We start from the raw sequence: 120,000 nt of genomic DNA, 5'->3' as shown, positions 1-120,000 counted from the left end.
GTTGTGCATCATTTTGGACTACATCAATTATAAATAAATGTTCAAATGTGTAACTGATCCATCATTTGACATGAACGCACCAGTACTCAAGGATGACTCTGAACGTCAATATTATTCTTATGAAGCACGAGAATCAAACCAGCATGGACCAATCGAAACACAAGTTCAAGACACGTCAAAATATTTCTTGCCCGCCGAGTCATTCATTCAGTCATTGAAGTTCTGGGTACACTTGTGAAGGCTGATTATATCATATATGCAGCAAATTAACGATGTGGATTTGTTAACAATGGTATTATGGCATTATTTAACAATGCCAGATATATCATCGATGGAAGAGAAATCGAGTCATAACTGTATCACGTTGATGTACCACGAATATTATCGTACTGGCCCGATACAGCGATGACTATTCACGGTGCGCTGGCCAATCAATGATCTTCTCGAAGGACATTACTGACCGCCCCCCCCCCCCGACGATTGGCACTATCTCATGGCACAAATAACACGGGCTAGCTCTGTTGATCCGCAACCAGCTGGAATGATACCAGGTCCGAATGGTGCTTCGACACTGCAAAATACTAATCCAGAATTCAACTTGGAATTTGCAGCGCGACGATCTCACGTTAATGTCACTGGTGAATTTTCATTTGTAAAACCACTGTGACATATCCTTGGATTTTGCAGACAAGTTAGAAAATTTATCTATGGAGCCAAACACACAATAACACTTGTGAGAAAAGCCAATGAAAACAGTGTAATCTGGCGCGCCGATAGGGGTGCTGGGGTGGTGCTAGTAAAGTAACACTAACAAAACTAGCCTTATGAATTCCAACGATGACTCCGTCGTTGAAAGAAGAACAACGATTATTATCGTTCATCGACAGTGGTGGTAAATCAACAAAACCATCCGAAGACATAATACTGAATTTCGACCAAAATAAGTTGAACGGGCTTATCATAGTTTGATGAAATTCACGGGACGTAACAAGAATGTCGACTCCGGCCTGCATATGTTTCAGCGTGATTTTTCGACGTTGTATCCGAGTTACTTTTTCTCGTTAGAGCATCAGGATTTTTTTTAGACAGTCGTTAACGTACATGTGCAAGCTACTATTGGTCTTGCGTCAGCTGGTAGATAAAGAACAATCGCTGTTATACTGTTATACTGTCAGATAAAACATCGCTGCTTGAAGATGTTGGTGGACGAATGAGAGTCATTAATGCGCCAGTAGAAAACATGTAACTAGATTCGCTAGCGAATCCGATCAGTAATTAAAACGTTAATGATACTATGATGTTGTATCAACACGTCAATGTGACTCTGGCTCCTGGCCAGATTAAACAGCTACAATCAACATCAAAAAAAAGAATTCTCGAATAAAAATATCGCTGAAGTCAACAAGTATTACTGACAGAACGCAAACTCATACATTTTAATGACGGCAAACGATTAAAAAGTGGTATACGACGTGTCCTTTCTTGGTTGACATTATGGATATAGCGAAAACAGGTGGTATATTTCCCCTTATTGCAGCCATGCTAGCTATTGGAACAGCTACCGGTATGGCACTGAGAAAAGCTACAACACATGGATTAAAGACCTCAAAAAATATAAAGCGAGGGAGGGGACTAAGGTTACCAGGTTTTCCAACGTGATATGGACAAGGTCAAAAACTACCAGGAACTACTTTCTTAAAATCCCCATGTCCAATGTTAATTAATCTGCTCGTCGATTAAAAACGAAAACATTTTGGAGGGATTTTTATGCGCGATAAATTACCAGGCAAACCAAATAATCATGAAACAGGTATTATTAATCTCGATATTCATTCACGCCCTGGTACTAACTGGGTTGCATATAATGTTGATCATTGTGGTGTTGTTTATTTTTATTCATACGGGCTCTCCCCGCCGATCGAATGTCTCAAGTATGCTGATAGAATTCAAGCGATCCCATTCTAGAATTCGACATTGCCAACACAGACATTAACAAATCCACCTAATATGTGGTCCTGAATCACTTTCTCGATGCTGTATCAAAATCATCAGATCCACCTCATAACGTCGCATATGCTTACACGAGTGTGAGGTCGCCTGCGACCCAGGAAAAACCGTTGTTTAAATTAACCACTTAGAGTGCAAAGCACTTTATATAATGGTTGATATTTACGGATGATTCTCTATCAAAGATAATAAAAAGCCTTGATTACCTTGACTTATCAGCATATACGACCAAAGATGGTCCTGCTAATCTTATGAACCTCGCTGAGATTGACCGGGATGAAATGTCTTTTTCTCAAGATTTAAACGGTACGTTAAAGACGAGCAATATTAAGTGGATTGATATTATCCATAGAATTCTAGGAGTACAACTGATAACATTCATTCGCAGTTGGAGGATCAGACAACAAAAGTTTTTCAAGAAATAAATTTATCCGGTTAATCGCTGACGAACATAAGAACAAAGGAAATGATCTACGAAATTTATTTCAGAGATATGCACGTGAATATTTAAACGATAATGTTAAACAACACATCATCAATGTAATAAAACACCTAAACTGAGTAAAAACGAAGTATGTCATCGATGTTGTGCATTAAGATAGCCATTCATCCGAAATATATGTGAGTTTATTCAAAAGTCAAAAGTCAGTGCTTTGAGGCATAAAATCAAGTATATACTGAGCGTTTCTCGATCACCGAAGATCAGTTGTCGACTTTCAACATACCAGGACTCGAAGATGACATGATGAAATACAACGACATCGCTGATGAACATTTTCCAGCGATCCTACAAGTATCGAACAAATCAATCTAATCAACGAATACAAACAATAATTAAATGCGATAATGATCCAGACGGTGGTGGCAGTCATATATTACTTGGCATCGTCAACGTCACGTCGAAGATTTCGGTAAATCTTGTCTTTCATGCAGTAGATGGAAGTTACCAGGTAAATCTTGCAAATCTCAGACACGGTCTGGACAAACCCTGGTTGGTTGATCATATCTGCGCCAGTCAATCCTATTTATTTACAGCGTCATAATCCGTCATTGTCAGGATGGTCATTTGTTTGACACAATAATTGAAGAAATATCTCTGAGTCTGTATGTGACCGTGAAGATATTTACCATAAAAAAAGTCTACGTTATTACAACTGTCACTTTCATAATCAGGTTGTACACCGTTCACGGTCTTACGGTGAATCGTTTCACTTTCACAATCACGTTTCACCGTTCACACTCTTGCAGTGGTGCGTTTTACGATCGGACATACATTTTTGAACTGCTTTACGCACATGCCAACTATCTTGTTGTGTCATATTCACGAGACAATTCTGATCTAATTTTCTCTATTGGAACTGCAAGTGGGGCAAATTCATAAATCTGTGCATCAACGACATCAGCAAGAGAAGATTTCACTGTCTGTCAAGTAATTTAATAAATCTGTATTACTCAGGTAGCATATATCTTTCCTCGGATCTTTGTTCTTATAATATTTCAAAATCATATATGATTTTTCTGAATCAAGCCAGTTGCTAAGTTTTATACCATTGTTATTTAATTTTTCGATCGATGAAATAATCGCAAGATTATTTTCTTGATTCGTTATATGATACATATTTATTTAAAATAAAATAAAACCATATTTACACTATATATATCCAATATAAATATATGTGCTATATAGAGAGTTTTCTTTTTTTGGACAGCACAATACGCATACTTAATCTATTTTAGCACTAGTATTCGTTGATTTGGACAGCACAACTCACATATTTAATCAATCTTAGCACTACCTAATCTATAGCAAGCTATTTACAGCATTATTGTATGCCGATTTAAACTATTTACAGCATTTACACAACTATGATGTGGGTTGGCTCCTATTTTTCCACCTCATGGTCGTGGACACATGACCCCCAGCGAATTCCTACACGCAAAACGAAATTCTAGAAACTCAAAAGGAGTCCAAGTAATTCTTCAAAGGTTCCAGAACTGGAAGTGTTCTACAGCAACAAATCACTTTAAATTTGTTTGCACACCCTTCCCCAGATGAAAGCCCGGAGTGTGCAAAACCAGGACCTACCACGTTGCTTGGCATGATGGGAAGGTACACATGGATATTTAGTGATCTTTTTGAAATTTGAGCTTGGGCTGGTGCCCCCCCCCCCCATTTAATGTATTTCAGCTGTTGACAAAACTGTCAGCCACCGGATTCGAACACCAGATTTTCATATATAGAGGGTGACTATCGACCTTTCTCAAAGTCTATTATGGAATTTGAAAGATAAACCTAAAGATATACAAACTCGCACGATGTATGATTGCCTGATTTCACTTTTAACAACGTACCTGGTAATACTTAAATAACATTTAAGTCGGTGCTTAATGCGATATTATTATCTATACTATTTTTATAACACTAACCATTTATTGCTGGTAAAATTCAAAAAGATATACAGGTGATTGATCTAGCCTGACAGTACCGTTCTCAGGTAAAAAAGGTTAAAATCGATCCTCGTATAGATAAACAATTATAAAGTATGATTTGATTCACAGAAGTCCTTGTAACACGACGACAAGCGGGATTACTATATAGTCGTAACGTGGTTATTATTCTAAAATGTATTTTACAACTGATATCGGCACAATAATTACAAAACAATGCACAAGATCAAAAGTGAACCCAATAGTGCCCGACAAGAATCCTACAGTACTAAACGTTTCTTAGAAATGCAACTGAAGTTACATAGAAAATATACAAAATTAACGTGGTAATACAATAGTTATAACTTATACACAAAACATTAATAACTCACATACCTCAAATGGTGAAGATGTGCAAGTACTTAAAGTAGACCGCTCACTGACACGACGTTCCTTAATGTAAAGATTTTGTCTTACGGTGAGGCATTTATCCATAGACGATGCCGCAATACACGTCTGTACGGTGGAAGTATTCGGTTCTTCCCAAAGGAAAGCACTTCGCAAGAGCGGCATAAAATGAACCGAACGCACTATTTTGAAATCTTTGTATAACATACATAAATCACCCTCGGGTATCGTTGTACACAAAAACGAAACCCGATTACATGAATGTAATAAATAAAACGATTTATATAATTCCGCAAAAGTCGATGATCATACCGAATGATCAATTATAGTTTATCTAGCAGTATCGAAAGTCAGAAGAATGTCTCAACAACGGAGTGATCACACTACAAACAGGATCAGTTGCTCGTTTTTACCACCTTCAAGTTCACCAGGTTCATATAAATACCTGATAGTCACGTTACCTAGCAATGGTTGTTGTATTGAAGAGTCACGTCGCTTGATTTGTATGAGTTTAGTCGCAATTGCATAGATGGGTTTCATATAAATTTCACAAATAAATTCGTTGTTTAGCGCGGCTTTTATACTCGTTAGTTTTGCAAAGTATTCGCGATATCTCTTGTTTTGTATATATTTTCTGAGTATACCGATATCCAACAATCTCTCAGCAAATGTTCGATTGAATCGCTCAACGATTGCCTGATTACGATGAATTGCGGTGTGCTCGGATTCGACATTGTGTTTCTTCATCAACGACATTACTGCACCAAGAAATTCTTTGCCAGGATCAGCCTGCAGCAACTGTGACCTTCGCAAGGGTCCTCGTTGATCAATTCTTTTAAACGCAGATGTAACCTCAGTTGCTGTTTTAGTTGATAGCGGCTCTCATTATTTGTATTTGCTTGCAACGTCGACGACAGACAATGGATGTTTTTATGTGTACACGCACCTTCTACCAGTTATAATATTGTCATTTGGTACAAATAACATATCTTCCTGATGAATATTTGGTAGTGCTGATATCAAATCGTCTATAGTTAATATTTCTAGGTGTTGGTAAATTTTCCAGATTGCTTGTCAGGATAACCAATCTGAAGCAACAGTACGCGTGACACCTGCTGCATCAGCTCGTTTACTAATAGCCGCTCTACCCCTCCAGTATCTTCTTGAACTATAATAAATATATTCCATTATTATAATTATAAGTAATTAATTGCCTGCCCCTACCGCTAGTCTACCGCTCATTGCAGATCTTATCAACCAGTTGGCCTGATATTCTCCCAGATTTTTATTCTTTTTTTTACAGATTTTAGAGTGTAAATCAATTTCACGTCTGCAATATGTCATTGTTATAAATCTTTAGTTCGATATGCGACACCATGAACATGGCACACTTGATCAATTGCATTTATGAGATGTTCACCAGGTCGTGGTTGACCTTTCACGTCGAGTCGGATATCAAGTTGGGTTCCAGGAGCACAATAATTATATCTCATAAGATGTTTATTGCCATAATACTTAGCCCATGGAGTCACATGGCAATTTACCCACAGCATCAGCGATATCAACACTACGTTTTGCTTGGGGAAACAAATGTTTATTTTTGTACCACATCGTACGCAAGTACCTCTCAACCACTGGTATCGGTGTATGCTCTGCATCGAACACAATATATAAAATGATACATTTTTGTATATTTCTACAACATGACTTTTCAGCAAAGTGAGAGCAAGAGCCAGTAAGCATCATCCGGCATGACCAAACTCTATCCGGGCACTTATCATACGTCGTAATGGATCTGGAAAGACCCAATTACTATTTAATTTGATAATGAGATGGCTTAAGTGGGACAATCTTTATTTAGTAGCACAATCTGTGGACGATCAGCGATGTTATTACGTTCATAAAGACTTTAAGAAAAGGCAAAAGAGTTAAATACTGAGGATACCGATATTTCATTGACTGATATGGGTGATAAATTATCAAATATTATCGATCTTATCACTGACAACGATGATACTCCGTCGGTTGATGAACTCGACGGGGATGCTAATAATCTAGTAGTATACGATGATATAATACTCCACAATCAAGCAAATCCAGCTCGAATATATTCACAAGGTAGACACAAAAACACTGATGTTATACATATCACGCAGAGATACACTCAAGTTCCGAAAGTTATCAGAGATGAGTGTAATTTGTTGGCTGTATTTAATGGTGTTGATACACAGACATTGAGGAATACCCATCAAGCCCTGCGTTCCGGTGACATGGATATAATGAAGTTCAATAATTTCATTTCACATGTTCAAGCTATTCCTCATGGATTTATCACAATACATTTACATGATCCTTGGTTACGATATCGCATTGGTCGCGATAATAGTCTTGGTGTGAGAGACCATGCTTATCGCAGCCACATGTTTGTTTTACTTCGATGTGGAAAAATAATGAAATACTATATTTTCAGCAAATGAATATCTCCGCACTACGTGTTGATTGTCGAATTCGCCATCCTTGATAGAAATGTTAATTCCTTTCATGGATCCTTCTATGAAGAAAACGACGGAAACGTTAATCGGAAATTGGGCTTTTGACTTGCAAAATCTATGACATCCAATAATTTTGCAAAACCATTGATTTTAGAAAGCGAATGAATTAATACTCATAATTTGCAACGAAATCAACGCGAAAGTCGCATACCATTACAACTCGATTGGACATTCAGTAGCGTCGCTCGAGATGTTACAAATTGTATCTACCTTCGGGAGGACAGGCAAAGAACACACATGTAAGGAAGAATACTGAATACTATAATTTATTGGGAATTTGTTTTAAATGAAACAAAAATCTAACTTTATGTTGTCTCTTTGTCAAAATTACTGCCAATTAATAGTTTTGCACCTGATGCCAAGTTGGCTCTAATAGCTACGCAAGTAATTATATTTTTTTATTATTTTATTGCCTTTATTATTATTATTATTATTATTATTATTATTAGCAAAGCTCTTGTCAATTATCCCGAATTTGTTTTTATTTTATCATCTTTCCTTCAAAACAACTTTGCAGAACTCTACTGATTTATAATTAGTAGCGTCGGTCTCTCGCCAAGCATTGTCTCGTCCCTTTTCACAACTTCGAATTAGGTTTAAATATGCTGCCTGTTTCTTTGTGTGATCAATACAAGAACCCGCTCATCTATTCCTGCACAATTGCTAAATGACTTGTTGTAAATTGTAATTCTATCACGTAAGAGGCCAGAATGTTTAGTAGATGTTATGCTAAGTATTTGTTTTGTATGCTCCATCATTATATTCACTTTTTTCTAATGAAATGCAACTTGCCTTACCATTAATCATTTTATACCTTATAAGAGATAATTACGTGCCAACGTAATGCCTAACACATTATTATGTTGCAGACTGTCAGACATTTTGTACAAAAGAACAGTACAACCTGTCGTGATAGACACATAGTTTTGACTACATATGAGTGTAACAGACAGATGTGTGTTGTGTTGTCTCCATCCGAATGCATGTTTTCCCTAGTCTTATGACAGAAACTTGTCAGACACGAGCATATGGCACTAATTCGATCCCTCTCTCCGGCAATGACGTAAGCTAAACAAATAAACTATGTACACACAGCTACTTGTGTAAGTTTAGGTTTACAAATTTGTTTGGATATAAAGGCATCAAAATCATTTATGCCTATACTGTCTTAATGCATCTTCCCAAATCACCACCATGGTCATTATAACCCTCAAAATATAATGTAAACTTTGCAAATTATGAAAACGTACAGGACTAACCATGTCTCATTGCTCACAGTATTTTAAAATAAATCAGTGTCATACCGGGGCTATGATTATTTTCTAAGGCCGGTTTGACAGATATAGACAACTGCATTTGCAATATCCAAAATCGCAATTACTTGGCAGATATTGTCAACACCTTAACTCCACACAATACTGGTATCTGAACAACATCGAACCCTATCAAATAACAGCGTTTTTTTTCTACATCTCTCATGATTCCCATTAAAACTGAAATTCTAACAAACCCTTGATGAATTACTATCCCATGTATATTGTTTAACACCAGTCCTGATCTTACAGGAGCATAATCAGCCCGTAAATCTAAAAGGAGGTATCATGTAATGCTGGCTGCATAGTAACAGTGATAGTACGTGTAACTAGAGGATATATATATATATATGGAAACCAACGCTTCCCTGGAGTCATCCATGTTTGATTTGAAGAATTATTAATTTAATTCACTATTGCTATCGTCGCGTGTATTTACTAAGCAGACTATTAAGAAAAAGTAACCAAAGAAACGAGCTTTGGAGCATCAAAACTATCGCTAGGTAATGGTATACATCATGCTATACACATTCCACAGATGATATGACAGTGTACCGCTCGTGTATATGACGCGCATACTGAGTCATTTATTCCATATATAGTGTGAAAGCCGACGAGATTGCATACCATACCAGTATCTGCTGACGTTGACACACATTTTTATCGAGTCTATCTGCGTCCTGTAGGATATGAGTTTTATAATGAGAACTCAACTGAAAAGCTTTATGATGCGCCAACAATAAGTATATGACCATTTAAAACAATCTGGTTTATTGCAAATTGGGAGAATTATTTTAAATATTTTATAATTTTGCCTATCTTCACTTCATGCACCTGTTTAGTAAAGGTAATATCTTTAAACCTTGGTTGTTAGACTTATATTTATACATTGGTTTGGAATTTATCTCTCTAAATCATTTTTTATGGCATTTCTTATCTTTAAGTTTCAGAACTATACATTTAATCGCCAGTATTTAACATTGTTTAGAAGTGCCGTCATACCCTATCACGCATACATACATACACACACACACATACATATATACACGAATGTTCGCACGCACACACACACACACACATGCACGCACGTACAATTACATCCATCCATCCATACATACATACATACATGCATATATATATGACCGCTCTAGTGGCCTTGTGATTAGAGCGTCCGCCTCGGATGCGGGAGTTCGTGGGTTCGATCCCCGGCCGAGTCATACCAAAACTTACAAAATTGGTACTAACAGCTGCCTCACTTGGGGCTCAGCATTAAGAGGTTGGTGTTAGGACTGGTCGGCCTGGTGTCAGGATAATGCGACTGGGTGGGGCATCATGCCGCAAACATGCATACATCAATATAAACTGCCACACTGTAGACATCGTAGCGAAATGACTGAACAATTGTTAAAACTATGTTAAAAATCCAAATCATACATACATACATACATACATACATACATACATACATACATACATATATATATATATATATATATATATATATATATATATATATATATATATATATATATATATATATATATATATATATATATATATATATATATATATATATATATATATATATATATATATATATATATATATATATATATATATATATATATATATATATATATATATATATATATATATATATATATATATATATATAAATGTATTTTATTATGTCCATTTAATGAATATCTGTTATGTTAGTTAACGAACACATGGGCGAATTTTTTGAGTCATTGAGCTCATTTTAGATACAATTGGGTAGTCCAGTAATTTTATTTTGTTTCTAAGGGTTATAATGTTTTAAATAAATTGTTGTTCTGCTAGGGTATATCACATGCAATACATCCACGCACCGTAGCTGGACCTAGTACCATCATGTTTGCTCTAAATATTGCGATGATTTATGAACATTCTAAATTCAGGTTATGCAGCCGTACAGGCTGTTATTTTTTCTTGGTATGGGTAACAATTGAATAATTCATCAAGGAGAGAGAAATCCATCACAGCAGAAAAAGCATTATATATTCAGAATATTGTCAGAGAGAATGTTAGACGTAATCATACGGACTTAATAATAAAATCACAGGCATGCATGGTACAGCTTTGTATTATTGAAAAGTGTGGGTATAATAGTAACAATTTGTGTATACTGTAACAATCATAATATTATTGTTAATACTATTGCTCTGCTTCAATTCTTGTTTGGAGCAAATGTTAATTGCGTTTAATTTATGAAGTAGAAAATTATTCTGAAAGTACATTTTCATGACAAGTGATAACTATTTTAATGTGTTTCAATGGACCTTATTCCTTTCTGAGCAAAATTATAATTGAACTGTTGCATTAATATTTATCCGAAAAGAGATGAATATAGTTGAGACTGTATTCATTATCTATTAGTTATTACTATGGTTCTTATTGTTCACCTAGATGTACCATTGACATCCATCTCCACAAAAAATATACACATTTTCACGTTTTATTTGCAAGTAAGAACCTTTCGGGACAAAACCTTTGAACAATTTGCTCTTGTTGAAATACGTGTAACTTGTATAAGTTACTGAAGTTGTATGGGAAAATATGAACGACTTTGGGAGAGCCAATAGTCATCCGAGAAAACGAGTTCATATTTTCCCATACAAATGCAGCAACCCTTTTATTATATACTCAGTTTCTTATTTTACCTAAGGCTTAATTATACAAAATACACAACAAGCAGCAAAGTAATTGAATTTATTCAAAATAAATACACAACCATGGATTTTTGAATACACAACAACAATACTAATACGCACATAGCACCGACCATAAACCTGTGTCCTTAGTCGCGCGCTCGACATCAGTTTAAAACATAACTGTTTTGAGCAGGGAGGGACTCGTTTTGACTTCTCTGCAAGTGTGTTTCTGTTTTGTGAATAAATGTTTGGAATCATAATGTGGAAAAAATATGGAATATCACGTTCATTTTATTTTGAGTTTCGTATCGAGAAAATTATTGCAGTTGGAAATTATAATACAGTTTTGCTTTGTAATCAAGTTTTAGAACCCGAAATATTTTCAAAAGGGTTAACACGGAGTATTGCAAAACAGGTTGTGTGTGTCAGTCTACGAAGCAGTTGCTTTTTTAGTTCATTAAAAAACAAACATAATAACCCAAATCCTGAAGGGTCTACTATATGAGTGTATAAGATTAAAGTTATAGATGTTTTGGTTTTCATCATCTTCTGACATAATAGGAAAAGTGCCGACTCATGAGTATTTGTTTGAAGGTTTAAAATGTTATGAATGTTAAAATTGTTTTCTCATGTGTTGCTCCGCAGGATTTATTGAGTATTGATAAGAAGATAAAAATAAATAAATTTAATCCTAGACACTACGAGCCTGCAGCATTTCAAAGTTGAACGACGTTTGTATCACAAGACCAGTAGAAACAGTTTTATGAATCAAATGTGACTGGACCAGTTTCACAATACCTGAATATAAGGACCTCGGATAATATCGCAAAATCATCTGCCTACAGAATATGCAAGGATAGTGATTGTTTTCCACTTATTAAAGTTGGTCTTTATTTAAACTACATACTCCTCGATATACTTTGATAGCTAAACCGTATGCACCTCTAAACATGATTATTATTATTAAAACTTAAAAATTATTTAATTAATTTGGTTTAGTGCAAAATAAGAAGAAATACACTCTACAACAAATCTTTAGCATGAAACCAATTTCTAAGGGAAATTGATTTGCGTGCATGTGTTTTATGTATGTTTTTAAAAAGAAGAGATATTGTGGAAGAGGCTGATTAATTATTATTATTATTATTACTGATGGCTCATATTTGTTTGTCAACACTTTAAGTACATGTATATGATGTAATGATTTTATTTACTTTCCAACGCCGATCTCCAATTCCAAGTTGATATAAAGAGCATTCTCACAGCAGTGATAGACTCGTTTTGATTTTAAAGGAGTTAAAAGGATCTATTCGCTATGGTATTAGAGCATTAGAGCAAAACGGAAGATCTGGTCAAAGAGCTTCAACAAATATGAATAATGGTTTGGCGAGTCCATGGCCTGTCAGATTATAAACACACTATAGTTCTCTGTCAGTTTTCAATTTGGGGAACATATCACTTTAGGGCAATGGAATGTTTTCAACAATCACTGAAACACGTCATAGAACTGCAAAAATGTCAGCTTTTGACGATGGGGAAAGACCCGACATTGGTCAGTGATACAAATCGTAACCAAATAAGGTATCACAGCATCTATTAAGGGTGAATTTATTTATTTGGTACGTGTGGACAAAAGTAGGCTAATAATACAATCAGTAATCTTTTAACATCTGAATGTTTTCGGACATATTTAGTACAACTTGTAGTTTACGAGATATCTAGTCATTATTTATCTTTAAATAAAGAATAAAGTCCATAGGATGTTCTCTCTTTCAGGGAAGAAACATTACACAAAAGCGACACCTAACTGGAAAGAGATTACTGAAGGTAGCTTATTGTAATATGTTTCCATGTCCTATTCAGGATCGATAACACTAAATGCTGAGCAAACATACTAGATTATTTATATTTATAGAGACAGGGAGTGAGTGAGAACGAGAACTAAATAGCAAGAAATGCTGAAAAATCAGAAGAAAAAGAAAATCTACTAAGAGGATTTAGTGTTGATATTCTTTACTTACATACATTTTTTTCGACGAAATCCTGTACATATTTTCTTACGTAAAGTTTAAAATTTTAGCATGAAGAAAACACAACGTTGGTGAAAGAAACTTACCTGATTGGTTCAAATATTTTGGCCTGTAGATCGATTGAGGACGGAATATTTTTAAGCATAATTAAAATGTTTGCATATTATCGGATGAATGAGGATTCAACTCTAAGTATGTCAGATATCTCATTGAATGAGTAGATTGCAGGATTCACGAAAGGAAAAATGTTTATACAGTATTCACTTTGCTCGTTTCAGAAATTAATCATTACACGGCCTGGTCGCTTAGCCGGAGCAAAGATACTGAAGGTACCTTTATTTTAACTAGAAGTCTTATCCATTCGCTTTTCTGTAATTTTACAGGAATTGTTGAATAGTATTCTCTTCATTTTAATTCAACATGAACGTGTTTGACATAATATGCTTTCATGATTAGATTCACATTTTAATACATGTTAAGCAAAGGAACATGGTGATTACCGCATCCCAGGAAGGCGCAGCATTGATCTAGACAACCATTTCTCCGTTAACGATTTGTCACAATACTGTTAAAATGACAGACATTGGGAGAGGGGTGAAAATAAAAATTAAACAATACTACTACTACCACCACCTCTATTACTAATACCGCTAATGCTGCTGCTACTACTACTACTACTAATATTAATAATAATAATAATATTAACCATAAGTATAGTGAATGAATCAATGAAGGAATGACGGAAAAAGAAGAAGAAGAAGAAGAAGAAGAAGAAGAAGAAAAAGAAAAAGAAGAATAATAAGGTAAAGAGGAAGAAGAAGAAAAATGAGAAGAAAACAAAGAAGAAAAAACAAGATTTACCACGTAGATCAATTATTTTTTCTGTTTCTCGTTTGTCGTCAGTCCTATGTTAAAGGTTTTCCTTTTTCGCCCAAAAAAAGTTAACCGTTGTTTGTTTTCCATATAGTGAATGGATGCATTATGTATGTTTGATTAGTCTGTTTAAAGTCTTCGGCAGTGTAACTCAAACGGGTTAATTAGTGCCGCGATAATTCGAGTAAAGATATACCTTGGTAGGCGGATCCAGTTGTAGGTTTGCCACGCTAACTACTGAGCTACCGTTACTTTTCTGTGCATATTTGAACAAATTAGAATGTTCATACAGTATTCACCTTACTTATTTCAGGAATAATTCACGGCCCGACTACAGGATCGAATCCGAAAGATGATACAGAAGGTATACTTTCGTAAATAAAAATTTACTACCTTTTAAATTTTACAGAAATGTGGATTTCTCGTTTTGAATTTGTTAGACTAATGTTTGGAAGTAACGACTGGAAATACGCCTTGTTACGAATAAGGCTGCATAAAACATATATTAACGATGCAAACAAATATGTTTCAACTTTGATATAAATTTGTTCTTACAAGAATTACCATTTAACTTTTATCCTTGCAATAAATGCATAACTCTTACCTGATGATAAATCCTGTCTTGAGTAGACAAAGGATAGACAATCTACTTATTGGAGTTTTGTAGCACAACAACACAAACGAAACTATTTAATGCAAACTCTGTAAGGTTTCATGCCCAGCGACAAAACACACTATCCGGTTTAGTCTGGAATTGGCTGGGTGGTAAAAATGTATTCAAGGGGAAGAAAGGTAACACAAGAAGTGGATAATACCAAATTCAATTAAAACAATGCACACATTAATATATGAAAACACTAGATCTACATCGCGGCATTTGTCTGATCTTCTCGCCCGTCCAATTTTGTCCTGGTTTTTCGACGGTATCAAATAACGTAGTTTGTTTGCTTGTCCATTCTGATTATCCAGTGTTACACAATGAAAAGAATATGAAACTATGGAAGTAATTGTCACGGTCCGTATTGAGATGGAATTTACAACAGTTAGAAGAAAATATGCGCATTAGAGAGATGTGCATTATGCATCTTTGCATAAGTAGAAAAATTTAACAGTATTCATTTTTGTTAATATGACCAATGATTGCACTACCGCAGCAATGACCCCAGAAGTGTATGCATTAAATACTGTGTATATTATTACAATGTTTAGGTATTTCACTAATTTCTTCATACAATGATTTAATATACTTCAGGAGCACTTATGTTCAATTAAGCAAAACCCCTTTAAGCATTGTGTTATTTCTGTACAAAATTTTCGATGTTTGCAAACGAAAAGTTAAAGACTACATGAATCGCTCTCATATAAATAAAGTTATACCCTTGTCTTTCCAACTACAATATCAACATGTCATTGTCGTTTGTTAATTGATTAAGTTTGATAAGCCATATGGTCAAATATTAGCTTGATTCATTTTACGTACCAGTCCATGTCAAATATAATATAGCTATATCTTGCCAATATTATTATCATATTGCTCTTCGTTTCTTCTGTCTACATGTTTTAACAGTTCAAAAGGTAGTAATGATTACTGACTTATAATTATACTCCCACCCCCTCCACCCACCCAGATTTTCTTTAAAGAAATACATACACGAATTTTCACCTTTGGCTTTCTAAAGGTCTTCACGGTTCTTTATCACACTTCCTTTTGTAACCCTTTTTTGCTTCGTTCTATATCTCACTATCTTTCATATTTGTCATTTTGCACACAGTGCGTTATAGATACTCGATTTGTAATAATGTTTGTATCATGCTACTGTCTGTAATAATTAATTATTGCTTGAATGACCATATTCGCAATGATGCGATACGTACTGGTCTAGTCCAATAGCCAGCCTATAGTATAGTAAGACTATGTACGTCTTACACTACATATATGATGAATATGGAATTTTTACATCTTGCTTGCAAAGGAAAACAAAACTATTATTGTTTCTTCTGCAGACTTTCCTTCAAAACGCCATTTGCTGTACATTGTTTTGGGGATAGGAGTTATTGTAGCTGTTGGTCCCCTCGCCTGTCTTATGTACAAAATTAGGATTCGGTAATTATATTGGTCATATTATATCAAATCAAAATTATATGTATTTAAAGCAATATTATTTCTTCTTCTTATGCATGTATATTCTTTTAATTAAGATATTTGAACACTAATATGCATAGCCGTGTGATGAATAAAGAAATTGGACAGTATTGAACATTATATAAATGAAATTCTATATAATATTAACTAATGGTAAGAGATCACTAAGGCGATTAAAAGCCATACATTTGTTTTGGTTTGTAATTCCTGTAGACAGTAAGCAGAAAATATATATTGGACATCACCATTTTTGTTTTGTTTTCAACTGTGTGATTTTAGTTTTTTTTTTTTCTAGCCGAACGATAGATGCAGTGTCAAATTGCAAATCATTCACATCTGATGGAGACGACAATGAAAACCCACCTGGTAGTTACTGGACAATAGTAAGCAATCCACAAGGAGAAATGTGCACTGCCATTGAAATGGATTCTGAACAGCATGGAGAACTGCCACTAACTGGAACATATATAGATCCTACCGATAATGGATCACAACAATCAATGAGTTCAGCTGATGTAAAAATTATTGATGAAATTGATGGGTACCTCAATCCACTTTGCTCCGATCCTTTGGAATTAGATGGGTACATCCATCCAATTCACTCCGATCCCGTGGAACGTGATGAATACATTCATCCAGTTCACTCTAATCCTTTGGAACGTGATGAATACATTCATCCAATTCAATCTGATCCCGTGGAATGAGATGAGTACATCCATCCATTTCAGTTAGATTATGCTGAATGTGATGAGTGCATCCTTCGAATTGATTCCGGTCCTCTGAATAAAATGGGTACATCTATCTAATTCGTTCACAACATGTGAATGCAGATTTTGTATTCAATCTTCATTCAAATGCGCTTTTACATATCGACATGAGCATCAGTAAGGAGGTAGTCTGCTTCTGATACTATTAATCTTACTTGTATCATAATGTTGTCTATGAGCCAACACACACACTCAAACACATGCGCTCGAGCGCACACAAATCCATTTCCATTCGAACTTTTTGATATAATTTTCAATACAGTTTTTAAAAAAAATTATTTTATTCTTTCATTCCATTTAATAAAGAAAGAGTGTGATTCTGAAAACTTATTATCACTGAACAACGATAAGTTATTTATGGTTGGAAGATCTGTATATCTGGATTCTATTTTAGTTTAGAAAGACAAAACGAGCAAATTATGTAATTGCTCATTTGAAGAGTTAATATCCTTGGAAAAGACTTAATTAGCGAGAAAATGGAATTAAATGCTCATGTATAAATACATTATATAATTATTACAGTCAGCTTACGAAGGTTGAATCAGCTCTATCAATGATTACGATGAACTATATAGCATTGAATAAAGCTCTGATTGCCTGAAGAAAAAAAACAAAAAAAATGTGATTTATCTGGAAGTTTGGTCACACTTTCTAACAGTTTGAATGACACGTCACAAGATTACTTATTGGGTCTTCTTTAATAATACGATATATCTAAGATCTGTATATCTGGATTCTTTTTTATATCTTTTTTTATATATTCCAACTTACTGATCATCTGTACATACTTCGTAATAAACTTGATTCGAGAAAGATATTTATTGGAAATCATGATTAATGCACCAAATTCCATTATAAATCTCGACAAATTAAGTTCACATACAAAGAACATGATGTGTGCAGTTAAGCTTTGTTCAGTGTTATTTTCAAACTCGATGGATAATACATGTATTAGCATGCAAACACAACTCCATGTCGTACATGGCCATATGCTCTGTTATCTTCTCCCTTGCCGTACAATTAAATTGCCAAAGGACACTCCAGGATGGTTAGGGGTTTCATACTTAGTTTGACCATAGTAGTTGTTGTAGGTTCTTGCATCGTATTGATCATTTGTTTTGACACAAATAATTTCTCAACATTTCCAAATAAAGTTTGAGTTGTCATTTTAAGGTACTAAAGACAGCTGTAAAACTGCATACATTCAATTTACAAGTGCGGATGGATGTCAGGAATATAGTAACTGTTTTGGCCTGAAAAAATCAAATTTTAAAGCTCACCATCATCAATAGTTTAAATATATTTTGGCAATTCAAATTAACATACACATATGTTTTTGACTGTCTTTTTAATTGTGTCGCTTATATCAATTGTTGTTCAAGTTATATAGTTATATAGGCTCATGGGTCTTAAAACATCATGCTGCACCTGAGGATCACACCTGTAATATATATTCTATAAAACTATTTATTGAGGCATTAGACGTACCAATCTACAATGTTCAGACAATCTTACTTCAAAGGAAACAAACTAGTCGGGATTATGACGTATCATATTGGCATGCGTTCATTATTCATTGTGCAATTTGTTACTTTTTCATAAATTAAATGTCTAAGCATATTCATACATTGAAAAGCGTGCCCTTTTTAAAATGTAACGATGATTTATACGTAGAAATGTTTTGTACATAGCTCAATAGTAACCAATCTTTCGGATAAGAAAAACATGTATATTCTTTCGCTTTGACACATCATTTTTCAGGTGTACGCCAATTACACTGCTGCTTAACTAACTATTTTTTGAAGCAACCCACAATAAGGCAAATAGGCAATTATTGCTGAAAAGGCACTAATATGTACCACATTTGTCTCCTAAGTTGACACTAAGGTGTCATTACAGTAATCGGGCCAGTCAGCTATCATTATATCGTGTTATAGTGTCCATATAAAATTCATAGTTTTTTGCCTGAATGTCTGCAGTGAAGTGAAGAATGTTAGATGCTTTCAATCAGTCCAGAGTCTAAGCAGTAACCAAAACGTTCAGAGGATTAGGTCTCTTGAATTTAACATAGAGTGATTAAACAAATCAGAAGGATGACTAGCACAAAACTTGGGTCATATATTGAAAGTGTTAATACGTAGTGACGAAGTTGGTGTTGTCTGTAATAAGATAATGTTGGCGTATTTGATCTTTAAACTAATACACTAGAATACTATCGGAAGGAGATTTATCAATGTATGCATACATGCTAGCATTATTTATGTCAACAGTAATACGTCTTCTCTAATCCAGAGTTGATATGTGGTTTACAAAGCCATTCCTGAAATTTCTGTTCTATGTTACGATAGCAGTGACTTGATCCAAATGCAAGATTGTTATACTATGTATACAATTAAAATGCATTAATAATAACATAATCTCACCGTTTTCCCTCAATAATGGGGAAATATATTCTTGGAGAACAAAATGTTTTGATTGTTCTGTATCTTCGTGTCCCCTGACTAGATATGTGGATATATATGTATCACGTTTCCTACTTTTTGACTTCAGTCGTTAATAAATGGATGAGTATTAAATGTTTGCAGTCTACATTTTGAAGTATTACTGATTTGGTTTGCTGTTCTGTGTATCAATATAAATACTCTAATACTCTAATGTGTGACTTCAACCTTTTTCATGACAGTCTTTGCGTCCAATTACGTTTTTCCATAGACTATTAAATGCACAAAATATATCCACACAGCATCTCTTCGCATAATGTGGTTTCAAACAATATGTGTACATTTTGCTGCGCAGTTCTGATAAAGTCGAATAAATACAGGCGAGTTCCCTGATTAAAATTCGCAACTCCTTCCTGTGTTGCTCCTTGTGTGTATAAAGCATTCCTACATTTAGAGACTATTGTACTTAACAAATTATCTTCGAATTATTTGTTGTGTCCGAGGAACAATAAAAAGCAAGACTTAAAACTAAATAACTGACTCTTTAGTGAGGTGAGTCAAGGACATCCTTTTTTATCACAGTGTATATTCAAATTATAATTAAGATCGCATGTTGCATAAATTAGGATCATTCTAGGTTATTTTCCATTAGGCAATACAATTATCCGAAAATGCTAATTGTGACATGTGATCAGGTAGATGACTATACAATCTTATTTTGTTTAGAAATCATTTATTCCTGATTAAAGATCTGAGCAAAATCAATTATATTACTGTTGTTACCGGTAGTTCTCTAGGGCGTGACTTCATTTATTCAAATATGTTCCAACTGACAATACAACGTACTTATCAAAACTAACATTATTGGAAATATAGACTTCAATTTACAGTGAAATTTCAAATAAGGATATTTTCTTGGATTGTATTACTGTGACCCAAAAAGATTGTTGGAACATCACGAATACACGGGCCACCACAGGCAAGTCGACAATTCCGCTTTAAATGTAATATGAATTTCCACAAACGTTTATCCAAAACTTCAATAATTATAACTTTTGTATGTAATTCAAGGACAAGTTGAGATTTAATTCCTAATACAGAAGTTCTGTTTTTTTTTTAAAAAACATTTTCACGTTGTTTTCGAAGGAAATATAATATTTCTTGAATTTAGCAAAAACTTCTTGCTTCTCGCCCTTTTCTATTAATTATTTTAAGAACATTGGGTTTAATATATTGATGCTTCCTAAAACTATAAATATAAATATAAGCGAAACAAATGACAAAAACACTAGAATGATAAAGTTGTTGTACAAAATTAACATTGAGACTAATGGTTATAAGTGGTCGTCATAATAATTGTTCCACTACTACCTTTAGACAATGCACAATTTCAAACCCATTTTTAAATTTATGACAACCATGATATGGTTTCAAAAAGCGTTACATCGTCAGGAATATACATTTGTTTTCTTTTACCTGTCGCAGCAGGTAAGATCAATAGTATCTGAATGTGCTCATTGCTGAAGGATCTGACACGGCGTATTTATCACATCTTGGACACGTTTGTAATAAATATGCTGCACATTTAAGGCAAACGGCGGCTGATTAATCAACTCTGCTACTTATTATACTTAATTATATGAATTTCATTATTTGTATCTTCAGAAAACTGGCAAAACAACATTATTTAATTAAAAAATTAAAACAAAATAAATCATTATTATTTGACGTTCGATTCTGAACTTAAAGTTAGATCCTGCGGGAAGAAATATATTTTATGACTTGTTTTGTAAGTGGCTGTGTTTCAGGGATAACTATTGTTAATTTTGTTTTGGAAGAGAAAGTGCAATGCATGATTTTTCATGCAAAATTCACCCCATGCATGTTGAACCAATATTAAGAAAGGTGTTCTTGCATGAAAGTATATTAATAATGAAAGTAGGGTGTCATTTCATATCACTGGTTAATATCAATCATTCGCTTACAATACTGTATTTCACTATTATTCTATTGCAATTACAAGCTTGTTCTATAATAAAAACGAAAAAAAAAAAAAAATTAATATAACTACTTCTGATACATACATAAACATCCCTAAATCTCGATATAGTAAACTATCAACATCAACAATATTCCTACGCATTTCCAACCTTGCGCATTAGAACAGACACATACAAATATAAAAGGGCCTAATTATACGTGCACAAGGTCAACAATGCCTAACCCTGTATAATCCACACCATATATTCAAATACAAACAAGTACAAGGTTTAACAGTACTCACTGTTAAATTTAGTTATATACCACGATTCAACATCGTAGCAGATTACACCACCCGCTTCGGTGAAATCATAAGAACTACATACATTAATCTTGAATAGTAATAACTCGCTATGCGATGTTACAACATGTTGATAAGTAAGCTAAAAATAGAAGATTAAATTTCTACTAAATTAAATGCACATAATAATGTATAAATCTTACGACACCTAGTTTATAGAGCTAGACAGATTCGGGCGAAGATATCCTACCTCAGAAGCCTTTGTTCCAAATCTCGTCCTAATTTCCTAGAAGTCCTTTTCTCGTTCTTTTACGAGTGCACAATGTCATGGGTACGTGATGTTTCTTTAGTGAAATCCAAAACTGTACCGACTTTTCCTATATGAATGTATCAGGATAATGTCTGGCTGTGTTAGAAACCCGCCCAAAATTTGACTTCGTTCTGATTGGATATTGGTGGTCTCTTTTAAAATTGCCTGGTGTAGTACTACTGACTTCGTCCGCTCTTGGCACACATACTCATGAAATATGCACAGACGATATCGATACCCTTAACGTGTATGATCTGCATTCGGTACGGCTATAAGAATATAGATCACCTCATGGGACGTCCATTCGATAGATTTGATTGTGCGAGATACGCGAGTGGCTGATGGTCGTTCTCCAATTCAAATTTCCACCTATACAATATCGCTTGAACCGTGATATTCCGAACACGACTCCAAAGCATACCATCTCCAATACGGAGTAGTTATTCTCGGATGCAGATGGTTTCCAACTGCCAAATGCGAAGGGGAAAAGTATCCCATCGTGTCCCTGCAGTAACACTGCTCCATAACCTGTATCACATGCGTCGGTGCGTAATACTAAATCTTTGGATAAATCTGGTAGACGGACAACGGAGTGGCATGTTAGTCTATCTTTCAAAGTTTGGAAGGCATTCTCATATACATCCGTCCAAATAATCTTGTTCGGGACCCGTTGCCTGGTAAGATCAGACAACGGTCCATCAATCGTGCTTAAATTGGCCACATACTTCCTGTAGTAACCGGCTAATCCCAGGAATGACATCACCTCGGTGTTTGTTGTGGAATTTCGCAGCTACCTTAGTCCTCAGGTAAAAGTGTGCCCTGCTTCAGCATGTGTCCTAAATGGTCTGAGACCCTACATCCGATATGACAATTCGATAGACGAGACGTCAATCAAATTTAACTTAACCGTTATAAGACGTCTGCTAGTAGAGATTGGTGTTCACTTCACGACTTTGTGTCTAGCAGGTGATCGCCCATAAAGTTGTAAACACCCATATCAGGCAAGGGATCCAATACCTTTCTCATCATCCTCATGAAGACGCTCGGCGCGTTTTGGACTCAAAAAGGCATAACCAACCATTGGTACGTTCCGACCAGGGTAGCAAACGCAAGTTTGGACCTATCCTCTTCTCTCATGTTTATTTGCCAATATCCCTTAGACAAGTCCATCTTCACAAAATATTTCGCCCTTGACACGGAGTCGAACATATTTTCTGGTTCAGGTAACATTTTAATTAAGGTTAACGTCTCTCTGCTACCTAATTAAGTTTCTTGTAGTCAACTCAAAAGCGATTATTGCCATCGTACATCTGTACTAGGACAACTGGGGAACTATACGGAAAGTCGGCTGGTTCGATGACTCCCAGGTCAATCATTTCCTCGATTACTTCCCTTACAACTTGTTGCTTCGCTTGTGGCAAGGGTAGGGTTTCCGTTTAACAGGTGGTCGTCCACAAGCTTTAAATTGAACTCGACGAGTGACGTTCACCCTTTTAGCTCTTTAAGTACATCAAAATACCCTGTCAGCAACGTCCCAAGATTCGTTCGCTGGTACATGGTCAGCATTGGGTCACATTCCACGTCTGATGGTATTTCAGCCTTCGTTTATGGAACCTATGAACGGTGTTTGCGTTTTCTGGGTCGCCTTCGGTCCCTCAGTGACGATAATTGCAACAACGAAGTCACTTGTGGGCTCTCGTTCTCTATATTTCTTAAGGCGATTGTCCTGGTACACATCATCCTTAGTTTGTATCCGTATCCGGTGTAACTACTCCCTCCTTGTCAATTACGACGTACAGCCCTCTCCACGAAACTTGTAGCTTGTTGTGTTCCTGGGGCAACTGGAACAACACCTTGTCTCCTACCTCGTACTGGCGTGGTTTAGCGCGTTGGTTTTAGTATTTCGCCTGACGAGACTTCGCCTGCTTGAGGTTCTCCCATGCCAACCTACAAACTTCCTCCAGTTTGTTACTTAAGTCTGTGACTTAGCGATATGTACCTCTTCAACTGCCTCAATACGGTGATGTGACCTGGTATAGGAGTTCAAAGCGGGAAAGAACCAGACTCGCTTACGGTACTTCCCTATATGTAAATAGCATGGCAGGAATTAACCGATCCCAATCCATAGAACAGCCTTCACACTGCTTCTTAAGGGTGTTCTTCAGACTCCCGTTATACATCTCGACCAGTCAGTTGCACTGTGGGTGATATGGAATGGTAGTGAGATACTTAATCAACATCAGTCGGTTAACCTAATCCATTACGTGACTCATGAATTGAGTACCCTGATCGATCAATATTTCGTCGGGAACTCCTACTCGTGAGCAAATCTAAAGCAAAGCTTCCGTTACGGTTTCCGAATCGACATTGCGTAACACGACAGCCTCTGGATAGCGTGTAGCGTAAACAATTACCGTTATAATATAACGACTTGCTTGTGGAAAAGCGGGTTATATCAGTCAGATTAAATCCATCTTCACAGGGCGGAATTGTTCATCGAGACGTGGTGTGTTCCAAAAGTAAACCAGCCGATGAGCTGTTTTCGGTGCCATCCGTTGACACTTGTCACAAGAGAGACAAAACTGCTTAACGTCTCCCAGCACCCGTGGCCAGTAAAAGCATTTGACAAATCGATCATTTGTCTTGGCAATCGCCGTGTGTCCTCGCAAGAGACTTTCATACGCGAGCTTCAACAGTTCGCCTCGCTTCGTTTCGACATGACACTATCCTTGAAGTACTCTTGTACCTTCCTGGCATTGTGGTACAAGATCCTATTCTTGCACCTATACCTCACCTTACCCTTTTGAGTTCTCTTCTCTGTTCCTTCTGCAGCGTGTTTATACAACTGCGTAAGAGTTTTGTCAACTCGGCTGGGAGCACTTTATCAATCGGCGACTAAGTAACTTCCATCGGCGTCGGAATTATTACAAAGCCCGGAGAGAGACGGACAATAAAATGGTTAAATAACTCCAAGTCCCCATTTAGCAAGGCCGGCGGTCTAGGTGTAAAAAATATAAAAATAATAAGGTGAAAGGTATAACAATTACATGAACTATATCACGGAAGTAGTATTATTAAAAAGTCCTAAATTAATCTGAGCTTGAGTCCCGATGAAATCAAAAATGGGAGACTATGATAACAGTTGCGGTCAGCGACGTACTGATGCGTTAGCAGTCTTTTGTTGAATCACAGAAAATAATATTTCACTTTAAATTCTGTATAAAGTTTGATAAATATTCTTGTCCTAGAATTAATTTGGAGTGCTAGTATTTCCACGGAAAATAATCACTTTTCGGTACAAAAGTAACATAATTAGCCACAAAACTGGGCACAACATAAAACGCTTTAACTTCTCAAGTGTTAAGACAAGAATAATTATTATTTCTCAAAATATCAACAATAAATCTAGCTACAACACAAAACAGATGCCCGGATGTTGGTCGATCCTCTGGAAAAATCTAAGTGATACATGTTATTTAACATGTATTCCAATTGTGGCTTTGATTCTATGTTATGAATATTACTCTGAGGATGAATATAAAAATTAAAAAGATGTTTACTACAAACTATCACTGGTTCTGAATCTAGATCGGGAACAAGATCAGCAATAGATACAATGTTCATACAAAGTTGTTAACGTCAAAATAAGTAATCAGCCAGAACTCAACTCTATTCCAGTAAAGAACGTTACGTTACAATAGAAAGTAATGGAATAAAAAAAGTTAAAACTTGCAAACAATAAAATTAAATCAAATAGTAATTTAATCAAATATACATAACACTTCCTCCATAAATAAAACTAAAGAGTTATATAAGAACGCTTTCTTTTTACCATATATTAATTATATAAGGAGTTTAAAAATAAGCATAAGAAGAACTCTTATGAATTACACAAAGTATACATACCATAATACATGATCACTAAATACAACAATCGAAGAAGGAGGTGAACTCAATTAAGCTTCAAATTGTTGTAATGCCAATATCAAAGCCAAACATTCCTTCTCGATTATTGAATAATGTTTTTGGTGCTTATTTAACTTCTTAGAAAAAGAGCACACTGGATGATCAACACCACGTTTATCTTCTTGAATCAATAATGCTCCATCCCCAGCATCACTTGTATCAACAGACAGTTTAAATGATTGACTGAAATTTGGAGCTGGAATAACTGCTGCACACTTAAGTATGGCCATTAACTTATCAAAAGCCTACTGATATTTGTAAGTTTCAATGCAACCAGGTATTTTTTGCTCAATACATTTGTCAGGGTTTCAGCAATTATGGAAAAAATTGGAACAAAATTACCGATATTATCCAGCCATACCTACAAATTACATCAGTTGCTGTTTACAGGGAAGTCAGAGATAGCCTTGCCCTTAGCATCCATAGGTTTACCTTGTCCATGTCCCACGATATCTCCCAGAAAAAGTTACACAAGCTCGACAGAACTTACTTTTGGATAAATTAACTTGCATCAATGAGTCTGTCAAAGAAATTCCGAAATGTCGATAAATGTTCTTTCCAGGTGTCAATATAGTTGATGACATTATTGCTGTAAGCATCATAATTATCTAGACCAGAGGTAATCATATTTATTGGATGTTGAAAAGTCCTTGGCGAGCCATTCATCCCAAACGGCATCACTTTACATTGATAAAGTCCGTCTGGAGTCATGAATGTCGAAATTTATTTTGCTCTTTCCACCAATGGAATTTGCCAAAATCCTTTCAGATGGTCAAACTTGGTAAACTTGGCATTTCCGACTTTATCAATGCAGTCATCGATTCTTTGTAATGGAAATGAAAATATTTTGTCACGCTGTTCACCTTCCTATAATCAGTGCACGTTACGGAAAGTTTTATCTGGTTTCGGAACAAGTATACATGTTGAACTCCAGTCACTATTACTGGGCTCTTTGAAATCGTTCGCCATCTTATACTGAATTTCTTATTCCAAATATTTGAGTTTGAGAGGTTTTATCATGTATGGATGTTGTTTCACAGGTGTATTAATTACACTTTTAAGGTCATGGAAAATTTTGTTTGTTCTTGTAGGAACATCTGGAAATTAGTGCTATTATTCAGATAATAACTGGTTAAGTTTATTCCTTTCTTGCTGTTGCAAATGTAAAAGTTTTGGTCCAGATTACTTATAACTTCTGAATTCGAAGATTTGTCGCTCCAAAATCAGTAGAGACCGATGGTATTCCTTCACTTAAATCTTCAATGAGTGGGACATGCACATCTAAATTAATTGCATGTTTAACGTGGCTATCGCTCACAATATACTGACACTCCTTTCATTTATTAAATACTATTATTATAATTTAAGTCATTCATTTTCTTTTAACTTTGTACGGCCGTAATATCTAACCTGAAGAAATCATTGAAGAATGAACAAGAATGAGCAAGAGAGGCAGAACTCTATTACCAGTCTATAAAGAATCTCTCCAATGGCGTTCTGTCGAATAGTAATTTCACTTTTGATTTAAATTGATGGATTCCGAATTTAAGAATACTCAGCTGGAATGTTCCCGACCCAAACGTGGACCCTTTGCTCAGATTGGACAGATATAAGAAGGACAAAGAGGAAAAAACTTCATCAAAGCTTTCACTATGGTTTTGTTTTTACTGTGCCTCAAAGGAATTGCCTCTGAAACCTTGTTGACTAACACATTATGGTACAAAAAGTAGCAGTAACCTGTCTTGGTCTTAGGTAAGGGACCAATACAATCTACCATTATTCTGCTAACTGGCTCGTCAAATGCAGGAATAGGTTCGAGATGAGCCTTAGGTATATTCATATTGGGTTTTCCTACAATTTTACAAGCATGACATAATCTACAACATTTGCAAACATCACTTCTTGGCCAATATAAGTGATTTAAGATCTTGTGACAAGTCTTATTAATCCATAAATGACCAGTCAAAGGAGTTTCATGGGCCAGACCAGGAATTTCCTCTCCTTACGATTTTGGAAATACAATGTGATAGTTCACTGACCAAACGTTACCAGCAGGTACCTCGGGAGTTATTCATTTTCTCATAAGAATTCCATTTGCAATGAAAAAAAAAAAGACAGGCACTTCAGTGGGTTCAGTTTCACTAATGGCACTTCAGGAGATCTCATGATCTTTTTCCTGTTCGACGACAAGTGATTGCCCTTTGTCACCCTGATTAGAATATGGAGAATGAGTCCTTAAAAGAGGATCACTGTAATCAATGCCTTTGATTGATCCATACAAGGAGTGATAGTAACCTCATCAAAAGCCTCACCACTAGCTAGATGAATACTTTCCTGATCAACATCATTCTCATGAGCTTTCTTTGCCATAACTCTAGTACCAGCACGAGCTGTGTATAAATCAGTGAATTATTTTCATTTTGGATCGACTTTTTGATCCAAACATGGCTTGTCAGTTACAAGTTGAATTACCACAACCTTTGGTCCAGCTAGGTCGTTGCTTAGTTAAAAACGAATGCCCTCAAAGGGTAAAACATTCACTGATCCGACAGTCAAGGGTCTGATGACAAATGTACACAATGGAGAAGAACATTAACAAAGCCGCACTCTGCTTCATGAATAAAACACTCTCATTAAGAGAAGACTTCTCAGAAAAGACAAAGTACCTGATAATAAAGAGCCAGAAACCCATGTGTCCCTTAACATTTTAATAGGGACAGGGTTGGCTGAATCACCGACGAGTGATATAGTTCCCTTCGACATGAATGATTCATAAATCCCCATAATAAAATCAAACTGGGCTTTATTAGACCCAACACATGTTTTACATTCAATACATGGCTGTGACCTTTACCTCTTATAAATAAGAGTATTTGGAATAGGTTTGTCTTGATTGTGGTGCTTATTTTCAATTTGTAGAAATCACAAATAACGTGCCCTTTCTTATTGCAATAGGTACACGTAGGAAGAGACAAGGACTTATCATAATCGTGATTTCTAAAAGTTGTACTAGACAGAAATTTAGAAGGGATTCTATTACACAGAAATACCTTTGTACCAGATGACTGCTGAGTGGAAGTCTTATTTACAAAAGAAACTTTATGTGCTAAGAAATAATCATCAGCAGTACGAGCAGCATTTTCCAATGTTTCGACCCTATGCTCATCAAAATAAGTCCTAATGTCACTATGGACACAATTCTTGAACTCTTCATGTATAACAAAATGTCTGAGATTTTGTAATCTTGATCAACTTTCCTGGCTAAGCACCATCGATCAAATAAATGCTATTTGTCACTTGCCAATTGGACATGAGTTGATCCAGCTTGCATTTTATAGTTTCTGAATTATTGCCGATAATCCTCAGGCATTTCCTCATAACCCTTTAAGATGCATTTCTTAGCCAGATCAATGTCATCACTTTGCTGTAGTGACTCTCTCTCTCTTGGTAGTCTCTCGAGCCGAGGAAGACAAGTTGTGCGATCTCGTCTGAATTCCGATGAACACAGGCGGTTGCAGGTGGAGCATGGCACACCGATGGTTGGGGGAGGCAGGGATAGAGATCTGTGATGTCTCTGACGAGCTTCAGCAAGACGCTAGTGGCGATCAACCTCGAAGGTGGAACAGGCTTTTCTGGTCAGGGCACTCTAGTGGCTTATGTCTGAGGCAGCGAGCTCGAACTGGTGGGGTTGAAGATCTGTGCACTTGATGTACTTCTTGATATTGTATTTGTACCTCTTGCGAGAGCGGCCTTGTTTTCGGTTGTCCTGGGCTAGCTCGCCAAAGAACAGCTGCTTTGGGATTCTGTTTTGATCCATGCGGATCAACGAATCTGCGCTTGAATTAGTTTGGCTTCGATGCTTGTTGTGTTGGCTCTATCAAGGACTTCCTGGTTGGTGATTCAGTCCTGCCACTTGAGCGCTGGTTGAATGGTTCTAACTAACTGATATGTCTTCAGTAGACAGTCCACGTTTCACAGCCATACAAGAGAGACGTGAGGACAACTGCATTTGACACTTTCATCTTTGTTGACAGGTGTTTGTTTCTGTGCTGAAAGACCTAGGTTCAAAGTCGTCCGAGTGCTTGACTGGCTTTTGGATCCTCGCAATGATCTCTTTGTCCATGGAGCCATCACTGGATATTGTGCTGCCAAGGTATTTGAAACCGTCCACATTTTGTAGCTGCGTGTCGCCAATGGTGATGCAGGGTTTTGATGGGATGGAGGTTGGAGACTTCAGAGAACCTGTCCACGATTGCCTGTAGGTGAGACTTTTTATGGGTCATGAGCGCACGGTCATCCGCAAAAGGTGCTTCAGTGATGAGTCTTTCTAGCGTCTTGATGTTTTCAGCCAGACGACGGAGATCAAACACTGGGGCGATATATAATGTAGATACCAAGGTCAAGGTCACAGATGGCATGGAGCAGTACCTCTGTGAAGAAGAGATTGAAGAGTACCGGAACAAGTACACACACCTGTTTGACACCGTTAGATATGGGGAATTTCTCAGACTGTCCACAGTCTGAGAGATTCTCTCCAGTCGTGTCATCGTGGAAGAGCCGGATGATGTTGGTAAACTTTTGAGGACACCCAAGCTTATTGAGTACTCCCCACAGTGCGTCTGTGTTGACTGTATCGAAAGCCTTTTTCAGGTCCACGAAGACAGCATACTGATTCATGTTCTGTTCAAGGCACTTCTCTTGGAATTGTCGAACTGCAAAGATCATGTCAACGGTCCTGCGGTCTGGGTGAAAACAACACTGAGACTCTGGGAGGATATCGTCTGACACTCCCGCAATAAGCCTGTTGAGAATGATGATCGCAAGTATTGTTCTATCTATGGAGAGCAAGGAGATGCCTCTGTAGTTACTGCAGTCTGCACGTGTCCCTTGATGCGTCGTGGAGGTCGTCTGGCATTTATTCCGTCCAGATGCCAATTAGCACATCGTGGAATGCCTCCAGAGTGTGTTCACTGAAAGCCTTGTACATCTCCGCTGGGATACCATCCTTTCCATCTGCCCTGCCACAGTTCGTTTAATGGCCGTCCTTAACACAGCTATCCTTGGCAGAACATCCAGTTGTTCGTGCGTTGGCTGTTGCAGTATTTGGTCAATAGCAGATTGGCTGACTGATGAGGACAGGTTTAGGAGCTGACTAAAGTGTTGTTTCTATCTGTCCTTAATATCAGCCTTGTCCGTTATTAGTGTACTACCATCTTCAGCAAGCAAGGGGGCAGAGCCAGATTTTGAAGGGCTGAATATTGACTTGATGGCGTTGTAGAACACATCGGAATTGTTAATGTTGGCATAGCATTGTACTTCATTAGCTTTCCTTTCCCACCAGTGGCCATGCATCTTGCGGATGTTTCTCTGAGCCTCAGCTTGCTAGTATTTAAACGGTCTTTGAATGATAGATGCACAGCATAACATGTGCGTGAGGGAGATTAAAGTGAAATTGCCTTTGCACAGAGACAGCCTCACTCTCTAGGCATCAGTAGTTGGAACTCATTGCTACGAAGGTTCGCCACGGCTGGGGACTACTTCGGCTGCAATGAATGGCCCTGACGTCTTCATTGCCTTGTCATGCCATACGCTCTCCACAAACCGTTTGCAGATTCGCCCTCGTGGCAGCTAGATCATTCAGTTGATCTCTTCCTCCCAGTCTGTCGAAGTTGGCTTTGCATGCAAGGATATGCAAGCTTCTGAGTTACCGAGTGCTTCAGGCCCGTCGGCTACCCTCAACCTGGTTTAGCCGGCCAATCGAATTCGTTGCCCATGGTTTGGCCGTTGCGCATGCTACAGCTGCTTGGATCCACAGGTGAGAGCTGAGTGCCTGGTCGGAACCAAAGGAGGACGAGCTACTCCAGAAGAAGCACGAAGTACCCCAACCAAAGGTACTACCCCAACCAGAGTAACCCGAACTCCACGCTGTAGTGACAGTAAATTGTAAATGTCAATAGCTTTACCAGTAAATACAGCTTGTAATACTAGAACCCAATGCTCCCTTGGCCATTTCCAATTTTCAGAAAATTTTTTAAACTGAGGAACATTTTTGTTTACTTCTTTTTTGAAAAGGGGGCACTAGCCTAATATTCTTAGTGACATCAGAACTTGAATTTGTATGTGAAGTGGGAACATGCATTTCGCTTGCCTCTTCTATTTTTTATTCTAATTTGATATTCCCTCTCTTCCTTCTCTCTTAGCAATTGCATTTGCATCTGTCTCTCTCTCTCTCCTCTTTCTCCCTTTGTAACTGTATTTGTAACTGTTTCTCCTCTTTTCTCTCTCTCCACTTTCACTAATAACATTCGTTTTTCTTCTTTCTATAACTGCAACTTCGTTGGTTTTTCCTCTTTTTGATTTTAATTCCTTTACTTTTATATCAGTCTGGTACAGACTTACTGATCGAAACCAAAGCACGTTTATTCAAATCATTCTTTTCCAAGAAATACTGGACCAAAATATTTTTTTATTCTTGCTTCGTTAAGGAAGCTTTTGCCTATGTTAGATCATATTTTCTGGCAAGTTGAATCAATTCATCTTTTTCCAAACAGTCCAACTGTTCCTAGGTAGGATTTGAAAGAAAGATCTCCACTTTTGATGATATTGTACAAAACTTGCTGATTTCACTAAAGATTTCTAAAATGTAAATTAACCTTGAGATTTAAAAAAGAAATAAAAAAATAGGGGAATTTAAATTTCGAAAACAATTATTTTAGCAAACATTCATATATCATGGACGAGCCCTAATTGTCTTTGTTACTTGTTTAGGCTCTTATGTCGGATGGGAATTTAACATGGGTTTTGCATTTGGGGAACAATAAGAATTTAACATGAATGACGTGATTGGGTGTATAGAGACAGAAATGTTTATAGGGACAAACAAAGAATACACAAACATACAAACATGCACTTGAACAATTCAAAGAAAAACAACAATTGTTGGCAATAGTGAAATATGATATCTTTTGGAGGCAAGTGTTTATATATTTATAGTCTCAACTTGTAGAAATGTCCGATGAAAAAATATCTTATCTATTTTTAGCCTCAACTTGAAGGAACGTCCTATGGAAAAAACCCTAGTGTCATTTTTTTTTTAGCCCCAACAAGATATATAGGGTAGAAAGGGTTATGGGTTAAAATAGTTTAGGTGTTCGAAAGGTGTACGGGCCAAAGGATTTAAATGGGCAAACAAATAAACATAGACCAACAAAGAAACACATATACTCACCACTGTAAACGTCTGGTATAATCTCCACATGCCAACTATCATACCAGAGAAGTTGTTTGCTTTTGCTTGTTTTTTATTAAACAACAAACTACATCAAATGGAACAAATATAATATCCCTTTCACCACAATATATATGATCCATTACACCATCTTATCACGATGCCTCCGATGGCCTTGTTGTTAAAAAGTCTTTTTTTTTCCCCACAAAATTTGCTTTCGTGACCCGGACATTGATATTTTGAAATTTATATATTTTCCAGAACATTCAAGATAGATTCAGAGCTGAATAAACTTAGAGTAACATGTAGAACATTCTAGAACTTTCCAGTAATATAAATAGTAGTATAAATACAGGGTCCTTAAGCCCATCAGCTCAGTTTAGTTGCAGCTGCCTAAGCGAATGCATATCTACATTTTTCATAGATGGCATCAAGAGGCTGCAAGCATCCGGCAGATGCATTTTGCTATGTCTGCGGCCAATTTATCAAGACAAGAGCGAAAAGGTACCCGCTGTAAGCATCTGCTAAGATATGTTGGGGCCACAAGGCATTTTGCAGTATGCTTGCGAGCACTGCAAATAAACTCTGGAAGGTAAGATGGACAATTGTTGTTCGGAAGTCTATGTTATAAAATTTGTTAAAAGTTTTTATTTTTAAATGTTATACAATTTTCAATATTACTGAAAAAATATATCATATATGAAAAATGTTGAGAGAATCTCTTACACATTAGTCATGGATGAAAATGTATTTTTGTAGGATGGTACAGAGGGGAAAAGAGAAGTTCTCTGTGCCAAGAAATCGGTGAGAAGCCACTTACCACTCAAGTAACTGCTACGTCTCTATGGTGGATACTTCGACTGACATGGGCTCCCGGTACCCACTTCTCCATTGAGAGAACAGTCGTCTTTAGAGGAGACGTTGCAGATCCAGCTGACAATTTCAGAGGTGTTGCCGACGAGTGAAACCCATACTACCCCAACCAAAAAGACCTCAACGACTTGATTAGAGACCTTGGCCTCATCAAGTCCAATGCCGCAATTTTTTACGTCTGGGCTCAGGCAGTGGAACGTGTTGGATGAGGGTGTGCAAGTCGCAGATTAGAGGAAGCGTCACCAAGCTATGTCCAGCTTCTTCACCCGTCAAGATGAGCTCTACTTCTGCCACTATGTTACCAGTCTGTTCGAGGCAATAGGAATCGCGTTTAACCAGAATTAGTGGCGCCTCTTTATTAACAGCTCATCCAGGAGCCTCAAAGCCATGCTGATCCATAATTGGAACAAGTATCCGCTTCTTCCGTTGGCTCACTCGGTCAACCTCAGAAGAGAATTTTCAACAGCATCAAAACCTTGCTGGACGCCTTGAAGTATGATGAGTACGGTAGGGAGGTCATCGGATACTTCAAATGGTGGGATTCCTGATGGGCCCCCAAGGCTGTTTTACCAAGCGTCCTTGCTATCTTTGCTTTGGGACAACAGTGACACCAAGGCCCACCACAACAGGCGGGACTAGTACAGCGGACCGAGTTCCCAGTGGGGAGGAACATTGTCAAGTGGGATTCACTGGTGGACCCCGGAAGGTGCTGATGCCACCACTGGACATCAAATTGTGCCTTATTAAACTATTCGTCAGAGCTCTAGATAAGGAGTCTACAGACTCCAAATACCTTCAAGACTTCTTCCCTAAGATGTCTGAGGCAAAGTCAAAGCCGTTGTGTTTGTCGGGCCACAGCTAAAGAAAATACTGGAGTACAATGAATTCCCCAAGATCTTCACTAGTAAGGTGACAGCGGATTGGAATAACTTTGTCGCAGTCTTTCGGAGCTTCCAGGGCAAGCATAATGCCGAAAACTATGTGGAGCTGGTTGAGAATCTGGTGAAGAACTACGCCACAATGGACTGCAGAATGTCCCTCATTTCCATATCGTTAGCGTTCAGCTTGATAACTTTCAAGAAGAACATGGGAGCGTACTCGGAGGAGCAAGGCTTGCTCTTCCAAAACGATATACTGGACTTTGAACGCTACAACCAAGGACCGTATAACGAGAACATGAAGGTAGACTACATTTGGTGGCTGATTCGTGAATGTGATTTACAGTATAATTGTAAATCTCGAAAAACTACTCACTTCTAAATCTTGTTTGGTCATTTTGGTAACGTTATTATAAATACATGTTAATTTTGAATCATAATTTGTTTTTTTCTGACTTTATGTGAATAAAAAGACATAAATTCGCCCGGTTTCTCATTGGAAATACGTAAATTTCAAAATATCACAGTCCTGGTCACAAAAACAAAGTGTGTGGGGAATAATACCTATTTTCTATCGTTTTTAGGTATAAGCAAATACAAAAAAAACCCACTTACTATCCAGGGACAAAAATTCTGTTACTGATTATATCACTTGCCTAGAAAAGATATAATCTACTCCTAATGCCAAAAATATATTGTCTTTGTTTGTTTGTGTATATATGTATAATTGTTTGTCTATATAAACCCATTTATCTCTATAAACCCCATCACGTCACCCATTTTAAATTTCCTTTGTTTACCAAGTATCAAACCCTTGTTAAATCACCTATGTCCCCCAAAAGCCATTCCCTTCTTAAATTCCCATTTTTCGCAAGTGCCATTCCCATGCGAAATTCCCGTTTGAAGTAATAGTGCCATTCCAATGTAAATTTCCGATTTGATGCTATATTATTTTCCGGCCATTTTCTCTATATAAAACTATTTGATGCTCATATGCCACATATAACGTCTCAAATGTGCTCACCCCACTGACCTCGTCACCTGTGATTTGATGGGAATCACTAATTGAAGCGTAATTCGCTAGATGTGAGATAGAAATACATCTTTGTAATGTTTAGTGTTGGGGCAATTGCAAGGTCCGACACTTATTCATTTCCTTAAATTTTGCCATATAGGTGATTAAATATCAGGTTGAACCTATATCTACCCTTGCCCTATATAAAGGTACCCGATTCAGATAATTTGAAAGCTTGTTTATGTGATGTGGATTTTTAAAGTAGCTTTAACAATGTTGCAGTCATATCACTACAAGGTCTGCATTGTGGCGGTTTATAGTGCTGTCTAGCACTGCGGCATAATGCTACAACTTATAGCATCATGTCCATACCATTCACATTATCCTGACACCAGGTCGACCATACCTAACACTATCCTCTTAATGCTGAGCCTAACGATGCAGATGTTAGTACCATCTGTATTAGTCTTAGGCATGACTCTTTCGGGGTACGAACCGGCAACCTTCCGCACCCAATGTGAACGCTAAAACCACTAAGCCACTGGAGTGGTATATATATATATATATATATATATATATATATATATATATATATATATATATATATATATATATATTATTTGCGATTTAAATTGCTGAATTGTCATCTGGAGTATTAGGAGCCACGAAGAAATTTTAAATTGTTACACATGAATTAGAAGAGTAGAAAAATACGGTTCACATGTATACACAAAATAGAAAGGGATAGGGAATCAGAGAAAAAGAGAAAGTATGTCGAATATATATCATCCTACCAGCATCAATCTCCTATTTCGACACATTTATCCAGGTTTGTCTGAAATAAATAAATAAATAAATAAATAAATACCTCTCACCTTTTCAAAGAACGTTATTCGCCATTTTTTCAAAGCTACACATTCTTTGCACAAGATATTGCATTTGAGCTTGCACGATTGGCACTATTTCTCATAATTAAGTATTCTTCTGTTTTAGCTAATATTGAATTGTAAAATATTATAGAATACGGATAAATGAAACATTCAGCATTTTAACAGTATTTTCGTTTACTTCTTTGAAGCAAATGTCATTGTACTGGAACCAAATAAAACGTTTTAACGCTATACAAATGAGTTGTCCTCTATACTAGTACAACAATCGTGATTTTTTTCATCAGACGATATCAAAGATGGTTAACCTCAAAAGCCGAAAACTGTCTACATTTGATAGAAAAAATATACAATTGCCTTTATATACGTATAGCTGGATAATCTGAATACATTTTTTTCAGTCATATCATTAAAATAAATGAAAGATTACACCCACTATATATTTGTATATATAGATACCAATTTAGTATTGTCTAATTAATATTGTTCATTTCATCCTTTTAATAACTTTCTTTAATGTAGTAAGATTTTATTTCACCTTATATGGAGACATTTCTTTGCTGTCCAGTCAGAGCAAATCATCACAGTTCAGCTATTTTCCAAGGATAATATTCGCTAACAAATGTTCATAATGTTGAATGTTCGCCCGTCAATAAAAACCAATCCTTCCTTTACATTTTCGTAATGTTTTAAGAGTATATTATTTCTATCTGAGAAACATCTGGATATTATATTCAGCAGTGTCGTCATTATTTGTAGTTGTCGCTGCCAAAAAATGCAAAACAGTATACATAAATGTGATAGGAAGCATTACATTTGATTTTTTTTAACAGTTGTCCTTGATTCCAGTTCATCTTTTGTCTAGTGCACGAATTTAAGCACACATGCATACTTACACTATCTGTTTGGCACCATACGACTACATTTTAACATAGTAACTGAAATTTTAAAATGTATGCATTTGTAATTATTCCCATGGAAGGAGAATTGATACGGAATGTGGTCTGTTATTTTTCACGTATTCTGGGTTTATTTGCACCCCTGTTTCATATGGAGGGCACATAGGGTACTAAGTCCGGCATTTCATCATAAACACTGATTTACTTTTACAATATTCCAAAACCTGATGCACAGTTTGTTGTGGGTTTAATATCTAGGATAGTCACGGAAATATTAGTTGCTCAGCATTCCTATCAAAACGTCACATTTTCTAGCTTCTTGCCCACCCACAACATTGATTTCAAAGTTTGGCCGTTATTCATAATTTATCTGTATTACCACAACATATGCAATGAACAGTGGATGCTATCATAATATGGACTAGGTTCATTATCAGTACGACATGGGTACAACCAATAACGGTCTTAGGCCCCCTGAATTTACGCGCTGGTCCCCATAAGAGCACGGCATTTTGAAATAAACCTTTAAACCAGTTTTATATGATATTGAACTTAACATTTTCTTCCATCGCTTTAAAATTGCTAAATCCCTACTGAGCAAAATATTGTCATCTACAATATAATGAACAATCTTAATGTTCTTTGTACGCCACATACTTTGCAAATCCACAAATAATTATCCACATCATAATAAGTTTGTCTTCAGTCCTGAAATTCTAAGTGCCCAACATTCAAGTACGTGAATTTGGTATGAAAGCTATTTTCATACTGCATGTATTTATATTGTATTAAATCTAATTGTATTTATTTCACCTATTGACCAACCAATCAAACGGTCAACTCATATATATATATATATATATATATATATATATATATATATATATATATATATATATATATATATATATATATATATATATATATATATATATATATATATATCATAGCTGTTTTAAAATATTTTAAGATACTGAAATATTTTATATAAATGCTTTTTTGGTCGTCATTGTGCTTTGTCCTTGCATAGTATTTTCATGCTATATGTCCCAGATAATTTAAGTAACTATACCAGATGTTTAGACGTTCTTGTCTGATAAATTTGAGAGCTTCGTCATCTGTTTCTAGGATCAATTCCTACTCTCCCTACCAGCACTTCTTTTACCACCCATTGCACTTTCACGTCACTTAACTTACGTATCTTACCTCAGCTTCCAGATTTTCGCCGCCTTTAATATATACCTTTTTGACACCTCCAATAAACTTGATGAACCTGAACTCTGACTTCCTACTTACTGAAATATATCTTAATGCACATGTACAAGCATTTATCTCGTTTTGTATATCATCGCAAAAGCTATATTCCCTTCAGATTCCAAGCAAATAAAATTCAGCACAAAAATTATGTATCAAAGGAATATAGGACTTTGTATTACTTTATTCTAAAACATATGGATTCTGTTATTACAAGCGATTATATTTGTCATCCCTATACCAAATGGATTAGTTTTCCTTTGTGCTAACAAAGGGTCGATCAGTGATAAGATATGGAATAGTTCTCATTACCATATGACTCCGTATTTATGCGGACAGAATTGTGCTCATGCGTCGAGGATATTTACTATAAATGACTCGGCAACATATACCATTTACAGTTTTGATGTGCCGTGAACAATTTTGATTTAAATTGATAGTTGTCAAGTTATGTTTACGCATTTCTAGTTTTGTTAAATTCATTTATGTGTGGTTAACTTTTTGAACCTTAGCTTACTTACGACTAGCACCATTCACTATTTTTTCATGTGTGCCTGTCCGATAACATCAGATACAATGTTTGTCAAATTTCCGAGATTGATACATTGCATTTCTATAAAGATAACAAGTACTAACTACATCTATTCTGCAACTTATGCTTCAAAGAACTCATACATTAATCTTGACTTAACACGTGCAATTCTTATGAAATAACCAGCGTTGTAAAAAAGTACTTGTTAGAGACATGATTTTTCACCGACATCTTTGCGTATTTTTTGGAAACTACATGTGTTATATTAGTTACCATTATGTCATTAAAACTTAAAGAGAATGTTGGATTAGGGTCAATTTTGGCCTCCAGATAAAAGATAAATCTGATTGATTATTAGCATTTGTTATGATTATACTAGACTGAATATATATCTGCCATAATATATACATATATGGTATTGTGAAACACTGTACATTAAACATTTAAGTTTTTTACTAAATGTGATTATGTTCGTCAACCCCATTTGTCCATATTTCTGCATCTTCCGAGACATCAAAAGTACCAACGCGATAGAGAACACGTTTTATTTGTTCATCGGAGTCGCTTTTTATAAACCCATTTAACACGTATGTCATGAGTTCTTGTTTGAGATCCTCTCGAGCAGTAGGAGAAATTACGACAAACCTATATTTGCTCAACTTTTATCTTCATCTTCATACTGGTCTAAAACATCAATTACACAATATCACATAAAGCCTTTTGTCCTCGCTTTCTTTACAAATAACTGTCATTCGACGTAGGCTGCTATTAGTGTTTTTTTAAAATATTTTTTCGCACGTTTTGGGGCTTAGCGCAAATCTGAATACCTGGATGAGGATAGCTAAAAACAGAAGAGGCGCATGACGGAAACTTTATCCAGAACGAAAACAACAAGTAGCTTATATTATTGTTTTGATTACCTGGTCTGAAAGTTAAGGAATAATGTTAGAAATAATGATGATCATGTATCTGTTCCTTATCTTGATTATTTAATATATCTTTTGTTGTCTTAACCCTGTACTAATTAGCAATCCTGAACCCTACCAAGCATTGTAAGGATATAAAAAAAATCTTGAATCATACACACATAAGCTTATGACGGTACTGAAATCAGCAGTGAATAAATCTGAAATGCTTTATATTTTAATTAACTTTAGATTAATTATTTCAGTACGCTTCTTCATATTATCGTATTCAGTGGATACACCTGAAAAGCAGATATTGGTCTCCAGGTGGCTCTAATACGAATAAATAAAATTGATTGCATGAAATCTCGATGAAGTATTAATTGAAAAGGCGATTATTATATACAGGTTCCATTGTGCTTTATTGTAATTAAATTAAATTAAAACACGAACAAAGTGTTGTTATCAAGAGGGAGAACATAGATTGTCGGGACATAATTGATATTACCCAAATGAACCCTCAGGACATTATTGTATATGTTTACACAATGTTGGTGTCAATATAGTTATGGAGAACTAGAGCTGTAAGGGAATCGTTTTGTCGGTAAATCAAAAGTAATTGTTATATCAGCAGTTCCACCATCACCAGGATAATTATTTTGAGCTTTCTACTTTATGTAAATAGGTTTTCATGTTTTTCCTTCAGTGATTTATGCTTATTCCTTCTGCACTGTGTATTTATTTCTTTCCTGCTTTCTCCTTATATATGCAGACTAACTAAAATAATCATATATCCAAAGATATGAATTAGTTTCCAATTGACCATGACTTTATTTACAAAATAGTGCTATTTGAAATGGTTGCTTACATGTATCATTATTTAGACCATTGTTGTTTATTATTCTTATATTTCAGGAAGCCTCTTAATACAAACCGTTTGCTTGCACCCTTGGTGCATATGTGCAATGCAAAAAGGAAGCAGGCAAAATAGCAGAAGCAATACTAATTATATGCGCAAGTCATAATTGAACGCTGCAACTACGTTGCATTTACGTTGCACCAACGATGTGACAACATTGTTACATCACATTGTGGTAACGCGATTAGGTGAACCTGTGGGAATGTTGCTTCAAAGTCGTATAACGTTATGTATAACATTCTGCAACCTCCTCACAACATTCCAAACTATCCCTAAAACGGTGAAGTGGAAAGTTACTTGTACTTGTAAAATATATATGTCCCGATCGTGTTAGAAATGTCTAAATGTCTAATTTTTCAATTTAATGTTACAAAAATGTCAGCATGATAATCTATTTAGTAGAAGCAGAATGGCTGCCACGGTAGAAATACTAAATGTCAGATCAGCACCATTTCATTAAAGTATATGTGTATTCAATACCTCCAAACTCCATGACACTGTGCAGAAAAACACTTGGCGTGAAATTAGAACCCAGTTGTCAGAGGAAGTAGGCTACTTATATTAGTAACAACTAAATCACAATTAACTACTTTAAAATTTTTTGTTGTTGTTGATGAAACTGTAGGGGTGGGTGGCTATACAACAGGATAGGCAGAGCCATATTATAATCTCTTAATGCAAGAAATGAGCATTTTAGGACACAACAATACAATTCACTAAATTTGATACTATTTACAGATGACCTAGTTATGTATGAACGGGATACGTCTTTCTTAATTTGTTTGCCTATATCAAGCAGTTTATAATTGCCATAATCTTATATCGACCCAAACCTTGTTTGACCACTTCTTCTATTTTACATAAACATGCGAAACTAATCACAAAATCAATATTAAAATAACCGATTTTTTTATCGACGTAATGTTTTGGTACGAATCTGTACAGGTCGAAGGAACACATATATGTATTGAGAAGACAAGTGGGTATTCAAAATAAAACAATGCAGCACTGGCACTTATTTTGTAATGTGTGTTTTCATCATTTTATTAAGATTATGTATTAGAATCAGTATACTCGACAATAAAGTTTACATAGCCTCCTTCGTCTACTCGAGGTCCTGGGAATAACAAAACAATGTTAATCCTTGAACTAATTCATACACCATTTTATCACTGCTTCCATATGAAGAAGTACAATTAACCAGTACAATAAAAATGTATTGTTTGTAGTTATTCTTCGCTTCAAATCGTTGAGCAGGGTAAGATGCACCTTTTGGACTTACTTTAATAATCAAGTAAGTGGGTAGTGAAACCAATTTATATAAAACTAGATTTTCCTTGTTAAAATAATTCATTTCGGTTTACGTATGTCATTGACAATAGGAGAACCATCCATTGTATCTTCAACTTAACAGCGCAACCACATTTGCAAAGGAAATGCATGCAAGACAAAATCCAATTAAAGTTTGATGAAATAATAGCCCAAACGGCTAGCCTGATATTTTGTCCCTCCTCGTTAAATTGCGGCATAACTGATACTCTATTATATGGCCTCTTCATCTTCCTTTTGTTACATATTAAGCAGACTACCCTGCAAGCAACAATATATTTTTAAAATAGGTTTCACAACATAGGATACATTGAATTTTTCTCATCTAAAGAGACTAAATAATTTGTAATACACTTCCTCCAATATGTGGCATTAAGGTCTTTTACTTGCATGTAGTTACAGTAGGTGTGTGAAGAAACACATATTACCTTTCCATTCATTTGAAAATATGTGGCCAATAAAATGAAAGAAAGATGGAATGTAAATCAAGTCGTACGTACTTATCAAACCCTGCCGATCAGGAGCTCTGGAAAGGCATTCTTCTTTTCACGCCCTTTGAAATTATCTTATGATTTTATCCTGCTGTTGGTACTAAGGTGTTCCATCACTATACGCATTGTCCACATATATTATAACCACCAAATTAACTCGAGCAGTAAATCTGAATATACTACTGTTACTACTACTACTGCTTACAATAATTATTTGTTTCTTTATCCATGTGGCAAAGTATGAGTAAATATGACGTTTTACCATGGTGTTGCATACAGAATTTATACCATGGTGTTGCATACAGAGTTTATATCACCCATGAATGCATACAATTATTGTCATCTGTTAAAACGAATATTCCCGCAGAATACGGCAAAATACAAAATATTAGAAAACGTTCGGGAATTGCAATACTTCTAAAAGCACAATTTTCTGACCCATGAAGAACAGTGTAACATTTAGATATATATTGATCACTGGTCCATAAGTCTTTAGAAGTCGTCTGCTTCAGAGATAGCATATACTATTTATTATGCATTTTGGTGTACTGAATTCAAGCATGACAAGTGACCCATAATTAATATAGTTTGACTGCATTTATTCCGGAAGCATTTTGGCTGTAGACCAGTGTAATTGAAAACAATCGTTCAGATTTTGAAAAGTAGAACGTCGTTTTTGAGTTAATACCGAGCACGTATGAATATGGTATATAAGTTCGCAACTGTGGCTGCTACCGTAGAAGCTGCTGAGTCTTATAAGAAAAATGTGCTTTGGGGAAAAACCGTCAAAACAAATGTAATTATGTTTGTGAATGAGACTAACGAAAGAATAAATAGCTGAAAGTACAGTAGACATAAAGAAACATCACACTTCCTACCTGGGGTAAATGACTCGAAGCAAGTTGACACCAGAAAAAGAATGGCGTATAAAACAGTTATCCAGAAGGTACGAATATTAATGATATAGTTGATAACATGATTTCTTGGAATTTTGAGATTCGACCCCGGTTAGTCTTTTGATATATAATTAGTATTCTTAGAAGTTTAAATAAAACTCTTGCGATGGGACCACGTTCTGAGAATAGTTAATGTGTGTTAAATCTAAATATATAAGTCTTTTAGGTGCAGATTTGGAAACGGTTTGTGTCGTCTTCAAGGCTATACGTGATATATCACGGTATAGTTCATTAACCCCAATACAATTAATACCATTTCTTGAAAAGTAGTGAAGACATGTGACCTGTTCAACATATGTACTTTAATAACTTCCTGTCAATAAGCAAATGATATATGATATTGATTGTGTATATTTATGTGTGTTTGTTAATCTGCCATCAATATCCACGCTGAAACTCTATGCATTTAAACCCCTTCGTCCCATCGGCGACAGCAGTATATAATATTTTGTTCTCACAAAAATAAATGTGAAGGCATAAACATCACTCGCTTCATTTTCGCCTTCGATTGCTAGTTTTATTTGTGACGCGAACATATTTTCGTTTCGACAACCTCTATTTGTTGAAAAGGAAAGTCTCACATACGTTTAAGATAGACTCTCTTTAAACGCAAGTTTCAGCCTTTTTAGATGGAACACAAGGTTAACTTCAACATTTTTCAACATTTTGAATCTAATCGGAGAAGAAAAGAAAGGAGAACATTAAAACGTGGTACAGCAGTGCTCCGTTAATGTGTATTTACTATTTTACATTAATGTACATCAACATCTTTTCATCAGTCCAATCATACATATGTGAATATTAATGGATTATTTGTTACTTTATTACACTTTAGTAGGTGATAAAGAAATGCATATTTAATGCATATTCACAATTAAACATTTAATCGAGGAATTTTTGTAACGGCATCTCCTCCAGCGTTACTGCATTTCCTTGCAAAAATGCCCAAATATATCAATTTAGTTTAATTATTACGAATAAAATAATGGCTACAGAAATATGGCACAAGGTTATATCTATGCATGTAGAGATTTAATATTTTTTGCTAAACAAACAGCATTTTCTTTTGCTTGAAAATGGCACTGCTTCGTATTCGGCATGTTATTGACGTGCAAGAATTAGTGCTAAAATAGAGTAGAACAATTGCCCCAAATAATCTCTCTATTTCAGTCTAATTTTCCGATTTGAAACAAAAAATGCGAACTGTAGACTAATTGGTCGATGCAAACAAAAGCAGTTCAAAGCAAGTGGAATCAGCAAAACAATGCATGCCGACTGACATGTCACATTATGTCAGGAAGAGCTACCAACCTCGTTTGGTAGATTCGTAAAAACGTTATAAGAAAATCTTGCATTATTTATGTTTGTAATCATTACTGCAGGCGAATAATATAATTGTATGAAGGCTTCTAGCATCGTTCTTTCGAAGATGAAAAAGGAAATAATTAGAAACAGTGATTGTCCTCCCTAATATTCTAAAGACAAACACGACATCGGTGCAAAATTATCTCTTTTAGAAATGAAATTTTGTGTCATCCATGCTATATACTATAATGTTCTATATTTTCAAGATCAGACGGCAACTGTTATTATGGTCATATGCAATATTTTGTCCTACTTAATCAAATAATAACCTTACAGTAACTTTGTAAAAATATTTTATGTTATGTGGAATAGAATTATCTTTATCAATGAGTAAACATTATTTCAAAACGTTTTGATGCAGCTGTGTTTGCTCTGAGCGTGTGCACGCGCGCCTGGGCATATACACACACTCGTATATGTATATAATTTTATGACACCTGACATTTTACTGAACTGCGTATTTGATTATGTAGCTCCTTTATACAGGGCAAAATGCATCAATTTAAGGATTCGGGCAGCACTAATGATTACAGTTCCTTATTTCTGTCTAGTCTGCTTACCAATTAAATTTCTTGCTATTTGTTTCGCAAGTTTTGATTGCAAAAGCTGAATATGGCCAGGGTGACTCAAGGCCCTGACCCTTGATCATTAAAGGTTATGATAGTGTATTTAAGCAGGCAACGTAGATGCTAATTTTAGACCACTTCTTGTGGGGTGTAGGTGTATAAGGCAGGCTGTATAGTCTGACATTATGCACATCCACTGACGAGGATCGAGAAATTAGTCCATGTTCCGTAGCAGCGATTTCTATACCCGCTAATGGAATAAATTCATATATTCTGGATGTTGATAGTGTCATCGCTGCTTGTGATAATAAATCCGTCAGAACTTTGAAAAGGTTTTGTTATATCCAAGCCTAAGAACGCAAAGGCTTTCATCATGCTTATCTGATTCCGTTCTTTGTCAGTTACAAGACGTTCACGTTCAAAGAGCTCTTATGATCTGTGCATGCATGGCTATTACTTTCAACGCGAATGATGGCGTGTTGTCTTTTTTAAGAAGAATCATATACTAGGCAAAATCCTCAACGTGCATCACACTCCATTATTTCAAAGGTAACCGTTCCTTTGAGCATATTTATTTAAGTATACTTTTATTTTGAGATTTGGATCAAACGATTTCATATTTCGCCTTGTACACAAATGTGACAATTAATACGTGACGATTCGCGACATCCTATAGCAACTCTCCATCGGCGAGTACCATTTGCAGAATGGCACTGCTCTTTCCGTTGACTATGTTTCCCGAAGGAATAATTTGGTCATGGTCTTTGTAAAGCAGCGTGTTTCTGCTGTGTGCTTGTCAGCACTATGAAAATCATATGGACCTTCAAATCCGAGGATGAAGCTGAGCTGACCTAAACCTCGGGCCCGTAAGCGCTACTCAGATTCGATAATTACAAACAGAGAAATGTTGTCAGTCAAAATTTACATTATGATTGCTTTTTATAACCATATCAACAATACGAAAATATGTGCAATTAAAACTCTTTTCAGCTTTTGATCTCTACCTATTAAACTTCACAGCTTTCTTTCAAATTCCTCATAGTATATTTGTTCACATGCCAATGCTAATTTTTGTGGATGTGTTTGGAAGCAAACAAACTTGAAAACAAGCAAAATGAAAATATCTTGATGTAGGTGTTTTTGGCTTGTCCTTTATTCGTTCAGTTTACAAAGCTTTGAAACCGTCTGCATTAAATACTCATATATCCACCTAACCATTCGATGTAGATGCTATTAATTCCTGAAAATCTAGAAGCATTTATATAGGACGAAATAAGTTGGATGCATAACCTGTAGATACATTTCATTTCATGAATATGTTGCTCCGTTTGGTAACGTGGTTTCACCTCAGCCACCAGTAATGTACTTCCACAGCATCTGTTCTTAATAAAATCAAACTAGAATAGTTGTACACATGAACACTTAAATCAATGGATTAGCTCGCATAATTATTTCATTTAATAAAGCAATGGTATACACGTCAGCACGTTAATTAACGAGATTTCAAGAGACAAAGATGTTAGCAAGGTTTCGGATGAGTTCAATGATAACAATATATATATAAATATATATATATATATATATATATATATATATATATATATATATATATATATATATATATATTTATTGTTTGTTTGTAATTACCCAGATATTTGATGCTATTATTCGAATCAAATTAGATTCGAAATGCTATGCGATCGATTTTTTGCCGAGTCATTGTTGTAGATAATTCATTCAGCTCACAGTAGTCGAGTCTCTAAGTTTTTGGGCAATGGCTATTAGTAACTACTTCTTGTTTATATTAGATAGCAAAATAATCATTTTATAATTGAATCAGGTCCTCTACTAATTTTGCCAGACATCTAAATCCTTCTGTCTTAATCTCTCTTCTACCAGTGAGACATCACATTTTAGTGATTATACCATAATAGTTTCCACTGATTTTAGGCTTACGTTATTTTTCCTGAATTAAGTTAGAAATTATACATTATTTGCTTCTCTGTAAACGTTGACACAAATAATTTGTTAGGAGGTGGTCGGATAATTTTCAGAATTGTTTCCATACCAAATAAAATTGTGTTTTACACAATTCTAAAACATCAAGAAATAAATATACTTCCATTTCGTATATTTAGGAAAATAAAATATCATCAAAATTATTTTGCCGTTGTAATGTTGACAGTTTTTCATTGTTTCTCTCAAGGTATTATAGCCATTGTAATCTATGTTTTGATGTCAAATTCGGACTCATCTGTAAACATCAATATAAAATCTGTACTAATGTTATACAATCATGCTAGAATAGTTCCTCTAAAGCCATTTGTTTTCTTGCCCTTAGTATTTGTTTCTACAAGTGCATAAATAAATAGAGAATAATGTTTAAATCCAAAAGAAGATATTACTGGTATGCATATGAATTTACAAAATAGTATGCTGAAAGTCATGTCTTCTCTTCAATTTTGCGCTATAAATCAAAGCTTAGCAATCAGGAACATAATTATGTCTGCCACAGAATGCACCTGTACATTAACCCTTTCATGATAATTTAGCAGTTACAGAAACAAAGATAAAAACTTTGTAAAAATATGATCAAGATGACAAGCTGTCAATTATGTTAGTTATTGTAAATCACATAATCTGGACAAGACATTTTAGATTTTATCAAATTATATTAAACTTGCCCATATGCAAGGTACATTTTTTGAGTAATGCTGTAAGAGTTGTCTTTACCTGAAAATGAACACATGGTCAATTATTGTACATGAGTGGTGTTTGTTTTTGAATATACTTCGATGCGCTAATCCTCGTCTTTATTAAAATTATATTGTAAGGATGAAACGGAACTTCAACTGAATTAAAACATGTTACATATTGCTCGAACATTTCATTACTCTGTGTGCATTTGCTTGTTTCCATTTCTAAAAACCTTGGGAATACTGATAGAAGAGATTAATAACACACACACACACAGACACACACAGACACACACACACACACACACACATACACATATATATATATATATATATATATATATATATATATATATATATATATATATATATATATATATATATATATATTAATCGGATCCTTTCATAAGCATGTAATGAGAACTTGTCGATATATATTTAAACTGGGACGAAAATGTTTACTGACGCCATACATCCATAGGTGAGTGTGTTATAACGACTGTATAATAACACTGCAGTATTTATGTTTGGTGGAAAACAAAATACTATTTTTAGAAAAGCATACTATTCCATTTGCAATATTTAGTGACCTCGCCCTGCCCCAACATTAAACTACATGACGCATAAAATACAGGGAAATAAATATCAATAAAAATGTTTCAAATAATCTGAAAAGAATTTTTTCATCTCCTTAAAACAGAATTCTGACGGGAAAAAAATCGCAGTAAGTAAACTCTGTACACTTTATTTTACCAAAGTGCTTCTCCTTCATTGGCGCAGATTCAACACAAATAAAGAGAATACCAATGCTACTAACAAAAGTGTAAGAATATATTATAGTTTTGGACGCTGGCGCAACCTTGTTTGACGACCTGCGTTTCCTCAGCATACGTTTTGACATCAAAGATACACAAGCTGTCGAAAGTTCTTCGAGTAGCACACGTGCACTTATGCGTAATTTTGAATTTGTAGACGTGATAATATAGTCTAAAACTATCTATATAGCAGCCCTTATTTAACGGTTGTTTACTTGCATGAAATAAACATTTATGAACACAATTAGTCTAATTCAATGTAAATTTTATGTTGTGTCGAATATAAACACAAACAGCCTTGAACCATATCAAAAGATTTTATCAGAAATTATTTGGTAGGGTGGATATTTTCAATATTGCATTTTACTTGTTTCATAACACATCTGAACGTAATGTTCTTCAAAGTGTTTTAAACCTTTTATTCCATCTTTAGAAATATAGACTGACTCAGAAATGCATGCAATATAGAATTATTATCGCATGTTAAAAAGTATGGAGATGCATAAGAATACATTTAGATAAAACTAGTTCTTATATGGGCTATGAAGAAAATAAATGGGATAAGATGCCGTGGACCAAACAATAATGTCCTCACGTGTGCAATCCCTTCATTCAAATATTTAATTAAGCCACAAGGGTGTATCACATAATGCCTTAACAGACTATTCAGGATCCAAATTGTAAGTTTTGGCCCCTAAAATTTTATTTAACTTAAGGGACATATTCAGCTCAAAATTAACTGCCATAGGTGCAGCACATTATTCACATGTAGGAAAGTATTGAAAGATTCCATTCTAGCAATCCACTCAAATGTGGAAATGTCGCGACCTGTGAATCAAGAATGCGTTAGAAAGTACAATCAAACATCTGATCTTCGTTAAAACAATAAAAAGCAATATTTTATACGATTCTGGTAAGTATAGAAACAAAAATATAGTTACTAAACTTACTGAACAGAGCGCACATGCATGGTCACCTATTCTACAATTCCCGCCAGACTCTGACTCAGATTATACCGTAATAATATTTTTCAAGCCATAGCGGATATAGTCCTGTGTGATCCCGTATCGGTGTGGTGGGTATTTAACACTTAAGCCAGTTCTGACCATGTCGATAAATATTTCTTGCCTCGTGCGATTGCTACCTTTGTGTCTTTTCACGTATGTGATATTGCACTTTGCACGGATATAAATACTAGAGAGAAGCATCCAAATGTGTTTTCTTTAGGCCGTAAAACGATCTGTAGGAGAATATGGAAATGGTGATTTCTGGGACAGCCAGATCAAGCTCACAGCGTGGATGCTCTTCGAGAATAATCAGGTTATACAGCTGCTAATGAATATCACAAAAACATAAATCTCGCAAAATGTCAGCCGCTCAATCGTCACAGATTTATTTGCGCGGTTTAAACTTCTTTATTATGAAAGTGGAGGCGGATCGCATAAAGCCACTCGAGCAATCAATCTTATTCGCAAACAGGATTTAAAATCACATGCTCTTATAGTTTCTTCCAGAATCATGGACCTCCGACCCGATGCGGACAAAATATATATCACGAATTATCATCTGGAATGAAACTTGCACGGTTCCCAGAATGCAATGGCAAAGTTGATCGTGTGCGTGTTAAACAAAAACAATCTGATTATCGCGTGCTGGATAACGGTCGACCATGCTGATCGGCAGCAGTTTAAAGCACAACTGGTTACGTAATCCCGCAGAAGGCTAATAAGAGATACATGATGAATATTGCGCCAAAGTTGGTCTCTTAAAATATCTACGACTCATAATGCTCTTTTGTCCAAGTTTATTACAGAGAAAAGCAAGCGAATATTCCAAAGACTTCCGTGATGGATTTTCTGTCCGCGGTCGAGCTAGCGTTGAACTGCGGCATCTGGCGTCCTGAAAATGCAATTATGGCCCACATTTAATAAGCATTACGATATAGCCTGCAAAACACCATTGGATAATCTATGACAGTATTGTGTGCATAAATCTTGACTATCTCGCCAATGATTTGGTACGACTGGTCACGTGCGAAAGTGTATGAATGGTCAAACTCCAAACATCATTAGTACTTCTCATTGCTCCGCCTTATAGTTTCCCCGGCCCCTACAAATATCTTACAAGATAATAATTTCTTTGACGACATCGGACACTAAGTTGTCTTATGCGGCTACACAATCCAGATATTGCTTCGAGAAATGCTTGACCCTGATCAACTTGCAGTAGCCGTCGACAGGCTAGTGATCTCCGTTCATATAAATGCGCAAAATGTAGCTGCAAGCCTTTTTAATCTTTTGACGTCAATGGTTCATTTTCTTTGTGGCGACTGGCGACATAGACAACAGTCAACGCATACTGGTATGTACGTCTGCGTACTACGTCCTGTCGGAAAAACAAAATATCAACCCGATAAACTTGGTTGGGTGTGTTCAGCCACCCACGTAGGACCATGTTTTTTGCATTTAAATAGATCTGCCACAATGATTAATGGGGCAGCCACGATCTTGCAACCTTATTATCAAATTGTGCTGCACTCGCTAATGTAATGATCGTTACTGTGACTATTAAATGACCACTTGCACTGGAATATACGGACTCCTTGTTGCTTCTGACACTACGGTTGTCAATTTGCGTGCACCACTGTGTCTCGTTTCATAGGATCCTGTTCACCGACCACAATTATGCAATTCGTATCGGTACTGATGCGCCATCTGACAATTCGTTTGATATCCTTAATTGCGTCCTACTCGTGGATTAGTCGAGCCTCCGTGTTGTTGTTGCAAGTCCATTGAATGCAATTAAACCTGAGGCCATGCCTGGTCTGTTTAGTCTACATATGCTTCACCCACTCTTGGTTATTCATGTTAGTCAACTCAGACATGCATCCCAGTTCCAGTTCCACAGTACCTGAAAATCGTTCAACCGAGGATACCATATTGTCATCGTGCAATATTGGCCATGTCGTTCTCGCAACAAATATGTACATTGTCGATAACAACGGACACACATTTCGGTGTGCTGCTCAAAGTAAAGTTCGAAAACGCATATAGCACCAGATGAATAATTTCCTGAGGGTCATCACGAAATATAACGACGACGTTGGATAAAGGCGATTTGAAACATAAGAAACGCGAATGAGCGGTGACGGCTGCTACTTGAGTATGTTCACCGCATCCACCTCCCATCCACCGGTGGTCGTCTCGTTAGCGAGCCACAAATGCTGTAGTAGTACTCTTACGGATGAGGGCCGGCTGCAAACTGCTTGTGGTTCGCTTAGCGACAGCATTAATTCCTTGCACGTCATCAACGACACCATGGGAATTTGCCAGTGAACTGTGCGATGGTGGACCATGACGTGTATCCCGCGCTCGTCCGTGAGTTAGTTTATAGTGACCAATCCACCATGACCTCAGGAACTCTCACAGACATTTAAGCGACAAAGCTACAAAACGTCGTCGCCAACAAAACCATGACATCAATCATTCGTAATGAATTTACCTATTTCGATAACAGAAACGCCATGCATTAGTGCTGGACAAACATCTGCTTGGAACAAGTTTGCTTTAGAACAAGTCGCTCGTGTGTGTGCGCAAAACTAAAACTAACTATCAGGGATAACAATTCCTTTTTTGAAACGTCTTCATTATCTGAGCAGGTGCGTATTATGTCAAAACCTCCAATGATGAATTTCAGCGTCGGATCAAGAATATTACGACAAAAGAGCGAATGTGTCCCTTAATGTCCACCAGGTAACACTCAGCTGGGTCATCGAAATATCAACGGAATGATGCACGGTTGACATTATCAAATCTCCGACGAGAACTGTGCTGAGATGGTTCGAGGTCGTTCTTGAGGACCAGAGAATACTCACCCACAATTATACCTCCGATGGGCATAATGTCACCCCGGTATCGTTGACATTAAGTCCACGTTTGCGGTAAATTTAACTTGGACGCCAAACATCGAAGTTACCAATCCTATCTGAGACGTGAATCGAGCATGGATTCATTTGGTACAGTTGTTCCCTTGATATGTCTCGGGGCAACCAAATATCGCTAGTGGAGACGTACCCGGTGTATAAGCGGTCGAACAACAATACCCTTCGCGATTGAGGTTCTAGTTGAAATATCAGTATAGACACATACTAGATTTGCATGCCAAAACCTTTTTAGTTAAGTTTATACACCCGTGATATACATGTGAAGCGCAATTGATGACACCCTTGCACACAAAAATAAGAAAATGTGGATCATATATCACTAGACCTGTACGACAATAACTGAACCTGTACCGCGCTCTTAATATTAATGTGCTCGGTGACGCGGGCCAATTTACGAGCATTACCCCTAAAACATTCCCGATCGCTATAAAAACAGACTTGGCGCAAAAGGCATGGAGCCGTAGGTGTCCTAGCCGGAAAAAAAGTTTCAGCAATAAACGAATGCTTAGCGCGACTGACTTCCAACGGCGTGGACAGTTCATCTGCCTAAAAGTGAATTACCATCTACCACGGGATAAATGATGCCCCAGTGCAACCATTTGCTCAACAGCGACTAGGCGCTCTTCTACTTGAATTTGTCGCCGTACCACCAGTGGTGACCAGAGCGTGTAATAACATAATCCCAAATATGACTGCGTGCATCGTTGTGTCCCGATGTATGTTGCACTCGTGTGCGCAGGTTATAATAACAATATTCCAACACCAATCCGAATACAGGTTTGATATAGAAGTTCCGATTTTCAACGACGAGTCCGTGCACGAATATCATTACTAATGTTATGACGCCAGCCTTCCAAATGGTCGTGGTCGAATATAACCTCTTCTAAAGATAAGCATTTATTTTCTAGTATCGGATGTTTTCATTGAATTCGAGGTATCCTTGCTGAATGTAGATTTTACTTCTTAATAGCAGGCCGTTCGATGTTTTTTTCTCAAGAAGGGAACAATAACACATTTTCGTCAACGCTAGAAATATCATCAATGGAGAAAGCATCCAAGGATGCATCAACATGGCGATTTTGGCACGACGATTCGCCGACTGGCACTATATATGAGTTATAATCTGCGATTTTGCCGCAAGTCAATCAGAAATTAGAGTCCAACACTCATGAAAGATTCCATGGCGCATTCTTCTGTTGTTTTTTTTTCTGGGCCGTCAGAAAAGTTATTTGTGGCCCAAGGCACTCGACTGGGCTGACAGCACGCTTCAATGTGACAATGTGATTTGGCACGCTGAATATATAACTGCAGCCTCAGTTATATCGTTGACGTTGTCACTTTGGATGCCCACTCTGACATTATCGCTGTGTGAAGAACATCGATTGAGATCATTCCTGACACAGGGAGGGGTTATTGGTGTGCTGATGATCTACAGTACCCACTGGATTCTCAATGTGTCAGTACGAGAAATATCAACCTATATATCTTGTGTGGTTGATGATGCCATGAGAACTGTCGCCCTGTCACCACCAAGGCCAGGAAATAATGTGTTGTTATTCATTACGAAAGATCAGTAGGCTGTCAACTTACCGTGCTGCACGGAAGTCTCATGGCGGCACAACCAACGTAGACAGCCTGACCGCAATTTATCGATTAGTCAGTTTTATATAACGAGGTTTGATTTTACAACCCAAAACATACTCTGACGTTGCTTTAAGACATCCTAGAAGGCTCAAGTATTGTTTCAGAACTGACTTTCTCCTAAAGAATTATTCAGTACAGGTAGGTATTTAACACTGACTGTTATCAGTGACTCATGTCTTATACAGAAATCCAGATTTGTCTATTGTTTATCCTCTTCGTGTTTACAAATGTACAAACAGAAGGAATTCAAGTATACATCCGGCGGTCTTTAAACTGTAGTTAATATTTTTCTTTTACAATGCTACCTAAATACGAGTGTGTTTATAAAGAATCAGAAATGCTTACGAATTATAACGAGCTTATTATTAAACTGAAATGTAAATGAAGCATTTGCCGTGTGATGTCAACGAGTTTTGTTGTTTCAATCCACAATTTTGTCTTATCCGGAAAGAAAAACAAATTAACACTCATATGTATTGTGTACTTAAATAGTTTAAAGCTATTATATTTTGTGCATGGGGAAAAATCGCTCCGTGGCAAAAATAAACCTTTTCACCAGTTTTATATAATATGAATAAGGTCTGAGTACATGCTGAAAAAAGGAAGTTCAAATTAATATGTCAACAATGGACGCCCACGCATTTTCTTTATTTAAATTTGTATAAAAATCTCAATCTTGCACTCAGTAGGGCAACAAGAAAAGGGCGTTCTAAGGTATGACACACCTTGATTACAGTCAATTTAGTTTTACGTATTGTCGTTAACATGAGCAATATAGGTTGTCAACAGAAGACACATCAACATAAATTCAAATCGAAGATACACCTACTTTATTTACGTTTCTGGATTTCGGGAATAGTTTGTTTATAGTGGACTTTGTTACAAACGCACTGCATTGATAGGATGATGTTGTGTATGCAAAACGTGTCATCTTACTACTTACCATGACTGGGTAAAACAACTTGCTGCCCTGCTTTGTATTCAGCCGAATAACTCAGCATGTTATGGTAATCTTGTTCAGAGTGGACAAGAGAACTAATAAAAATGTTTTGATGTGTTTCGTATAGTAAGTATTATATAGGACTGTCGTTGCTGATTTTCTGTTACAATGTATGCATATTTACCAGAAAAGAACACTTTTACCATACATTTTATAGTTATATCAGAATCCTCTGCTTTCATATTTGTGTCAGAATATTAGTCTGTTTTATCTGATGACAAGCGATGTATGGGTACTTTACTAGCAATACCAATCGTGATTATCTGAATCTTGATATTTAAATTTATTTTGCTGTATTTAATTTTCTTTGTACACAATTGTAAAATTGATAACATGTTTAAATCGACAATCTTTTGCCTGTGAACTTCATATCTTTTCTCCGTGGTTGTTTGCACTATTAAAACCACGAGTTATGAAGAATGCCTATATGTGTACATTACAGTAGAAGACGTTCAAGTCAATGATATTATGCATTCGCACAATGTAAATCAGCTTGCAAAAAGAGTTCATGGATAATTTAATACATTTTACTTATTAATGCAAATCTCTTATAATAACATAATAACTTTTCCCAGCTTGACTCATTAATGTTTGATGAGATATCGCTCAGAAAATCAACATTATTATAAACAGCATTATTATAAAAAGATCCGAAAATATTTTTGAAATATTAAATTAAGTTTATTCGTGCGTCAAAACACGATATTCATGGTAAGAACGTCACAGCAAGTGCTGTAATACACGAACATTCCGACAAATGAGGGAATATCCGATACATGTGCTTTTGCCTGTCAAAATAACTTGAAACATCAAGGTTCCAGTTTAGTCCCAGCAGTATATGAAATACCACGTGACCAGAAAATATAAAGTTAACAAAATACTATATATCAAAGTCGATATACAGATGTAGTAAACTGAAACTTACGTGTATTTCCTCACAGAAAGGTAAATTATCATGTATTCATGTTTATTTGGCACAGAACAGAGACTGCAATCGACGTAAAACAGTCAACAATATTCCGAAAGTCCATATACGTAAAATAAAATCTCCGATAACCTAATCAAAATGAGATCCTGTAGATCTCAGCAGATAGTCGTGGGGATTAGCAATATATGTTCTAAGCATATGGCTCTCTTTAGATATTGAGTGACTGCTTCTGATAGAGCAGCGATTGCACTATCATCAAAGACTCTAGTCAGAACACGATAGAAACTATATTTGCCATTATGCTTAAAAATGTTTTTGGTAATTTATTTACACTAACACGACATGCAGAGACCCATTTGGTGGCCTTGCAGTCTGGCTTTCCTTGCATTGCCATCAAATTTGAACTGTATAAGAGTATAACACCCGGATTTTGTAAATATCCATTCACGTTTGTACTTTTCAATGAAAGCTGTTAAGACTTGACTCGAAAGAGTGGTGTTCGAATTAATCAATTAGCCAATGACTATTAGATATGGTTTCGAAGTTGATTAATCCATCATACGATTTTCAGCTGAAAAAATGCGCTTGTACAAAATGATATGACATGTATGCATAGTTTGTCTTAGACTTATTCTCCGAATGAAGTTGCGAAATAAATCGTTTTTCTTTTGATGGTTTTGTTTCCTTTTTCTGCGAACTAATAATATTTCCTTTAATGTGAAGATATGAGTGCGTTTAGATGACCTTCAACGCTAAGGTAAGTACATATGACTAAGAGGTCGGAGTGATGAGTTAGAGAGCTATGAAAGCGTCGTCAGATTTAGAAATGATACCTATAATAATTATGTAAAAAGCATACCGAATCTCCAATAGGAGGGCAATTTTCCATTTAGTTGTCATTTATTTCTGCACCATGTAGTTATTTTTATATTATTTCGAAAGCTCAAAGTGCTTGACCTCAAAGTAAATTGTCCTAAAGCAGTCCTACAATTATAACACAAATGAGACTAACTGAAGCAAAGTTTGGGTGGAATGTCTCAAATATTACATTCCAGATGATCGTTAATTAAATACAACTCGAACACCCTTTTTTACATGAAGTAGGTGATTTTTTTCTTCATTAGAAAACACTTCTGGATCATACAAGCAAGACATGTATACTCTCTCTGCTCTTAGTGTTCTAGTGCAATCATGAAAATCGTTTTACAATGTGAACAGGTTAAATATCTCACACGTATGGACTTCGGAGTAACCATCTATGGCAAAAGTAACAACTGGCTGATAACGGGCCTCTTAAACTTTCATGCTATTCCATTTTCTTTAAAATTAGTTGGTAACACAACAAAAATACATGACATCAAACTATTAGCTATGACAGTAAAAACCTTAGGCCACAAACAAATTCAGTACCATCCATGTTTAAATATTTATTTAACAGAAACGGCACTTTCTATATAACAAAAAATACTTGACAAACTATTAACGCATATTCCTCTGATCTTTTAAAGAAACTGTTAACTGCTTTAATTATTTGATGACATATTTTGAAAAATGAATAATCCATTCACCAATCAATTAAACATAATCTATCTATGTATCTATCTATCTATGCAACTATGTATGTATGTATGTATGTATGTATATATGTATGTATGTATATATGTATGTATCTGTCTATCTGTCTATCAATCTATCTATCTATCTATCTATCTATCTATCTATCTATCTATGTCCCTTTATATATATATATATATATATATATATATATATATATATATATATATATATATATATATATATATATATTGCTAAGTCTCTTATGTCTGGGACTGTTTGTTTTGATTGTCACTTTAGATACACCTTGTTGTACGCCTAATAACCTACTCACAACCCTTAACATACACATAGCGACCAACAGGTAGTGTAGGTGCTGCAAATTACTGTTCGTTTTGCTTTTTGTCTTCCTTTTTATCGAATATATCTAAAGATAAGCATAGTTTCGAATTGTCTAAAAAAGCCTAATTCTCTCCAACCACAACAAATTTATCATTAAAGGTCTCATTGGCCGTAATACGCATGTAAAGCCCCAGTAATATCACGAAACCATGAAAAGTTTTGCAATAAAACATATTATTAATAAATAATATGGCTACCGAGGAAACTGGCGGCAAGCATGACTCAAATGGTGTTCATCGGTACGATACGTCATGAAATGCTTAATAGCAATGGTTGTTGTTGGCATAGAAGTATGGGTAATACTACTACTACTACTACTACTACTAATAATAATAATAATAATAATAATAATATTATTATTATTATTATCCAAAAAATAATCACTTGGAAATCGTAAGTGAATCGTAACAAAAGGAGCCGTTACATATAAATAGCATATTTACCAGAAGTTCCAAAGAGCTACCAATCACATAAAGTATATAACATGTGTGAATTAAAAGACGTTTCTGATTACTTGATTCTATCTTGTCTAAAAATATCGGCCAGTGACTTTTCAAATCCAGTGGCAAAAGAAATAAAGTAATAGCAGATCATACCGAGATGTTCTTATAATTATCAATACATACAGTAAGATTATGTAAATAGGGTCATGTGTGTTTTTGAAGAGATACTTGTTCAACGTGTATAACCTTAACACGTAGACAAATATTAGGGCAGGCATGGTTATGCCTTGAAAATATTATTTTAACTTCAGCCTTTGTATATGACAGAATGAATGGAGTTAGCGAGAAATAAAAAACAAGGAATGGTGACATTGATACTATATATACTATTGCCTCTTGAAAAGAATGATCAATTACTGATTTTTAAAGTGTACTGTTATCATAATTGAATCGAACGTTAACGGATTTTATTAATGCAAGTGGAGACTGACATGCTTAACGTGTCATGCAGCCATTTAGTTATAGTCATTCATTACAAAACTGTCAATGGTTACCTTTGCATTGCAATACTGTATTATGCTTGCAACAATAATAATTGTAGCAAAGGACATTGTTTCAAAATACGTAAAGATAACTCAGTTGTGCTCAAACAAATTGTAGATTTAACATTAGTTTAAGGTCAATAATATAATAATGCTAATAACATATCAGTTAAAAAATACAACATTGCAAATACGTTGTTAATTATTCATAGATGCCTTGACTTTATTAAATAAGTATCAATATATATTTATTACTCGAATGCCATATGGTGCCAATGCTTTAACTTCCGTTCTCAATTTCATCGATGACATACTGAAATAAGGAAATTTATATTACGGTGTATGTATGTTGCAAAATGACACAAATCATAGGCTAAATTGTTACCATAAAACACACAGTATATAAACATAAAACGTGATTACTTAATTATTTTATACTACTACTACTTCAACAACAACTAAAATACTACTACTACCACTAATAATAACAATACTACTACTACAACTACTACAACTACTACTGCTACTACTACTACTACTAAACTATTCAGATTGTGTATCTAAGATGATTTAACAAAGCTATGACTTTATTAAGAAAATTGTTTCGATGCAATAGCAAATCATTTCATTAGACAGAAATCTAAAAATGTTATATGCAAACAAAAATGGAGACGTGATAATTACAAGCGTTTCATCTACATGTGGCACATTAATACATAGCAATAAATTGGTAATTGCTGCAATGTACATTAATTAGAGGCATAGTATTATGTGTGGTAATATATAAACAAAACAATTACAGCATAGCCACAATTCATTCTCGCCATGTGCAAGATATGTCCCTCTTTCTATATATATATATATATATATATATATATATATATATATATATATATATATATATATATATATATATATATACACACGCATGTATACATACAAACATATTGATATATACATACAAGCATGCATGCATTCATATATATATAATATATATATATAGATGTATATACACACTCATGTATACATACAAACATATTGATATATACATGCAAGCATGCATGCATTCATATATATATAATATATATATATAGATGTATATACACACTCATGTATACATACAAACATATTGATATATACATACAAGCATGCATGCATTCATATATATATATATATATATATATATATATATATATATATATATATATATATATATATATATATATATATATATACATATATATATATATACATATATATACATATACATACATACAAACACATATACAACACATACATACATACATTTATTCGCTGGTATTCTGACCTCACAAATTTGAAAAATCGTTAGCGAAACCATGGAGCTTTCACATCGACATTTAAAGCGGTAAACGTCATTGAAATCCTACCCATTACGGTTCAGATTTCTTGAAAAAGGACGAATTTATAAAGATTGCGATGAATCCAGACACCGCATAGTAGTAGAAGACTAAGAATTGTGTCCAAAGTAACGTCAAGATCTATTGTGAAGAGAAAAATGTTTAAACTTTAGTAAAGGCTGCTCATACAGCTGGCGAGTTTTCCTTGACTCACAAAATTCCTTTTGTAAATAAGTCTTCCTCTCAGCAGACGTTTGTTAAACAAAAACCTCAATCTCATACTAATCTAACTTTCAGGAATCAAATCTCTGATAAGTTAGCCAGAAGTCCTTGTACCTTCCTATGTGTCCCTATTGCAAGGAAAAAGGGCTCGTCATATATCATTGCTACAGATTGAAAAATAAACAACTAGATAAAGACAGCTATTCCAATGCTCTTGTTTGAAACAGATCAAGGTCATGGGCATGGATTGAAATCAATAAATGTATTGAGTCAAACAAACCACAATCTTATTTTATTATGGAGAATTAAAAGGCATTCGTGGTGAAAGGTTCCATATGATTTACAGTTGATTATGTCCTGCCTATCACTGTTTATACAATAAGATATACAGCAGCTTCTTGGAGTCTTTAATTTACAGGCATTTTGTCTTTATGTGAGAAGTCGTCTTATAGTGAAATTACTCCTATTCATTGAGGAGAGTGGTGCTTTGTTAATGTTCCTCTCCACTGTGCAAGTTTGTCATCAGACGTAGTCTCAGGACTAGTACAAATCTAACAGTGATTTCCTTACCCACTGAAAGTATTCATTTATTACTAGGCAATTATCTATCTGCAGGAAAGGTTGTTGTTAAACTATTTTCACATGACAAGCGTTGTTGTGGATCAAAAGTCAATAATATTGAAAATGAAGTCTCTAATTTGTACCTTGCTTGTGCATATGTCAGAACTATGAATAATAATCCCCTTGAAAATGATGTTGAGCGGGTCCTTATTCCTTCTGTTCACACATGCGTTGATCTGTCGTTTAGTGAGGTAATTTTAGTATTGATTACAGTGATCAACTTTGTAGCACTGATTCTTTTTATTGTAATCAGTGTTACAAACGACTGCATTTGTGTCGAGCAGGAACAATATCCCAAGATCTCCTGTTTATTTTAGTTGGCTATTAGCGAAGCTGATGACACACCTGTACCAATTTGTTAATTTTGTGAAAAATGGGGTCCTTATGAGAAATTAGGGACCACCTGAGGTAACCGTTGGTGACGAGTGGTCGATCAGATATCATATTTCTCTTTCTACCTTGCATGGTTAGGAAATTCTTAGCTAACTCATGAAACTCCATTGGCTTGTTCTTTAGGAGTCAAAAAACCGTATCTTACTCATAATATAATGACTCATCTTTATTGACCGCAAATTAAAACTGGTGTTTCCAAATACTGTAGATCTTGTCACACATGCAATATGGTAAGAAAACTCAGTCAGAAGATACCTAAGGATCGTCTGCAACCTATTCCTGTATTGTGTGAATCATTCAGCAAAATAATGGTCGACTGTGTCGGTCCCTTGCTTGCAATCATGACAGGCAACCAATATTTATTGATCTTAAAGTGTGTGTCAGCAAGAAGTCCAGAGACAATTCCTTTGGGGAATATAAAAATTAAAAGTTAAGAGTCATGCAATCGGATGTAGTGACTTTGGTATAACCATTCTTCGGACATCAGAAATATTTAAGAATATGGAGCACTAACCTATGCGTTTAAAGTCAGAAGTAAGGAGTACACTAAAACATGAATTCACCGTGTATTCCAGTGCCGAAACCAGACAATACTTTCCGCATGTACACAGATATAGAATGAGCAGTGTCACCAAAACAAGGTTATTTCCAATGTTAAGATGCGATGTCTGCTTTGAAAAAATTAGCAATGAAAAACATGTCAGAAAGTTTGACCTTTTGAAAGGAATCTGGCAACTTCGGCTCCCAGAAAGAGCAAATAGAATATCGTTATATGTAAATCCAGATCGGCTTTATCAATATAAAGTGAGGTGATTTGGTAAGAAAGGTTCCCCTTCAACTTTCCAGCTTTTAACTAATATGATTAAATTAGGTCTGGATAATTGTGACGCATTTACTTCGACATATGGAAAGACCACGTTAAAATTATTCGGAAGTTCTTAGATCGACTCGTTATTGTAAATGTGACAATTAATTTAAATACAAAGGAGTTTTGTAGTTCTTGTGTTACAATTTCATTATATATTAAACATAAGATTAAGGCTATCTCTGAATTCCCATTGCATATCAGTAAAACACAACAGATACAATTATTGGGCATGGCTGGATATTATATGAATTGTGCTCCATTTTTCATTAATTGCTGAAGCCCTGGCCAATGCGTTGAGTAAGGAAACTTAGTTTCATTGGTCTGACATATTCCAGGTGGTGTTTGATATATTAAGTCCCATGTTTAATAGTATATCATTTCTTTCAGCTCCAGATTTCAGTCAGTTATTTAGAACTTCTGTTGATGCAAATTATACAGGGTTGTAGGAGATATGATGCAAGAAGACAAAACAAGCATGGAACATCAAGTGTACTATTTTATTCCAAAAAGCTACACAAGCACCGCAGCATTGATTCAACTCTCTAGAGGACATATGTCGCTTTCATACTGGCCTTACTTGTTTTTGAAGTGTATATTAATCCCGCGCCTTCTTCGATTGTTGTATTCATTGATTCCAAAAATCAAATAATGTTGAGATGGAGTTTGATGTTACAGTAATAAAACATTGAAATCAGATATGTAAATGGAAATAAAAATCTAACTGGACATGCTGTTTCACATGTTCAAAAGTACTATACTGCTTTATTCTATATATATATATATATATATATATATATATATATATATATATATATATATATATATATATATATATATATATATATATATATATATATATATATATATATATATATATATATATATATATATAATCCTTCATAAGATATTTACTTACTTAATTTTAAATCTAAGTATGGTATGTATATTTAGCTAATATGTCTAAAAGAAAGTTTTCTCTTGTACACGACTTTCTTTTCTTGATGATTGGAGGTGTTATGAATATATAATTTGTATTGTGTTTGGACTTGTGTCCATGATCGTGTGGTATGTGTACCGAATTAGTATAGTGCGATTGACTATTGTCCATACTTGAAGTTTGTACCTACGTGACCATTTTTGTTATAAACAACAAACTACATAGTAATTTTGTCTATGATGGTAGATTATATATGAAGTTTATGAATCGTAGATAAACTTTGTTTACCTACGTTTGAGTTCTAGATATTGCCTTTATTATAATCTTAGAAGTATCTAGAAATTAGTTTTTTTTATACTGTTTGAAGGGCATTTCTATTACGATGACGCTAATCTTGGTTCTCGAATTTCGTCTCAGGGTTTTACATTTAGGTTAGTTATATTCGAGTTACTCATTTGATATATTAACATCAGTCTTTAGATGAATGAAGTTTAATTATATTCAGTTAATATTTAAGAGGATGTATTTATTTATGTTTTGGGGAGAATTACAAATCATTAATTAATAAATCATTAATTGGGTATTTTGTGAATGTATTTAGAGACACGTTGGATTATATCATTATGATAAATCAATCAATAGTGTTAGCAAATGAACAGTAATCCGGGCTCTTGTTACGTTAACAGTTTAAGATTGAAATTCAATCGGAACACCACTGGAATTCAATAGCAGTGCTCTTCATTTTGGACTTTTTATGACTATTTGGATTTATTTCACAACACTAAAATTTCTTTTGAAATTTCAACTTTGTAATGTAGAGAGCTAAATCTTGTATTGATTTCTTTACTAAAAGTATGTATTTCACAAATTTAGATAACTTAGGATAAGCCAATAGAGTCCTTAGAACACTCTTTATAATTTATAAATTTCAGCAGCATAAACAGTAAATTATTCGCGGCTTCTGGGGCAGGTATGTTATGGAACATTAATTTCGTAGCTCATGTTTCATCAGTTCTTATCTGATCATTGTTTAACTGAATTTGACTCTTAGGCAATAACAACGTTTGATATCTTCTTGGGTCCGTTATACATCATGAAATCAATAGTATTCTACTTAGTTTAAAATCTTAAATTTGATGAAGCGTAATCTTTCTAATCTTCCAGTTATTTCAGTAAAACCTTCTCCAATAAATATACTGTATTTTCTCGTTCCGCGTTTGCAATCTACTTTGCCTGGACAAGACAAGATTTTGTTACGTTCATGTTACTCAGTGTACACTATAAGAAGGATATACGATAGGCGGTATCATACGCTCTCTTCTATTTAGAAAACCTGTACTTCATAAAGTTTCTTTTCCGTGTAAGATCTTGTCATTGTTAGTTGCGAAATGAAACAACGATGTTTACCATCTGAAACTCTATTTCAATGGCTTGTTTATGTTGACAAGTTTAATGTTTCGAACAAATATCCACATTACCTACTCTGCACGCCAGAAATGGGATTTAGGCAACGCAGCACATGGCAGCAGTAAAAGTACCCTAGAACTGCGTAAGAAGGCATATATTTTCATACAGCGCCCTCGTTCATGAATCACTTACCAAATATTGTATAACAAACGCAACATTCTCTACATATTTTGCTATCAATATAACAACCAGGGTCTTTTCTAGTGGATGGCATATGAAGAAATCATGAAGCAATGTAATTTACAGTGATAATAGCACTAATAACACTATTTAAAACGATGTACAGTTTCATATGGAGCTGTCGATACATTATTACAAATGGTGCATATTGATACAAAACCCTGCCTTTACCATATATTTTATAATGAAATCAGCATCCTATACCCATTTTGTTATTTAAGTTAAAACAATTGTCTTTTTATATCTTAAGGCAAATAAAGATATTTTAATGTACCTGGGATATTTGTGCGATGCTGTGTTTAACTGAATCTTGCAAATTTACATTATTAAGCTGTATCTACTTTTTTAATATTGTACACGTCGCTCAAAATGAGACGTACTTTAAAACAAAACCATTTCTCCAGTAACTAAATGCCTTTTGTCCCTGATTATTTGCGCTTCTGGAGACACTACATAAGATGAATGCCAGAATGTTTAAGTTTCTGGCATGTTCTGTCTAGAGACTGATGTCATGTATTCCACTTTGTCAAGGTTTTTTGCAAAACAAGTTCTTAGGATAAATCTGACATGTTCTGCTGATAAATACAGACTTTTTAAAAATACAATCAAGATTTTTCCCAGCTTGAGTCTTCCATTATTTGATAAGAAATCTCTTCCAAATTGAAAATTATGATAAAAATTACAACATATTTAGGAATATGAATTATAGTTTCGTGATGTAATTTTCTCGATAGATTTATTTATGTTTGTTTTGTGCTGCTGATATCGCTCTGAATTGTTTCTTTTTTGTCGGATGGTATGTACAACTATTCAAAGCCACACTTTCGAGATAAGATAGATCACTCGCAAAGCCAAGATAATGTGGTAATCAAACTGAAACATACTTTTACATCCTTAGGTGAGTGTGAATTATGACATCTTCATGTACATTTCGCATATATTAGCGAGGACAATCAAAGCAAAGAAAGGGATACTGTTTTGAATGTGCATGTACACTAATTAGCACGTCTATTAAATGAACCAATACATAGTCCAGTAAATCGCATAGTGGTTAAGATTTTAACGCTTGATTCGACATAGTTGTGTTCCAATTACACAGTTTAGTAAGGGCTGTTAGACCGACGTTATGCGCATGAACAATTGGATATGTGAAGATATTGGTTCCTTTTGACTGATTTTAATGTTGAGGTAAGGACATAAGAGTGGCGAAGTGAGTGAGTAGACGAGGCATTACCAGAGGCGTCATATCTGGAACACGTTTATTAACATAATAAGGTGAAACACACATTTACTTTCCAACATGACTAATTGTCCATTCTATTGTCATTTGTTCCCACCATTTGATTATTTTTTCTATTATATCCTAAGATGACGTGCTTTATCATTCTTAATCGTTCATAATCTCCCTACAGCAACCGTACACCAAAACCCAAGTGAATGTAATTTATTTCAAAATTATGCTTTCGAGAAGTAAAACTGTAATTTTGACATAAATGAGAGTTAGTTAAGCAAGCATATTTTTGGTGAAAATGACACAAATATAATGGTCAAGCAGATAGTACAAGTTAGTATAAATTGAAAACCTAGCTCAATTTAACACAAAGGGCAGAACATTTGTTTCCCTAAAAAACACTTTTCCATCATAGGAGCGAGGTAATGAACCTTCATAATGCTTGCAATATTTAACAGGAATCATTACAACTACCTACAATTGTGTAACGGCAACATTTGTCGCAAGCAGAGAATGCTACAATACATTGGGGTTTTAACCATAACTGCTCTCATCGTGACCACCATCACCAACCGCTAACCTTCACACTAGACTACGGACCACCATTAAAAACACTAAGTAGACCATTGGTTTTAAATTTAATTCTTATAGAAACACAATTTTGGTACTCGCCTATAGATTTTCTGACATCCAAGGAACATAACGACTGGATGATTTGGCGCCACTTAACCTCTGACCATCGGCCACTGATGTCCGAATTAGTTGGTGAAGCAACAAAAGTACATATGTCATAGGACTACAAATATATGTTATAACAGAACGCAACCGCGACTACTGACATTAAATATATGCCATACATATTTAAGCCTTTAATGACATGGCACGGTTAATCCCCACTTTCTACATACCAAACATATATGCTACACGATCAACGCCTATTCGTCCAGTTACTTTTTGGAATCCGTTTACCATAATGACACTGAATCTTATAAAAAGGAATCGTGCATTTAATGGCAAATTATTCTTTACATTGATGCCATTTCTCTTCTGATAATGACTATGATTTCATACACACCTTAATACTCGATTTGTCTTTTAACGCGTACGCGTACTTTAAGATCCATAATTAAAAACATAAAGCACGAACAGCTGGAACTCGTGATGAAGTAGTAATCCTTTTCTTCACATTCTACTTCTTTTGCATTTAATTAAATATGTTTATCATCAGCAAGAATGCATTCCTCATGGGTGATGTCTGGCATGTAAGGCGTGGCTACTTCTCGTGTTCAATCAACTTTATATACTTTTCATAAAACATTAGTGAGCCACATATACATGCCTGGTAATGTTCATGAATCCCACATAGGCTGCTTCTATTTTAACATCATTTTATCCAGTTAAATGTTTACATCGCAACCCAAGCAAAGACAAATGTAGAATCATATTGTCAAACAAAGACCTGATTTCCCCATAAAAGTAATGATTAAATATAGACTAGGTTGTAATGCGCATGAATTACTTCAGTATTTGCCGGCCACTCCTAACAACAGTGAAAAGCGAAATTGTAGTTTAGAAAAATGAAATTTATACTAAATTACTATTTGAATCATACTCTTTAAATGTTCATACTGGGATATATCTCATACGAGCATGATTTCAATAATAACGTTTTCAATAACTTATGTTGGTGATTATATTATAAGTAACCTTATTATTGTACATGTTGGATGAAAAGAATACGCATTTTTCGAATTCTACAAGGTAGTAAATCAATACAAATATGGAGTTTTTAAAAAATGCCCTAGTCACTGTTGTTTGTTTTTAAATAGATATTTCTTTACATATATATTCTTGAAGAAAGCCATCTGATACAATGGTCTCCAATATAATACTTATGGGGGAGTTTTATTAGGAAACAGTGTTGATCATAATACTTAACTATTTTTTCTAAAGAACAACAATTTCCAGAGAGAAATAACAGTTAATTACTCAGTTTTGCGTTATATTATTTTGGTAATTGTCTTAAAAATCTATATAAAAATGACATTTTCTAAAGGTGTACATATAGTAACACTTAATATTTGGCATGACTCATAAAGTCAATACACTTTCATATACTAGACATTCTTAATTCCTCTTACAGTAAAATAGCTAATCATTCAGCGAATGTTGAAATCCATGTATGATGGAATGGTACAGTTGTCATTTCATTGAATTTATTGACCAAGGTGAAGACACACACACACACACACACACACACACATATATATATATATATATATATATATATATATATATATATATATATATCCTTTCACTACAAACTGTATAATTGCTGAAATACTCTACGATTAAATTTCAATATTTTTGCATGCTTGCAATGATAATAATTGTATTAAAGGACAATGTTTCAAAATACAAATAGACAACTTATACTTGTGCATGCTCAGGACCAAAAGTAGGTTTTACATATATCTGCATAATCAAGGTGAATAATGTACTAGTGCTAATAAAATATACGTTAAAATAATGCAAAAATTACAAAAGAGTTTAAAATTTTCAATAGATGTTCTACATCAAAGCGCTGCATAAATAAGTATGAATAACTAACTAGATCGGCATGTCAAGCACAAAAAAACATATAAATAAACAGGCCTAAAGAATGTTTATAATAATATTCTTACAGTGGTTCATGTCATTCACAATAAAACGAACTCAAAATTTATCACAAGAGTATGATGAAGAAGAGATGATGCTTTGGAGCAATGAGAGTTTTCTTCAGTTTGCCCACTTTGCTTTCACAAATGTTTAAATATAAATAAATATGCACACGTCCAATTTAAACGAAAAAAAGAGAATCTGAATATGTCCCTCTCAATGGTAAATAACTCTGAGTGGCCTGGTATCGAATGAGAACTGATTATGAATTACAACTCTTCCGTGAAGAAACACAAATATAATTAAAGCATGTATCATTTGATGTAATTTCCTTATCTTCCTTTCCTTATACCATGGTTTCCTTCTCGTCTGGAAAGAGAAGAAAACCCACACTTTTGTAGATTTTACGTACTTAAATAATCTATCGCTATTCTGCGAGAAACAAACTCCGTTGATTCACGCCCTAATTCTCTTTTATTCTGTTTAGAATGTGGCATAAATGCCAATGTCAAGGACCCATTATGAAAATTGTACCAAAAGAAAAAGAATGAATGGTCAAGTTGAAAACTTAAACTATACAATCTACACAGATAAAGCATGATTGTTTACATATTGTACGCTACTACTGCAACTACTACTGCTCCTACAAAATTATAGGCATTGTACTTCTAACAGCATTTCACATGATTTGTGTAATAATACCACGCGGGTTGTTCGCAAGAAAATACTTTCGGTGTAATATATATTAATGTCGAGAGTAACTGGACAGAAATTAAATAATGTTATTTGAAATCGAAATTAAGGGCTAATATATAATTTCTTTATCCTAAATTTTGATTGTATTGTAAAGTTATACATATTAATTGATAGTAATATAAAGGTACTTGCCATAATTTATATTGATTTAGGTACATTATTATTTTTAATATTTATCTAGTGTAGTTATTGAATGATACAGAGCTTCAATACAAACTAGATTGTAGACTTTATATACTATCATCAAACCAAATCGACACATCTCTGCATCCGTCTCTCTCTTTCTCTCTCTCACTGTTTATATCTATCTCACTCCGTGTGTGTGTGTAAAAACATTTATAATTTAAATTTTAAATTTATATTAAGTTCTGATCCAATGCTGATGAAAACATCAGATTAATGTGTACCAATTTGATTCACGTTTTATATCTGCCTGATGCTCCCAGTATAACATAATTACTTATTAGTTACAGTCAATTTCGCTTTGTTAAAAGTCGTTAAAATGAAGTAAGCAGATGGTCGACAGAAGGTGTATCCTTCTAAACTGAAAATATGTAATAAAGAATTTAGTTTTAATATTCTGTTGAAAAAAATTCTTTCTGAAATTCGGTTCATTAAACTGCTTGTCAACATAGAGGGTGAAGACCACTTCATTTCAAAACCAAGTTTTAAATCTCTTTTTTTCTGAACTTGCTTTAGGTGTCAAAGAACGATTTAAATTGATTTTGGAAACACGTCGATGACACAATATAAATATCCGTAACCTGCTTGTAATCTGCCAAATGAGAAACGTTAGCTAAGTCTGCTTGCCATTAATGTGAACCATTTAGGTTGATATTCTGAATAAGTTTTGTCAAATGGGCTTTTGTAACGTGTTCCTCCATTTTTGACTCAGCCATTTTCACAAATCTGGTACATCTACACTTATAAGCTTGGTTTTAGCGGCACGATATAACTCCGGTACTACTTCTTAATCCGCCGCTTGTGCAGGAGTGTAGGGAATAGTAGATATGAGTGTCTCCACCAATGGAGTTCATTGTAGTTCCTCGATATATCAACCACTTTATGATGCTAATCTTACAATCGTATGGTATGGGCTTTGACAAGTCTTGATTTTTCCGACGAACAGTGGAAGTTGGGGCTGATTATGGAGCAGTGAACAACTTCTTGATGTCTTTTGTTCTCTTCTGGCTTCTCTTTCCTTTTTGTCTTAAGCTGACGAAGGTCGATATCGCCTTTGTATCAAAAATTGTATTTATTCTCCATTCTCAGTATGGTAGAGCGTCAAACAAGGAGCTGCATTCTTACTAGCTATTGGATCAAAAGGAGTTTGAAGCATTCCTCGTGTGTCTTCTTCTTCTTCCTTCCTTGTGGTTGTGTCTTTTTTGGTGACTTTGAGATTGCTTTTGTAGATCTTTTTTAAATCTCTGTATAGGTTTAGATGTTTCGTGTAATGCTTTTTGCAGGAAGAGTTGAAGACGTTCCAGTAGTTATCTTTATCGCTGTGATTACTTTGTACTCAAAAATGGGTTCAATCCATTAACGAATTGAATTATTGTTGTAATTGTGACATACTGGCTGTTTTACCGAAATATCAATAGTACAGACCTGCACACAGAAAGTACATATTTTCTGTGTAATAGTACACATGTCGATCACATAGTGCAAACACTAACAGCAGATTTTTAAAGACAATTTAAAATCAAATTAAAGAAAATACATCAGATTTTAAAATATCATTACAACAGTTGATAAAGATATTACGATATAAAATTAAACAACAACACAGTAATAGACAACGTCCAGTTGTACATTTGCTTTGTAATGAGTTCCAGCCATCGTTTTAATCGAACCAAAGTGAACATTGGTCCTTTGATAAGATCTGAAGGTACAAGTTCGATTTCTCTCACAAAAGCGTAATTTCGTTCTACATCCTTAGTTCGTCACACCTTCTAAAAGTGGTCCACCAGGCCTAAGAAGGGCGAATATACTTTTAACAAGGATAAACTCAGCATGAATACAATCGTACAAGTTTAAACATCATACCTTTATGCACTTTATATATGGTCTCTTTATGTGCTTATTGTAGGATTTGATTTTGCATCGTACGACTGGATTTACTCAGTACCTAGAAAACTTCTTAATGTTTAGCTAAATGCAGAAGTAGTCCGTTTCTTTTCTCTTCTTTGTAGGAAGATTAGTGTCTTGGTGCGAAGACGAGAGTGGTGTGTACTTCTTGCTGGTGACATATTTGTCTTCAGGAGAAGCGAAAGGAAGTGATGTCTACCCCGTACGTGGTTTTTATAATGGAATTCGTCTCCATTGATTGTTGGCATTTTGTATCTACTACATTTTGGAAACCATTTGACTATGATGTGTTTTCAGTTGATGTTGATATAGATTGATGAATTATCAGTAATTAACATAAATAAATTATTAATATACCTTGTGATGCCGATGCTTCATCTCCTATTGTTTGTCGCTGTGGATTCCTTCTATCTGGAAATAAAAAAGTAATTAATATTATCATTTTTAGTGTCACGTACTAAAATAATTCATTGTCATTATATCAGAAATAAAACGGTTGATTCAAGATTTGATTTCTTTTCTCCATTTTAGCAGCATCCCTAAGCAAGAGCCTGAACTACTGACTCTGACGGGAAGAAAAACATCTTCTCTTCTAAATTCTCAATAAGTCTCCTATTCATTATGTTACGACAATATAATGTATAGTGTACAACATCACTAATAAAACTTAGAACTTAGTAGTATGGTAAATGGTATGTTATGTAGTTACCTCTGCTAATTATATGTTATTGAGTTTGCTTATTTACAAGAAAAACCTACCTTTCCCATATATTGTATAGTTAAAACAACAGCCCATACAGTTGTTTTCTTATTTATTCCTAAATATCCGGTTCTATTAACTGAAGGTAAATAATGAAATTCTGCTTTAGCCATATTTTTTTCAGTTGTTGCTTCGTAATTAACTATTTCTTGACATTCAAACTAATTTCCTGCATTTAATTTTCGAACGTTGCAACAGTGGTCAGAATGATTATAAACTAAAGGCAAACACCTTTCTTCTGTGATTTGTATTTTGTCCCCGATGATTTGCTCTTCTAGAAACTCCAAATATGAAGAATGTCTGTACGATTTTAGTTCCAGAATAGTATATTTAAGAGGCATATGCCCTGCATTTTGGTATTGTCAATTTGTGTTCAGACATTAGGTACTAGATCATAGGATATAGTATGCTAGCACGTAGATACTTTGATTTATAATGACATCGTGATTTTTTTCCAACTGATCTTTATCTGGCTTTATAAAAAGAACAATAAAGGAAATTTATGACCAGAACGCGAGAGAAAATCTAGGAATGTCATGTTATTTTACCGAACAAAATTATGTTTTCCTCTGTGCTGTTGATTCTGCTCAGTTGGGTCAGTTTTGTTTTTTATTCGATCGTATGCAGAACAGGTAGAACAGTGTAGACGAGGAGTCAACTGATATAATGAAGAATCTTTTCACAAAACTGAGGCACTAATGTATAGTTTTGCTTTCGCCGAGCAATAACTTACAAGCTCACGATTTCTATTCGCTGCCAAGAGTGTATATACAGTACCACCTGACCACCCAACACTGAATGGGAAATCGATAGATTGATATCTCGCAAAGCAAAATGTGGCAATTAAACTGAAACGTACATACACATTCTTTGTGAATGGTGAATTGTGGCGTCTTCGTTCCTAATTGACAACGATTAGAGACTGCAATTCAGGTATAAGACAGCCAAAGTTTCGAAAGTATACATGTGTTAATTGGAGCCTTTAAACTCCAAAAAGCAATGAAAGCTACGGTAGATCTCCTCTTAGTTGTATGGAAGTTTAGCAATATTGAAAGGGGTGTGGCCGTTCGTGGTGGAATAGAGTCCACTATCGCAAAAAGCCTGCCTAGAATACGATATAAAATACTATCATATGCTCATTTTCCCCCGCGAACTTTACATTGTCAGAATCGTGCAGTATTACCCGATATTGAATCCGCGCTATAATACACACATAACATTCACGTGCATAAATGAACTACTTTCTATTGTAAACAAACAATGGACGCAGGCGCCAGTACTTTTGATTTGTACCCAAATCATGTACACTTGCGTAAGAGGCTCTTTACGTTGTAGTTGATAAATTTGTTTCTGAATGAACTAAAACAGATGTTTCGTGGACCGCCACATACCAGCTGCTTTGGCACATTCCGCGTTGATACAATGTTACAAATATAGGCTAGCTACAGTATATAACAGACGTAAGATAAAGTCCTTACAAATAACATGCAAGTGACAAGTCATATACTCTCTTCTTGAGCTGGTGATAAGAATGGCAAAATAAAATATACTTACAGTTGTACATCCTGAATTTCCTCAAAAAATGTATTTTCTTAATTCTGCAAATCCGAATTAAATGAACCATGTCATAGGTTTTCAATATGGATGACACATTTCGAAATTGTGCTGTAATTTCGATGATAGGTGCAATTGCATCCTCTTTACTGCACTCAAAATGAAAAAAACATTAAATTCCATAGCATCTTTTTGAAAATTGCAATTGAAAGATTTCATATTTTCCCCACATTATGATTTCAAATATTCAGTGACAGAAACAGAAACACATTTGCAGATGTAAACAAGCTTCTCCCGCGCCGCTTCAATCCGATGTATTTCGTGTATAATTTGCACAGATGAATCCAGTCCAAAATCACAAACTTTCGTAGAATCGAATCAAAATACCAAAATATATTCATTCCAGATGAAATGGAAAAGTTGTTGCAATGCGCATTCATTCACAATATGACTGCAAATTTCAATTTTGACTAGACACGCCATTTTCTTTCAAAAGTTATGTTGAGCGCGCGACTAAGTTCAAATTTTTCTGGGTGGAGTTATGTGCGCATTAATAATGATGTTGTTGTGTAATGATAAATCTGCACTTGAATATTTAGTTTTTGAATACGGCATTCATTCATTTACGTTGTTTCTTGTAGTGTATTTTGTTTATATAAGTAAGCAGTAGGTAGAATAAGAAAATGAGCATATAATACAAAGGTTACTGCATTTGTATGGGAAAATATTAACTCGTTTTGTCGGATGGATATACTGCACTCCCAAGGTCGTGCAGTATTCCATCCAAAAAACTCGTTCATATTTTCCCATACAAATGCAGTAACCTATAATTATTGTTATAAATAATAAACCTTGTTTTATAGCATTTATTTAATCAGTCGTAACATGCACATACTCTTTTTTCAAGTAATTAATCTGCTTTTTGTTCCACCTTCATAACATTTGGAAACTTAGTTTGCTTTATTACGCACGAATTCTGTCAATGTCCATCCATTTAAACTTTACAAAAAAAAAGAAGCTAAGGCTTGATTTCAGTTAGGGGTATTCCAATTATTCAGTGTACACAAGATTTGGTAAATATGGCCTTCACGCTGAGATGAGAAAAAAGGATTGGTGAAGAGGGGTGGGGGCTGTGCGTCTCAGTACTAGTGTCGTCAATTTTGGAAAAGGGTCCCAATCCAAAGTATGCAAAAGTCATACTGAATGTCATATATGATAAATACATTTAACTGTCATTTATTTCTCCACCAGCTGGTTCGTTTTTTATTATCTCCAAAGCTGACGGGTCATGATCATTCCTAAGCTCCTTATTTCAAACATATTCGCACCCACAACCGAAATTATTTGATTTCGAAGTAATAGTTTGAAAACTAAAATTAACATTAATACTATATAAAGAATAACTAAGAAACAAATTTCCGTACGATCATCAAGTCAATCGGTATCTTAGAGACGAGATCAGTTCAAAACGATAGGGAATTATTAATATATATATATATATATATATATATATATATATATATATATATATATATATATATATATATATATATATATATATATATAACACACATATACATTCCCGTTTGAACTGGTAACTGCCTAATCTTGATCACCACTGCTAACGTTTGCTTTCTCTATAGGCAACGGCCTTCATAATTTTAAAGATGGAATCAAAGGAACAGAATTCAAATTTAGCAGTGATAGTAACAAACACCTTCTTTCCGTCAATTATATATTATTGTGACAGATGTGGAACGTAACGACGAATAGCTGCTTGTGTGCCACTAGTCCTTTGAACCTAGGCCACCTACTCTGAATTTATCTTCGATAACAACACAAATGCTTGGGCTACACGAATTGCAAATATCTGCTGTTAAAGCGAAACCTAGGTCATTGATCTAGGTCCTTTGTCACCCACCTTTGAATATTGTATGGTAAAGCTATCCACCCATTATATTGATAAAACTTATTTGGCATGAACGATCAGCGCCTGTTAATCCATTTATCAATGATGCACTAAACAGATTGAGATCCTTTACCACATTCGCATCCTATCGTATGATAAAAGTATCATCCATTTAATAAAACAAAATTTAGACCTGCCCTTTACTTCAATTTTCAACACAACATTTTATATGGGTCTCTTTTGTCGGGGAACTTTAAGTTTTAATATCCGCCATGTATTCAATTCATCTTTAAACGTAATCACAACTTTCAAGATACAGATATACAATCATCCACATACACCAAGTGCATATCATGCAATTATTATCTTTTTCCCCACTTAACATCAATTCTATTAATTAAGCATATTTTTCATCAAGACTGACTTCCGCATCGGTGATGTTTAATATGTGGGGCTGGGCGACTTACCATGTTCTATGTACTTTAAATATATTCACCTAACACCAGTAAACAAAGTGCACATGTGCCGTAAATTTTAAGAGTCTCTCTTAAGTTGCTTCTATTTTAACATAATTGTTCTGGTTAAATGTTTAAGTTAAAACGCAAACAAAATAAAGCATAGACTCTTAATGTCCAATATAATGATGCATTGGGCACACTTATCAAACATTTGAAATTACGAAAACTCAAAGAAGGAAAATAATACCTGTGAATTAAAATTTTCTCTGATATTTTGAATTGCTTTGTCGAAACATATCGACATGCACTTCTTCAAAAGCAAAAAAGTATGAAGTAGGAGTCAATCAAAGTAAGATCTTCTTATAATCATCGTTTATATGGCTTTCATTAATAGCATTACAGGAAAAGAAGATAAAACTAAACTTTATGGTCATACAATTGTTTTTGTGGAAAAGTACACTCGAAACTTTGGAATAAAGCATATGTATAAGTAATTCAGTTGAGCACCCTATATATTCTTTATTTATGTAATCCATAATTTATTAGCTATGGTAACATAATATATTATCGTGCTGATAAAAAGTCATAATTATTGATGAATTATCAATAAAAACATAAAATAATGAAGCATTTATCATGTGATGCCAATATTGTATCATTCATTGTTTCTCTCGACGTATTCATTCCATCTGGAAAGAAGAGACAACTTATTACCATTTTAATTCGATGTGTACTTTAATAATCCATTGCCAATGTATAGAATTAAAATGGTTGATTCAAGGTTTTATTTCTTTTCTTCATTTTAGCTGCATGGGATACATGACAGTCTAAACTACCGACTCTGACGAGGAAGAGAAATTCCGACAAAAATTGGCAATAAATTTCCTATTCAATGTTATTGATCGCTCATAATAATCTTTTTAACATTGATGTATGGTGAATATAATGCTATGAAGTCGTTAATAATGACATTCTATAGATTTTGAAGATTTCGACGAAAAACGTACGTTTGCTATATATTTTGTACCTAAAGCAAAATTCCAAAACATCTACTTCTTAGTTATACCAAGCTATTAGGTTCTTTCATCTGATGGCAAATAACTAAATTCTACTGAACAATAAACGTTATCTGATATTACATTGTTATTAGATAAATCTTGATATCCAATTGGTTTTGCTGTATTTCATTTTCTCAAGTTGTAAATATTGTCAAAATGATTAGTAAGTTAAGGCCAACACCTTTCTCTGGAACATTTATGCCTTTTGTTCCTGATTAGTTACTCTTCTAGATACACAAGATATAAAGAGAGCCTGTACGTTTTTAGTTCCAGAACAGTAAATTTAATAAGCTCATACTCAACATTTTGATATTGTCAATTCTTGTTTAGATACTAATTCATAAGATACATTTACTATGTTCTACTAACAGGTAAATAGTTTGATTTAAAATAATATCATGTTTTCTCCCAAATGGGCTTTCGATACGAACTATCAGTCTAAAGGAATATCATGACAAAAATTAGAGCAAATATTTAGGAATACTAAAATACGGTGATTGATGTTTCTTTCAGCATAAAATTTAGGTTTTGTGTGTTTTATTGATGTTGCTCTGCCGTATATTGTTTGTTTTATATTTATATATATTTATATAACGGTGTCATAGAGAATTTAATTAATCAACACTTCAGGAGAAGATTCATCTCATGTAATACAGAACCTTTTGCACATAACGGAGGCACTATGATATAATGCTGGCTTTCCTCTGGAACAACTGATCGTTACAAACTATGCGAAAGCCGACATATTGATCGCGCGCAAATCCTATATAATATGGTAATAAAATGGAACCTTGCATATACATATACATCATGGGCGAAAGCTGAATTTTAGTGTCTTCGTGTCTAATTGACGAATAATAGAGACTGAAATCTAAGTAAAACACACGCCAAAGTTCCGAAAGTACACATGCGACAACTGGCAGCTCTAATAACTGAAACCAATAAAATCAGCAGTAGATCTCCGCTGAGTGTTGCGGAGGTTTAGCAACATTGCGTCACAGGATATGTCTCTTCTTGAAATGAGAGCGTCTGCTCGTAGTGGAGTAGCGGCTTAACAATTGTAAAAGAGTCCGGTTAAAATACAATATAAAATAACTTTGTTATTAGGCAAAAACGGTGTGATAGAGAATTTAATTAATCAATCATAACATGTACAAACTCTTTTGTTCGCCATTAGATCTGGATTTTATTACATCTTCATCACATTTGGAAACTTATTTTCCTGATGTGTTGCATTTTTCTAACACACGAATTCTATCCATGTTCAAAAATCTGAACTTTGCAAAAGAAAGATGCTACGGCTTCATTGCAGTAAATGTTGTTCCAATAATTCAGTTTAACCAAGATCTGTTAGATATGGTCGGTAGGTTGATTAATCTATCATAAGAGTTAGAGTTCGACAAAATGTGCTTGCACAAGACAATACACGATGAATGCATAGTTTACGTCAATCTCTTTGTCTTAAAAAGTTGTAATATATGTTACAAGAATATAGTCATGTTATCCATTTCGACACAATAAAATATAGCTTCGGAGAGAAATGTTGACAAGGAGGCGAGTGAGCATGACTCACATGTTATGCATTAATAATAATAATAATAATAATAATAATAATAATAATAATAATAATTATTATTATTATTATTATTATTATTATTATTATTATTATTATTAATTTATTCATTTTATTATTTTTATAATTATTATTTGTTTTTCTCCTCCACTTGAAATTGTTTGTGAAAATGTAAGACTTTTGAAATATATAGAAACTATGCACCAATAATTATAACAAGACCTTAGTTTGACTTGTTATTGGAAAAAATTTCAAAATAGAAATGGACAATATAACTATGCTCAAGAACAACCGTAGAAGGGAGATTCTTTTGCAGTAGCAAGATCAATAACAGAATGAGGTCATTGAAATATATATTAATGTAGTAGGAAGTTGAAAATAAGTTTTGCAATGTTCCAGGATGCTATAAAACAAAAGTCTGCATTTGATATACTAATAGATAACTGGAGTATCAGGTCAAATACCAACAGGCGCCTGAAGGAGACTTTTCTTAATATTCTTAAAGCGAATCACGTCATATACGTGAAAACAAGATAAACCAACATATACGGCTATATCCAGTACATATATAAATATAGTCGAGCATTGGAGGAAAAGCATCTATGTTTGTTCACTTTGCTTTCTCAAAGGAGTAAATAGAAGTAACTCACTTGATCAATATTACAATAATAATTAGAGCTACGAGTGTGTTGATATAGATTCGGCATTAATTGTGGATTATAGCTCAATTATCTTTAACAACGTAAATACATGAAGCATTTACCATGTGTCACAGTTGCCTGGGGTTGTATTATTTGTCTCAACGTCATCATCTCATCTGAAGTGTAGAGTAGATATATAATTACCATTTATATAAATTGCATGCCTAAATAATCTAGTGGTATTGTGCCAGAAATGAAGCGGTTGATTTACGTTTCGTTTTCGTTTATCCAGCAGCATGACATAAATGACATTTTGAACTCCCCAGCATGTATTTTTATCTAAAGAAAATACAAGTTCATACATCCGTAAAATATGATACTTACTTATTCTCTATAACCTCTAAAATACTATTAATTACTACTGTTATTATTATACTATAGATATCATGTTTCTTAAGATTATTTTACATGCTCTCTCTCTCTATTGGTAAGTGTTACGACTCTTTGCTTTTAAAGTACGTAGCAAAAAGGAGTGAAACCAACACGTTTTGTAAAAGTGTATATTTTCTTCCTAGAATGCAAAGTGAAAAAGTGTAAATAACATACAGTATGGTAAATGAAATCTACAGTAATCTGAAAAGTCATATCACGTGTCCAAACGTGTCGACTATTCTAAATGAGTTCCAATGATATTCCAAATAAAGTGATATACGTGAAAACAAGATAAACTAACATATACGGTTATATCCATTGTATATAAAAATATCGTTGAATTTTGGAGGAAAGAACATCCTTGTTTATTCACTTTGGTTTCTCAAAGGTGTAAGTATAAGTAGCTCAGTTGATCAATATTGCAATACTAATTAGAGTTACGAGAGTGCTGATATAGATTCGGAATTATTCGTGGATTATAATTCGAATATCTTTAATAACGTAAAAAAAGGAAGCATTTTCCATGTAATCCAGTTGCTATGGCTTCTATTTTTTGTATCGACGTCTTCATGTCATCTGGAGTGTGGAGTAGATATATTATTACCATTTATATAAATTGCGTACCTAAATAATCTAGCGTCATTGTGCCAGAATTAAAGCGGATGATTTACGTTTCGTTTTTGTTTATTCAGCAGCATGACATAAATGACATTGTGTACTCCCCAGTACGGATTTTACCTAAAGAAATCACAATTTTAGACTAAGTGTAAAATATAATACATACAACATATACCATTAAAGCATGATGCTTACTTATTCTCTACAACATCTACAACACTAATAATCACTACTGTTATTACTATAGTATTGATATCATGTTTGCAAGAGTATTGCACATGCTCTCTCTAGTGTTAAGTGATAACATTCTGTGGTCTTATGGTACGTAAGAAAAAGGAGTAAAACAAACAAGTTTTGTAAAAATGAATATGTGTTTGTCTCTAGAATAAAAAGTGAAAAAGTATAAATAACATAACGAATGGTAAATGAAATTCACGGTAATTCTAAAAGTTCTATCACGTGTCAAAATGTATCGAGTATTCAAGATGAGTTTCAATGATATTAAGAATGAAGTCAAATCGAATAGAATGGAGTAGCTTAATATACTTAAAACCTTGATGTATCACAATGATATAATCTAAAATGTATTTAAATAATTCCACAGCATTTCCCAATCAGCTACGTAATGCACATACTTATGTGCACCTTGTAATTGCAGTGAATAATTTCAATAAATAAATGAAGTCCTCTAAACTGAATACAACTAAATCACTCCACTGAGACTGATGTTTATGATATAATTAACTAGTTCTCATGTAAATATCTATATTATCCATTACAAACAATACCCATTTAGACTCATTGGAGAGTCGAATAATCATTTCTAGATTATTCAGACATATCAACGAGGTCAGATCTTTTAGCAGCTAGCAAATCAGAAATTAGGTCATCTGATAATCTAAGGGAAATTTCGTGACATGAACTCAAACCCGTCAAATTCGTCAGCAAACTTGTCTACACCTTAAAAGGTCAATAGCCCCCAATAACATATTTGCAAGAACGAAATGACTCTGTCTCAGAGTACATACCCATTATATTTAACGTATGTAATGTGTTTAAAAGTGAGCCTTAGAATATATAATTATGCAAATCAACACACATTATATATATATATATATATATATATATATATATATATATATATATATATATATATATATATATATATATAACGCCACCATCCTAAAGGAACAAATAAAGATATATACATTAAAGCTTTCGTTTCCACAGTAGTCAAAAATACATATAATTAAAATTGTATATTAATATGTCTAATGAGTGATTTAGTAAACACACAAAATAAAGCAATACAGTATTTCTGTACACGTGAAAGTGCATCAATAGACACGTTACATGACTAAAATATGGTGATCTAAGAATTGGTTGGCACTGGGAATTCAGAGACGGCGTTGACCTTAACGTCAATAGGTATAATTTGACTTGCCGAACAACATGTCATAACGGTATAACACAAGCACGGGGGAACCCAGTTTTACATAAAAGAATTTTCAAATGTACATCTGTGACTCGACTAAACAATTTCCGATTAGTTTTCAAGTGATCTTTAATGGTTCATAGTAGATGATGATGCCATCGGTGTAAGTGACGCTATTATTTACTCCAGATGATACGCTAATTCAGCTTTTGGAAGTTCAAGGAAAACCTTTCGTAACAAACGATATTACTTTATTTTGATACAGTCCATCTTACATTACGAATGCCGAAATTCCTTTGCTGATTCCTTGAGTGGAAGTTGCCAAATTCTTTCAAACGCTCGAATTCGGTAACAGCATTTCCAATTTTGGAAATGCGGTTATTGATTCTTAGTATTGAAGAAGAAGATGATACTTTTCTATAATCAGTACAAATATGGAAATTATTACATGCTTTAAGCACTAGAATACACAATAAACTCTAGTTATCTTTACTTGATTCAATAAAATCATTTTCCATCGAAGACTGAACATAGTTCTGAAACATTCGTGTTTGAGATTATTCGTCATGTAAGGATACTCCTTCACAGGTGTAGAGTCTACAATTTTAACGTGGATTTTATTTGTTCGTGTTGGAATATATGGATACAAGTGCTCATATCCTTTTCATAGCTGTTTGAGTTCACTCGTCTCTTATGGCAGCAGATGTGAAAGTTTGTGGTATAGATTGTTCAATATTTCCGAATTCCGAAGATTCTTTATACCAGATACATAGTGTGATGCAAGTAACGCAAAATTTACTGAATGTTGTTTTACAGGCGACCTCAAGCAACATAGTCCTTTTACATATTTTAAGTAAAGTCGTTTCAGTTTTCTCATCCCAGGAGTGGTAATGATTTATTTTAAGACACTTCCTTTCTTTTCAACTTTATAAGGACCATAATAGTTAACATGAATAGGATCGTGAAGAATGAACAAATTGGGTCAGAGCTTATAATTTTCCACAATGATATCTGAATGTGATTTGTTTGACCCAAGAAATGTATTGATTTCAATACATGACATTGAGCTTCAGCGCCTAGAAATAAGAACATTTGGAACAGTTCCATCATGATTCTGCTGTTTATTGTTCAACTTATAACACTCATAAAATTCTTCTTGCAATAAGTGCACGTAGGAAGATATAATGATTTCTGATCATTCTTATCAGACATTTGATTCTTATAAGTTGTGCCAGATTGAAATTAGAAGCATTCTTATGAAACAGAAATAGTTTTTCTCTAAAGTCCTGAGATGAAAGGATATGGACAAATGAATGTTTGTGAGTCAAGAAAAAAAAATCATTAGCACTTCCTCGATTTTCTAATGTTTCGACATTTTCCTCATCAAGGTAGGTCAGACAAAATTGTTCTTGAGCACTTCAGTCAGTAAGAGTTGTCTGAAGATGTTTTAATCTTTATATACCTTCTTGGCTCTGCATAACCTAAAAGCCTTTCTTTTTTCCTGTACAAACTCGACATGGGTTTCACAAGAATGTATTTAAACAATTCCTAAACGTCTGTTGATATGCCTCAGATACCAACTCATACCCCATCACGATATACTCCGTAACCATTACTTAGGTAGCACTTTGTTGTAACGAAAGTGAAGTGTACATTTCATCAGCTTTGCCAGTAAGATAGTTTGTATTAATGCGATCTTGGCCGTTTCACATTTTGAGCAGTTTTCTCAAAATAAGGGAAATATGTATATGCTTCTTTCCTTTCAAAGAGGGTACTAACCTAAGATTTTTGGTAACAACAAAACATGATTTGTGTCTAAAGGTAACGGGTAGTGTGCTGTACTTACCACTTCGAATTATTTTAATTTAAATTGAATTTCACTTTCGTCATTTTGCATAAGAATTTATCTACATTCTTTCTCCTATTTGCATTTCTCTTTTTCCTTTTTTGTTTTTCATTTCTCTTTCTTAGTTTTGCATTTGCATTTATATTTATTTTTTCTGCTTTTACATTTGGATTTCTCTTTCTCCTTTTTCCAGTTGCAGTTGTGTCACTTCCTTCAGAAGCTGAAGCTTTCTTAGTTCTAATAGATCTGGTGTTTTAACTGTAATTCTGTTAATTTTCCGTAGGAACCACATACAGGCTTACTAATCAAACTGATACGCTGTGTATGAGAGCGAAACAAGTCAATAACAACATCAAACTCTGGGGCTCAACATCAATTATATTGAGGGTTAATTCCGCCAAAATTAATATTGAAGTTGTTGGATACTTCATAAATATGGAAAAGGTCTCACTCCTGCTGAGAAATGACGCTTTCAAACTGTATTCAGACTTTCGGTTAGAAATGCTAAAGAAGAAAACGCAAATATATGTCTTAATCTAAGAACCTGTACGTACTGATATATCCAATTTCTAAGAAAACAGTTGAAATCATATTTAAATATTATTTTATGAAACCGTACCTCATTCTCTTAACTGTTTTAAATATCTCTCTTCATATTTATATCATGGGTTTCTGTCTCTCTATCTTTATCTCTTTCTCCTTCACTCTCTCTTTCTCTCTCTTTCTCTCTCTCTCTCTCTGTATGTCTATGTACTCATCGAGGGATCAAGAGGTATTTAACAAATTCCCTTGGCTGCAATGGGATACGTCCGTTATGGCAGTAATATTCTTTGCCTATGTCTCGCCAGGACTTTTCTTGCTGACAATGGTTTAGGCGAAAATGAATGAACTTAAATAAATGCCAGACCAAGCAAGCTTGAGATATCACATCTGAATCAATCATACATCATTCGTCAACGATATCAATATTATTCTTCATCAAGCATGTAATCTTGCTATTATATAAGTGTATCCTGCAATGGTTCCAGTAATTGTATGATCTCCCTTTCTGTCCTGTTCCGCCTACGGACTATATTTTATGATAAGACAGGACAAAGATGTATTTCAGTTAGGTTCTTAAATTTGCAACATGTAAGTTACATAAAAAGGCAGTCCTATTTATTTGATCTTGAGATAATCAATATTCGAGTAAAGCCATAGCAAGAACGTTCCATTACCCTTGGAAATCCTATCTCAATATGTGATGGCAATGTACCTGAGTACTAATAACAATGTTAGGAACGGCGCAGTCTGGTATAAAGTTCTAATCCAACTGTCGTTGCTGATACTTCGTTATAGTTATACATACATAGTGCATATTTATAAGGAAACATGCCGTCGCGATAGACTTTATATGTAACTCAAAATCTCATGCACCTTTTCCTTCTTTATATCAACATATGAGGGTTTTCTATGCTATCAATGAGTGAAATTATACTTTTATTTTCTTATTGTTACGATACTAACTCGTTATTATCTGAATATTGATTATTAGATTACTTTAATATTCTCTAGTTGTAAACGTATTCAGTAATATTATAAATTTAATGCAATCACCCTTCTCCTGTAATTTCATTTATTTTGCCACCAGTTATTTGCACTTCTAGAGACACCAGTTATGAAGAATATCTGCAAGATTAAGTTCCAGAACAGTACATTTAAGACGATCATGATCGGCATTCTGTCATTGCCAATTTATGTTTAGAATTTCGTGCATAAGATAAACTTAATACTTTGCTCATAAGTGAACAATTTGTCTTGTAATACTATCATGATTTTGTTCAATCGGACCCTTTAAGGTTTTGGTAAGAAATTTCTGCCAAAATGATATTATGATATAGTATGAGAAATTATTTAGGGATGTTAACTAAGTTTCTTGATATGATTTTACCTTTCAGCCTCTGTTGAAGCTGATCTACAATGAATGTTGTGTTTTCTGTTGGATGGCATGCACAACAATACATTGGAAGAATAAAATGATATAAGACAGAACCTTTTCATAACATGCATAATTTTGCTTTTGCTGTGGAATGACTTAAAAGTTCGTGATTAATATTCAATGCTCAGGCAGTATATACAGTACCACCTGACCATTAAGCACTTAGGTTTCTAAATACGAGAGATTGATCACGCGCCAAGCCCATGTAATATGGTAACAAACCGAGTCTTACATGTGCATATGCATAGAAGGAATCTTTGTTATTATGCATACAACGTCATTTAGTTAATTAATTATAGATACAGATACCATTTTTGGTCATGCTATCTGGTTTTCGATTTGATTGGAACATTTGAATTCTGCAAATTTAAGTTCTTAGGGCTTGACTAGACTTGGAGGTGTTTCAATTATTCAGCTGAGCCAAGGTCTGTTAGACAATGGTTCTCAGTTGATTACTCTATTATAAATTGATGGCCAAACTGTGGTTGCACAATATTTATTTTCATAAACTGATAACATTTTAATTTAACGTGTAAAGATGTTAGTGCGTGTTGAGTTGCGGAGTTTGGTGCTGAGGTGGTACTGGACGTCGGTGGGGTTGGCGGTTGTATGAGGTGAGTCTTGTTTTGAAAATTGTCTCTGTCATACTTGTCTAAGAGATATATCGAATTTACATTAGCAATACTTGTCATTTTACAGCCATTTGTTTCCATAACATTTGGTTGTTCTTACTTCGTTGATAAGACCTGTTTGTTGGTTATGCATATATATTTATCACACAAATTGATAAACGAAAGGGAAAATAGCCAGTTAATGATGTTGGTAGGTTTGTGATGAAACGTATGTAGATTTGAAATTTTCAGCAGCGCACTTTCAGTGGAAATCTAACATGTCGTTTGACTCGTCATTTTGAATAAGTGATCATATATTGGAAATCAAGTGCAAATGAGATTTATCTTTCTACAACTTTAACTTGAAATGAATTAAAATAGCTATTTAAATTTTTGTATTTGATTTTAGTCAAAGACTTCTTGCTTCATAACTTGTCCTCATATGACACTAACCCGCGGATTACAATGATCGAAAGCTAACAACATGCGCCCATGTACGATGATAGTCATGAGGGTTGAGGTAGAATGTTATGATGAAGATCAGTAAAGAAGAAAACACATATTTTCCTACCATTATTTTTAATCATTCGATTACAAAATAAAACGATTGATGATTATGTTTCTGATCCGAAAACCGTAAGTGCATTCGCAAACATGACACATTTGTACGATTTTCGCCACTATAAATCATTTAATGCTCCAGTTAATATTAACATCCCTAAAGCTTCCATTCCGTATGTGTGCTAGGAGTCTCTGGATGTTTTCAATTTCCGCCATTACGATGTCGAACGCAACCATGCTAATTAGGTTTCTTCAAATGCCAGCGAATACATTTTATTAATCGTACCGAGTTGTTCCGTCGCGAGAATCTCTTAATATACAGTTATTCACGAATGGAGCCCCGACAGTCTCATTTGTTACTATGGCTCATACAGCAGTTCCGATTGGTGTACGTGTAATAGCTCCTGCAGTTGTGATTTCCGCTACATCCAGACGAACATTGGCTGCTGAGGCGTTTGTCTTTCTCCAGTAATTCGAATCTCTAAGTTATTTCAGCTCGTAGATGTTGTACCACTTCGTTTACTTGCTTACGTCGATAACATTGATTTTCCATTATAATTCTTCTATTAATAATATTGTCGTGTAGAAGAATTGCTCGAGAGACAAAACCTCTCCATACTCGTCATGTCCACGCACGTCTCACCAATTAAACTTTTTTATTCACTAGTACTGATGTGATACAATTATAAAGTATTTCTGCCTAAGGCGTATTTAAATCGTTCTGCACGACACCAAGTTCATATAGAAACAAACCGTTAACGCCATTTCATGGTGCCCAAAAGGATTGTTTTCATATTCGCCCAAGATATGTTACACGGACAAGCGTCCGGATATTTTATCCGTATTGATGCTGTAATTTCATGCTGATCGAAATTTAATATTGGTAGAGCAGAGTGATTCCGACTGTCGATTTCCACGTGGCTCTTAACAAGTTTCTATTTTAGTGTATGTGGGGTTTTTCTTAGCAGTGCTAAGTGTAACGCGAAGGTTAATAATGATTGTGGAATCGCGCGTGGTCACCAAAGTTATCTTTCTTCGAATATGTTCATTGCGTGTTTGCGCTCACCTGTCCGGATCACTGTCACCTCACCTCTGTCTGCGTGGGTTCGAGTCTCAGGCTCAATTGACGTGGGTACGTGAGACAGTTTGCCAGTAGCTTCTCGTGGGTCGTTGGTTCTTCCCGGGGTTTTCCAGGGTTCTTCCCCCACCAGTTAAACTGGCCGCCACGTATAGCCTATCTTGTGCTGAAAATGGCGTTAAACCCTATACAACAACAACATCATTGCATAATTTAATCTCTTACGGACCTGTTTAAATCCAACAGTTTCCAGGTAGCGCCATCATCTGATGAAATCACAGCTCTTCTGCAAAAATCAGCCATATCGGCGCAATCAAATCAAATATTAGGCCCAGTACGATAAACACGCAGCAACGCTAGTACGACCTCGATTTCCTGACGCTATCACGCGGTGATTGGGGTCGAAACAGTCACCTAAAAGCCTGGGTTCGGTAATGAAATTGTATTCATCGAGGCAACGATAGGTTTTGTTTTCAGTAGTATGCTGCATCCTGTAATTTAGTTCGTATATATCAATGACTTCAACATGCTTATGCATGCATCAACGCGCGACAAGTGAAATGGTTCATAATATCATCAGTGAGCAACGGCTGAAAAATCGATCCAACCTCATTAACATCTTCTGGTGTGCTGATGTCCACATGAACCAAACCCAGCTCGAGTTCAACAACATAACTTTGTGGGACACATATTATCACCTTTGTGGGAACCACAGGTTCCGGACCTATCAGATCGACTGAAACGCAAGCACGGTTTTAAGAAAACACGCCGAATATGATGTCGGTGCTGTATTAACGGATCTAACTAGATGGCCATATAACAAATAAACTGATGGAAAGCACATCTGACTCCCTCCGTGACCTAAATACAGTTTATGGAGGGCGTGGTACACGGATGGGTATAGATCTTGATTATAAGAATCAAAAGAAGCCTGGAGAAGACACTGCGTCGATGTTACTTATTAGCGAATAGTCTCATTGGTGCAAAACTATATCGATGTAATAAACAAAGAAACAAGCATAGCTTCTGAGCGGACTTTACCCAAAATATATTACAGTCCTAGTCGCTGTAATTGGAAAGGTGAAAGTGCCTTAGAAAGTGCATCAAAGGTCACGAACGAGGATGCTAGATAAATGGTGGCTAAAGAAGCTTTGGGGCAAATTTACCTACCACATCAAAAAATGTTGTTCATCGATTGACCAATATTCACCTAACGGAGTTCATCATACTGGAAGTTTATTTTGTCCACATTATCATGTACTAGGACAAACATACAAGTTCGTGTTAACCATCGTAAATATCGCCAGTAACAATAAATGATCTCAGGTGGTCATCTCTAAAGATTAAATTTATTTACACACACGGACCACTAACATCGACATGGATTATGCAAGTGAATCTAGGTAAAGATTTATTTGAGCCGTTGCTACGTTGTTATCAAAACAATGGGTGAGGGGTTGTGTTTGACACCTTAACATAAATCGTGATAAAGCTTTTGTGAAACGATTTAGCCATACACTTGGGAAAAGATTATTTAGACAGCAGTACGTGCTTCTCTCGGTCATTCAAGGATTAGAAGCAACATGGCTTCGTTCAGTCATACAAGCATTAGAAAATGATGTAACACTCGCAATTGAATTAAAACCCTCTGGTGCAATTTGGCAGAAAACTGTTACTGTTAGAAATCACTCGGAAACAATTGTATTTGGTGTCTATATGCACCTGGAGATTTAGAAAGTTGGCAATGTCGTGCTACGAACACGGTATGGTGTGTTGATTGTATTTGCAGTTTCGGACGAATTAAGCAAGACTGCCATTACCATACCATCTAGAACCTACAGATCTCTCGGAGGTCCATTTATAAGCAGAAAAGCGTATGAGCGAGAGAAAGTACAAGATGTTCCCGCAAACATAGAACTATCACCGACGTCTATTTTAATACATTAATACGTCAAAATACATTTGACTGACAATCGAGTAGTAATTCCATCGGAGAATATCCATCATCCGATGTTAAACTGTTCAAGCTCATATTGGCGCATTGATATACACCAATGGGGTGTTTCTGCGACATGATCTTATTTGGAGTGTTTGTCATTTGGACAACGTTCATGAGACAAGATAATATAAAAATGAAAACAAACAACAATGATATTATGGTTACTGAGAGAACTGAAAGCAAAAACGTACGCGAGCAGGACTTACGTGATGTTCATTGGTAGGATTCATTATTTATTTCAAAATGGCTATTGTCATTGAAATAATGCTCTCGTAACAATAAACGTCTGTAAACATTTAGTGGCGTCAAAGACTGTTAATATGTCATCCAAAGAAAAATATAGTAAGTCCAACTCCTAAATAATAATGCTAATAATAATGCTAATAATAATAATAATAATAATAATAATAATAATAATAATAATAATAATAATAGTAATAATAATAGTAATTTGTAGTAGTAGCTGAAGTCGTGATAGTAATAATAATAGTAGTCGTATAGGAAATATAATCAGAACAGACAGCATAAAGTATGATTGACTTTAACGTACGCAATAATGATCAATAAAGACTTTCTAAGTTAGTGGTATAGAGGACAGATTAAGACAAAATAATATGCATCTTTGACATTTATATTAACACAAAGTTCACATATCCATTCATATCGTTCTGTTTCTGCATGTGCAACAATCAAGATGTTTAAATGTTTTAAAGAGTGTGATGAAACTCCTAATTTTTTAAACCCTTTCTGTGGCTGGCATTCACGAGTACTCTATGGTAAAAAGTACTTTCATATCTTTATACGTGTATGAACTTTTCGAGGCAACTGATGAACGCCAGTCGGATTGATATATGTCTTTGTGTCTTTGGTTGAAAAGCGATACGAAGAAAATATATGGACAGAATTAGGGTACTACCATACTTATCCAAATCCTGAGGTCAATGGAATATCTTTCGCATCAAAAAAGCCAGTTTCTTATAATCCATTATTTCGCAAACCGTAAGCATTAATTGGTAAATGTTTGAAGAATACAATGTTTGCGTTTAGCAATTTGAACGAGTACTTAATGACATGCACATATATAATTAAATGAAGTTGATATTTGCCCACGTCCACATACAACAATATTGTTAGTAGAAAGTTCACATCTAGTAAACGCTTGCTGTATTTATTATGTTCCCGTTGTATCTGGTTTCAAATATCCACCGATTTCACAACAATTAGACAAAAGTGGAGATGCTAAAGAATCAAATAAATAACGCATTATATTTACTTGACAATGTAGATCATTAGTATTATTCGAAGGTACGTTAATTGCTTTGATATCTTATATAGCAATATTCTTTGTAACACATAGGAACTACCCTCTGTTGGTAAAAATAGACCTAATAAAAACTATCTACGATGTCCAGAAATAAATCTCCGTATTTAAATTAACGTCGATTATTTTAATTCGTATGTTAAAATCACAACCTTTATGTATCAATATTCACATATATATAAATATTCCGTCTTTTTCCTAAGGATACTTGTAGACCATTTGCTATTTCTGAAAATATTACCATACCATCAGTAAACATAAATTAAAAAGATATTTCTTCTAAACTTATTCCAGCCTCTATATTTGATTGTTTTGTAATTTTCAGATAATATATGTAAAGAGACCGCAGAAGTGGAGAAAGGCATTCTCCTTGAAGTAACCCAAGCGAACAATCCGATGAGTGCAAGTTTAATTGCTTAAAGTGCTTTAAGTGTTAAAGTGTACTAAACTTTGACTAGATCTTATTATTGTTAACATTTTCCAGCCACCTTGCATTGTATATTTGTATGCCCCATATTTGTCATTTCCACGTCAACATATGCTTTATAAAATCAACAAGTGAACATTAAATCGTTCGTTTTTCTTTAAGCAGTGTTTGTATAAAATACTTTAGTATGAAAATGACATATTTTATACTATTATTCTTCATAAAAACCAAACTATTCATCAGTAATAATATCGTTTATAATTGCCCAAGTAGAAGGGATGAATGAAGTTAGGAAGTAAAGAAATCAACCATACCAGGCATTGTTAAAATACACATAGTTACTCCTGAAAAAAAATAATTAATTACCGATTTTTAGAGCGTGTTGAATTATTACTGTGATGCAATAGAACGTTTTTAAATTAATACATTTTATTGACGAAACAATTACTGATATAATTAAATCATCATGTAGCCATTGATTTATATCCCTTCATTACAAAATGAAGAATTACAAAAATTATTGACCTTTGCTTGACAAGTCTGGTATTATTAATTATTGTGTGTTTCAATGAAATAATAACCACTACGCAAGTGTGAGGTCACTTTGTATATTGATATGACCACCACAAACTTGTGAGCCACTTCTCCTCTGCAATAACAACGAGGTCGGTAAAATATCTTTTATAGAAGCCGCTCATCAAGCATTATATCGATATATTTTACTACCAAGTGCAATCCTGGTCTTCACACCTTGTTTGATGATCCATCTATCGGCTCGTTCCCCTAGTGCCGGATTTAAGTCATAAGAAAAGCCATATCACGTGGAAGAACACGAACATCGTTTTTTGCTTTTAAAAGACGATCATGATCATGTATGTTACATGCGGCATCAACTGGATTAATATTTGCTTCACCAGGCTTTTGTTTGAATCAAATCGTATCTCAAGTCATGTACCAGGACTACTGTAACAGGAACATCTTCCAGATAAAAGTTTCCATCAGAATATTTACTCAATAATTTCCCTGGTGTTTGTGTTAGTTCAGTTGCAGCATCACCGACGACAACGATTTAAAACTCTGCATGTTTACGATTAATACGCGCGAAGCTCTTTGCTTCACATCTAGCACCAATGATTGCATTTCGACCATTATGTCTTTGAATTTACGATGGATCTGAGTTATGAGTTTCGATTTTCGTGCGAATAGCATACAAGATCAAGACATAAATGTAGTATATAAAATAACCGTAGTATTATATAACAGCATGGAAACGGGAATTAAAAAAATTGGTTTATCTGCACAAACAACAACTTAAACACTAAAGCATGTTTCCAATTTAACCAATACAATACTTCGAACTTCGATTCTCGCATCATTCACTGGTCTGCCTGAATCCGTTAAAACTCAATGGTTATTTAATATGATACTGAGATAGTTAACATGAATCGGGTTATGTGTATACACCGTTAGCTGATGAGCAATCGTGTTATGAAGTACTCAGTGGTTTTTAACGTTAAGCAGCAAAACCAAGACGACCAATTCCACCACTGTATTATTATTCACAATTGATGAAGCACTGATATTAGATATCATGTCGACTTCCAATATAAGATTGTACCATTAGTGTTCCAATACGAAGATTGACAACGTGACCGTCTTGATCCACAATGTAACCCGAATATTTTTCAACCAATTCCTATGAAATGAAGGATACACAGGCGCTCCAAGATGAATTGATGTCAAATTACCTGGTTCCACTATTAATGGAGATACAAACAGAATATAACCGGGAACGCTACACTTGAGGAAACTTAACTTTCATAACTGCCAATGATGACATCAGGGTTAAATAGATTTGAATCGTTAGGGTTCTCCTGACAATCCGAGACGAGATATCATATCCGAAGCGTACAGATCGTAGGGTATTTGGAATATCGTCAGACCAACCTAAAACTGACATTATTGACGACCATTTATTATAAATCTCGTATTGTGCTGAATCGACTGAAATGAGAGAACCTCATGTTCACTTATATACATTATAGGTCATTTTTGGTAACAAAATGTGATTCTGCAGTAAATTTCTTCATTGATCATTGATATGTAAAACACTAATGCAGGATGAATAATACTATTACGATTGGCAATAATGTTTAGTGAAAACTCAGTTGAGGTATTTGCACCGAAGCTACCAAATGGTTGTAATCGAATAATAGTCCAGCTCTCATAAACTATCTATGAGCCTAATTCAATTTTAGCGGTGATGATTCACCAGCTGTAACTGGTGAAGAAAACGGTCACACTGAATTTAGGTCTCCTTGGTGAGATTCTGATCAGACATGTAACGCCATGGGTTCTATTTATAAGGATACGTTGCATCGCTGCATATATTGCATGTAAAACACGAAGTGTTTGAATATCAAGTGTTTCATGATCGGTATGTAATAATGATAATAATAATAATAATAATAATAATAATAATAATAATAATAATAACAATAATAATGACTTTGTATAGCGCCTAATCTTTCGAAGCTCTAAGCGCTTTACAACATTAGACAACACCTATAACAAAAACGTATATAATGATATGATTACAAAAACAAACACCATGAAATTAGAAAACATAAAAACATTTTGAAAATATTTAAGGTAGGACACATTATTAGGTCTTTAAGTTTCTTCTTGCAGTCGATATACGTTACTAATATCCTCAACAAAGTAATATAAAAGAATTTAAACCAACACGGTTTATAAACTTAACGAATAATTTAAGTCTTTAAGTTATAAATTTGATTTATGCGTCACAATGTGGCCTCAATACCATTAGCAAACTGTCTTCTCTGGCTATTGAGGATAACATACTTAACACGATTGAGTTCTGGACTGTTTTGGCAGACAATAAAAGAAGAAAATTTATACATGTACAAAACATAGACGTTTACAGTAGGACTGTCAAAATTATAGTATTGTAAGTTACTAATATATGTGACCGCCTTCAATATGCATTGGTTGTTCTGTTCTATGGTCTAACGTAGGGTCAACTTGCTAATCGTCACAAATAATGTTTAAGTGGACGCTTTCGACTACGCTGCATCCTGCGAGCGATAATACAGATCAACCTTGAACATGCGAAAAATACTGGAGTAAACTTAACATTGATGACAGATTTTCTGGAGCAATATACTGATATCTGTAAGTTTGAACAATGCCAATGTGTTTGTCTTCAACAAAGGTATGCAACAATTTCAGCTACCCACTGCAAAATGCTCTAACCACAATATTGACATAGATGGTTATAACTGGATCTGTGATGTGTTTTCAGCTAGACGGATTGGCCGTCCAACAATGATAAAGTGCACAACCTCTGGTGCGGACAGAGAAACTACACACAGCGCATGCACTCTACAATCACGAAGTTGTCTAAATCAAACAATAAATCGTGTTGTGCTTAGTAATATTTGCGGAAATGATGGCCACTTAATAATGGAATCAGTCGTAGCAGTGTCAAATGTACAAATTATCGTCATAATAATTACGATGAATAATTAAAATGCATTGAGGCTCAGGCGACTGCAGATTATTGATTCCAATCGCAATAAACTACTGAACAGCCATGCAGGCGGACGCAAAGCTTCCTATAGCAACTGTCGATCCAGAATCAGTAGTATACGGCAGTGATAACGATTCAAAGTTTACCGTGCTTACTCGCAAAGGAATCTATCCCTACGAGTACATGAGCGATTGGAACAAGTTTACAGAAGCCACGTTAGCACTGATCGAAATGTCCCATTCGTCGTTGTTTCGTAAAGGTAGTTCCGCCAAATGTTACACACATGCAAACAATGTCTGGTCCGCGTTGTTTGTCAGAATTGTATTGACTATCATGTATGTACCTGCTCTGATGGTCTGCTGCTCGTGTATTTGTCTGAGACATTATGAGATACCAACACGCGTTAGCACAAGCTCGATCCCGCCAACTACGTTTCGTCACTGGGAATGGATTTGAATGCGTTGCTCTAAACACCATGAAAGCATCTATATGTGGAACATGAAATCCGCTATGGGATTTGAATGGCTTGTCAACGATCTGCTCATGCACATAACCAAAGCGTTGATGGATACGATCCATTTTTCCTAAGCGGTGATTTCAAGTATATGTACTCCATCAGCTTGTATGACTTTGTGATGATGCATCCCATGCCTACCGCCGAGTTTGAATTCACTAATTCCGCTTACATAGAAATTCACAAAAATAAACGTGAGTACACGAGTATGAGAACAACGTTGTTCATCGTTACGTATTTAAGGTTGGTCTGAAATATGATGACGAGCTTCCCATACCCATAACGATTATCCACTGGCACCTTAATCGTTGGCAAATGTCCTCCTCACTAGACCGAATCATCGGAATAAACAAAATTATTTGCCCTCATATGAAAGCTCAAGTTGTATTTACGGTCTTAGAATGCGTGTGTCGTCAGTCTACGGAGTGCTCGGATTTTGCCCAGCACGACTGTATGGCATAGTTTACATAAATCTCCACAAATGGCTCGGGTTGTTCTTGCAAAAAGTGATCTTAAACACGACATGTATGCAGAATGTCTGAAACAAAGACGCTAATTCGGACAGACAGCAAATCTGATCTGATTATAGAAACATTGCACGGGCGTGTTTCGGTGCCTCAATCTGAGTTTGTTTCCACTTGACACCAAGCAATGGATTTTCCCTGACGGTGCCACCACTAGCTCATACCAGCAGCAGGCGACTGGAAACATATGATAAATTTACTAGTTCTGTATCCCAGAGAACGACTTGCAAATACTCTCCTAGTTGGACTTGTTTCCAGTTCCATAGCGACCGCATATTGGTAACATTTTTGTTATCCTAAAATAGCAAACCGATTCGAGATTGTTAATTCATCGACGAACTATACGGAGTCAAACGCACGACGTTGTCCGCTTTCTAACTCTCCAGCTACATAGAGGTACGGAATGACATTCATTCCTCATGGGTCTGACGGCGGTGGTTGTGAAATTATTTAGTAGGTAACTGATATCCGAAATATCGTTCACGTCTACTTACCTGATAATTCGAAAGAATCAAGAGTTCAACTGATGAACTTCGTTTTATGTGTTCACATCCAGCCATCGACGTTAAATATGTGGTTACTTCCTGGTTTGGGTAGGTAAATTTGTCACAACGATTGATTGGTAAAGCGTTTTAGACCAATCCCAAGGGTGACTTTTTCGCGCTTGCTAAATTTACAACGGCTGCAACGGATTTCAGATACACACGTGGAATTTAGTATCGTTTGTTTAAAGTCCGCTTTGAAACTTTGCTTTTCTATTTATTCTTTTATATCATTCTATTTTACATTCAGTGGGTAGACCTATTCCCATTTAAGGCGGATCCTAATGATACAATCTTAGCTTTCATATATTTTCTGCTGATCAATTTGGCAATTATATCTCCGAGTGAATGTGAGGAAACAGACCTATGCTTTCTTGCGTTTCATCAATGGCTGCGATCTGTATCAGCTCATTGAAATATACAGATATATCTTAATGGTTGGTACGCAAGACTATGTCGGCAATATGCAACATCAAAAGTATATATGTGTGAATCTCCAGGATTCGGATGGTTTTTGGAACCTAGTCATTTATAAGTCGTGTTCTAGGCCCACATTATTTGTAACAGGGGATCTGCTTTCACCAGGGTACTTGGGATGTTCTGGGTAGCTTTGCTACTGCATTAGCACCATCAACGCCGGCAAGGTTTTGTAATAAATGTGGATCACATTCCTCCACATTGAGCACAACTTCTAGAGTAGCAGTTCCACCATTCCTCGATACGAATTCTCAGCACTTGTGTTCATACTGTTTTGTACACAATAGTAAGAAATGATTGCGTCAAACATGGCATTACGTAAAAGGAAAAGCCTGCATTTTCCGTCAATGATGCTTCTACGCAGACAAATCCCAAAACTCTCAAACACACGGTGAAATGTTTCCAAACTCAGTTCGCGTGTTAGGCAATGGCCTGGCTACTCTGTTGACTATGATTTGTAGATGGTTAGCGTGGGATCGATTGTGCATAATTGCAACGTGGTCCGACCACCGACCTCTTTATAATGTATTCTGGTATTTACGGTAGCACTTAAGTCATCACCAAGAAGCAAATCGTCAACAGTTGATTTCATTTCCATAGCCGATGAGTCTCCAACTATCATCGACACTGGTCACATTGAGTATAATCCTGTCGTGTACTATGATGTAATGCTTGAACACCAATACAAACACTCAAGCACATTTTTTCGTGGCAGATACAAAATCGCAGACTTGATCTATATCACACTTTGATCCGCATTCGTGACTAAACGTTTCCGAGAATATGTTAAAATTTCGCAGTAAACATTCTTTGAAATTGGTGTGCCGCTGACCACTGTCGAAATGAGTTTCGGACCCGCATAAACACCAACCTATAGGAAGTTGTATTGGAATGAAAGATCATCCTCGAGGAGGGTGTAGTCACAAAGTATTCAAAACAGCAAGTTTTAAATATGTGTTGACTAACAACAGGTACATAAACTAGTGAATCGGTTGGAAGCTCTAGCAAGAACGACTATCTAAGGCAGCAGCGCATCAAAACACATTATTCAGGCTTTATTGGTTGGCAGCAATTGCTGACGAACGACATTTATAAACCGCTTACATTCCTCTGATTGATGCACCATCTCAATGAATATATCAATAATATATGTATTGAATAAAGTTCGTACACCACCCATGATGACTACTGGAGAACTTCCTATTTACGCAAAATCAATGCTGTAATCTAGTGTTTATTTTTGCAAATAAAACTCCGAAAGATACCATAGTGATTAAAATCTAATAAACAGAACCATAATTTATATGACTTGGAACCAGTTACGGCAGGTGAATCCCGCCCCTCGACATTGCTCTAGCGTCGTATTAAAATTGGCATAATATTTAATAACGACAAGAGAAGGCCTTCCCGAGAATGACTTGTTTATTTTCTCTGTCAAAAAGTTGCAGCCTGGAATGTTATAGAACTTCATACTGTATACGACAGTATATCAATGAATGGTTAGATCAGATGGAAACTTTTGTTGGTGACAGACAAAGATTATAAGATCTACATATGTGTCAGCGAGCCCACTTGCAATTCTGCCATCTAAATCGAATCTTCAATGTACAATGATTATACTAAACAGTCGTAGCATAAAACAGTTTCGGCTGGCCAGAAAACTAATTTCTGAAGACAATTGGGATATAATGTCTCGTAACGCAAGATTAATACTACCATGACGGACCGGTCATGTGGCTTAAGTGGTTATAGGGTCCGCCTCAGATGTGGAAGATCGTGGCATCGAACCCCAACCAAGTCAAAAGAAAGACATAAAATTGGTACTAGCGGATCCCTCGCTAGTCTTTCAGCATTAAGAGGCTAATGTTAGGAATGGTCGGCCTGGTGTCAAGATAATGTGAGTTGGTGAGACGCAATGGCATACGTCTGCTGCATGATGCCCCAGTGCTAGACATCAGTATAAAATGCCACAGTGCAGACATTGTAGCGATATGAATGAAACGTTGTTAAAACTACGTTTAAAATCCAAATTACATACACACACTGCCACCATGACAAGGCTTAATCTAGCAGGTGAATCTATTGGTTGCAGTTTCCGCGCGTATTGCTTACAGGATTATATATTGTTTGGTTTTTCCTCTAAATGTTTCATTGGAATTTCTGCTATCGATTACTTCCACGCTGTTTATCTTCCATGCCACAATCGCATGTTGAAAGTGCGCAGGGAAACCTTGGTAATACAATCGCATTTTAGACAGCGAGTTGATATTTAAAAATAAATACAGTCGTACAAGGACATGTAAGACTTTTACGTCTTATAAACGCAAAAAGGTCAGTTTACGTGGTATAGTAGGTAACTGATCCTGGTGATATGTTCACTGAATATCCAACGATAAATGCTGGTCTAAGTGTGCGCGCTGCACATATCGCTAAACAAGCTACAATGCGACTCTATGATATTATTAGAAACGTTGTTGAAATGGATTAACAATGATGTCATTTAAATAGGTCCAACTGATTCTAGATCGACTTTAGCATTAGTGGCCTAAGGATCCCCAATACAACGAAGAGGCATTACACGTCCTTTCGCCAGCAACAAATGCCCCTTCCAGTTGATAGAAATATCAATATGGTGTGTGATCTCCTGATATAACTATATGTATACTGTTTGAAGAAAATAAAAACCAATCGCAAACAGTACAAATGAGTTACTAATATCACTGTAAATAAAATTTTGTATGCTTGGTCCTTGACCCCCTCAAGGCACCCTACGGAAATATTCAAAATTGATATCGCCTCTTTCTGATCGTTACTCATGTGGATATTGTGTATTAGATCTGATTAATGTCCACCCTGCCATAGTTAATTACAAATAAACAGCCACATGAAACATATTTTAACATTAAAATATAAAATTAGTGGATTCCGCAGTATAATATATATGTCATAATTAAAATTCCAGTCAAATGACACATACGTGTCTTTTTCATTATCCCAAAATGGTGAAAGGTTTTCGAAACCAGATAATGGAGCCAATGATAAATAAATTATCCGTCCATATACAAGTTCCATAGGTCTTTATGATAATTTTAAGACTTCTTTAAAAGTTTGAAATACTTGGGAACGTCTGTCTATTCTATTTTTATAAATCTACGTATCAATTTAAATCTTTCCCATCCAATCATGTTCAAAATCAATGCATGACACTGTCTGACAATGCAACTTTCTTCTCCGAATATAGAGCAGAACATAACTTCGTTGATTTGATGTTTGCAATATGGCATGCTGCCAACACAAGCAAAAATGTATATAGAATCCAATGCTGCATAAATAAATGAAGAAATGATTGAATAATGGTATTACATAGCTATATATGCATAAATCCTCAGAGAGAAAGAGAGAGAACACTAGATAACGATAAAAGATAATCCATGAATTTTGTGTGCTTAGGAATTTGAATCAGTAAATAATAAATTACTATCAAAACAAAACTTCTACAACTAAGCCAAATGACTGGATTGAGAATCGCCAATGGTACATGTGAATTAGAAAAAGGGATAGGAAAATGTACATGTATGCATTGCAATTGGACCTCAACAATAAGTTATGTCTTAGCCGACGTAAGTGTCTTAAAACTATATCATCATTTGATATAAATGATAAACTGGAATCAATACACTTGCCCGTTGAATTTTCCCTTGTCTACAAGGGTAAACTAGAGCAAAAGGCTATAAGTATCCATCAGGGTAACGAAATTAATAAATACATATGAACCAAAGAAGAAAGTCTATGCGTTATCCAAAATTGCAAAGATCTATTATCTCAAAATACGGACAAAATTTTAAAAGACATAATGAATAATAATACTTAGTGAATGCATCGAAACAATTAACGATATTTGCCATGATGCAGCAGAGAAACATGCAAACATTCATTTGAAAGGAAACTGTAGCTGTGACATCTCCAAGGAGAATAGTTAAATGCAAATGAACCATCCAATTACAGAGACATTAGTCTATTGCCTGTATTAAGCATCATGTATCGATTTTAAATAATAGAATAAATAAAAGGGTGGAGGAAAATATTATACAAATTGATTTGTAAATATTTAATAAAACTTAGGGGTAGATTCTGTACATTATTTATTTACTATGAAAAAACCTTAGATAGGACAGAGAGACGTTTATTATGCCAAGAGCTAGTTAGTAAAGCATTAGTTGAAAAATGTCAAGAATCATTAAGGCAATGCATATTGATGTAAAGCATGTGCTAAGTCCAATAGTCTTATCACCGATGCGTTTAATTTATGATTGGGCGTGCGCCAAGGTTGTGTCTTATCGTCTTTACACTTTCATTTTTTGGAATGATTTGAAACCCTTTCTAGCTCACAGAAACAGTGGAGTGTCTGTAGAAACATTATAACTATTTTCCCTGTTGTATGCAGACGATTTCATTGTCTTTGCTGACACTGCTCACCAGTTGCAAAATATGCTCAATAACTTGCATACATATTGCCTATAGTAGAAATTCAAGGTGAACATGGAAAAAACAGAAGAGTGGTTGTATTTAGCAGATATGGCGGTCTCAGACATTACGAAATGTGGTATTATGACCTATGAGAGGAAAAGGTTGAATTATATTATTAGTATTTACGCTGTAGATTTTCCTCAAGCAACTCTTGATATATCGTGCTAGAAAACTCTAGCCTTGCAGTCTCTGAAGACTGTGCATATATTGAAACAATGTCTTTCAAAATTTGCAGGCTACCCGTTGCTGAATTGCGTAGTCTGTTTGAAGATAGCTCCCGTACTTAATTATGGAGCTGAGCGTTGGGAATTTTATGATGCCAATGATTCTGAAAAGCTAATTTGTTATTTTTTAAATATATCCATGGTACATATATGTCTATTTCAAATTAATTCGTATATAACAATTAGGAATATTACTATGCAATATATAACATATAAACGTATTTTCAAATATTAGCTAAGAATTCGATAAATGCCAGCAGACAATGCTACGATTTATAGTTAAAATAGGGAGGGGGGTAGAAGTGATTGCTGGGCTAACTATGTTAAATGGTTTCTGTCTACATTTAGATTTGGCAATGTTTGATATACTTAAAGCGTAAATCATGAAAATATATTTCTTAGATCGTTTAGCCAGAGATGTGAAGATCATTTTAGGCAAAAGCTGCAGGAAGAGATTAAGTAGATGGAAAGACTGCGCTTATATAGGTCATTGGGTGTAGAATTTACTTGTCAAAAATATATATAATTTTTGGAAGATACCTATCATATACGTACTATGATCAGAGTGGGTAACTTTCCAATCAGGGATAATACCGTAAAACATGAATGTATCTACTATGGGGAGAAATTGTGTTAAAGTTGTCACGTTAAGAACAAAAATGCATCCAGTTTTATTACTGCTTGTCCTCTATATGGAGAAACTCAGAGAAAATACTTACCCACCTTTGTATATAAAAATCCAAATTCAGAAAAACTTAGGTCCTTTGTACACAATGATACTAATAAAATTATGATGATTGCTTTAGATTGTTCACCATAAAATCCTTAATTATTAGAGAAACCGTTTTATTAACGATTCCTGCTACATAAGACTCTAAATCAATATCACAAATGTTGCCCCACACACGTTTTAGGGTTACGGTTAAATCCGTTTGATTGATTACTGTGCAACATATACTTGTATCTCACCTATATTCGAGAAAGGCAATACTTGTTACTTTCATGTATATTACATTTTATAAATAGGATATTCCTTGTTACGCACTATACAATCATTTTCCCTATCGATTTGTTCCTTTCTGTCATTCAGTTATCATATCTACATAGTCAAATGCTTTTCAGAATCATTAAAGACGCATTAAAGCTCTCTGTTTCTATTGATTAGATTTTGCAACAAAATGTTTAGTATGAACATGATGTCTACTTTACTATTTGTCTTGTTAAGATCACACGCTCTATCCGTAATAATATCATAGTTAATGGCCAATGTGGAGAGTGTTCACTTTAACGTGCTAATCTTTTCTGTACAGCTAAGCAATAGTTATCCCTCATACAGTATTTGAATCGGATGGGTCACCTTTTAAACACATTGGTGTATAAGGACCCTTGTTCTAGTTCAAATAATAAATTCCGCTGCTAAAAATCATATTACAAAGTCTTACCTTGTACTTTGGTAATATACAATTCTACAACAACAGTCATGTCCATTTTCACTTCAAACACAAACGTTAATTATGCCAAATCTATATATCAAAGCTCTAATTTTTTCAAGGGATATGTATGAAATATCATTTTTCAAATTGTATGATATACTGAAGATCAAACACTGCAATGGATGTTGTCAAGAAATGAATGAAGCAAAATCTAGAAGAAAAAATAAGTTAGAAAAATATGTATTCACCTGCAACACAGTTTATGCTGCAATACGTACATAACTGTATACGTATGACAGTTCAGTCAATGACCAGATGTTGTGAACACTGTGTATCGTGTGTAACCCACCTCTAGAGATTCAAACTTATAATTTAGCCACTTACTTGGTCGAAATAACATATATTTATATCCGTGTGTTCTTCCTTACTTTTGTGAATTCACTTTAAGAGTTGTTAAAAGGTATGTAGTCGTCGTTACTATAAAGGTTTCTGCACTGGTGTTATATGTTTGCATTCATGTTTCAAACACAGAAGATAATACAGTCTAACTTAATACCTATTAATATAGGTCAAATTGCCAATTTAGCTTTATTCATGGTTAAAGGAGCGACGAAAGAAACATTTTATTGTATTTGCAGATAATCAAAACTAAACTTAGATTTAGTATACCAGAGCATATAACAATAATATATAAACCGTTTCTCGTCAAATATGGGCGCTTGGTGTTAAGACAGTTGGTTCATTATACATTGCAGTCTTTTCTGTTTAAAAATATTTGCTTATTATTAAACATTCTGAAAAAAATTGCAAACGTAGATATCTAGCTGTCTATTTTGACACAACCTTGTTGAGTTGCCCATGATGTACTATACAATAGCAGTTTGTGTATACAAAATATCCTAGACTATATATCAATGAGAGAGGTTTTGGATTATTCATCTCAGATTGTTGATAATAAAACCACAAACTATTATTCAGTATCCTCTCCTTCTACCGATAAAATGATACGAACTAATTATAACGAAACTTCTCACTAATGAAATACTAACCGATTCTGAAACAATTTGTAAATGCGTTTCCCGAATAAGATAAACAAACATTTACATGCGTCTATACAGTGTCCGATATGATGTAATAATTTCATTTTTTGCAAAAGAGATAAATACAATTAATGCAACTTACGTTTTCAGACACGAATAATCAGCTTAAACTATAAATGTATTTTGAAGGTAAGCATCACAGTATACACATTTTACAAAACGGGGTCTGTTTACACGACATATGAAACTTAACTTTACATAACTTCTTTCGTAAATATGACGAACACCCATAAACGATTACACCTAATTAACTATTCTACATTTGTTTCAATATCATTCTTTGCGGAATATAGGCTTTTAATGTAAAAAGTCCATCCATTTGTAACATAAACGTGTTTCAAAAAAATTAGCACCAATATAATGACAATGTGGACCTAAATATGTGTAGATTGAGTACATACTTTTGTTTTAGTGGAACTTTATATAATATATAATCTGTATTAAATTGGTTCTGTTTGTTAGATTATTTCGTTATAGCCTTGTGAAGTAGGTGCTGATGTTTGATAAGATTATATTTGGTTACATTTAGCTTACAAACTGGCTGACATAGTTGAGCGCCTCGATACAACCTCCCCAGCATTTGGTATGGAAACTGATGACAGATAACACCAATGGCATCAGTGCCTAAATAAGGGTTAGTGAATTGGCATCAGTGCAGAAATAAGGGTCAGTGGACATAATCTGGAAAGAGTCACAGACTTCAAGTACTTGGGATCAATTATCACAGATGAGGGCTCCAAACCAGAATAACTTTGCAGGATTGCCCACACAGCAGCAGCAATAACAAGGTTGAGAAAAATATGAACATATATCAACATTGCTCTTGGTTCAAAAATACGTTTGATGAGATTGTCATATCCATCTTTCTGTATCACTGTGAAACATGGACGCTCAGTCAGATCAGATCTCCAAAGAGGGATTCAAACCTTCGAAATGATATGGCCCCACAAGATGTAGGCATCTCATACATTGACCATTTACCTAACAATAAGGTCCACAACGGGATCCAATGAGCCATTGGACCATATGAAAACGTCTTGACCACTGTACAATAATCACAAACTGAAGTGGTACGGCCATGTCTCAAGATCATCTGGACTGACAAGAATAATCTTGCAAGGCACGGTGCGAGGATGCAGAAGAAGAGGAAGACCGAAAGAGAGGTGGGAAGACAACATTAAGGAGGGACCAGTCATGGGATTTAGAGATTTACAAAGAGCAGTAGAGAACACGGAAAGATGGAGAGAATTGTTTATAAAGTCAACTGTGGTGCCCCAACTAATTTTTAGGTTAAGGGATTGCTGATGAGGATGATGGTGATGAGATTACAAGCAACATTTATACATTTTATTTATGCCTGAAATGAAATAGAACTTACCTTGTATTCGTCGAATTAACGTTACTTTATTATAAATTATTAGCGCAAAGGATAGAGTAACCATAACACAGGTAAGAATACTCATCCCAGTAATAGCTGTCATCATATTGGATGTTTCGGGTAAATCTCGTGGACAGTAATCTGTAAAATGTATTTGTGAGATTTCATATCTATGTTAACTGAAATATACGTGTCGAACTCAATCGCCTTTTGACGAAATCAAAAGGTTTTAATTACAACTTGGGACCTACTACATGATGCACATAATCTCTTAGAACAAAATAGAAATGTTGCAGTCTACAATACATAAACTTCATTATCAAAATATTAATGTTCCTCCGAGAAAACAGTTTGCCTATTTTGCAACTATATTATCCCAACGTAAAACACAGAATGAAATGAAACCAACACGTTTAGTCAAATTCAATAAAACAACTTATTTACCTGTAACACAAAGTGAATATTCAAAAAGACACGTATAGTATTAGGCGTTAAATTCAAAATAATCCTAGATGTTCTGTAATACGTCAAAATTGATACAATGCTCCGAATGAATCATAATAGTTTTGAATGTCCTAATGTTCGAAGAGTCTTTAGTGACTTTATATACCAATAGACTTGAGTTTGCTGATATGCCAATACTCCTGAATATATCGATGTATCAACAGTCTTGATATATCACAATGGTACAATCTAGAATGTCTTTGAATCAATTCACAATAACCCGAAAGTAGTGTTTAAGTCCAAAACGTCAGTGGGCTTTTTGTAATTCCAATGAATAATTTAAATAAACGATTCCTCTCAAATTGTATCCGAAAACCTCAGTGAATGATTCCACAGACTGAACAAAAAACAGGAATATATAATTAAAATAAACAGTTCCAGAAAATTCTATGTGCGTCAGTAAGGTTAGACCTTGAAATCAAATCGAAGTAAAACTCTTTAGACAAAATACAATGTCAGGAAGGTCAAAACTAAATCTGCAAGCAAGGATACAAGTCAAGCACACAATATAAAATACATATACATAGCTCTATATATGTATGCCCCTTAATATCCGGCACATGTTGCAATTGTGCAGCTTAATTGCCAATGGCATACTTGCAAAACTATTCCCATTTACGGTAGAATATAAACATGGCTGGATGTTTACCATAAGCAATGTCGTTAAGCTCTCCATGTGCATTTTGGGCAATACCTTTGGGTTATTGTTCCGATCATGAAAATTAAGTACAAATATTATCTAAAAGAGGTACTGCCCGCATTTGGTCGGCTTCATATGATTTGCTTCATGTTTTATTATATATGTAGGATAAGTGGCAATTGACCAAATTATTTAGAATTTGAATAAAGTTAAGTGTATTATGTACAATATCTTACCATATCAGTAGATCTTTACCATATTTCGTCGTATAATCAAACATCATCATAATGGTTGGACTCCATTCTAATGTTGAAACGGAATGTGAGATACCGTTATTCATAGCAAACCGTTCGTCATACTCTATCTTTAATAAGTTATTCCAGAGTCTGAAAGACCAATGGATTTTTATTTTGATCATGAAATGAGAAGCTTGTGCTTCTGGCGAAGGTTTATTTTTGAGTGTCTTTCACAGGGCATACAATCTTGCGCAAATGATAGCAATGCTTGAGACGCGTTCAACGTAGAACCCCACCACAATTGTTCCATATGAATTTGTTTGGATTTCTATGTAGATCCAGACCACATTTCTCCTGTTAGACATTGTTTAGATTTAACTGTCATCTACTTCAGGAATACCAATTCATAGTTGCGGAAATATTCTAAAAATAATCTTAATCTCAAGGACTTCAAATGTTTCTACTAAGTGTCATTGCATTTAGAGTGAAACGCATCCGTTATAATACTTTGGCGTAGTACATGCATGTAAGATGTGTTCATGGAAAACAGATTTCTACTACATTACAAACAATAAATTTTAAATCATGAGATGGCAAAGGCATTTAATTCTTTTGAGTGTGGTTTATTGTTAAATATATCTATCTGTGATGGACCCAAAGTAAAATACCCGATTATCTTAGCTTCTCTGAAATTGAAACGATGTTAAGTACTATCCTTAAAAATATTGTTCAGATATATATATATATATATATATATATATATATATATATATATATATATATATACATTTAACTTTACATGCACCTGCACTAAACTACAGTCATGTCATTTCATTAAAATGAACAAAGTGCATTGTAGCATACATTTGAATATGAACGATATTAATATTTGGTTGAAATTCGTATGGTACTTGTTATAGGCATTCGATTAATCGATGTTGGGTTTTGTTGTATTAACTCTAAGAATAGACTGTGCATATGCATGGTTTTATGATTCTCGCATCACTTGCTACTTGTAATGGACATTTCACTTTGTAAATTGTTATGCTTAGACAATCGAGCCAAGGTCACTCCTAATGACTTTTTGTATGTGATTAAATGTAATGCTTACATTTGCATGACTTTTATATTGACTTTCTTCTTCTAACGATGGCGAAGATGAAGTTGTAATACAGCATGATTGTGTGGTAGAGAAATAGTATGACGTCATATTTCCTAAATCCTTTATTGCACTTGTGCGAATGCTGCAGGACGATTCCTGAGTAGTTGTAATTGTAGTTTTGTGTGTGCGTGTGTGTGTGTGTGTGTGTGTGTGTGTGTGTGTGTGTGTGTGTGTGTGTGTGTGTGTGTGCTTATGATTTTTAACGTAGGTTTAATAATTTTCCAGCCATATCGCTACGATGCAGTGTGGCAGTTTATAGTGATGTAGCACTGGGGCATCATTGCATGATGTCCCACCCAGTTACATTGTCCTGACACCAGACCGATCAGTCCTAACACTAACCTCTTAATGATGAGCGCCTAGCGAGGCAGCTGTTAGTTCCATTTTTGGACGTCTTTGGTATGACTCGGCCGGGGATCGAACCCACGACCTCCCGCTTCCGAGGCGGACGCTGTAACCACTAGGCCACCGGTGCGGTCTATACTTCTGGTACTGTCCAAGGAAAATTATCAATCTGAAAATGTCCATGTATTTTGTGTAAGCATTAGTTGTCTGTAGCAAGTTATTATGGTAAATGTATTGTTAATATTACCATGGTTTATACTTATATGAGCAATCTGATGTTGTATGCATATATGCAGTGTAATTAGTAATATATACAAACGTGTGTTTCTGACGTGAAAAGCAAAAGTATTATATTTCCGCCTCCATTATTTCAATGTGAGTGCTTTCCCCTTTGTTTGATAATTTAGATTCTTTTGTTTTACAGCTTCCTTAGTTGCTACAGTCGTCGCTAATTTAGGCCAGTTTCATTTGCTATTAAATCCATTATTCTTTTTAGGCCACACCACAAAGAACTGACCAGAGGTCTTGCTGATATGGTATTTTACATATATGTAACTTTAGGTCAGATCCCATTTGAAGCTATATAAATGTTGTTTACAAGCTTATCATGTGTGAACGTTAGGTTTGTCAAATCTTGGTTTTGAAATAGTCATGATACAAGTATGCTTATATGACATGTTTCTACGTATAGTGAAAATCCTCAATAATAGTTAAGTGTATGAAATATACAATAATTGGCATAGGTACAATACTGTAAGGTTGGATTTCTTGCATTGGCTATGGGCATAAAGAGAGTATAGATTAATATTCATTTAACATAAACAAATCTGTTATAAATTGTGAGTAATTCATAAAACTGCCAGGAATTATTTCAAACTACCAACTATAATTATACAAGAACGGTAGAGATATTTTAAGGAATCATTCAAGACACCTACTTGTCCTGGAAAGCGTTAGTAAGGTTCTAACTAGATCCATCAATATGAAAACATTAAATACCTTGATCCTTTCCAATTCGAACATCTTTTCCTTGGTTTGTAATGTCTGAAGTAATAATAACATCGTAAAACTTGACAAAAATAAATATATGTACTCCGATATATGTATACGACAGTTATACCAGCAATAAAATAGCCTGCTAAGAAAGGTAAGATGCAAACCTGCAATTCTGTAGATAATTTAGATTAATAGATTAAAGGCAATTTTAAATTCTGAATAGGATTGCATTCCTATGTTTGTATGGCCTGCTCTCTTTTAAACACAGCAAATATTTTATGTATTCAGATATTATAGATGTGCCACGAATTAGAACATCAACATATGAGACAACAATCTTTCGGATATGATCCTGCGATTCTGTATATGTAATAGGAAATCGTTTTAGAGAAACACCAAATGTCAAATAATATATTGCTTTAATTGTATCATAGAATGATAATTCTTGTCCCTCCGAGAAAACAATTTGCCTATTTTGCTGCTCTATTGTAATACATGAAAGCTTATGTTTGTGAAACATTTTAAAAGTAAAAGTGTTCTATTTACGGCTTTGTGATTTCTATGCGTACATGTTTCCTCTTTGTTTGATAATTTAGACATACAACTTGTTTTGTTTTACAGCTTCCTTATTTCCTACAGTTGCTGCTAATTTAGGCCAGTTGGCATTGTTATTACATCCCTTGTTTTGTTTGGCCACATCTCAAAGAACGGACTAGAAATCTTGCTGATACAGTATTTTAAATATATGTAGGTTTAGTTCAGACAGCATGTGAAGCTATATAAATATTGTTCACATGCTTACCATGTGTATACGTTGCGACTGTCAGAACAAACCATCTTGGTTTGAAATAGTCATAACACAAGTATGGTTATATGATATGTTTTTTTCGTAAAGTGAAATTCCTCACAGACAGCAAATTATATGAACTATTTAAAACTGGAATCGTTACAATTCTGCAAGTTAGAATTTCTGACACTGAATATCGGTTGCATGTGTCATGCATGAACGCATTCATGTTTCTACCTTAACAGGAAGGATATTTCCAGTTACTCTATTAATGGTTCTATTTGTTCTCAAGTGTATTGTAAGATTAACAGACCTAAGCTTGATTTCTCATTTTTCTAACCTGGAACTAATAATTACGTAAAAAATAAAAACTTTATAGACCTTACGTTTGTGTTCTTCTCCGGATAATACAACATTGTTACATATTTCGTTCTTTTTTTGTTTGCCTACGTATTTCACGTGAACGGGTAATAGAAAGGGCTTTTAAGAAATTGCCAATAAATATTTAATTCTGAGAGAATGGATGCCTGTAAACATACTAAGTAAATATTGACAAGTTTCTACCATTGGCTATCGGCAGAAAGATAGTAAAGATTAACATACATTTAACATAAACAATTATCTTATAAATTGTGAGGAAAGTATAAAACTGCTAGGAATTATTTCGAACTACGAACCGGAATTATACAAGATTCAAGAAACATACTTGTACTGGAAAGTGTTTGTAAAATTTTAACAAGATTCATCAATTTGAGAAAATTAAATACCTTGATCCTTTCCAATTCGAACATCTGTTCCTTGGTTTATCATGTCTGAAGTAATAAGAGCATCGTCAAACTTGACAAAAATAAATGTATTCGCTCCGATATATGTATATGATAGTTATACCAGCAATTATCATAGTCTGCTAATTAAGGCAAGATGAAAACATGAAAGTGTACAGATTGCTCGATTAATATAATAAGGCACGAATTAGAACCTCAACATACGACAAACAATCTTTCAGATATAGACCTGCAATTCTATATATGAAATAGGAAACAAATTTAGAGTAGCATCACATATCACATAATATATTGCCTTAATTGTATGATGGAATGGTAATGACTGTCAATAGAAAATCAACAGATAATAAATCACCAGCCCCACCTACTACCATGATTGTGGCAACTGATGTGTACCTCCTTATATCCTATGTACCGCATATTAAGCTTTAATTTACATACTTGCTTGCTTCGAACACTCATAGATGTTTCATTTTAATATAGATAAATATTAAACTGTCCTAATTTTTGGCTTCATTCAATTTTTAACATCCTTTAAGACTAAAATGTGATTTGTTTTAATGATTATTGGAAACTAAATTCTCTTTTAAATATGGACTGCTTTTAATTGGTGTGGATGCATACATTTTAATGGTAGGTAATACGTGACTTGTCTCTTATTGTAATTAAATACGTCCTATGTATGTATGTGTTGCATTTGCAGGTTTATTATTTTAGGTAATGATGTATGTAATTCTGAGCTTATTTGTATCTGCTCCAATAATCATGCAGATTGTAAATAAATAGCATCTTATTTGATGTTATCTTGCATATAAAGCCATGAGCAAGACATCAAGCAAGGCACGTGTCATATGTGGCCTCTTCTAACACATTGAAATGGCTTCGACTGAATTGTAGTAAATAAGATATGATTATTAGAATATAATTGTTTATTTGTAAAACTCGTTACTTTTAAATTTCTGACAAATCACCTAATATACATTGTCTACATTTTTGTTTATTCTGTATCAGTGATGTCACCTTGTCCAGCATATTAGTCACTAGAACATTAAGGCTTAATGATTGATCAGACAACCATAGATTTAATGCTTGCATCATGATTTTATATATAAAGGATTTTTACCGAATAACTTAACTTGTATGATGTACTTGCATTTTAAAACGTTTCTGAAATATTAGAATTCATTGCATCTTATATATTCTAAGACAATATTAAGATCGAATTGAAAACATCTACACCAACGCCAATCAGCGCAAAGTAGATTATCCTCACAAGTAACTAAATGTCACTTCCAACGGACCTATTTGAATTGAATCCTAAACTGCTACTAGTTCTATCAACAGTTAGCTATAAGTTCGAAGCGTATTTGGTAATAACAATATGCCCTCTTCTAAGTTGATCAGAGACATTGCGAATACAGCATATTACAATCTTCTTATATCATTATTCGTGAAAATATTAATGTCTGCATTACGTTGATATGAATGTGTGCGTTTGATGTTGAACCTTATTTAAGTTTAGCCCTAATTCTCCTTATTATATGCTCAATTTTTTCTCCGTTAACTTTACATTGTCAGAATCGTGCAGTATTACCCGATAATAAACCCGCGCGCCAATCCACATATTGCATTCACGTGCATAAAAAACTACTTTCTATTGTAAACAAACAATGGACGCGGACGTCAGCATTTTTGATTTGTAAACAAATCATGTACACTCGCGTATGAGCCGCTTTACGTTGTGGTTGTTTAAATTTGTTTCTGAATGAACTAAAAGAGATGTTGCGTGGACTGCCACATACTAGCCGCATTGGCATATTCCGCGTTGATACAATATTTAGGATTTAGGCTAGCTACATTATACAACAGTCGCAAGAAAAAGTCCTTATAAATAACATACAAGTGACACGTCATATACTGTCTTCTTTAGCTGGTGATACGAATGGCAAAAAATGTACCTACTGTTTTACATCCTGAATGTCCTCAAAATGTACTTTCTTAGTTCTGCAAATCCGAATCACATGAGCCATGTCATAGGTTCTCAATCTTGACTACACATTTCGAAATTGTACTGTAATTTCGAATATAAGTGCAATTACATCCTCCTTACTGCACGCGAAATGAAATAAGCATTAAATTCGATAGCGTCTTTTTGATAATTGAAATTGAAAGACTTCATATCTTTCCCACATTATGATTTCAAACATTCAATGACAGAAACAGAAGCACATTTGCAGATGTCAACACACTTCTCCTTAGCTTCTTCAATCCCATGTATTTCATGTAGAATTGTCACCTACAAATCCAGTCCATAAGCACGAACTTTCGCAGAATCGAAAACAATACCAAAATATATTCATTCCAGATCAAATGGAAAAGTTTTTGCAATGCACAGTCATTCATAATATGACTCCAAATTTCAATTTTAACTAGATACGCTATTTTCTTTCGAAAGTTATGTCGAGTTCAAATTTATATGGGCGGAGTTATATGGGCAGTAATAATGTTGTTGTTGTGTAATCAGGAATATGCGCTTGTGTATTTAGTTTGAAATACAGCATACATTCATGTAGGTTGTTTCTTGTAGTGTATTTTGTTTATATAATTAAGCCTTAGGTAGAATAAAACAATGATCATATAATAAAAAGATTACTGCACTTGATGGGAAAATATGAACTCGTTTTGTCGGGTGAATATAATGCACTCCCAAGTTCGTGCATTATTCCATCCAAAAAACTCGTTCATATTTTCCCATAAATATGTAGTAACCTATAAATAGATTATATCAAATATATGTGTGCATACATAGTAATTAACGTTTATAAGGATAGATGTGCTTAAAAGGGTGCAATCTATAATGAAGTTATTAATTTATTGAGCTAGACTGCTTATACGTTTCACTCTTTTTCCCCCAGATTTTATATGATTGAAACAGTTTTAAGTAGTATCCATTATTATAAATTGGCATATTATGCACTTTGGAAAGTAAAAAAGAGCCGATATGTATCAGATGTACGTGCTTTATGTGATTATGACATCAGTTCAATGGTTAGTATCGCTACCGCAATGTGGTACATTGATCATGAGATGATGTAAACACGACGTCAGTCTCGTAGGAAAAATATTTCTTTTTCTCTTCTCTTCTTTTCTTTAGGTTCAAAATGGTGCGACGATTATAACTATAAGGAAAATTAAGAAAGGAAAATAAGCATTTTCCTTACGAGACTGACGTCGTGCTTACATCATAATTGTGTTCTAATAGACAAAACAATGTAAATGACGTTAATTTGTTATCAAATATTGTTCGTTACGTTTAGGCAATGACATTCCATGACGCAACGAAATTGAAACGTTCAAAGCTTAACTGGAGCATGACCGATACATGATTCACAAAGAATCATGCCTTATTTGATGCATCAACGTTCTGAAGAAAGTATATGATAGGAAAAAAACCCAGAAGAAACCAGAAAGAAATATAACCTACTTCCTTGTACTGTGAAGTTTGTACAGTAGTCTATCAGGCTTAGGTTTCTTACACAACTTAGGGCTGGCGTATTAACACAGGCATAATACGTACCAGTTTCATTTTCATGGGTCAGCTGTACCAAGTGTCCTGTCTGTAAAGAAAATATTTATACTCTTTCGTTTTGACATATTTTTCTTCCGTGACAATTTGAAAGTTTAGAACATATGACATCAACATGATGCATATTAAACAAATTATATATATATTTTGACCTAAAAATGTTTTATTGGTTATTATGATAATTGCTACAACCAGATTATTTAAGTTCTATTCTTATTTATGACTCATGTTTGGTCTCATTAATATCTCAAACACTTTGAGCACTAATAAGGTCTATAAACTTCATCCAGCATATTTTGTTTCATTTAGGGTTTATTCCAATTTATGACATCATTATTGGTATATATATATATATATATATATATATATATATATATATATATATATATATATATATATATATATATATAGATATATATATATATATAGATATATACATATATATATATATATATATATATATATATATATATATATATATATATATATATATATATATATATATATATATATATATATATGTATATATATGTATATATATATATATATATATGTATATATATATATATATATATATATATATATATATATATATATATATATATATATATATATATATATATATATATATATATATATATATATATATATATATATATATATATATATATATATATATATATATATATATATATATATATATATATATATATATATATATATATATATATATATATATATATATATATACATATATACATATATATGTATATACATATATATATCTATATCTATATATATATCCATATTTGGAGACATGAAGCTGAATACATTCAAATCCACGATAATTTGAATGTCTTTCAGATTTCACTTTCAGCTTAAATTTAAGTAGTAATTTTTTATCCAGAAGGTATCTCTTTATATGCAGATATTGTATTTAATACAATGTTTTGTCGTTTCCCAAGGTCAAAGAAAGAACACTTCTCGTGTAATGTTAAACTATGACGTGATTAATAATGCATTTCTACACCCATCCTACGTTGGGAAAAATTATGTCATCACCATATCGATGCATCATTCCGTTAACATTGTCTTGATTAGCTCATAACGTTTTGACAGCTGGAGAAGTTCATGAAATTATGGGTGTTAAAGATCATCACTAGATGGTATGTCACATGTCATATACTGGCTCCCTTACCACTAGATTCAGCTCACAACACTATAAGGGAAGCATTGCTTTTGAAAATATCTATCATTCAGTTCCATATGACGCAAACGTTGGTTCCAAAGAACTCTTCGCATGAATATATTTGTGAAACTGGCAAAGGATATAAGAAGTATTCCAACTGCTAAGAGATTCATAGAAATAATAATTGGTATTGGGAATTTTAATCAGACAGCATCCTTTGTAGTTGAACAAGTTCAGTGGGAAATCGGTTGGAGCGGGATTGGTACAAAGTGAATGTCACCTGCTTTATAACCGCTCACTTTTATTCATGTTAAAAAGGACAAAATTGTTAATGTTTAGAGAGCAACCAAATCAAACTTTACTTTTCTTTGGTCCGAAACATACGAATTATGCTCTTTATGTTCGAAATACAACTAAATTTTAGCTTGCTGCGATGGTGGATCAACGATGTTTACGAATATTATTCTCTTCTTTTAACATATCACATTCCGAACTAAATGGCAAGATGGATTAGAGAATAGATGAAAGAGAAAAAAGAGGACTGAGTCATTTTACGTACTTTGAAAGTAATATCAGGATGGTCCAGCCAGTGCACAGACGCTGGAGGCTTGCCACAGTCTTTTTCTTCCAGTGAGGCAGTCAAAATATGTTCATGTTTCTTAATCTTCACTTTGCAATCCATGGTTGGCGCAACTGACAATTATTTAGATAAATATTTGAGTTACAAAGGTTTAATTTTAATATGTAAGTCTGCATTGCGCGAAATATTATAAACTATTCAATCTTATCATTCGGTTTTATTACTGATGAAGGCTTTTCTATAACGACTTTGCATGCCCATGTTAATCATATTATATTAGAAACTACTACAGAATCTTACAGGTATTAGGAAAATGACTTATTTGTTGAGTTCTACAAAACCTGTAAGTTCTCGATTTTTCTGTCACTTAGTTCAAGATAATTGAGTCGTAATAGAATATCGGTTTTTCTTCCAATTTCTTTAAAATATTTCCGAAAACTTAGCTTTTGAAATTTAAATAAAGTTTGTTTACAAAGTCCCTACATCACATTAATTACATCGTTAAGAAACCTATAGAGACACTTAGTGAAGCTTTCACAATATCTTTGACTCCTAATAAAATGGCGAATTACTCCAATTTGCCTGACAATATCATCTTTCTGAGGCGATGGCTTTTTAATGAAAAAGATATAGATAGTATATTTGGGTGCAATCTTGAGAGAAAGAAGATTTTGAAGAAAAGTTCTTTATGTTTGATTAATATGTTTGTATTAGACTCTGACCTAAAAGCAGAAGATTGAAATTAAAACACAAAACGGAAATATAGTTAAAACATTCAGACACAAAAATAAGAAAGAGAATGGCTGTTGCAGAAAGAAGAAAGAAAAATGGCAATTACAGTTGCTGAAAGAGGAAAAACAGAGAAAAAAATAGGAGAAAATTGGCTAATGCAAATGCAAACAGGAACAGATGAGAGGGAAATGAATAAAAAGAAGAAAAAGAAGACAGGGAAATACAGATGCAAAGAGAAAAGGAAGAAAGGGACTTTTTTAATTTAAATTAAACGAATTAGAGCTGGCAAGCATAAAGCACTCATCCATTTTACAAATTCTGGTTTTGATGTTCCCAGAAATATTAGGTTCTTACCCAATTTTTAAGAAAAAACGTAGAAAAAAGTTTCCTCATTTTGAACAATTACTGCAAATTTGAAATGGCCAAGAGAGTATTGGCCTCTGTTACAACAAACTTTACTTAGACGCATATATCATGAAGTCTATACTTCACTGTCGGTACAACAAAGTGCTGATGATAATATATTTAAGGAGTCTATGTTAATGTGTTATGAGCTGGTAAATGAGAAATAACAACAAAAAGGCTAAGGAATTGTAAAAAGAAGCTGGACATGCGAATGTCGAATCTGCGAGAGAAAGAAAAATACGTGGTGTTCAGCCGTAAAGACTACGATAATAATAATAATAATAATAATAATAATAATAATAATAATAATAATAATAATGATGACTTTTTTATAGCGCCTAATCTGTAGAAGCTCTAAGCGCTGTACACTATTAGACAACACATATAAGATAAAAAACATCTATAATGATATGATTACAAAAACAAACACCATGAAATTGGAAAACA

The 120,000-nt window shown here is 34.6% G+C and overlaps 1 protein-coding gene across 1 annotated transcript; it reads right to left on the bottom strand.

The window, feature by feature from the left end:
- Positions 1–30,573: 30,573 nt before the first annotated feature.
- On the bottom strand, positions 30,574–118,518 carry LOC149793237 (uncharacterized). The gene is made up of 8 exons (XM_089968969.1): positions 118,396–118,518; positions 116,546–116,678; positions 113,044–113,088; positions 111,493–111,537; positions 107,607–107,747; positions 81,151–81,204; positions 73,433–73,486; positions 30,574–31,046 (listed from the first exon to the last, which is right to left on the bottom strand). Exons 1-8 carry the CDS (start codon positions 118,516–118,518, stop codon positions 30,574–30,576), a joined length of 1,068 nt encoding a protein of 355 aa, XP_089825095.1.
- Between the last annotated feature and the right edge of the window lie 1,482 nt (positions 118,519–120,000).

The sequence above is a fragment of the Sinohyriopsis cumingii genome, chromosome 8 (assembly GCF_028554795.1).
Source record: "Sinohyriopsis cumingii isolate HCF-2022 chromosome 8, ASM2855479v2, whole genome shotgun sequence".
Classification (NCBI taxonomy): Eukaryota; Metazoa; Mollusca; class Bivalvia; order Unionida; family Unionidae; genus Sinohyriopsis; species Sinohyriopsis cumingii.
This window is presented reverse-complemented; position numbering and strand designations above follow the sequence as displayed.

Coding starts and splice junctions, on each gene's coding strand:
- LOC149793237 (XM_089968969.1), bottom strand. CDS start 118,518: ATGGATTGCAAAGTGAAGATTAAGAAACATGAACATATTTTGACTGCC. Junction 113,089..116,545: donor AAACTTCACAGTACAAGGAA/GTAGGTTATATT, acceptor TTATTACTTCAG/ACATGATAAACCAAGGAACA. Junction 73,487..81,150: donor CCAGGCAACTGTGACACATG/GTAAATGCTTCA, acceptor TTTTATTTCCAG/ATAGAAGGAATCCACAGCGA.